Source organism: Eptatretus burgeri, chromosome 13, assembly GCF_056783735.1.
Source record: "Eptatretus burgeri isolate ZD-2024b chromosome 13, Ebu_testis_v1, whole genome shotgun sequence".
NCBI lineage: Eukaryota > Metazoa > Chordata > Myxini > Myxiniformes > Myxinidae > Eptatretus > Eptatretus burgeri.
This window is the reverse complement of record NC_140973.1, coordinates 63,923,936-64,031,435: the sequence shown is the minus strand read 5'-3', so window position 1 is coordinate 64,031,435 and position 107,500 is coordinate 63,923,936. Positions and strand designations below refer to the sequence as shown.

The 107,500-nt window shown below is 44.1% G+C and overlaps 3 protein-coding genes and 1 long non-coding RNA gene across 8 annotated transcripts in view; 3 read left to right on the top strand and 1 right to left on the bottom strand.

Annotated features, from left to right (window-relative positions):
- Positions 1–24,916, top strand: part of C2CD3 (C2 domain containing 3 centriole elongation regulator) — a 107,209-nt gene extending 82,293 nt beyond the window's left edge. For 2 of the 3 annotated variants that reach the window (XM_085852795.1, XM_085852792.1), the window contains 2 exons: positions 11,824–11,917; positions 23,638–24,916. In XM_085852795.1, the coding sequence (XP_085708921.1) occupies positions 11,824–11,917; positions 23,638–23,852 (309 nt within the window). In that variant the 3' untranslated portion in view covers positions 23,853–24,916. The remainder of the gene's footprint in view (positions 1–11,823; positions 11,918–23,637) is intronic. The other variant, XM_085852793.1, reaches the window with a different exon arrangement.
- On the bottom strand, positions 8,116–8,807 carry LOC147014653 (uncharacterized). Its single transcript, XR_015050849.1, has 3 exons — positions 8,710–8,807; positions 8,333–8,383; positions 8,116–8,194 (listed from the first exon to the last, which is right to left on the bottom strand). It is a non-coding gene; the product is annotated as an uncharacterized LOC147014653 (long non-coding RNA).
- Positions 24,917–29,477: 4,561 nt separating the features above from the next.
- UCP2 (uncoupling protein 2) lies at positions 29,478–35,961 on the top strand. Of its 2 annotated transcripts, XM_085852791.1 has the most exons (8): positions 29,480–29,635; positions 31,062–31,222; positions 31,678–31,907; positions 32,354–32,573; positions 32,795–32,992; positions 33,094–33,195; positions 34,198–34,378; positions 35,393–35,961. In XM_085852791.1, exons 3-8 carry the CDS (start codon positions 31,782–31,784, stop codon positions 35,505–35,507), a joined length of 942 nt encoding a protein of 313 aa, XP_085708917.1. In that variant the 5' UTR covers positions 29,480–29,635; positions 31,062–31,222; positions 31,678–31,781; the 3' UTR covers positions 35,508–35,961. The 2 variants fall into 2 exon arrangements, with proteins under 2 accessions (XP_085708916.1, XP_085708917.1); XM_085852790.1 differs by lacking the exon at positions 31,062–31,222 and having other exon boundaries at positions 29,478–29,635.
- A 6,572-nt stretch (positions 35,962–42,533) lies between these two features.
- On the top strand, positions 42,534–92,705 carry ALKBH8 (alkB homolog 8, tRNA methyltransferase). Of its 2 annotated transcripts, XM_085852788.1 has the most exons (12): positions 42,534–42,552; positions 42,755–42,889; positions 43,386–43,620; positions 44,405–44,533; positions 46,788–46,883; positions 48,764–48,868; positions 48,957–49,027; positions 49,217–49,323; positions 50,067–50,191; positions 50,375–50,748; positions 51,019–51,168; positions 52,728–53,460. In XM_085852788.1, exons 2-12 carry the CDS (start codon positions 42,755–42,757, stop codon positions 53,394–53,396), a joined length of 2,196 nt encoding a protein of 731 aa, XP_085708914.1. In that variant the 5' UTR covers positions 42,534–42,552; the 3' UTR covers positions 53,397–53,460. The 2 variants fall into 2 exon arrangements, with proteins under 2 accessions (XP_085708914.1, XP_085708915.1); XM_085852789.1 differs by lacking the exons at positions 42,534–42,552; positions 52,728–53,460 and adding an exon at positions 92,046–92,705 and having other exon boundaries at positions 42,565–42,889.
- Positions 92,706–107,500: the final 14,795 nt, after the last annotated feature.

The following is a 107,500-nucleotide window of genomic DNA, read 5'->3' as shown; positions in this document are numbered from 1 at the left end:
CAATAGCCGGCTCTCACACATATGTGTCCAGGCCACGCGCGACTTCATCCTTCACCCCACAGTCATCATGAATGTTCGCATATGCGTAAGTCGTCACATTTCTAAGTCTTCACTTTTTTCTCAGTCCCGATGGTGACGACTTACGCCTAGTCTACTGTATATATATATATATATATATATATATATATATATATATATATATATATATATATATATATATATATATATATATATATATTTATATATATATATATATATATATATATATATATATATATATATATATATATATATATATATATATATATATATATATATATATATATATATATATATATATATATATATATATATATATATATATATATATATATATATATATATATTGTTACGAATTTCGCCCGCCCAGCGTGCGATCGGCCACGTAACTCGAATCGCGACGCGTCGCCCACCGGAACGGACAATTCAGTCGTTACCCTCCTGGAACTACCGCCAGGAGCCAGTCACGGGTGGGGGTTTAACCTCACCACAACCCAGTCCGCATTCTACCCGCGCGAAATAGAGTGAATCGCCGAATGTCGGTATACCTAAGTACCCGCGCGGGTAGCGTACCGAGGAGTTGTACCACGCCGCAAGTCGACTTCGGACACGAACCGCTTAAGCGGCTCGTTCCGTGCTGCAGAGATGACCGAGCGGAGTTATCGTCGACCTCGACGGTTCAGATTATTTATTGGGTGTCTACACCCACTACCAATCCCTTACATGATGCAAGATGGAAATGTCAACCAGAGGAAAGGACGCAACGAAATGGGAAACAGTTTGACAAGCACTTTTAATTCACACTCAGACAAGCACGTATTTACAGTTATAGCAAGAATGCACATATAACAGTCAAAACAATAAAAGCAACGCAGAGCCACAACCGAATAAAGCAATGTACAAGCACTTATACGGGTTTACTTAAAAGACTGGCGCCACACACACACATTTACACCAAAAGCAAAGAAAATACAAGCCACCTTCAGAGGCAAGGAGGCAGACAGGTCCGTGGACCAAATGAACGTGGGACCTGGGTGATCGGCCAGGTCCACGAGACCGAAGGGGTCTTACCCGCGCCCTCGTGGCGCGATGGCGGGCTAGCCGCAATGTCCGCGTAACGCGCCTGACTCCGTGCCCCTGGTATGGTCGGTGAGCTCCTTTGGTGTGCGTTGCGCAGGCACGTGTTGGTCGGTCGATACCACGGTTGGGGCAGGGAACGGACGGAGTTACCGGCGCTATCTCAGCGCGGATGGGGGAAATTGTAGATGCTCGGGGTGGAAAGAGGGGAATGGCGGACGCTCCGTCCCGCTGGCGGGGCCTTGGGACCGCACCCACTCCGGCGAACTCTCGCCCTTGAGCCCTCTTCCGCGTCCCTGCTTCATGCCGCGACTCGTCCATCGACCTCAACTCCAAGCTCCGTCCCCTTCGCTGTCCGATCCCCACAACGCCAACCTCTCAGACTCCACGACTTCCGACTAGCGCCACTTTCTGCACCCATGAGCTGCGTTGTGCTCGCGTATTTGTAGACCGGAGGAGGAGCTTGTATGCAGATTCGCGGATCAAAACGCGCTTGGAGGCGGGGCCACGCCACCCGAGGTTTAGCCATTGGTCGGGCAAAAAGGGGCGTGAGCCTCTCCTGATCCGAATTCCCTCCTAAAAGGAGCGCATTCACAGCGGGTTCGGAGACGGGGCCATGCCACCCGATGCTCAGTCATTGGATGGGAGAAAAGGGGCGTGAAGCCTTCCTGATCCGCTTCTCCTCCTAAAAGGATCCATGTGCACTCGTGGCTTGACGCGTTCGGCAAGAATCACCGAACGGGCCCTGGACAGCACGACGTTCGGTGTTGACAGGTGGTGTGGTTGTTGGTTGTGGAAGGAGAAAGGCGAAGGTGGTGGGGGGTTTGCTGTGGTGGTTTGGTTGTTGGCGGGCGTCGTTTGGGAATGGCGGTGAAGCGATGTTTGCGGGATGGAGTTGTGGAGGTAAAGAGGCGAAGGTGGTGGTGTTTGGGTTGGTGGCAGCTTGATGGTCCAAAATAACGATAGAGAAAGAAAAATGGCTAACTCAAAGCGTCGCAGCCTGGATGAATCACACATATTCCATCCAAACAACAGGTGTGGACTAACTACACATGAACTTAGTGTCATAACTGATCTGAGGACCCTTTATGATGTATTGCGAATTTCCGCAGCCGTAACAATATATATATATATATATATATATATATATATATATATATATATATATATATATATATATATATATATATATATATATATATATATATATATATGTACAACCTTGTTGGTCTTCAACCCAACCTTGTTGGTCTTCCATAGATCTCCATGAAATATTGGCAACGCCCATGGAAACCTTGTGGGTATGCTTGTACTTCTCTAAGATCCATCTCTTTACTCCGGGCATTGTTTTTCATGTGTCCAAAAAAATGTTTTGGCTGCTTTGAATTGGACTTCTGGTATTTTTGAAATTATTTTTGTTGGTAATATTAAACAAGATTTTTCAATGCCAATTTGGATATCTTGTCATGGAGTTTCAAAGAAGGAGGATCACTTTCAAGACAATTATTTTTGAAGTCCTGGGACAACCTGTTCTGCTACTTGGTGTGCTTTGAACAGATCATCAAGCACATCTTGTGATGATACTTTTCCAGTCAACAAGACTGACCAGATCTGCCTGATCAGCGTTTAGGATCAGCACTGTACACTAAGTCATTGATATGACACCAGGATGAAGATCTCTTTCTCTTTCTCTATCTCTTTCTCTTTTTCTTTTTCTTTTTCTTTTTCTCTCTCTCTCTCTCTCTCTATCTCTATATCTCTATCTCTATCTCTATCTCTATCTCTATCTCTCTATCTCTCTATCTCTCTATCTCTCTATCTCTCTATCTCTCTATCTCTTTCTCTTTCTCTTTCTCTCTCTTTCTCTTTCTCTTTCTCTTTCTTCTCTTTCTTCTCTTTCTCTCTTTCTCTCTTTCTCTCTTTCTCTCTTTCTCTCTTTCTCTCTTTCTCTCTTTCTCTTTCTCCTCTTTCTCTCTTTCTCTCTTTCTCTCTTTCTCTTTCTCTTTCTTCTCTTTCTCTCTTTCTCTCTTTCTCTCTTTCTCTCTTTCTCTCTTTCTCTCTTTCTCTCTTTCTCTCTTTCTCTCTTTCTCTCTTTCTCTCTTTCTCTCTTTCTCTCTTTCTCTCTTTCTCTCTTTCTCTCTTTCTCTCTGTCCCTCTTTCTCTCTCTGTCTCTATCTCTCTTTCTCTCTTTCTCTCTTTCTCTCTTTCTCTCTTTCTCTCTTTCTCTCTTTCTCTCTTTCTCTCTTTCTCTCTTTCTCTCTTTCTCTCTTTCTCTCTTTCTCTCTTTCTCTCTTTCTCTCTTTCTCTCTCTATCTCTATCTATCTATCTCTATCTCTTTATCTCTTTATCTCTTTATCTCTATTGAATGCAGCCTGTGGCTGCTGGTTGCATCATTGGTTGGGACGTGGCTGTGCCGCTGATGCAGTGTCCCCCTTACCAGTACACTGGTACTCATTTTGCCGACCTCGGAAGGATGACAGGCTGAGTCAACCTCCTGGTGTATTAATTCAGCGGCCAACGGGGCATGAATCAGGACCCGAGGATCCAAAGCCGCCACCCTAACCACTAAGCCAACACCAGGCTTCAGGATGAAGATCATTTCAGGGTATATGAAAAGAGTTCTTGATATTTCATGTTCTCCCAATGTGCATACTCTGTATGACATCTGGATCGGTATCATCCATGTCTGTATCACTGTTGATTGTCACTTCACTTTTGGTGAACAAAGAATAGCATGTTTTGTGATAATGAGCTTCAGCAGCCTCTATATTTCTGCCAACAATTGCTGGGATTCTTTCCTCTATTTGTCTGGTTGCTTCATTTCTCACCCTTGTGTCAGCACACAAGATAGTGCACATTAATGGTCAAGTGTTGTTTTGTCCTTTAAAGTATGTACTTTCTTTGTTTCTCTCAGAAGATGTACACTGCCTTATATCTTGTTGATTTTCTTGGTGCACATCTCTGACTTCCTGTAAGTATCTTCCATGGCAGGTTCATGGAGACCTTTGTCTTTCAACATAATAGCATCTTAAGTTTTTGGGGTTTTTTTTTTCCTGTCGCAGATGTACTGCAACGCCTTTGATGATGACTGTATCTGTGGGATTTCATCCTCCTCCACATTCTTTATAGCATCAGCATGTCTCATATAAAGCAACAATCTGATGCTTTATTGCATCAGATTGTTCCATGAATCAATGTTCTGTACAGACACAGATTTGGCACTTGGCTCCTCTTCAATGGTGTGAATAGCACTTGTTAATCTCGGGTCATTTCTTTGCTACACCGCTTGTAGCTCCTTCTGTGTCACCGTTGGGCTTCCTGGTTTATCAGGCTAATATTTCGGATCACTGTAAAAAGATAAAGTTTAAAATCGGAGCATTAAACGCAGGATGAACTGTATTATAATTCCAGAGCATATTGTCACATAATGGATGGAATCAACAACGTTTATTTGAGGTATGCTTACCGCCCTGGAAAGCAGGGAGAAGCTTAAGCAAAAGAGGTTCGGTTCAGGCGTTAACCCTTCATCGGAGCAAAATAGTCCATTTTGGCCATTAACCCTTCATTGGAGCAAGATATTTGTTTTGATCGTTAACCCTTTGTCAGAGCAGAAGAGGCCCGTTTCAGGTGTTAACTGTTTGTTTGAGCAAAATAGCTCAATTTTGGCCATGAACCCTTCGTTGGAACAAAATGCAGTCGTCCATTTCAGGCATTATGAGCCTTCATTGGAGCAAAAGAGGCACATTTTAGTCATTCACCATTCATTGGAGCAAAAGACATCCTTTTCAGGCGTTAACCTTTCGTCAGAACAAGCTGGTCCATTTCGGGCATTAACCCTTCATTGCAGAAAAAAAGCTCAATTTCGGGCATTAGCCCTTCGACAGAGCAAAAGAGGTAAATTTCGGGCATTAGCCCTTCGTCGGAGTAAAAGAGGTCCATTTTGGGCATTCACTCTTCATTGGAGCAAAAGAGGTCCGATTAAGATACCTCGATCAATGTCACATTGATTCCTTTCATTGTTCTACCTGTCCGCCGACACATACCAACGCTACCCTTCGGCAGTAAGACAAGTTCTCTTCCATATCACAGTAATACCATCACTGCATTTTTGTTTAAATGGCTTGACCTTCAATTTTGAATAAACATGTTTGCAGTCCTTGTACTTGTTTATTCTTTTCCACATGCTGCCTGTCAGGCATGTTTTTGCTCGCCTGGTTGATGTTTGATTTATGCTGACAGTTGAATGCAAAGGGACTTGGGGGAGTGGTGGTGTTGCATAAATATAGACTCACTACAGAGGAAGGGAAGTGCTAACGTCTATAGTTCATTGAACACACGTGTCAGGGTGAGATTGAATTGTTTGGTGTGCCAAAGTTCATGTGTCACTTGCTTAGGAAATGTGGGTTAAACGGGACAGGGATACCTACAGAAGATATGTTTCTCCCTTTATGAATCCATTTTCTGTTGCCTGGGAACTCTTCATATTTACAAAACATAACAAGAAAAAGAACTATCAGAGATTGCAGACCCTCACCAGGACTTGTTTGTGTAGTTTTGTGCGGTGTATTTTGTTTGGTGTTTGTGTACTGCTGTGTTACATAATTAATAAGAGACATAATTATAACTGCTGGCAGTGATGACCAGGTACCAAGATGTCCCGCTTTGATGCAACCCCGCTCTGATCGGACACCTGACCCTGACCCATGACGTTTTTTTTTAAATTATTCATTATTCAATTGAATTTAGAATGGAATTAAAATAAATTCAATTCAAATCCAATGGAAGACCAAATAGGTGTACAGTCTGCATTGGAGTCATCAGAAGAAACCTGAACAAGCAAAAGCAAAGATGACGTTATCAGGAGGAACCTGGAGAGGATTCACATTTCAGCTGCTACTCCTCTACCCTCAAACCCATCCAGGCATAGCCAAGTGATCCTTATTCAAAAATAAAAAAATCAACAAAGCAAAAAGAACCCAGATCAAAAAAGTAAACAATTCTGGCTGCCAGACCGTGCGTCCGATCAGGTTGAAATTTGAAACATATTCCCCATCACTACAAGATCATAATTGTGAAGTTTCACTTTGATTGATAAAGCGGTTCCAGAGAAAACATTATTTAATATTTTTCTTCAATCCAATATGGCTGCCAAACCATGTGACTTATGATGTCATGTGTGTGAACCTTTTGTTTCTCATGGATAAACTCATAGTTGTAAAGATTCGCCTCGATCTGTTCAGCCACTTCAGAGAAGAAGATTTTTGAAGATTTAAAAAATTTTTAAAATGGCTGCTGAATAACATGACCGATGACATCATCAAGTTGTTTTCTGTGGACCATTTTATCCCGAGATGACCCTAAAAAACTTTCATACTGATCAGATGTAGCGTTCTACATATGCAATTATGACGAAGGCACCTATGAGTCACAAAAACGCCCCTTATTCCCCATGAGGAGTACTTGCTCTGTGCCAAGTTTCAATTTTTTCCTTCGTGCGGTTTCAGAGATACAGAGGTCCAAAGTTTTTCAGTTTTCCAACACGTCTGCCACACCACGTGTCCCATGACATCATAATTATCATAAAAACATGCTACACGGGTAGTCGCTCCTTTGGTGAAAATTTTGTCTCAATCTGACAAACGGTTTCGGAGAAAAACACAAAAGTCCTGTGCGGACAAACAAACAGACAGACAGACAGACAGAGACAGGCAAATGGACCCAAATGCAATACCCTCTCCTTCGATGAGGGTAATAACACATTCATCAGATTTGTGACTCGTGGAGAAGTAAAACGTTGCATGCACCAATCGGCAAGAAGCCATATTTTTGGTCTGTTTGTTTCTGTGTTAGTTGTGATGGGAGGTTTTATTTCTGAAAGAGATTTGTTTTTTTGTTTTCAACCACGAACTGTCACAAACAAGCCATCAGGCAGCATGCTTTTGGGACTTGTTTGTGCATCGCCTATGAGGAGCGTTGCATTGGCAGGATCGACGCACCCTCCGGGCACATCCCACAGGGGTGTGGCACTTGGCAACACTCAGAGTTTGTGACCTGGAACCCAGCTGGCACTGCTTTCCGACAGATGGCATCGTGATTGGCTCTTAGAAACTTATCGGTTGCTTTTCATTGGTCGGTCGAAAAGCGTGTTTCTTGTTTTGTTTTTGCTGGGCTGTTGGTTCTTGGTACTGACAGGTAATCTGAATGTTGGAAAGCAGACCTCATGCCACATAGGCCTCCTTTGAACATTTCCTTCTTACCAGCCAGGCCTCTGACCCTGCATTATCAGAGGAGTGTGATGACACCTCTGATCATGCCGTGTCAGAGGCCTGGCCGGTAAGAAGGGATCACCGGTCTGACTGTGTGTGATCACTGGTCCGACCCTACAGCATTGGGTTGGAGTGCTGATGACATACCCACCGCCCACCAACCCCTCCTCCACATCTTCCACACATCTTCCCAAGCTGCAAATCTCCACCCACCCCATCCCACTGCAATCCATCATCTCTGTCTCAACTGACTCAGCAACGGGCATTGCCTCAGATGGATGCTTGAACTTGGATCGAATTAACCACTGCAGTGGCATTACCTCAACAGGGTGTTGTGCTTAGTTTTTTGCAATGGGTTAACTATCCGGCCTTCTTTTTTTTCATAATTTCTTGTTGATGTAGAATGTTGTTTTTTTTTTGCACAGCTAGTCAAGGCTTGTGGAAGAGCTAGTACACTGAACGGATCAGGGCGTAACAAACAAAAACGGACGCAAAACACACATGCATGAGGTGGACAAGATGGATACAGAAGGAAACTCCAAGGAGGGAAAACTGGAAAATTGGAAGGAGGAGGGATTTGGATGGGGATAACGAGGGTGGGAAAGATCATGGTTTTGGATTGGGGAAGATCTGAGATGGTGGTGAACAGCTGTCTTGAAAACCTGGAGGGACGAATGAGATTGGAGGGTACAGCATAGACTGTACTGTACCTGGAGCATATAGCATATACTATACTGTACAGTACATTGAAAACTGTACCTGGAGCATATAGCATATACCTTTAAATATACTAGCATATACTGTACTGTACCTGGAGCATATAGCATATACTGTAAATATACTAGCATATACTGTACTGTGCCTGGAGCATATACTGTACCTGGAGCATATAGCATGTACTGTAAATATACTAGCATATACTGTACTGTACCTGGAGCATATACTGTACCTGGAGCGTATAGCATATACTGTAAATATACTAGCATATACTGTACTGTACCTGGAGCATATACTGTACCTGGAGCATATAGCATGTACTGTAAATATACTAGCATATTACTGTACTGTACCTGGAGCATATACTGTACCTGGAGCGTATAGCATATACTGTAAATATACCAGCATATACTTTACTGTACCTGGAGCATATACTATACCTGGAGCATATAGCATATACTGTACATATACTAGCATATACTGTACATAAACTAGGATATGTAGCATATACTGTACCTGGAGCATATAGCATATACTATACTGTACAGTATATACTGTACTGTACATTGAAAACTGTACCTGGAGCATATAGCATATACTGTACTGTACCTGGAGCATATAGCACATACAAAACTGTACAGCATATACTGTACTGTACATTGTAAACTGTACCTGGAGGATACAGCATATTTTGGGTTTTTGTGGGGAGGGTGAGAGAGGGTGGGGGAGGAGGGGAGGGAGGAGGGAAGTACTGCTTCAGTTGGATTGACATTTGTTTGACATTTACCATTTTTTTATTATGGTATTTTGAAATTGCCTCGCCCGACCTGCTCAACAGGCTAGTGTACGCGTATGTGGACCTGCCTTCATTCGGTTGTTATGATCGCCTCACGAGAGATGGCATGAGTATCAAACTGATGCCACCCTAAAATGAAAGGAACAATTAATTGTTTCAGAGCGTATAGTGTTGATAGATCCTCAACCGATTTTTCTGCAAATAAACACCAAGATCATTCTTTTGTTTCTTTTTCTTCTTTTTTCAGCACAGACTAAAGTTCTGAGGAATGAAGAGACATTTTGTGTGCACCTCATGAATGACAAGGACGTTGTATCTTGATGGAGACAATAAAAATGGCAACGTGGTCATCCTCCATCCCCAACCATGTTTTTCTAACCTCATTAACCCCCACCTCCATCCACCTCTCCCCATCTACTTGCAGGTTGCTTGGTTTCCTTCCCTCTTCTCTCTCCTTCTTTTAGTTCATCCCCTTGTTGGATACACTTGTTGTCCCACTACCCCACAGATGCTGCGTTATTTTCTTCCTTCCGTCACCTCGCTGTCCCAAGAGCGTAGACGTATTCTACCAAAAAAAAAATCAAGCAGCCCCTAAACTTTAAAGCTTGAGATATCCTGCTCACAGACAGATAAGTTAGGTCACCCGATCAAGATGGGGTTGTTTTTTAGTACACATTGTCGAGGCTCGTATGAGAGCTAACACACAGAGCATACAACAAGGGGAGCAGGAAATAAGAGGGGTGGGAGAGGGAAGGAAAAAAAATCAGTGGGGAACAGAGACATTAGGAGATCTGTGGAAGGGAGAGTGATGGGGCGGGGTACATGGGTAAAACAAGATGGACATTACAGGGACTTTTAGGTCCTTACACGACACTGCTTTCCTACCGAGGCAGTGTCGCGGCTGCTGCCTACCGATCTGAGGGATGGCAGAGGGTGGAGTCATCAGCAAAGAGATAAAGAGGATTTTCCAGAGAGTCAGAGAGATCATTGATGAAAAGCAGAAAAAGAACAGGGCCCAGAACGCTACCTTGAGGAACTCCAGCCTGGACAGGAAGAGGGGATGAGAGAACTCAATTCAGGGACACACGTTGGCTGCGACAGGAGAGGAAGTCAGCGAGCCATGAGTGGAGATGTCCTTGGATACCATAATAAGAGAGTTTGGTGAGCAGGGCACGGTGCCAGACCATGTCAAAAGCAAGCGATAGGTTTAGGGATATGGCTGTGATTTCATGACTGGCATCTAGTACCTCCATCCATTGTTGGGAGAGCAGAAGCAGCATATCCAGGGTAGAATGACCTGATCTGAATCCAAATTGATGATTGGAAATCAAGCCATTGGAGAAGAGGAAGGATTTAATGTCTGAAGCGATGATGGATTCCATAACTTTGCTGATGATTGGGAGAAGGCTGATTGGTCTGTAGTTACAGGGATCTGTTTTTGCACCTTTTTTATGCAGGGCAGTGATGTTTGATGATTTCCAAGCAGATGGCAGATGACCTTGAGCAAATGAGAGGGTGAATAGAACAGAGAGAGGGTGAGCAAGAGCAACTGAGAGAGAGAGTGAGCAAGAGCAACAGAGACTTCCACTTCAGCAAAACATCAAGAACATTGATGGTTGGAGCTGTAAGAAAAATTAACATGGGAGTGCAACATTGCAACGATGGGCCAAATGGCCTAATTTCCTTGCTCAAGGTCATGTGGGATCGTATGATGACTACTTACACTCAGTGTCGTCCAATTGAGACCGTGCAACCTTTTTATATTAATTTCCATTCTGCATATGGAATATAAATAATGAAACGCAATTGGTTTGATTCCCAACAAAGAATTTGCCTTTCAGTGTGATGTAGAACTGTATAAGTTCCAACACATGAGACAAGCTCATCCCTTCTCCACGCCGATCAGCCAGAGCACTGTTATTTGTTGTTTTAACATCGATTTGATGACTGTGGAACCTTTGTATATTAATTACCTCTCTTTGTCTGATTGCGTCTGTCTGTTTGTTCCTTGTGAAATCAAAGATTCGCAAATATATTGGTTGGTCTGGTCTGTTATTCTGTCTGTCTGTCTGTCTGTCTGTCTGTCTGTCTGTCTGTCTGTTTGTTTGTTTGTTTGTTTGTTTGTATGTCAGTAGCCCACATGTCACATTTCTACTCTGATCGTCATAAAACTTTGTGACCTAGTAAAGGTAGTGACAAGCTGGAAGGCTATTATTTTTGAGGTCAAAAGATCAAAGGTCAAAAAATAATACAACCACAAACTATTCGGTCAATTCTGTCCAACAAAGAATCACATAAATCGTCAATTTTCAACCGATTCACTTGAAATCTACATATGTATATACTGTATATAAAACTGATAAACATGGGTGGATGGTGAACCCTCATTGAGGCTAAATCTTGCTCGACCCCTGTGAGTATGTCTATTAATTACGTACTGTTTGAACGTGAGTACGTCTTAATTCCTTATTATTTGACATTGACTATACTCTTAATTATGTCTGTTAATTACAAACTATTGGAACGTACCTTTTAGACATGTAGACCGTTTGAGCCCTTCCACCTTTGAGACCATTTTTGACCTTTTATACCCTTTGGACCTTTAAAGACCCTTTATACCCTTTACATCCTTTAGAACCCTAAGACCCTTTCATACCCATTAGACCCTTAAGACCCTTCAGTTGAGACCATTTATAACCCAAAGACCCTTAAAACCTGTAGGACTCATAAGACCCTTTCGTCCCTTAAGGACCCTATAAACCCCATTAGATCTTCTGTCTGAAAGCCTTCTGCAATAACACTTGAGGGTCAACAGTCATAAACAAAAGCCCCCCCATCGCCCCCCCTATTGGTAAACCACCTCATTACCAAGCGAAGAGAGTGCAAAATATAATTGATTCATTTTCTCTTTCTTTTTTGTTTTTCAGGTTCTGCTCATATTGGTTAGTGACATAGGACACAGGGAAATGTCCCACATGGCAAAGAGAAAACGGTGTCCATGTCAACAATTTCACTCCCATTGTAATCAAATGGGATACTTTTGTGATTTTATTGTTGCAAAGCCTGAAGAATCTTTCATGATATCAGATTGAAACTTACACAGCGTGTGTGTATGTGTGTGTGTGTGTGTGTGTGTGTGTGTGTGTGTGTGTGTGTGTGTGTGTGTGTGTGTGTGTGTGTTTTTCTGTGTATATATATATATATATATATATATATATATATATATATATATATATATATATATATATATATATTTTTACGGCTGTGGAAATTCGCAAACCACCATTCAGGTCCCGTAGGTGAGGTATCTCTTAAGTACATATGTAGTTAGCCCCAAACCCGTTGTTTAGAGGGAATAAATGTGATTCATTCGGGCTGCGACACTTTGAGTCAGTCGTTTTTCTTTCTCTATCTTTTATTTCAAATAAAAACCAACGAGGACGCTCGGTGGGCTTTTCGCGCCATTCTTCTCCGCGCTTGGTGTGAGGGTAGAGAAGCGAGGGGAAGGCAGCTGGTGCTCGATTGGTGGATGCGCAGTGTGACGTGGCCAGGGAGGAGGAACGCCCCTCTTCGAGACCTTTCTCGAAGCGCCTCGAAGGGGGGTGGAGCAAAGAACGGGGCGGAGCAACAGGGCGCATCTCCGAGGATATAAAAGTCGGAGACAGGGGAAGCAGTTTTGTGGATGCTCTTGCTCGGTGGATATACTTGCTTCGTGGTTGCTCTCGTCTTCCGGCTCGCTCGTCCTGGTGGCCGCTAGCGGGGTCTTTTGTGGGGCAGTTGCAAGACCCCGCTGGCGGGAAGGAGCGTCCGCCATTCCCCTCTCCCGACTTCGGGCATCCACGTTTCCCCCCCCCCCCCACTATCCGCGCTGGGATAGCGCCGAACACTCGGTCCATGGCGTCGAGTGGCCAACACGTGCAGGCGCGAGGCACGCAGGAGAGGACTCGCCTACCACACCAGGACACGGAGTCGCGGCCAGGCGGGACCACGTCGACGGACGGAGGAGAGGGACTCGACGGCCCAAAAAGGAAGTCACCATTTCTTTTCGGGGTTTTTTTTGTATGGAACTTGTGGCGCCGTGTCTTGTGAAGTAAAACTGTTAAGTGTTGCCGTGTGTCGGTCTTAGTCGGTTGTAGCTCTGCGTCGTCGTTGCTTTATTGTTTTTCTTCTTAAATTGATTTATGTGCATTCTGATCCTGTTTGGCTGTATATGTGTGCTCTCCGTGTGTCGTGTGAATAAAGTGCTTGTGTGAACTTGTTCCCCGTTTCGCTGCGTCCTTCCCTTTGTTGAATCTCCATCTTTCTTCACGTAAAGGGTTCGTAGTGGGCTTAATACGCCCGATAAGTAATCGGAACCGTCGAGGCCGACGATAACACCGCTCGGTTATCCCGATAGTACGGAACGGACCGCTTAAGCGGCCCGTGTCTGGAGTCGACCTGCGGTGAGGTGCGATCGCCCGGTTTACCATCCGCGTGGGTACTTAGGTAGGTCGAGTTTGGCGAACAACCCTATCCCACGCGGGTGGCCGATTGGCACGATTGTGGTGAGGCCGAAAGGCCCACCCGTGACTCGCTCCCGGCGTTAGTCCGAGAGGGTCACGACAGAATTGTCCGTCCGGTGGGCGACGTGCCGCGATTCGAGTCACGTGGCCGATCGAACGCCGGCGGGCGCGAATTCGCGACAATATATATATATATATATATATATATATATATATATATATATATATATATATATATATATATATATATATATATATATATATATTGTTACGTACCTCTAATTGCAACCGCGTCTCCCACCGGACGGACAATTCAGTCGTGACTTTCCAGAGCTAACGCCGGAACCCTGTCACGGGTGGGTCTTCAACCCCACCACGGCCGTGCCAATTGTCTACCCGTGCAAGATAGGGTCACTCGCCAAATTTGATATACCTAAGTACCTGCGCGGGGAGCCGACCGGGCAGCCGTACCTCGACGCAGGTCGGCTTGGGACACGAACCGCTTAAGCGGTCCGTTCCGTTCTGCAGTGATAACCGAGCGGGTATTATCGCCGACCTCGCCGGATCCGATTCTATTTAACGGGTGTTTGAAACCCCACTATTTATTCCGCGATGCAAGATGGCATTTTCAATAGGGGAAAGAGGACGCAACAAACGGGATACATTGAAACCAAGCACATTTATTTAGACAACGCACATGCATATGCAGGCAAACAAAAGCAAGGGAAGCACTACGACCAAATATGGTTATTATTAATGTTCAGTCACTTAACAGTTTTTACTTGTCAGACTCAGCGCCAAAAGATTCACTCAAAAGAAAAGGAAAAGGCCATTCTCACTCTCATAACTTTCGAGCTACCCTGTATTATATATATATATATATATATATATATATATATATATATATATATATATATATATATATATATATATATATATATATATATATATATATATATATATATATTGTTACGGCTGTGGAAATTCGCAGAGCACCGTAAAGGCCCTTCGGTCAGTAATGTCGATAAGTCTGTGTTCAGATAGATTTCCCCACCGATGTTTAGCGGGATTTATTCGCGTGATCAGGGCTGTGATCTTTGATTAGCCGTAATTCTTTTGCTATCGTTATTTTGGACCAACCACTCCACAACAACTACCTCCACCACCAACATCGCTCTCACCAACCGCTTCACAACAACCACCTCCACCACCAACATTGCTCTCACAACCGCCTTCACACAACCACCTCCTCCACAACCGCCCTCACACAACCACCTTCTCCACAACGCCAACCACAGCCACCATCTCCGAAACCGCATCTCCCCCAATACCCAACAACGAAACAACATCGCTGCACCTTCAACTCCGCGGGCGCCGCTATCTTTGCGCCGACCACGGCAAGATCGCTGCAGACAAACGCGGGGGTTTCCTAGCTGCCAGCGACGGTGATGTCTACCACGTCCGCTCTTCCTTCAGCGTCGATGATCTCTACCACATCCGCTCTCTCCAAGCTTCGCCTCGGAATTCAGATCAGGAGAGCGAGAGGGGCGGAGCCATTGGGGGTCAGAGGTGAAAGTGCGGAAATCAAATCTCGCCTCACGAACCCTCTAAAAAAGCGCGCAGGGCGCCAAGTCAGCGAGTTGGTCGGGGTTTGGAGCGGTGTGAGGAGCGGAACTCGAGTCCAGTGGAGGGCAGTGGAAGTCCGGGTTCGCCGAGGAGACGGAGTTGGGAGCACAGCAGGCTAGCCGTGCCACGCGGAACTGCGCGTTCGTGTGGGACATGGGGAGAGCCGGAGAGAGGTCGCCAGCCAGCATCAAACGGTCCGCGGTGATCGGGCTTCGGGACGGTCCGAGCAGTGCTGAGGGACGGACGGGCTCTTAAAGAGAGCATCAACTTTGAAAGATTATAAAACCCGTTTGTTCGTCTGAGGCGTTGCTGGCTGGGCCCGAATCACCAGGCCGTCAGACGAGGCCTGGACCGGACCGCGGTCACGACAGCTGCCGTGGGGACGGGACTTCGCGGGTCACCCCAGCGAGGTGAAGGTAACCAGCGTGGCCTCACAGAGCCTCTGCGGTCATCACAGCTCCGTGAAATAAAGACCCAAGAGGTCCAGTCTACCCCTCGTCTGTCCTGGGGTTTTTCCTTTCTTTTGAATGAACGTTGTGGCGCCATGTCTTCAAGTAGAACTGTTAAGTGTGTACATCATAGATAGACGGTAGTAGCTCGTTTGCATTGCTTTTGTTGCTTGTATACTTGCGTGCTTGTTCGGCCTTGCATAATTGCCATTGCTGCATTGAGTGACGTGCATGCCTGCAAATGTGCTTATTCAATAAATGTGCTTGTTTAAATGTTACCCGTTCGTTGCATCCTCTTTCCCTAATTGAACTGCCATATTGAGTTCGGAATAGTAGCTGGCTTTTTTAATAGCCGATAAAGTGATCGGGTCCAACGGGTTGCGCGATAAATACCCCGCTCGGTTATCCCAAAACGAAGCGAGCTGCTTAAGCGGCTCGTTTCCAAGCGGCCCCGTTAAGGTACAGTCTCTCGGTAGTCTGCCCGCGCGATTAATTAGGTATATCAATAATTCGGCGATTGACCCTGTTGCGTGTGGGGAGAATTTTGACTAGGCTGTGGTGTGCTTAAAAACACACCCGTGGCTGGTTTCCAGCGTTGATCCCAAAAGCCGTGACTGGATTGTCCGTTCGGTGGGCGAAGCGGCCGCTATTGGCTAAAAACGGTCGCTCGCACGCCGGCGGGCGAGAACTACAACACTGGTGTCCGGGAGTGAGATTTGAATCCATCCCCCCTAAAACCAAATTAGTGGAAATCGGATCAAGGGTGTGCGAAGCGACCCTCGGTTCCCATCAAATTCCGAGCGTACAAATGTTTTAATTCCGATACGCAAAATGGCATTTCAAGGCGAGCGGGTGCAGGGTGGATTAGGGATGTGTTTTAATGTAGAATCCATGGCCCGGGACGGTTCTTTTTATAACCCCATCACCAATTATAGTCAGTGGGGGCGCTCACCCTCATAGTCTGAGCATGAACTTTGCCGGCAAACAGACTCGAAGTCACAAAATAACGGCGCGATCGCACCTCAGCGCAACACGGAGCGGGTTGCTATTAATAGCACAACGAACGGCACGACACGGGGCGGGGGCTCCCAACCAGCGATTCAAACCACGTGGTCATGGTAGGCGAGGCAGGCGAACATTGGCGGGCTTCGGGCACAATTGGTGAAAGAAATTAAAAAAGAAAGACAGAAACAATGAAAGGAGAAAGCAAGGTTGAAGTACGCGCAGATCGTGAAGGAAGAACGAATGAAACGGGAAAAGGACATCAGCCAATTGAAGGAAACTATGACATTGGAGAATGAAAGGCGTGAGGGACAGGGGGTGAAAGAAATTAAAAAAAGAAAGACAACAACAATTAAAAAAGAAAGCAAGGTTGAAGTACGCGGAGATAGTGAAGGAAGAACAAATGAAACAGGAAAAGGAGATCGGCCAATTGAAAGAAACGTTGAGATTGGAGAATGAAGAACATGAGAGACGGTGGGGTAGAAAACAAAAACTATATGAATTTGAAATTAACGAACTCAAGGAGAGAGCAAAATTTGAGTCCACAGAGATGGAAAAGCTCCGGAAAGAAAACGAACAACTAAAGAGGCTTAGGGAGGAAGAATGACTCAAATGGGAAGGAAAATGGAGCCGGGAAGAAACAGAAATAATAAACAAAGTGACGAGGGAGATAATAAAGGAGGTAGAGGTGACGCCAAGGGAGACGCGGGAAGGAGAAGAAATAACAGAGACGTGGGAGATGGACCGTTTGGGTGTATGACCAGGAAGAATTGGTTTGATTTTGATGAAAATCTGCAGAATTTTTTTCAGTGATTCTTCATCATTGAGAGATAGGGCTAAATGTGATGTATAACATGATATCTCAAAACGTTACGGACAGATTCGGACGAAACTTTATGGACAGGTTAGCTGTGTGGTTAATGGTTCGGGTGGTGGGCTTGGGATCCTATGATCCTGAGTTCAAATCCCACTCGGCTATTGAATTAATACGAGGTGGGGTTGACTCTGCCTGTCATCCTTCCGAGGTCGGCAAAATGAGTGCCAGCTTGCTGGTGTCCTGTGTTGGATTGGTGACCTGTCCAGGATTGTGCCCAATCGTCAAGGAGACTGCTTCGGCAGCACCAACACTTTGCACAGAGTATGGTCCCAACTGGCTGGCTGGCTGGGTGTGTGACAAACACAAATAGATTCGATTTTGGTGAAGATTCGGATCAGGATCAGGATACAATTTTGAATTTTTTTTTATGATTCGTCACTATTGAGGGATGAGGCTTTCTGTCCTCTTTCTGTCCTCTATCATATCATTTTTCCATGAGTTTTCGGATGTTATAAAAAGGCTCCAAGTACACTGGTCAACACGATTTCTCTTGCATGGGGGTTTTCAACAGATTCTAGCTAACTTTTGGGTGCTGAATCCAAATCTGTCATTAGTTTTTGCCTCTCACATCAGGTTGTTGAACTATGAAAAATCATTATTTTTTGAGAAAACAGCACTTTTACACTCGAAGTTGAAAAATACTGTTGCATTAGAAGATCGATAGATGCAAAAATGTTTACAATGAAAGGTACCTACTTCAATTACAATATTTAATCATACATTAACATATAATCCATGCTTGCTTGCACATATTTTTACACATTTTCCCGATATTTTTAATGTATGAAAAGTTTACAAATTTCACTAAACTAAGTTAAATATATAGGTGGAAAAAGTTCCCCTTAACATGGTGTTATTTGCAGACGCAATTATTAGTGCATTCCTGTGATTTTAGACATCGCTGTGTGATGATGTCATGTGTAGGGACGTCTTTTGTCATACTTTGCACGGGAGCAAACATGGGATAATTTTGCTTGTAATAGTCATTGCAAATTCTGGTAAGAGACACGTCACTGTCTTGCAGGCAGAAAGTAACTGCGTTTGACGTCCTACAAAGTTTTTAATTTTTATGAAATATCACTTTTTTTTCTTTCCTCTACATAGTATGAGAATTAATGTCACTTCATTGGGCAGTGTATATTAGACAGCTGCTGCGATCGCTGCGGACAAAACATGCATTACCTCATTTGAGTTGTCATCAAAATGTTACGTTTTTTTTTCCTCAAAACGGTATTTTCATGTATTGCTACAAGATACGTTGTTCAGTCTTCAAATGTATATGAGGCCTTTAAAACAATCTGAGCTACGTGGAAAGAAAAATATGGTGACGATTTCTGGACGGCTGGAGCGCGTGGCCTGCAGAATGGGCAGCGCTTATGACCTGCCCACAGACAGACCCATGGACATAAATTCAGATATATATATATATATATATATATATATATATATATATATATATATATATATATATATATATATATATATATATACAGTCATGCGCCACTTAACGACGGGGTTACGTTCTGAGAAACGCGTGGTAAAACGACGTCGTCATTGTGCGAACATCATTTTTTTTTCGTTTTCGTTTTCGAACATCGTACATACACAAACCTAGACACCTAGGCTATATGGTGTAGCCTATTGGTCCTCGGATACAAACCTGTACAGCATGTTACTGTACTGAATACTGTGGGCAATTGTAACACACATCCAAGGGAGATGGAAGACACGTTAGATTTACCTTTGTGCTGTTCATGACGGCCATCGGTGTTATTAGCAGCAGCTTACAATCTCCTCTCGCATCGATTATAGAAAGATGAATAATTAGCGTTTGGATTTTATAAATATGTAATCATTGCATCGATGTTATAATTTACAAATGAAGAAACGAGCACCTGTCAATTGTGATATGTTTTTTTCGGAACAGTGCGATTCTTTTCACAACATGAAAAGCTTCACGAAAAATAAATGTGTTTTAATGTCGACTTAGAACAACGATTTATTCGCGGAATTCTTCAATTCAATGTTAATTTATTTGCTCGAAGGTAAACGTGCAAACATTGGTTCAGTTTGAAAGCCGATTTCCTTGAATCCCGATTTAGCACTACCCTGCTTTTTTTCGCGATGACATTTTATGGACCTCAACGATCGCATTATAACAGGGCCACACTGTCGTTTATTATCATTATGAGGTATTATGTACTGTACAGTGTACATAATTGTATGTGCTATTGTTATACGAGGCTAAATCACTCGGCGATAGGAATTTTTCAGTTACATTTTTTTCTTTTTTTTTTCATTTTTTTTTTTTCAGAGCTGGCAGATCCGTCGTATATGCGATCCGTCGTTGCCCGGAACGTCGTTAAGCGGCGCATGACTGTATATATATATATATATATATATATATATATATATATATATATATATATATATATATATATATATATATATATATATATATGTATTTCACAGTTGCATAACTTACACATACTTTATATTATCACATTCATCTGTTTTGCTATCAATGAGGGATATGTCAAGACAAAATCAGCCAATGATTAGCGTTGTTATTCATTTTTGCCACCATCGTCATCTCGAAGCACCTTTGTTCCAAATTACCTTCATTATCATTGATTCTATGTTTGTCACTGTGATAATTGCCTTCAAGTTAAATTCTCACATTTTAGTGTTCCACTGTGTCTTGGTTACATGCCCGCGCACATTGCGTAACCACTCAGAGAGAACCTTTATTTACAAGTTTAATATCTGCATAAACCCAATGTGATTGATGGTGCAGCTTGTCGATTGTAAATGTATAATTTCTTAACAATGGTTAAAGGTCATCTCTTGATGTTGTTCAATACATGGTGGTTGGGTGCTGACAATGCGGATTTGAATCACAAACTGGGTGACAAGGCAAGTGTAGCCAAAGTACCAAGCCAAAAGTCCTACTCCAGTACCCCCTGCATGTTTGTCGTTCTCCCTGGATATTTGTCGTACCCCCTGAATGTTTGTCGTACCCCCTGGATGTTTGTCGTTCCCCCTGGATGTTTGTCGTTCCCTCTGGATGTTTGTCGCACCCCCTGGATGTTTGTCGTACCCCCTGGATGTTTGTCGTACCCCCTGGATGTTTGTCGTACCCCCTGGATGTTTGTCGTACCCCCTGGATGTTTGCCGTACCCCCTGGATGTTTGCCGTACCCCCTGGATGTTTGCCGTACCCCCTGGATGTTTGTCGTTCCCCCTGGATGTTTGTCGTTCCCCCTGGATGTTTGTCGTTCCCCCTGGATGTTTGTCGTCCCCCCTGGATGTTTGTCGTTCCCCCTGGCTGTTTGTCGTTCCCCCTGGATGTTTGTCTTTCCCCCTGGATGTTTGTTGTACCCCCTGGATGTTTGTCGTACCCCCTGGATGTTTGTCGTACCCCCTGGATGTTTGTCGTACCCCCTGGATGTTTGTCGTACCCCCTGGATGTTTGTCGTACCCCCTGGATGTTTGCCGTACCCCCTGGATGTTTGTCGTTCCCCTGGATGTTTGTCGTACCCCCTGCATGTTTGTCGTACCCCCTGCATGTTTGTCGTACCCCTGGATGTTTGTCGTACCCCCTGGATGTTTGTCGTACCCCCTGGATGTTTGTCGTACCCCCTGGATGTTTGTCGTACCCCCTGGATGTTTGTCGTACCCCCTGGATGTTTGTCGTACCCCCTGGATGTTTGTCGTACCCCCTGGATGTTTGTCGTACCCCTGGATGTTTGTCGTACCCCTGGATGTTTGTCGTACCCCTGGATGTTTGTCGTACCCCTGGATGTTTGTCGTACCCCCTGGATGTTTGTCGTACCCCTGGATGTTTGTCGTACCCCTGGATGTTTGTCGTACCCCCTGGATGGTTGTCGTACCCCCTGGATGGTTGTCGTACCCCCTGGATGTTTGTCGTACCCCCTGGATGTTTGTCGGACCCCCTGGTCGTTTGTCGTACCCCTGGATGTTTGTCGCACCCCCTGGATGTTTGTCGTACCCCTGGATGTTTGTCGTACCCCCTGGATGTTTGTCGTACCCCCTGGATGTTTGTCGTACCCCCTGGATGTTTGTCGTACCCCCTGGATGTTTGTCGTACCCCCTGGATGTTTGTCGTACCCCCTGGATGTTTGTCGTACCCCCTGGATGTTTGTCGTACCCCCTGGATGTTTGTCGTACCCCCTGGATGTTTGTCGTACCCCCTGGATGTTTGTCGTACCCCCTGGATGTTTGTCGTACCCCCTGGATGTTTGTCGTACCCCCTGGATGGTTGTCGTACCCCCTGGATGGTTGTCGTACCCCTTGGATGTTTGTCGTTCCCCCTGGATGTTTGTCGTTCCCCCTGGATGTTTGTCGTTCCCCCTGGATGTTTGTCGTTCCCCCAGGATGTTTGTCGTTCCCCCTGGATGTTTGTCGTTCCCCCTGGATGTTTGTCGTTCCCCCCGGACGTTTGTCGTTCCCCCCCGGACGTTTGTCGTTCCCCCCGGACGTTTGTCGTTCCCCCTGGATGTTTGTTATAATGAAGCGATATTGCAGTTGACTGAATGAAAATGCTCAGCCCAAATAATGCTCATAATAATAATTCATTTGTTCGTCAATTCATTCAAACGTCAGTGGTCCTTTCAAACCTCGGTGATCGTGTTAGACATCTCAAGGCAGATGCAAATCGGAAAGTGTTCCAGTGAGGCACGGTAATTCATCCAGTAATTGATTGAGTCATGAACAAGAATAGATAATTTGGTTTCAATTTTGTTTTAATATACTATGACATTTTAAAGATTAGGAGGTTACGTTTGGAAGGCCATCTTTTTTACGTCCGTTGACCTCCACGTAACGTGTACAAACTCTTCCGTGAGCTGAAGACTGTCACGTGACAAGCCTTCCAGCCAGTTTGTGAAGGACTCGGGCTACAAGCCTTTACCCGGCTGACCCCACAAGAAGGTCGGAGAGATTGGGGGATGGAGACAATTGGGACCATTACAATAGGTGGTAGATGAGCCAAAGACATTGTAGAGAAACACAATTTGTACCTATTCAAGGCTACCATGCCACATGTGGCGTGACTTGTTTTACGTAACCGACACGTGTGTCATGACCCATTGTTATAAAGAGTTTAATAATTACAGCACTCCAGTGATTTCACTGATCAGTCTCATGAACATTTGGTTTGAAATTGTGTAAACACTGTACATACATGTTTGGTTTTGGTTTTGGTTTTGGTTTGGTTTGGGAGATCAAGTTTGGAAAGATCAAGTTTGGGAGATCAAGTTTGGATCAAGGAAAATCAAGTTTGGTTTTGGGAGAAGTCCCAACTTTAAGCACATTTTGGGTGGACACTTCATGGGTATGCCTTTGATCTTTAAGTTCTGCAAGAGTTATACTTTAGAATGGTGTTTAGAGTGACTAGCATCTCACATCCTTAACCTTTCCCATCACCTGAAAAATAATACTTTGAAGCTGAGAGAAACTTCAGTTCGTCTCCGGTTCTGCTTTGCACAGTTCTCAGATGGGTCACGGAGTGTTCTTGTCACGTTTTTAGACAAGTCAGCTGTCTGTACATCTCTAAAAGGAAAGTGGATTTGCTTGCCCTGCTCTGGGCTTTCAATGGCGTGTGTTCCACAAGAGGGCTTGTCCCAACACAGCGTTCTGGTTGGTCCACCCGGGCCTTGCCCCTCGCCTCGACCCCCATGCTTGACACCGCTTTAGCAATCCGTGATATCTGATGTTCGATTTGCCATTACGAATCACCTGGCTCAACATGACATTGCCATCATCCAGTTACCAGGAATTCATTTTATCATCGGCTGGCTTTTCCATCATTCTTATTTAATTCTTGCTTAGTTATTTGCCGTTTTTTTTGTGAGATATTTGTGGCTTTCCAATTGGATATCTCTCTCACGAACAGAGATTGTTAAACCCCGTGCATATCACATTCCTTCAAGGTGATACTCTTCTTAAGCTGTTTTTATATTATAAAAATCTACAAACAACATTTCTCAACATGATCCATCTATCGTGATTGGTTTGAGCAGGTAACCGTGCCACATTTGACCTCTCGTTTTCCTTCTTGCGATAGTCTTATCGTTTGTGACTTGCTGTTTTTGACTCCTTATTTCCTCGTCCTGGAATTCCCTTTTTTGATTGCTTTTCATTCTCCTCCGGTCTTGCCCCTCTTTGCGGTGTTTTTATTGTGTTGTCTCACTCTCTCCTCCTCACCTCCTCCCTCCCCCCCCCCGCACCCATTCCTTCCACCCTCCTCTTCCTCCCCCGACAGTCGGAGAGCACCAGTTCTCGTCCTGCACGATTTCGACATTCTCCCGCATCATCATTGCCACCTGCCACAGCCGCCCGGATCGCAAACATATTTTCGGGTCAGAGTTCCAAACCGATTTGAGCTCGGGACCAACCGCTCATCACTTGCACACAAGTAACGCACGAGCCTTCGATTATTTGAAAGCTTGCTTTCTGATCGATCACCTTCCCGCCTGACTGTCACGTGTGAAACACACCAAGAAACGTCACACATGGGGGGGGGGTTCCTCCACATTCACTCCATATTTTAAAAGCTGATGAAAGGTTGTGATATCTGCTACAGATCACCACCTGTTCCTTGGGAAGCACTCTTTAGGATGTAACGCTACCGTATCCTCACAGGTGTCGATCTACACGATCGAGATCAATGCAACATGGATGGGACGCTCACAGTGTCTCATACAAACAGCAATTGCAAAGAAGGGTATTTCCGTGTTGAAGATTTCCCCGGAAACCCACTTCTTGTTTGCGGAGCTTCCAGGTGCTCTCCCATCACTTTCAACTCATCATATCTCCGAGCATCATCTGTCTATGAACAATTTGGATTAAAAATTTCCTCCCGTTTTAAACCCTGAAACCTCCTAATGTTTCTCATATTTTTGTGAGACTGTGAAGTGTTTTTTGTGTCAATTCTTAAATTGGATCTGAATTCAAGCATTACATGCCATATAAAATACCTGTCCTTCCATGTGATGTGCCTGCCCTCCCATGCGAGGTTCCTCTCCTTCCATGAGATGTGCCTGCCCTCCCATGCGAGGTGCCTCTCCTTCCATGCTAGGTGCCTGTCCTACCATGCGAGGTGCCTCTCCTCCCATGCGAGGTGCCTCTCCTTCCATGCTAGGTGCTTCTCCTTCCATGCTCGGTGCTTCTCCTCCCATGCGAGGTGCCTCTCCTTCCATGCGAAATGCCTATCCTGCTTGCGTACTGCGGCAAGTTTGTTCCACATCATTGGATATCCCTGTCCTCCCATGCGAGGTGCCTCTCTTTCCATGCGAAGTGCCTATCCTGCTTGCGTACTGCGGCAAGTTTGTTCCACATCATTGGATATCCAGACATGTTACTATTGATGTCCGATTGTCATCTGCAGTTGTAGAAGCGCGTTTCAGGCAGTTTAAACCCTTTACTTTGTAACATGTAAATACTTTCTCATTGTTTCAAAGCATTTTAAACATTTTCATTGTATTTAATGTTAATACTGTATTTGTATTGTTTTTGTTTTTCAATAAAAAGAAATTAATTGACATTACGCTGCCTTTTGCCTTTTTGTACTAAAATTGTTGCTGAGGATGTGAAATGATGAGGAACTGCTCATACAACTGATTCTATCAAAATTGCATCAAGTTAACAATTGATTAACATTTCAATAGCAGCTTGCTGGAGGAGAGGGGGAGGGTAGGGCAATTGGCTCAATGGATTACAAATGAAAAATAACACTCATACTCAGATAGACAGAGACTGACTGAACGATTTACTGAATGATATTTGGAATGATATAAGGGGTTTTGAAGGGTACAGTCGTTTAGGTTTGACATGGGCTTTTGTTTATGGTTTTAGCTATAAATTGTCCATGATGTATCTTATGAAAACTACAACATTCTTTTGTAATGTTACAGTATTCTCCATCTTTGGACACGCACTTGTCCAACCAAAGTCGAAGCCTCCGTTAGGACGTGACCATAGACAGTTCAGAACATCATTCTTAATTTTGTCTCCTTTTTTCCAAAACCTTTACATGGGAGTAGTCAGGGGAACTTCCAATAGCAGAGGGGTACCTATCTCAGGGGTGAGCAAGGGCTTTTAGAAGAGATCAAACTCCGAGTTGAGGAAGTGAAGAATCAGCTCGAAAAATTAAAGGATGATAAACTCCAGGGCCTGATAATATGCATCCAAGACTATTGAGGGAGGTTGCGTAAGAGATAAGCGTGGTGTTGGTGGATACCTTAACACCTCGTTGGAGTCAGGACAGGTGCCAGAGGATTGGAGATGAGCAAAAGTAACACCGTAATTTAATAAATGATGCAGAGAAGAATTGGGGAACTATAAACCTGTTAGCTTGACTTAGGTTGTGGTCATGGAGACATGAATTAATAATGGATAGGGAACCATTTGAATTATTTCAAACTAGTTAAAGGTAGTCAGCCGAGATTTACTAAAGGAAGATTACAAGGAAATTATGTGCAGGAGGAGGCCAGTCATGCTTGCGCTACACCAATACCAGATTTAATAAATCCGTCAATATCCCTTCCCTCCGTGTGTGGCATTTTTTTTTTTGGCTGCTGGTTGCATCAATGGTTAGGGGCGCAGATATGCCGCTGATGCAGTGCCCCAATTACCAGTTCACTGGTACTCGTTTCGCCGACCAGAAGGATGACAGGCTGAGTCAACCCCCCTGGTGTTAATTCAGTGGCCAACGGAGCTTGAACTTAGGACCCTAGGATCCCAAGCCACCACCCTAACCACTAAGCCAACACCAGGCTAACCAGAGATCATGTTCAACAAATGTATTCGAGTTGTACGAAGTATTTTCTGATTGGGTGGATGAGGGAAGTGCAGCGGATGTAGTGTATCTAGACTTTTAGAAGGCATTTGGTAAGCTATCACAGAGGAGGTTGGTGTTGATTAGCCCTGGTCATTTCTGTTTGAACAGACCCTTGACACACAGTGATAGCTGATCGATCTTAAGGGAGCAACCCGAAGATCCCTCACGTCTAAGATGTTGACAAAGGAGGTTGTTAGCCAAGGTGAGGGCTTGTGGAGTGACTGGTCAGGTATCTAATTGGCTTGGTGATAGGAAGCAAAGAGTGGCTGTGAGTGGGAGGATGTCTTGCTGGGAGGATGTAAGTAGTGAGAGTACCCCATGAATCGGTACTGGGATCATTATTATTCATAATTTATATCAACGATTTGGATAATAAAGTGAAGAGTCGGCTTTCAAAATTTGCAGATGACACAAAGCTTGGAGGTAAGGTAGATAGCAGATAGGGTGATGATCAGATTCAGGAAAGTCTAGACACTTTAATAGAATGAGTAAAACATTGGCAGATGCAATTTAACCTGAGCAAGTGTAAGGTGTTGGGGATGGGAAAGAACAATGAAAATAGAGATTACAGGATGTAAGGGGTAATTTTGGAGCGTGTCACACAGTAGAAGGATCTGTGGGCGGTAATAGATACGGGAGCTAGTTAGACAGCACAGTTCCAGGTAGGGAGAGGTAAAGCTAACAGTGTTTTAGGTTGTAGTCATATGGGGATAAATTATACAGTAAATCAAAAGTGGAAGTATTAACACTGCATCAGAATTTAGTGAGGGCTTCATCAAGAATAGTGTTCAGTTTTGGTCACCACATCTGAGGAAGGACGCAGCTGCCATAGAGAGGGTACAGCGTCAGGCGACGAGATTGATTCCAGGCCAAGCGAGACAGCTATGAGAAGCGATTGAAGGTGACGGGACTTCATACATTAGAAAGGAGGTGGTTGTGAGGGAACCTGATGGAGATGTTTAAGATGATGAACGACGTGGACAATGTAGGGGCAGAGGAGTATGTCAGCAGAGTGGACAATGTTAGGACCAAGGCCATAGCTTGAGGGTAAAGAACAGTTTTAGATTAACAGGTAAAGGTAAAGAACAGTGTTAGGACGGTTTTAAGATGGGTCTTTCTGTCGGAGAGTAGTCAATTCATGGAATGGAATAGTCTTCCTGGAAATGTAGTGCATGTAATGGTCTCCCCAGTGGAGGGGGTGGATAAGTTTGAATGTGAATTAGATACGTACCTTGATGCATTGGAGAGAGAGAGCGAGAGAGGGATGGGGATAATGTCAGGACTTGTAGGTAGCATTGAGTGGATGGGTGATGGATACTGGGGGTTAGTGCAGCACAGACATGATGGGCCGAATGGGGCCGACTCCTGCTCCAAAAGTTCTTTGTGTAACGTCTTGCCACCAAGTTGCTCTTTCATCCTTGGCAAGCAATCACCCCCATGATGTGCAGCAAATCATCTCAATTACATAGATCGATTATCTTTATGGACCACATAGACCCCTTGACCCTTGAGACTCCGAATATCCTTAAGACCCCAAAGACCCTTTAAGATCTTGAAGGACATTTAGGACCCTAAGACCCTATTTATTAGAACCCTTAGACCATTATTCAAACCCATTAGACCTTCTGTCTTGAGGGCCTTCTGCAGTAACACTTGAGGGTAAGCAGCCAAAATCACCACCCCCCCCCCGCTCCCCCATTGGTAAACCACCTCAGTGCCCGAAAAGAGGATACAAAATATAATTAATTAATTTCCTCTTTCTCTTGTGGCTTTTTTTTCAGGTTCTGATCATCTTGGTTCATGTGATTATAATCAAATGGGATCTTTTTGTGATTTTATTATTTCCAAACTTCAGGAATTTTTTCAAGATATCAGAGTGAAATGGGCACAGCTTATTTGTTCCGGATCTATATGTGTATAAAATCTGATAAAAATTGGGCAAAGGTCAAGGTCAATGCCATCCAAAACATGTAAAAAACAAAACCTATTTGGCCACAATTAGAAAATGTATCAACCAGATTTGTTGTGCACATTCCATCATGTAAAACACTTGATGGGTCAAATTTACCAAATTACCAAATTGCTGTTTCCATGGCAACTATTGTTCATTTGTATTTCACAAGTGTCGTGCTGTACACGACATCACTCGGTCGGTAGAGCACTGACCTCTGCGAGGCTGAACGGTGTCGGTTTTGCATTCCGCTGATGGGCCGGATCTGGATGGATTCGGACCTGAACCAAAACCGAATGGGCTTGTTCTTGTCACCTCCTCCAACTCATCCACCTCGTTTTCCTCATAACCCATCCACAACCTTTTTGAGACATCATCGTGCTATTTATAGTTTTCGGTCCGATGGATCCCTCAATGGTGAAGACCTTTGACGCAGGAAGAGACCATTGAGACCATGACCAGGCCAAACAAATTCGTGTCAGTAACGTGACAAAGACATTGATAAATCGAATTGTTACTCCATAGTTTGTAAACAGGGTCGAGGTGAAAGGTGAGCCAACCTCAAATGTGTCTGAAGGTGGGGGGGGGAGGGAGGGAGGTTGTGGAGAGAGGAGGATGTTAGGGTGGGGGGGGAGGGAGGGAGGTTGTGGAGAGAGGAGGATGTTAGGGTGGGGGGAGGGAGGGAGGGGTGTGGAGAGAGGAGGATGTTAGGGTGGGGGAGGGAGGGAGGTGTGTGGAGAGAGGAGGATGTTAGGGTGGGGAGGGGTCAGTGTGCATGACAATGGATGAGGGAGGGGTTGGAATGTGTGGGGAGTGGTGGTGGTGGTGGTGGTAGTGGTTGGAAGGTTACAGGGAGGGGTTGGAAGGTGTGGGGAGGGGTGGTGATGGTGGTGGTGGTGGTTGGAAGGTTACAGGGAGGGGTTGGAAGGTGTGGGGAGTGGTGGTGGTGGTGGTTGGAAGGTTACAGGGAGGGGTTGGAAGGTGTGGGGAGGGGTGGTGATGGTGGTGGTGGTGGTTGGAAGGTTACAGGGAGGGGTTGGAAGGTGTGGGGAGGGGTGGTGGTGGTTGTATTGGAGAGGAGAGGTTGTGGTTGTGTTATCGTGAAATGTTTTATAAAGTTCGCCGAACTTCGTAAGAAATGGCGGAGGAAGCGTCGATTACGAAATGCGATATCATCGTGATGGAGGACCCGAGGGATGACGCGACGCCGTGACGTACGTGACGTGACGTGACGTTGACCGAAAAAAATCGGAGTTGGATGGACGAGTCGTCCTCCCTCTCCTCCTCCTCCTCCTCCTCCTCCCCTCTGCTACGTCACGAAGCGCATCGCACAAACTCTGTCATATAAAGCCGCCTTGCTCTGTCACCCAGTAAGTCTCGGCTTACCAGGACGAGCAACCAGGATCTCCCAAGACCCAAGGAATACGTCTCGCACATTCAAGTCGAACTTCGAATCAAATTCCGTTCCACGTGAGTGTTTCATCTGCGCCTTCCAAAACTTGCGACCCCCGGGGTCGTGACCCCCCCCCTGCTCTCCAACCCCTGGGTCGCGACTCGTGAGTATATCGGCCTCTGGTCCGTGGGGTTCAGAGAGAAGACCTTTTTATCGACTTGGATCAACAGGAGACCCGGCGTAGTAGTAGCAGCTTGGTGTTTTGGGGGTGTTTGTGCTGATCAGTTCCGGTGGGTGAGAGTTCCAGTCCGGGTTTTGATCTGACCGGTTTCCCTGCGGTTTGAGCGGGAAGCACGTGGTTCGGGAAAGAATTGTTTTTTTTTTCCTTTAACTTTGGGTTCCTGTTTTGTGTTAAGGCCGTGGAGTGGAGTCACACACCGGTAAGAAGGGCAGGTTACAGGTGAGTTACACACCGGTAAGAGGGGCAGGTTACAGGTGGGTTACACACCGGTAAGAAGGGCAGGTTACAGGTGAGTTACACACCGGTAAGAAGGGCAGGTTACAGGTGAGTTACACACCGGTAAGAGGGGCAGGTTACAGGTGAGTTACACACCGGTAAGAAGGGCAGGTTACAGGTGAGTTACACACCGGTAAAAGGGGCAGGTTACAGGTGGGTTACACACCGGTAAAAGGGGCAGGTTACAGGTGGGTTACACACCGGTAAGAGGGGCAGGTTACAGGTGAGTTACACACCGGTAAAAGGGGCAGGTTACATGTGGGTTACACACCGGTAAGAGGGGCAGGTTACAGGTGGGTTACACACCGGTAAAAGGGGCAGGTTACAGGTGGGTTACACACCGGTAAAAGGGGCAGGTTACAGGTGGGTTACACACCGGTAAAAGGGGCAGGTTACAGGTGGGTTACACACCGGTAAGAGGGGCAGGTTACAGGTGGGTTACACACCGGTAAAAGGGGCAGGTTACAGGTGGGTTACACACCGGTAAGAGGGGCAGGTTACAGGTGGGTTACACACCGGTAAGAGGGGCAGGTTACATGTGGGTTACACACCGGTAAGAGGGGCAGGTTACAGGTGGGTTACACACCGGTAAAAGGGGCAGGTTACAGGTGGGTTACACACCGGTAAAAGGGGCAGGTTACAGGTGGGTTACACACCGGTAAGAGGGGCAGGTTACAGGTGGGTTACACACCGGTAAGAGGGGCAGGTTACAGGTGGGTTACACACCGGTAAGAGGGGCAGGTTACAGGTGGGTTACACACCGGTTAGAGGGGCAGGTTACAGGTGGGTTACACACCGGTTAGAGGGGCAGGTTACAGGTGGGTTACACACCGGTTAGAGGGGCAGGTTACAGGTGGGTTACACACCGGTAAGAGGGGCAGGTTACAGGTGGGTTACACACCGGTAAAAGGGGACGGGGTTTGCGATGTCGCTCCACATTGGAGATCTACAGTACCATGTTTCGCTGCCACCCTTGCACTCCACAGCTCTTCACACTGGTTCGAGTACGATTTGTTATGGTATTGGGGCGGTCTTGGCCTTTTACCTAATGGAAGATATTCTCGCAGAAACACCCGGGTCCATGCAATACAGCGGTCGTGACGTCATCCAAGCAGCTTAGCGTCGTCACCCTGGCGACTGACTGGTGGTGAGGTCTCGGCCTGCATTAGATCTTGATCAACGTTTTCCAAGGGTGTCGGGTTAGATTGGTCCTTGACTAATATATCCGAACCACATAGGACTGTGACTATCTGGGGCTACTGAGGCCAAACCACATTAGACGGTGACACCAATCTTGGGTCACCATCACATCAGACCATGGTCTGCCATGTCCCTCTCCTACCAAAATGGGCAATGTGGTATTGAATCTGTATTCTGTTGTATTACTCACTTGTGGTCCGTTAAATGGTCATGCAGCCAGCCCGGTGATTGGTAATTTTGTGTGAGTGACATGATCCCACACCTTTGGTATTATATAAATAATGAGGATTATAGTTATGTCGAGGGAGTCTCATTCGGACCCATGTGTCGTCTCTTTGATCGTCGTGCGAAAAAAATACCCAAAACGTCATTGCCAATAATGTTAAATGTTCATTCTTTCAGGGTCTTGGCCAAAGAGTCGAGCAGCTCGGCGTGATCATCTCCGGAGCAGATCGTATTGCCACTGTTCAAACGCATTTCCATATCCTCAGAAGACAAAAGTCGCCATGGTGGGCTTTAAGCCTCTCGATGTTGCCCCAACGGCCGGCGTGAAGTTCGTGGGAGCGGGCACAGCCGCCTGCATCGCCGACCTGATAACCTTCCCCCTGGACACGGCCAAAGTCCGCCTGCAGGTTAGACGTGTGCATGTGCGTGTGCGTGTTTCATTTATTTTCCTCGGTGACCGCCTCGTGGTGGAGCTTGTACGTAAATGGCGTTCAGGTTGCAAACATTGATGTATTTTAACATGAATTGTTAAAACCTGAGTGTACGATGGACTAATCCACAAGTATACGGGATTTGTACCTGGGTTACCGAGCATCGAGAGTCGGATTCAGATGAGGATGCAAAACACCAGGTCGACCCGGCTCTCGCGTACGTAACCCCCCAAAAGACCTTCATGCTTTTTGTTTAGTGTGATTTGTTTGAAGATTGTCCTGGAAATGACGTGAGTGTTTTGAAGTATCTTTGCACATGATGCCCTTCTGAACTTTGAAATATTTCTAACTGGTGTGCTTGTTATTCCTGCTTTTCAGGTTTTTCAAACCATTTGTTTGTTTCTCCCTTTTGGTTTACCTAGATCCAAGGCGAGTCGCTCACTCTGAGCACAGGTTCACGCGCGCTTGTCGCCGGGCAGTACCATGGCGTGTTTGGCACGATCGCCACCATGATACGCACCGAGGGTCCACGCTCGCTGTACAACGGCCTCGTGGCTGGGCTGCAGCGACAAATGAGCTTCGCATCTGTGCGGATCGGCCTGTACGACTCCGTGAAGGCGTTTTACACCAGTGGTGCTGAACGTAGGTTAAGAGAATGGTATCTTTTTTTGAGCTGTGTGTCGAATTGCCATTATTTGGAATCATCTTCCCCTCTTTTATGTTTCAAATGATGCGTATGAAGGATGGGCAGGAATTGGTGGTTCCCTTTCGATGGCGGTACCACGAATTGTGGATCACTTTATCCTTATGTTCTGAGCGACCCAATGTTGTAGTGTAAACGGTTTCACTCCATACTGTTTCAGACGTGGGCCTCGGGTCCCGGATTCTCGCCGGCTGCACGACCGGCGCCATGGCCGTGACGTTTGCTCAGCCCACCGACGTCGTGAAAGTGCGCTTCCAAGCCCAACAGAGGACCGCCGGGTCCGTCAAGCGCTACAGCGGAACGATGCAGGCATACCGCATTATCGCCCGTGAGGAAGGGGTGCGCGGTCTCTGGAAAGGCAAGTCGTCTCCATACCCGAACTGCCTCATGCCGTCCCAACTTTTGTCTCCTGCGTTGGGTTGACAATACAGGAAACTAATTAATAATCATCTTCCCCAGGAACTGGACCAAATATCACCCGCAATGCAGTGGTTAACTGTGCAGAGCTGGTGACCTACGATATCATCAAGGATGCCATACTCAAGTACAAATTGATGACTGGTGAGTGGTGATCTATTTATATTGGGGGGGGGGGGGAGAGGTTGTGGGTTGGGTGTTGGGATAGAGGGAAATGACTGAGACACCACCTGCTTCTACTTTTTAAACTTTGCTTTTGGCAATCCAAACTGGATTAATCAATTGGGAAAAAATATACATCTACCGCACTCGGTGGCGTAGTGCTTGGAGTGTCCCCTCTGCGGCTGGAAGGTGGGTCGTTCAAACCCTGGCTGAATCATACCAAAGACTTTTTTAAAATGATATGTGCTGCTTCCTTGCTTGACACTCAACATTTAAAAGAATTAATCATGGACAAACAATGCTGGGAAGGCAATAGCAAACCACCCATCATAACCCTAGACAAGAAACTGCTTTGGCAGCATCAGCGCTCTGTAAGGAGTATGGGACATCAAAATGTAATGTGAGTGTTTGTTTGTTCGCTATGTTTCCAAACCCCCAGGTGAATTTCCCCGACATTTGGTGTTCCGCATTATTTTCACACGTGGAAGGTCGTCACAATAAAAACAAATAAATAAATAATAATAAAAAAACTTTCATTTCTTACTCAAACTGATGTGAAAACATGAAATAATAGCGTCTTCAGTGACCTCATGTCATAACGTCACGTGACGGATGCCCGCCCCTCATTTCACATGGTCTCGACGCATCACTCCCTCGGCCAGGAGAGGGCTGTAGCTTCGACTGCATGTTCGGCGCCGTAAACCTCGAACCCTGCCTGCTTCACGCATGCCCAGATCTATATTCGATGATAATCTCCTCGATTCCGTGAAGCTTTATTAACGTCCAAATGAGCCGACGTTGATCAGGTGACCCAACTTGGTTGGTTCTAAAGGTGACACGGATCTGCAGCGTGTTCACTGTAAGCCATTCTGAATGTTGACCTCTTCAGTTTAATCCAACCTTGTGTAGTGTTACCTTCTCACGCTGTGGGTGTTTGTACTGAAAGCTGTTTGAATGTTTTTTTTCCTTTCCTCTCTTTTGCAGACAACCTTCCCTGCCACTTAACGTCCGCGTTTGGGGCCGGTTTCTGCACCACGGTGATCGCCTCTCCTGTGGATGTTGTGAAGACGAGATATATGAATTCTGCTCCTGGCCAATACAAAAATGCTGTGCGTTGTGCCTACCTCATGTTCAGGACTGAAGGCCCGACAGCGTTCTACAAAGGGTAAATTAACATTTTCATCTATTTGTTTGGTTTATGCTTGGCTGGTGCGGTGAGCCCTATTTCGATCATGTATTGTAACGACATCCTAAATATGAGAAGATTGAATTGCTCAGATGATGAAATTGCTACTGTTTCTACTATTTTTAAGGCCCGAATGATTTCCACCTTCTTGGGAGTTGGGGGAGGAGGGGGGGAGTGTTTGGCAGAAGAACATTTTTGTCCCAAGTCTTTCACGAACCGGCTGCTCAGGTCTGGCATTCGACAGACGGTGATTTACGCAGGAATTTGTAATTTGTTTAGGGTCCTGGAGATAAATCATCTACTCTTTATGAAAGACGCTGTGAGATGTTTAACATGCACTAGCTCGTGCTGGCAGACAGATCGTGTGGTTTAACGTCCTTCTTATTGACGGCACACGCATTGGTGTCTCCCCTTGCCTGGGAAACACGAGGATGGCAGTGTATAGCTGGGTCGGGATTTGACCCGGGGTTAGACCGCTCAGAGGCAAGTGCACATACCTCTAGGCCTAGGGTATCTGACCAACCCATGGAAACTGGTGTCAGTTCGTTATAAAAAAAGAAAATCCTCTTTGTGCTTATTGAAAGTCTGGTGTTTGCTTGACTGTTAAGGTGGCTGGCTCAAGATCTTAGGGTCCTGAGTTTGAGCCCCTGTCGACCCATTAAAATACCAAGTGGGTTGACTCAGCCTGTCATCCTTCTGAGGTCGGCAAAATGAGTACCTGCTTACTGGGAAGAATGAGCCACTTGAGTGTCCTGCTCCTGCGATCGAGTGGCGACCCGTCCAGGATTGGGTCCCTTTAGCCAAAGAAAAACTGCCCCAGCAGCTCTTATGCATCTTAAAAACATGAAAAGAGTGCTTATTCTTTGTGCTTTGTGAAGTGATTGATTGTTCTCCATAAATTCACGTTGTTGGGATTTTGACGTTTCATCGTTAATGGAACAAGAAGTAACAATATATATATATTTTTTTTTCCTCCTGTCTGTGACCTTCCAGGTTTGTTCCATCGTTTTTGCGCTTGGGCTCCTGGAACATCGTCATGTTTGTAACTTACGAGCAGCTCAAGCGGGCATTCATGCTCGCCAAGCTGTCGTGGGCATCCCCCCAATAACCCCCCCCCCTTTTGTCATGTAATCTATTTCCGACCATAATTGGTACTCTCATTTTCACATGAAGCTTTGCTCGATTTTGCACTATGTACATTTTTATATAACTTTATTTAATAATCCGTTATTCCAATAATTAAACCACTGCTCACATGTCTCACCCCCCCCCCCCCCACACCTGTAATGTGATTTCCTTTTTAAGTCTACCTATATGAGGGTGAGAGGTTTGTGCAATGAATGGGTTTAAAGTGGTTAGGTATATCAAGATTTTTTTTTTTTTTTTAAAGTAGTTGATTGTCTTTGCACGTTCCCCAACCGTCCAAAGTGGAAGTCATACTGGCCGGTAGCAGGTGGATGTTTACATTATGCTGTCTAACATTTTTTAAAGAGGTATTTTTGCTTTTACCTGTTAATATTTGAGCTTCCAAGAGGAGGTTTCAATAAATGACCTTTTGTTAATGTTTGACTTCTGTATTGTTTTCATTCACTTTGTTTGTTTCAGATTTATAATCCTTGCACAAGCTGGGGTTTGATTAATATTCATTCACTTGAGACGTTTTGGCAGAAAAATGACTTCCAAAAGGTCTTTGTGTATTTATTTATTTTTTTCATTCCCAACAGACGAATTGCATTCATTTCCTTTTCATAAACGAGGAGGTTTTCTGCTTTATTTGCATATATAGGTAGAGTGCATACCTCTGCCAGGCTGGATCTGCATCCCAATCTAATCGATTTGTCTTTGTCAAACATCCAATCTGTTCGCCAGATTTTGTCCGAATCCATCCACAACATTTGAGATATCCTACTCACAGACAGACAGCCAAACAGGTGTGAAAAACATTCACCTTTGATGGCAGAGGTAATAAATAGACTGCACTTGTCTGTCTGCTTTGTATGTAATGAGCATCCCATCATCACAATGAGCCTGAAATTAATGAAAAGGCTCGTGGAAGGATTTGTGCAGAAATCTCATCCAGGACAAAGGCAGAGAACTTTGGGATATCTTTTACATCAATTATAAGGAATACTTCTCCATCGAATAACTTTTTTGTGGGGATTTTAAAAGAGAGCTGTGAGTCTGACCAATGCTAATGCGTTATAAGCCCGTCCTCCCATGCAACTTTTTTTCCCCATTTGAGGTTTTGTCATCCAATTTTTCAACAAACCATTATTATGAGCATATGGAGAAGACTAATGAATAATTGGGTCTAAAGGCCAAAGGTCACGTAAGATTATAAATTTTCATTTGATTGACTTGACATTTGCATATTGGTTCACCACTCAAAAGATAGATGCCAATTGTTTTTTGAGGTCCAAAGGTCAAGGTCACAGTGACTGATTTCACAAGTACAGGTCTATAACCCCTGTTTGTTTGTCTGCCTGCCCAGGCCATAACTTTTTTTTACCATTTGATCTTTTGTCATCAAGTGTTTAACAAACTTTTATGATGAGAATGTCGAGAAAACCAATTAAACAAGATGTCTGCGATCACAAAGCAATCGCCAATGATGAGCCTTCCCCGGTGCCCATGATCCAATGATGGCAATATTTTGTTTGGACTGCTATATGAGCTTGACCATCAACGTATAAGGAAAGAATGTAAATTACAAAAATGTGATCCCATCCACACTCTATCCATAAAACTCAACATCATAAACATTATTCAAGTTATGATCAAAAAAAGTGTTTTTTTGTTAATTTGGTCACTATCCGAAAAAAGTATGTCAAAAATATGAAACAAATTGCAGGTGCACAATTGTGATACAAGATTATCTTGGAAGGCAAAGACCTCTGAGATTCAGTATTGGCAGAATTAAGAACTTTTTTTTTCTTTTTTTTTAAATCAGACCGCCATTTGACCTTGACCTTCAACCTGCAGGGGTATGATGTAAATTAAGTGTAAATAAGCCTTCCTCTGGGTTATCCACAGAGGCAAATTTTGTTCTGATCAGACAAAGCTTTGTCGAGTTATGGTGAAAAATGTTAAATGGTCCATAATTAGGTCATAACATTTAAAATTAGGTTGGGGCTTTAGAAACTCTGTGGCATCATTCAAAAATTGGGGTACTAATTGTAGAAACAAACCCCACAAGAGGTATAAGCTTTCCCCCAAATACACCTGCACATAATAAAATGTACATTTTTACCCTCACCAGAGGAGAGGAGAGGGTATTGCCTTTGGGCCTGTTTATTTGTTTGTCCACATAGAATGTGCTAACGTAGGCCACAAACACCACCTAGTGGTAACCATTGTTACACGGCCTCCCTTTTCAATCGTTACCTCTATAAAATACTACTGTATGTACAATTAGAATACAAGTACGTCTGATACATAAAGTATGTTTGGTACAATTGGAATGCGAGTACATCTATAAAATACGTACTATAAAACCACACAAAACATGTCCTGCTGAGGATCTGCAATCATTGATTGCTGGTTCTAGTTACCTCTGCCACCGAAGGTGAAGGAGGTTATGTTTTCACCCCTTTATGTTTGTCTGTGCAGGATATCTCCTAAAGTTGTGGATGGATTGGGATGAAATTTGGTGGGCAGGTTGAGTGTATGAGACAAAGACGAACTGATTAGATTTTGGTGAAGATCCAGATCCAGATCCAGATCCAGATCCGACTAATAGAATTTTTAAAGTGATTCTTCACCATGGAGAGATAGGACTCAAAACTATATATAGCACGATATCTCAAAAATGTATTGGGCCAGATATGTTCTCGTGGATCAGGCATTACAGGGCGGAGGTATGCGCTCTACTGAGTGCCCTTCTAGTTGTAAACTTGTTTTCTTCAAGTTTAGTTCAATGACAAAGCGGACGCGTGCGCAATGGCCTTGAGTTTTGGGATGCTTTCCATTTTACTATTTGTAAGGGATCCACATCCGTTATGGTTCTATTCTGATTGACATCGGATGAGGTTGAGGTCAGTGTTATGATGGGGCTACCAATGTCGGTGGTGGACCTATCTGGAGTGCAAGCTTGGGATCAAGCCTGAAGGACCACGACCTGATCAACTCGGTTGTGCAAGTTGTGATTCAACATAATATACAACCACTTCACAACTTCTCATCTCCAATCGGGGAGTTGACCGGTTGTGCCAGAAGACCTTGCAAGAAGTGGAGGCTCCTGCATGAGGTCTTCCTTATTTCCATCCCACATGATGCAGGTGTCTACCTACATGCAGCACCCCTGAGATCAGCCGTTTCCTTTTTGGAGAAGAAGATCGACAGCACCGGTTTCTCTGATACATGGGACAACAGCACGTGGTGGCAAGGACCTTCAATACCCAACTTGGGAAGATCGACGCATCGTTAACTCATGATCTGCGGCTGATTCGACTTGTGAAGCAACGAATAGAGTCAGTCAACCTGAAACACAGAGAATGATTTCCAAGAAACACACACAGCACATTCACAGCTGCATTTCCAAGAAGCGCAGAAAAGGATTTGTTTCCCTTCCAACGAGACAATGTGCAGAAATGAAGAGTAAACGGCTTTGAGGATCTGCAGTAAGAAACTTCTGTTACCATAATAAGATTCAGTGAATGACGAAGAGTCTCGTGACTCTCGGCCCAAGCATGCTATTTTCAAAATGACGTAAGAATGCTAAATGAGGTCTTTTGCGCCTGCGCTGTGTGTGTGTGTGTGTGTGTGTGTGTGTGTGTGTGTGTGTGTGTGTGTGTGTGTGTATGTGTGTGTGTGTGTGTGTGTGTGTGTGTGTATGTGTGTGTGTGTGTGTGTGTGTGTGTGTGTGTGTGTGTGTGTGTATGTGTGTGTTTACCTGCTGTTGCTGGAGTGAAATCTGTGATTCAAATAGTCTTTTAAACACCATTTTTCAGCATTTTGACAAAAGAGTGGAAATTTCAACATGGGTAACCATAGTTCTTGTGTTCCTGAATGTAAAATCGGACTCGCGGACATATATAGGAGTATGAGAAATAGCCATGGATGAGAGGTGTGGGGTTAGTACCATTTACGGTTAGTACAAGCGAGCAGCAGCAATGTATATAACACTCACGCTCACATCCAATAAAAGAATGTCCAAAGAAAGAAGAAAGGTGACACATCTACTCTACATGAACGATTTTAAACAATTTGAACGACAAAAAATTGACAGAACGACTGAAATTAGTGAAACTCTGACAACAACAAATGGAATTTGGTCTTGATAAGTGTGCCAAGTATACATTCGTACAAAGTAGACTAAGAAAAACAGACAACATAAAAATCGATATAGATACAACAATACAGGAGCTAGACAATGAAGCATCTTACAAATACATGGGAGTCGAAGAGGGCCACCAAATATGTCATAAAAAAAAATGCGCAAAACAATGACCAAAGAATACCTGCGTAGAACGATGGTGATCCTGAAAACATACCTCTCCCCAAGAAACAAAACCAAAGCCATCAACCAAGCTGCAGTTCCAATATTCCAGTGTAGCTGCGGGAATATAGTAAACTGGCCACAAGCAGAAATCAGAAACTAGATATCAGAACAAGGAAACCCCTCACTATCCACAAAATGTTCTACAAAAATCAATGTATCCTGAGAATGTACCTGCCAAAGAAAGGAGGAGGTGGTGGTCTAATGGGACTCAATCAAGTGAACAGAGCGACGACTGTAGAGTTGGCAGAGTACGTGAAAAGTTCAACGGACTATCGAATACAATTTGTACACGAGCATGAACACAAGCCAGAAAAGGTATCTCTCACTCACCTTACAAAAAGCTTCCAAAAACAGGTGTGAATCGCAGACGTCACGCACCAAACCGAAACAGCAACAAATACAGCCCCAACTCGAGGGGGAGCACTCGGGGGAGTGCAAAACCTCCGCCGCCAATACTGCTGGGTCACTCAAGTGAACTTGATATCTTATTCATTAAATATGATGTTAACAACAGTGTTCACAGAGTTATAGTTCTTTTCTCCAACATTTTTTTTTAGGTGGGGGGGGGGGGGTTGGAAATCACTTAAAACATGTAGAGATGCAAAAAAAAAGAAATCGAGATCTTGTTGAAAAAAAAGTTGCAAAATATTTTTTTTTCTCGAACAAGTTTTTTTTAGGGGGGGAGTTGGAAATCACTCAAAACATGTAGAAATGCAAAAAAATTTTTTTTTCTCTAAATCTTTTTTTTTGGGGGGGGGGGGGTTGGAAATCACTTAAAACATAGAAATGCAAAAAAAAAATTTTTTGTTTTCTCTAACAATTTTTTTTGGGGGGGGGGATTGGAAATCACTTAAAACATGTAGAAATGCAAAAAAAAAAAATTTATCTAACAATTTTTTTGGGGGAGGGGACCAAGTCCAAAATCTAATGCCATGATCCTTGGACAATACCTACCCCCCCCCCCCACCGAGTTTCGTCGAAATCCGTCGAGGAGTTTTTCCGTAATACTGTTTACAAACAAACAAACAGAAAGGGGTGAAAACAGTAACCTCCGATCTTCGATGGCGGAGGTTAACAATTGCAAAAGGACAAAATAAAAACATAAGATGAAAAACCAACAGACATACTGTGTAGTGACAACTGGTAGAAGGACAAAAGAGCAGGGAGATTTTTTTATTTTTAAAGAGAGAGCTGGACACATTGGGGATAGACAAAGAAGGATCACTGGGATGTCTTCAGAAGAGGTCAGCTCAATTGGGACGGAGAACGAATCATAATAAATGCCCAAGACCAGGGACACTACATGATCTTTACCTGTAGGGGGCACTGCATGAGTGGCATGGACACACTCCCAGCAATGATGCATTCAGCAGCCACAGGCTGCATACGAAACAAGAAAAAGAGCAATCAGAGGTTGCAGACCCTCACCAGGACTTCTTTTGAGTAGTGTATCATTATAGCCTGGTGTTGGCTCAATGGTTTGGGTGGTGGGCTTGGGATCCGAGGGTCCTGAGTTCAAATCCACTTCAGCCGTTGAATTAATACCAGGTGGGGTTGAGTCTGCCTGTCATCCGGCGAAATGAGTGCCAACTTGCTGGTACACTGTGTTGGAGTGGTGACCCGTCCAGGATTGTGCCCAATAGCCAAGGAGACTGCTTAAGCAGCACCAACGCTCTGCAGAGAGTATGGTCCCAATGGATGGATGGATCATTAGAGGTTTAAAGGTAAATCCAATATGGCTGATAAACCATGTGACCAATGATATCACATGTGTGAACCTTATGTTCTTCATGGACAGGTGGTCATACGTCTAAAGTTTCGCCTCGATCTGTTCAGCCATTTCAGAGATTTTTGAAGGTTTAAAACAAAAAAAAAACAAAAAAAAATGGCTTCCAAATCACGTGACCGATGACGTCATGACATTTTTTTTTCTTCTCTGGACCATTTTATCCCGAGATGACCCTCAAAAACGTTCATACTGATTCGATGTAACGTTCCACATATGCAATTATGACGTCATAACAAAGGCACATGACATCATAAAAAGCCACACTCATTCCCCACGAGGAGTTCTTGCCTTGTACCAAGTCTCAATTTTTTTCCTTTGTGCGGATTCAGAGATACAGAGGTCCAAAGTTTTTTTTTCCCGTTTTTCCAATATGGCCGCCACACCACGTGACCTACGACGTCATAATTACCATTGAAACATTCTGCACGGGAAGTTGTTGCACCGACGGTGAAAATTTCGTCTCAATCTGACAGAAAAACACGAAAGTTCTGTGTGGACAAACAAACACAGACAGACAGACAGACGAACAAGCAAAGAGACAGACGAACAAACGGACCCAAATGTAATACCCTCTCCTTCAGCGAGGGCAATGAAGTAATAAAGTGTGCGCCTGAATACTCCGAACATGTTCGAAGTTTATTGTTCCACGTGAACTGATGGCCCAGAGAGAGAGAGAGAGAGAGAGAGAGAGAGAGAGAGAGAGAGATTTTTGTGTTGGATGTCGTTGTGCCGTGGTATTATTTTCCCACAATTAATTCCACGTTTTCTGACACTTCATACACATTTTTTGCTTTGTACGGTTTCTGACGGCCACGGCGTCGTCGTTAGTAGCAGTGACTGGAAATTCTCCTGCATTTTTCAAAGGTTTTTTTTTCAGTTTTTATCTCAACTTATTAAAGACGATATAACGTGAAGATGAAAAGTATCTAATACTCGGTTTAAACATGTCCAGGTTATTAACGTCTTGAGGAAGGGATAATGACGATATAAAACAAGGTTTGAACGCGCGTCTAAAACAGTAAAAACGGCGTTTAAAAATTTTCCCGGTGTTTTTGTCCTTTGTAAGATGGTGGTTGGCGAGGGTGAGGGTGAGCGGCCTAAGCTCACCAAGGCACAAAAGAAAGTGCTCCGTAAGCAGCAAAAAGCGAAGCTTACACTGCTGAGGCATGAGGGAGTACCGCTCGTCACGCACATCACTGAGGTAACCATTTGGATGAATAGCAACTAGACTTGCTAGGCCGCATTATGTTAAAATCACGAAGAAACGGTTGTCGAAGTAGTGCTTTGATTACTGATTGTGTCAGATGCAACTGAAACCAGTTTAGTGCCGCACAATGGAGCACGCACGCCTCGTGTCACAAAGAACATTAAATCCACCTGTGTCCTGTGGACTTTTGAAGCTCTGGCTCTCACAGTACCCTTCAGCAGAGCTGTAGTTTGGGGAATCCAGATCCGTTTGACCTTTTCTGGTTCAGCATGGTGTCCACACCGTTTGTCACTGGATTGTAAAATCTGTGTGTTTGATTTGGTTTGTGAAATAAGAACTGTCTCTTAAGCTCAGGCCCTGCAATCGGTCCCCTCTGTCATGAAAACACAGTATGATCAACTTTTATATCCCATGATTTGTTTCCTTTTTAATTCACTCACCTTCACCCTCATCCTCACACCCTCACCCTCTCCCTCTCCCTCTCCCGCAGCACCTGGTCATAGCCAACGGTGGGCTTGGCAACGGGATGAGTCGGGAGCTGCTGACCTCCATTCTGCAACCCTTTGGTCATCTCCTGGTGCTGCACATGTTGCCCGGGAAACCGTACGCTTTTGCGAGCTTCGGTAGCTCGGCGGATGCGGAAAGGGTCTACCGTTCACTCAATGGGTTCACTGTGTCTGGCACTGCTCGGCACATCACGCTTTACTTGGGTTTTGTGGAGCAGGGTATGTCTTCCTGTTTTTATCTTACCAAAACGAAGTTTTTGCAAGATATGTTAGTCAGCTTGTATGTTTTTTTTGTTTGTTTGTCTGTAATCACGTATAAAAAATTCTGCAGAGCACAGTTGTCATTGGAAATTTTTGTAACTTCGCATATCAGAGGCCTATAGAGGTCCCTTTCAGTGCACAAAATTTTGAAGGTCAAGGTCAAAGGTAAAGGTCACTTTGTCGCAAATCAGGGGAGTCGACGAAACCCTTATTTTTTGAGTAATTTTCATCTAATCGTCTCCAAACTTTATGGGAAATGTAGTATATGGTCTGGCGTTCAGCCGGTTAGTTTTTGGTGGCGATTGGCCTTGACCTTCATGGTTAGCGCCTAAGGTCAAACATATTTTACCCCAAGGCCAAATTTTCAAGTTTTAGGAACCATATCGTGTAGTACCTCAAATTGAACACCTCGATGAGTGCTTTCTAGATATGTCAAGCTTGAGACATTATGACGTCATTTGGTGACGTTATGAGGCAAACGCATATTTTTTATGGTTACTCTGTAGAACGATTCTCATCGGAATCTCTCGTAGGCAGATATTCCTCAAGGAGTCGCTCCTGGTGGATAGCAGCTTTGTTCACCTCAGTGTGACCTTAAAGAAGTCACACGTGGTCACCTTTTGGCAAGGTTTATTTGATTGTTCATCAGATGGCATGGTCTGTTAGCAATGTGAATGTCTCAAGTTTGAATATGCAGTACATATTTTTCATCATGAAGTGTTTGGTCCATCATCTTGTGCAGTGCTTTGTCTGCAAGAGGACCCTTCATCCCTTCCTCCTGGTTTGCTGCTTATTCCAAACTTTGTCTCGGAAGAATATGAACAGGAACTCCTCAACTTCCTCGCCTGGGATGAAGCGGAGGAAATTCAAGGTGAGTGTTTTAATTTGTGTAAAGTCAGGTGAAGAATATTACACTTTGTTGTGAAACTGCTTTTTGGATATTTCAAATGAATCCTTTATATCAAAGGATGATCATAGTGTTCGGTGGTGAATTATTATTGCCACACTTTTTTTTTTTTTTTTTTAAACAAAGGGGGATCTTGTAATCTCTGTCTCTCTGTCTGTCTGTTACGCTATCTCATCAACTGTTGTGCAGAAATTCACCAAACTTGGTAGTTATGATCAAGACATGGTTAGTAGGTGCAAGAGCCCTTTCATTTTGGCTGCACCCCTGGGGCCCTGGGATGGGGTCAAAGGGTCAAACTTAAAAAAAAAAAATGCAATTACGGGCACATTTTAAAACAATTTTTAATGAAACCCTAAATATGCAATCAACATTGGGGGGACGCATGACACATGTAACTTTTTTTTTCATTTGACCCCTGGTTCATGTCCCAAGGGGTTCAGGTGAGGGTGCTTACGTTCACAGGGGTCAAAACAAGATTTTTTTTTTTTTTTTTAGATCCTCGTGGAGGCTCTCTAAGTCTGACTCACGTTGTTGTTCTTGTGGACTTTTTTGTTTCACAACCCAGAGTTTTCATCGGATCTTCGTGAAACTTGCCATGTATATGCAGAAAGTCCACGCGCAGGCAGTAAACATCTCCGATTTTGGAAATTCTTCCGAGAAAAAAAGGTTGACGTCATAATATCACTGCTAATGGAAATCGCCGAAATAATTATCTCCAAAACTAGGCAAGCTTTTTGAATTCCGTTTGCGGGAATAGAACAGGGCATTAGCAGAGATGAATTACCGCGAATATGATACATCACTATGACATCATATCAATTTTTATGACGTCATCATTAAGAGGACGAGGATCTTAGCTCATTTGAGTTTGTTTTTAACTCAATTTGATATTGGGTCATTCCTAGTGGAACTGTGCAATCTTTCAACTTTGCTTTCGGTGGGGAAGCGTGGGGTTTGTGATGGCACCCCATCGACTTCACTTTAGTTTGCATTAATGAATCTCTGGAGAGTGTGCTTTATATTGGATTCATGGTCGGAGTCCATTTATGTGGTCCATTCAAGGTCTTAACCCCTCCTTGGTTAAACTTTCAAAATCCAGGTTTTCTGCACCACATATTAAATGGTTTGTTTCTCTTTTCTCACATTAGTGGAATGAGGTGGTTCCATTCCACTATTCCCTTCGGGACTTAAAACAGGCGGTGCATCATCTCGTGTCACCCCAACCCGTCTTCCCCCCCCCCCCCGACTTCATCATCCCTGTCGAGACCCACGATCCCTTCTACCCCCATTGACCCCACATAGAGCTGACTGGATGGCCTAGAGGTACGCACACTTGCCTCTAAGCTGTCTAGCCTGGGTTTGAATCCCGACACAGCTATGAACCATCATCCCGGTGTTTCACAAGTAGGGTGATTCACCAATGTGTGTGTCGTCTCTCGGATGGACGATAAACATGGCGTCACATCTGCCAGCAATTGTTGGTAGACGTTAAAGATTCCACGGTGCCCTCGATGAGTCGGCGAGCTATCTCCGGCACCCTGAACAAATTCCAAATTCATTCCCTAACTGACAGAGAGCATTGCATCAGCAGCACAGCCGCACCCTCAGCCAATGATGCTACCCCGCAGCCTTGTGCTGCATACGAACGCAGAACCATCTGCAGCGAACCGAATTGCATACAGGTTACTGTTTCCCTCTCTCTCGTCTCTTTGTCTTTCTCGCTTATTTTGTTCAAATATGGCCCCAAAGCCCCACTGTCAATATCTTCCTTTTTACCCTCCATCACCTCGCTCTTCCATGAGCCTCGATCTATTGTCGGGGTTCTCATCGTCTTTCCATGAAAGTACCAGTTTATTATTTTACTCCATGGGAGGGTACAGTCACCGATCTACATAAAGTGCCCCAACGGCATTGTCGAACGAATGATCTTTCAATTGAAGGCAAGATCTCATCACGGTGAAAAGGATGATGTGAGAGAAGAAGGAGGCGATGGGATTGAAGGAGAAAAAGAATGATAAATGGGGAACAGTTCAGGGATTGGAGAGGTGAGGTTATGATGAGTATTCTCCTTTGCTTAGTTAATATCATGATTATTGACAAACTGGCTAATTCGGTCTCATTATAGAAGTGGTTTTGAGTTTGTTTTTTTTCTTAATAGCAAAGTTTGTTATAACTGATTATATAAAATTATTTACACTTATTGTTATTTACTTTGCAGATAAACGGGTTTTGAAGCACAGAAGAGTGAAGCATTTTGGGTTTGAATTCTGCTATGAAGACAACAGTGTGAATAAGGCGAATCCTCTTCCTGGAGGTACGGAATGTGGTAATATTTAAATGTACTTGCCTTGTGGCATAAGAACATGTAATGTTCTAATTTTACTTTGGGTCAATGATATAACCATATATCCCTTAAACATTTCCTTCACACATCAAACATTATTCATAAAACAGATTGTTTGTCCTTTCTGGAATAACTAGGCGTGCCTCCCATAGCTTCCTTTCTGGAATAACTAGGCGTCCCTCCCATAGCTTCGCTGGTGGGTATGAAAAACAGCATGTTGCACTTCACAAACATATTGCGTGTCTCTCGATGAGTCTCATTGAGGATGTAAAGTGAAGTGAAGCACATGAAAAAATTATTTCCAACAGTACCATTTTAGCAGCGTCGGCATTGTTTTCTTCTTCTTGGTCTTCTTCTTCGTCTTCGTCTTCGTCTTCGTCTTCGTCTTCGTCTTCGTCTTCTACCTTAATCTCTCGGACTCATCTCTTGTATATACAAGATTCGGATCTCCTTAAATACTGAGCAAATGTACACATCCTCACATTGACGGTGCCTTTTGAGAGCGTCTATCATGAACTTTTAAATGTATTCGGACATTTGCTTTAAAGTTTCTAAAAGTTCACGTTACTATTTAAAGATTATTCCATTTATCATATTGTAATTTCGTAAATACATTATTTATTTTGTAAATACACGATATATCGTAAATACATTATGATGCGTTTTGCTATTGGCTTAATCAAGGCACGTGACAAAATATCGGAAGTTGTTGTTGTTGTTTTAAAAAAAAAATAGAATTTTTTTTAAAAAATTTTTTTAGCCGACAAAATCTTTAGGACGCTGCTCGTGGACACATCCTCATTATTTGACTGCAGGAACTGCAAAAGCTCAAGGTCGTGCTGCTTCTTCTACTTAACGCGACACACACACACACACACACACACACACACACACACACACACACACACACACACACACACACACACACACACACACACACACACACACACTTCTCCTTTTAGTAATAAATATCAGTTTTGTGATCATCATCAGGTGACATCTGTCAGTGCTGCCAGGATATTCTTCTCAGCATCTTTCCATCCATCCATTGGGATCATACTCTCCACAGATGAAGGTGCTGATGAAGCATTTGCCTGGGCTATTGGGACACCTCTTTGCATTTCTTTTTTGTTGATGGTTGTGTCCATTACATTTTTAAATTGAGCTTTTAAAATTGATTTTCATTCTCCATTCATAAGCCACTTACAAAACATTTTTTTAACAGGATCTAAGACTTGGTGCAGCTGCCCCCCCTTCCGCCCCAACCCCCCCCCTCCACCACTACCCTCCCCCCCCACATGACTTTCCCTCTCTCTCACAACTAACCCACAAACATACAGCCAAATACACGAGACACAACAAAGGTCTGTTAGACGAGACAAACACAATCACTGATCTTTGGGGAAGTGCTGTCACCTCCCGGGGCACTCTGGGTACTCGTGATGCCACAATGGCGCCGCCTTTCTCAATGCACTCAGTGGGGCATTTCCTCTTCCCATTGGATTCCAACCTATGGGGATTGCCCATGCGAGAATCCTTTCAAATGCTGAATATTGAGCAAGGAAGCAGCACGTACAGTTTAAGTCTTTGGGATGACTTGGCTAGAGTTTGAACCACCGACCTCCCAGACTCGGAGCGGATATTCGAACCATTACACCACCGTGTCCGGTGTTAATTTTCATTTTTCTTCAAGCATGAGAATTACTTCAGTGAGTTTACATAATTGCAGAATACTCAAGCAACACCCATGTTATACTCAAAATGACAGAATGGGGAAGAACCACCACCTTCCTGTTATTTCATTGACTTTTCCTATCGTTTACTATTACGATTGTGTGAAACCTCACTAGGCATACCTTCTCTCTGTGATGAGATGATTTCCAATTGCCTCGTCGCGGGATATATTCAACACAGGCCTGATCAGCTGACTGTCAATCGCTATGAGCCCGGACAAGGTATTGCCTGCTCACCGATCTCTTACATCCCCCTTGATTCGAACATGATGCAGAAAAATGGTTCACTGACTCGTTCATCGTTTTGCAGGAATTCCACCGCACGTCGACACCCATTCGGCTTTTGAAGATGGAATCGTGTCCTTGAGTTTGGGATCTCAGGTTTGTATGTGTCGGATCATGACATTTTGCCTGAAGGTTTTTGGCACACAATTTAATTTCTTTTTTTATAATCCCAATAATGACGTCGGGTAATACTTGCACCGTCCTTCGTGCCGCGGTACAAATCTCAAGAACTCTGTGTTTATTCCGAATGCTGTGCTTATTCCGAATGCTGTGGATGCGATGCAGGTCGTGATGGATTTCCGTCACCCTTGTGGCACCCGTGTACCGGTGTTCTTGCCTGCCCGGAGCCTTCTTGTCATGTCTGGAGAGTCTCGCTACCTTTGGAGCCACGGGTGGGCAATGCTGGCAAGCGCCGAACCTTTTCTGCTCCTTTGGGCTAATTGTTCGACACTAAATCAAGAACAGATTGAGGCCTAAGACATATATGCCAGGCTTCTGCTAAATGGTGAATTCCTGATTACCCCCCCTCCCTCTTCCCCCAAATGCACCCCGTGTTGGTCCTTATTTAAAACTGAAAATTTTTATTTTTGAAACTTTTTCTTTCTTTTTTTCTCCATAGATATAGTGAGCATACCAGCCATACCAGCCACCAGATTAGGGTCATATGAATGGCCAATTGTAAAGTGTAATTATTTATAAATTTTGATGTGTGTGTGTGTGTGTTTTGTCCCCCCCCCCCCCCCAGCTTATTTTGTTTTCAATCCCCACTGCTATGTTTGAGGGCATCAATTCCCCTGTGTTTTCGTAATAAGCTGACGAGGTCATCCTTATCAAGAGAAATTATATCGGAGCAGTTATTATATGAATAGCTTCTGGATATGTTAATAATACTTCCTCCAAAATTTAAGCAGGCAGGACAGCCAGCTTAATGACTACAAAGGGGAGGTATGTTTTTGCATTGTTCTCTTACCTCGTGCAGTCCCAGTAATAAGATCGGTATGACTTGTAACCACGTGTGTTTAATCCCAGTGGCAAACTGTATGAATCAGAATGCCATGTCAGAGCTACTCCATTTGGAAAAGCTTGGTAATGTTTGTAAGATCATTCGGCCTAACCTTCGTCCTCCCTCTGCCAGAATTACACCGCGAAAGTTTGACATTATAAGCAACCGCTTGCAAGACGGTGGTCCGACGCTTGCAAACCGTGGAATGCGCATCTCCTTCTCCTTCCGCAAAGTTTGCTGGCAGCCATGCCATTGCTGTAGGTTCGATCTCGGTCTCACCTACACCCGTAACACCGATGTGGACATAATAAATATCTACAAGCAAATGTGGGGTGTATGGCTGATTATAGGTGCCTTTCATTGCTTAAATTAATTGAGTGATAAACCTTGTGATTATCAATCTGGTAAGAGTGATGCTTGCGTCCATTTGTTCTCCGTAGCCTTTCCCTCAACCTGTGATAGCCAAGTTGGCAAGCAGGCATGTGAAAGCATCCAATTGGATGAGGAAAGAGAATTGGAACCACCGAATGAAAGTCTGAACCGATTTGAGCATTGCCCCACGACGGTGGCAGCACATCAGGAAGGACAGTCGGTGAGGCCGAAACTGCCAGGCGATAAGGCGTCTGCTGAGAGGCTGGAGAAGGCGTATGTGCATGGCGTGTACGACACGATAGCGGCGCATTTCAGCAACACAAGGCACTCGCCTTGGCCCCATGTGGCTGCCTTCGTGCGAGGATTGCCTGATGCTGCACTGCTGCTGGACATTGGATGCGGAAATGGGAAATACCTGTCCGCAAACCGAGGACTAGCAATGGTGAGGAGGATATGTGCTTACATGGTATTGCTTGCTGTTGTTTTTGTTGTTCGACAGTTCACTTTACCTCGTTTCCTCACAGCGTTCCTCTTTGTGCTACACATCACATGTTTCACCTTTCATCCAGGACATTCAGTGCTGTTCCTGAAACATTTTGCTTCGATGTACCGTCCTGGCCCTCTATTTTTGAATGCAATTCTGAGGACTATCCGATAATTGGCAGATGCACAAGTTGAACTGGAAAATAATGTGGCTTTTCGTTTGTGACAGATTGGATGTGACCGCAGCATGCCGTTGACCGAGATCTGTCACCAGCGAGGTTTCCAAGTATTGGTGTGTGATGCTCTGTCTCTACCTGTGCGTTCAACTTCCTTCGATGCCTGCCTCTCGATCGCCGTCGTCCATCACCTCTCCACTGCAGTAAGGAACTGAAGACCGCCGTCGATTTTTAAATGTTCATGTCGTATGATAGGATGACGAGATATGTATTTGCTTTTTTTGTTTGCTGACAAAGGAGGTTTTTGTTTGTTTTTGAATACATGATCGAGGATCATGGAAGAGTTAAAGCAGAATGGAAAGGAACAAAATGGGAAGGGGGAGACACCAACAGCAGATTAGAACTGAGAGTGGGAGTGAGATCAAGGGGAGAAGGGAACATGGAGGTGAATTGGCTACACATGAACTGAATTAAATACAGCAAGAAGAGGAAGGGGAGAGTGGGGATGTAACAGTAAAGGAACAAACCAACTGATAACTAACAGACGAAAGGAGATGAGGGGGTGGTAGGGCTGGTTGGGGGAGGGGGGGATTACAATCACCTGGAAAAGGGGAGTGCTTGGGAATGGGGTCATTTGGGGTACAAGAGATCATGAGTATGGATAGGGGATGACCTGAGGTAGTAGTGAACAGCTGTCTTGAAGCCCTGAAGGGAAGAATGGGACTGAACAGACTGGGGAATTTGGTTTCACAGGTGAGAGAAAAGAGGAACAAATGAGTGGAAGTGAGCATTGAGCCTGGATTTTGGGAGTTTAACTAGAAGAGGGTCACTGGCAGACCTCATGCTTCCTGCAAAAACTTGTGAGAGACAGAGCCAAGAGAGAGCAGAGGGTGCAAGACCAAAAAGGAGTCGTTAAAATACAGAGAGACCACCGATATGTCTACAATGGAGGCGGTAGAATGTTGTGGATCTCGTTTTGCCTTTTTCCATCGCAAGCACAGTGACATAACTGGCAGCTGAGTGTCATGAACAGGGAATGAGCAGGGGCTTCCAAACTAACGATACATAGGGTTTTTATTACGATATGCTCCAGAATTTCTAAGGTTTCCATAACAATCTCAAAGCTTTGGTGTCATCACCATAAATCCAGCAAATATCTCTCATCAATCAAGCATGTCTGTACAGTGGCTTGGTATTGTTTTTATATCAGCAAATATGGACATTCAGGGATGATGAACCAAAATATCAGTTTTTGTTGTTTTTATTTGCAAATATAGAGTACCAACCAGCATGTGGATATCAAATTGTTAGATGTGAATACTTTCGGTCACTCCATGTAAATACTTGTTTCATAATAATAATTTGGGTACTTTTTCTTTCTGAGAGTTGATTCATTTGAAAGACTTGGCATCCTTGGGGATGGTTTTCTAGTAGAGTTTGGTGGCATTCCCGGGCATGCTATGGAATCTTCTACGGGTTGTTAAACAATGGAGCCATTCTGGTGCCGGGTCAAGCTCTGGTGACTCTCCCGAATGGATGGAACCATTGAAAGAGTTGAGACTTATTGGTGCAAAATGCAGAAGCATTTTGAGTATCTTCAACAGGGCGATTGTTGACCCATGAGGGGGATGAGGGGGCAGAGGTAAAAGGGGTCACACTGACAATATCTGGCACCAGATTGCGGTTGTAAGCTGGTGTTGGTCAAAAGGGTTGATTGTCAAAAACTTCAGAACCATCTCTGTCAAACCCCCTCTGTGTTCAGGAGAGGCGCCACGCAGCCCTGGTGGAAATGGCACGAGTGCTACGGCCCGGCGGTCAAGGCTTGGTATACGTTTGGGCTTTGGAACAGGAATACATGCACGTCAGGTCCAAGTACCTGCAGCAGAAACAGCAAGATGCACAGTGCACCGTTAACCAGACGGGGTGTGAAGATTTGACTTCCTGTGGTGCCTTGTGTATCGTCGGCGGGGAAAATGGAGGTGTAAAGTCTGAGACTGGTGAACAACCAGCACAAGTTCTGGCAACGGAGGGAAAGAGGAAACCCACACCAGCCAAGAATGAGTCTAGCAGCATTGATTCTGCCGCCGCTCGAGTGGGGAGATGTGAGTCATCCGAGAATGGAAGCATGGTGCCGTCCGCTGGTCTGTTGTCCGTCCACAAAAACCGGATGCCTTTCTCATCTCAGGATGTCCTCGTGCCATGGCATCTAAAGACTCAGGAAAAACAGAATGCATCATTTGCTGGTTCTAGTTTGTCGGCACCGGACCAAAGATCTGTACACCATCGGTTTTACCACGTGTTCCGCAAGGGGGAGCTCGAGTGTTTGTGTCGCAGAGTACCTGGCATTCATGTTATTGAAACGTACTACGATCAGGGTAACTGGTGTGTGATTTTTGAAAAAATGTGTCATCCATCAAGCACTGTTTTGTAAACGCATTTTAAAAGCTGAATCACAGTCTGACATTTTAAATGCAAAGTAAAGTTGTTGCTCTGAAGTTTTGAGTTTTTCTTTTACCATCGCCAGAGGAGAGGGTATTGCATTTGGGTCCACTTGTTTGTTTCCTTTTGTTTTTTTCTGTCTGTCTTGATTATGTGTATTAATTATGTACTAATTACGAATTGGAACGTGAGTACGTCTATTAATTACGCACTATTAAAATGTGTAGTCTATTAATTACGTACCATTGGAACGGGAGTACGTCTATCAATTCATACGAATTACGAATTGGAATGGATTCATTGCATTTATTATTTATTACGTCACAAATACCACACAAACAACGCACACACACCGCACCACACCGCACCACACACACCACGCACGCACCACACACACCGCACCGCACACACCGCAAAGCATGCACCGCACACACTGCACCACACCGCAACATGCACGCACCACACACACCGCACCACACACACCGCACCACACACACACCGCACACCACGCACTGCACCATACGCACCACACACTGCACCACACACTGCACCACACACTGCACCACACACTGCACCACACACTGCACCACACACTGCACCACACACTGCACCACACACTATACCACACATTGCACCACACACCGCACCACACACCGCACCATACACACCGCACACCACACAAAATACGTCCTGGCAAGGGTCTGCAATCTCTTATTGCTCTTTGTCGTTTTAAAAATGAATGACGATGAGCCTGTTGATGCGGCATGCGTTTTTGTGTTTACCTGTACTGTATTCCATTTTGTGTTTTGATTTCTCATTGTTGCCTTGTTATTGCCTGCATTGTTTACTGGAAGTTCACCTACAGATATGGGTTCACTGCAAAATTGGAAATCATGCGCATGTGATCCAGTATTTGTGGGTTATCAAGTCGTACCGATATTATAGTCACCACAGAAAGGGGTGTCATGACAGTGGAATATTATCGATCATATAAACCAACCCTTGTTGGTAGTGTAGATCAGAGCGAGTGCACTCGCCATCAAACTGTCTTGTCTGAACTCAATTACCCATCCACCGATTGATAGTCACCCTGATGTTTTGCAGGCAGGGCGTTGCATCACAAAGCGTGTTGTCCTCCGGAGGGTATGTACGGTCTGCATTCCATTATTACTGAGCGTACCGTCCTTCAGAGGGAATGTGCAGTCTGCGTTGTATTCCCGTCATGACTATAAACTGTCGGATTGGTGCTTCACAGGCAGGGTGTTGCATCACAGAGTGTGCCAACCCGTGGATGCATGGTAAGAGAACCCATTTCCCTGCACTGGTTGCTGGTGGACATTAAAGAGCAGGTTTTGGGTCGCTGATGACTTCGCGTGATTCAAAGGTTGTAAGCACATTAATAAACGTGGGGTATTTATTTTCTTACATTTGAAACTCAAAATATGCTAAAATTAACTTTTGAGTCAAAACTTTTCTCGGTGATCGAAAAACAGACCGGAAGTTACCAAAGATGCTATGATGTCACTACGTCACGTTCTCCGAAAACTTCATGAACATTCGGAAACAGCGTGTAAACAATGGCGAGATGCGAATCAGAGTGATTTCAGCGGCGATGAAATTGAGTGTTCATTCCGATATTGCCAAGGACGAGTCGGAGGATGATGGGAATTTATACTATGGAGTTTCTGGCCCTGAGCCATATAAATTTGAGCCACTTGCAAATGCCAGAAAATTGCCTATTTCGTGTACAAGTGGCAGGACTGACTGTCCGGCAGTTCACACTGACAGACTCCACCAGACAGATTGGTTTGTAGATTTTCATTTTCTTGTTCGATGCATAAAATAATGTAAAGTTTGATTCGTCTGTGACTTGATATAATAATTTTTTAACCCTCTAGTAGCCTGGTGTTGGCTCAGTGGTTAGGGTGGTGACTTGGGATTCTCGGGTCCTGAGTTCAAGCCCCGTCGGCCGCTGAATTAATACACCAGGGGGTTGACTCAGCCTGTCATCCTTCCGAGGTCGGCAAAATGAGTACCAGTTCCAGTTTGTGTACTGGTCGAGGGGCACTGATGGACATCAGCGACACAGTCGCGCTTCAAGAAATGATAGCTAGCCCGGAAGCTAAGCTGCCATATGACCACCATCAACCCTCTAGTCACTCAAGAGTCAGAAATAGAATGAATCAATAATGGACCCTTGGTGTTGAAGTCTTTCTGACAGCTGAGCTTGACCCCAGCGAAAGTGATCATGGCATGGCCGATGGGGAAGAGATTCTCAGCCGCGTTCCCCATTACGGGTTACAATGTACGGACTTCCGGATAGTGATGACTTACTCTATTCTAATAATTTCTCAATTTCTTATGCGCATTTATAGATAAACACAATATCCCAAACCTTGAGAGGTGACACAGTGTGAGAAGATGAAGCAGGAGCCAGCTGAGGAGGAGAAGGCTGAATGGTGGGCACAGCGTCACGCTTGTTTTGAAACCGAGCTCATTCATTGCGTTGCCTTCGTAATCCTCGGCTGTGAAATGGTCACCACAAATGACAAGTCTATCCAAAGGGTCCTCTTTACCCGTTTTCTTTGGGGGAAAATTCGCCCGTTTTGTTTGTACAAATCTTATCCATTGCCGGCGAATGTTTGATTCCTTCGGGAATCGGTGGGAGCGATTACCCGTTTTCCAGCCATTTTCGCAAAACATGACACACGTATGAGGCATGATGTACAAATATCCAAATAACTTTGTTCTACAATAATTCAAAATAAAAAAGGATAATGTAGACAGTTGCAAGCTCAAAATAAGCGAAAGAACGGCCTGCTGAACTGGACACTTCTTCAATGAGCGAGTGAGCGCCGCTTTCTTTTGGAGAACGTGATGTCACCATCCATATATGGGCACACGGCTGTTTTTTTTTCAACGGCCTCGATAAATAACAACTTCGGAGTTAAATTTCATTAATTTTCCCAATAGGCAACCACAATAGTTTGCATTGAACTATTTAATGCACATATAATCATATTGATAAATTTTCAGAACATGTTTGGTGACCTGCAACCTGCTCTTTAAAGATCCCATGGAATTTCACAAACGGTAGGCAATTACAAGGGGGATCAAATTCCAAATTGCTTACTCTCAGCTTCCAGTAGCCATGTGTTGCACGCAAATTCACAATCAAAACTTTGACCCCAACGTAAATTTTGTCGCAGTATATTATAATCCTCATGAAGGAGCCTGTACATATATGTCATACAGGACAAATGGTGGCATCATTGTTCCTTTTCGTGGGTTTCCAGAATATTAGTAGATGGTGGACAAATGGCCACAGGATATGGGATGTGAACCTGGAATCCCAGAACAGCAGCAGAAGCGATGTGCTCAGACGGGCCCAACAGACCAAATACATCGTTCAAATTCCATTTACTGTTTTTGTTTGCCCAACTACAGTTGCATCGCTGGCTGGTGACTTCTGCCTGCAGGGAGCGTTGCATTGTGAAGCATGTAGTTCTTGGGAGCGGACATTGTGTATGATTAACCTTCTCCCTCTGGTGGGATATGGGATCAGAATGCATGGCTCACAGCGAAATTCAGCTCAAACTGGCCTGACAATCTCTTCACCTTTCCAACTCTTCATCCCTCCAAGAAAGCTTCAATTCCCAGTCCAATTACTCCACTGAGAGCTTTGGGGGATTGTTCATTCCCTCAATTTCATTGCCCCGAGCACAACTGACAGTGAAGCAAGATAAACGATTTGTAGACCGTGTTGGTGGGAAATTACAATGCCTTAAAGTCAGCGCAAACATCGTTTACACGGCCATGAACCACGAGCGCCTTCAATGACATGGAACTTTGGAAGGAGCTGTGGTTGGATGTTTCACATTTCGTTTTTAATCCAGTTTGGCAATGTCGGCCTCATATCAACACACTGATCCTGAATGTAAAAAATAAATAAAAATAAAATTACCCCCGTGTGGGGGTGACGGTCATCTCTATAATACCACAAGTTCTCAATGTTCAGTTACGACCAAAGACTACTGCGCAGTAGAACTGCGCAGCTCGACTGCACAGTTCTACTGCACAGCTCGAACTGCGCAGTTTGGTTAAAGATGACTCGGCATTTTGGCGCACGCGCACTAAATTAGATTTTGAAAATAAATGCCGAGGTTTACATTTCGGGTTTTGAAACTTTTGCACCTTCGGCAAAAAATGTATAAATATACAAGGTCAGCTGCTATGCAATGACACCATTCACTAAGTTTTACCATACCCAGTAGAGAATATATAGGCTCCTGAAGGTAGGGCAGTTTTTGCAAATTTTGAAGTCACGTGATGCGAAAACGAAAGCGAAATTCGAAAATCCGTCCTGACCAAATTTAGATATTGTCCCATACATTCATATGCCACAATCAAATTCAAGATCGCTTGAGAAATGGCAGAGGAGATAGAATTTGAAAATCGTCATTTTCGCAAATTCAAAGGCCTCGTGACTTTGACCTTGACCGTCGGTGACCTTGAAAGTCATACCATCGTGTACGTCTCATCGACCTCTATCAGGATCACTAATGACCAGATCTCCCGCTTCAACTTCATTGTGAACGGACGGACGGACGGACGGATCGAAGGACATTGACACCCATATTATTAGGTCATGCTCGAAGAGATGACCTAAAGAACAATAAAAACCAAACCTGATACGAATGGGTGGTTTTCCAGCAAAATGTTTCCCTTACTTTGTTTTGTTTTCTTTTGTCTTGTTTTTGCCTTTTTCTCACTTGCACTCAAACACTTAGGGTAACGCACATTGTTTGTGTGTTTATGACTTTTTACTGTCTTCATAAATAATAAACAATTGCTTGTCGTGGTTGAAAAAGAGTCAAGGAATACAGTACAGTATTACATATGTGCAAGTGCATTGGATAATGGTGTGGACTCTCCACAAACTGCATATGGGATATCAATTTAATATGTACACAATATTGGGATTCCTCCCCTGCCAGCCCCCCACCAGAAATCTTCACTCCAACACTTTCCTTTCCAACCCATTACTCGTATCTTAAACATATTTTGCCTTCCTGTGTGTGTGTTTTATATATACATATTATATATTTATTTATATATATATATATATATATATATATATATATATATATATATATATATATATATATCTTTATATTTATATTTATATATATATATATTTATTAACGTATCCCCGTCGTTAAGTGGCGCATGACTACAGCCAAAACGGTACACGATTGTGCAGAAATTTTAGGGCCACCTTACTCACCATTTTCGTCGGGGACTCACTTTATAGCTGTGCAGTGTCAAGTTTCGTTCAAATCGGGCAACGAAAAAATTATTTTAAAAATCAATTCCCGATTCAGTCAAGAACTCTTCGGGAGAATTTGATCAATGCAAACAACCTCAGCGGTATAGTTCGCTGGAGCTATCTTTTTTTTTCTTGAAATGATTTTTTTAATCAACTGCTGTCACAAGAGGAACCCAACGGGTTCACAGGTCATCTCGTATTTATCGATATACTAGGTGAATGCACCCGGCGCTGCCCGGATTCTTTTTGAATGAATTTAATCTTCTATACATATGTCTGACGCGAGCACAGTATCAGTTCCCTATTGGGCCATGGCAGTCATAGGCTAAGGGGGTTGGTGAGGGGGAAACACACCCCCTTCCACCCCACCCCCCTCCCCGGCCGAGGGGCCTTGCCACATAGCCTATAACCTTCCCGGGGCCCATCCCGACATTTTTTGTTTCAGTGGTTAGCTCCTATCTTTCACCTTTCAGGAGATTAGCACGTGCAGACAAACAAACAAACAGACAAACAAAAACTTAAAATCATATGTTAGATATATTGTATATGGCGTTGGCCCCATGTCAATCGGCTGAACTTGAAAAATTAACGTTACGAAATCAAGTGATGACGTCATAATTCGGAAACCGGAAGTCGGAAGTACAATTCTTTTACATCGGGACACTCCCGGGTACATGTTCTGTCAGCATGTGAAGTTTGGTGAGGATCAGTCCAGTACTTTTCGCGTGCATAGGTCACAGAGAAACACACACACAGACAGACAAACTTTCAAATATATATATATATATATATATATATATATATATATATATATATATATATATATATATATATATATATATATATATATATATATATATATATATATATATATATATATATATATAATTTTTTTGTATATATTTATAAATATTTTTTTAATATATGTATATTATTCAAATATTCTTACTCTCATTGCAGAGCGTTAGTTCTGCCGAAGCAGTTTCTTGGCTGAGATCGTGCTCAGTTGCCATTCCTCTCCCAGCAGTAGTTGGGGCAGGAATTTTGAATTTGTTCATTGGTACTGGCGATAGCTCTCTTATTCTTTGTGAAGGACACCGTGGGATCTTTAATGTCCAACGAATGCTTGTAGTCGGGATGTCGTTTTTAGTCCATCCGAGAGATGGCACACATTTATGAATCACCCTGCCTGTTAGCTATAAAGTCATCGCAGTGGTGACTGAGTCAGGATTCCAACCCAGGGTGGACGGCCTCGAGTTGAGTGTCGGTCTCTGCCATCCTGTCAGTCCGTGTGTGTATTTCGATTCGTTGTACCATGCTGACAGCGTCTGTGCTGCCGAATCGGTTTCTTGGCACGAATTATTCTGGGTGGTTTTCCATTGCCTTTCCAGCATGAGTAAATACATACCTAATGCTCCCCTCGCCTGATTGTCAGTTTTAAATCTTTACCTCATTTTTAGCTCACCTGGAGGCTGGAACTTCGTTCCGGGGAGTTTATGGGATGGTGTGCCGTTCGTCCGTCCATCCATCCGTCCACAAACACTTGCAACTTTTTCTCAGCACCAACACAAACAATTCCGATGAAATTTGACCACAACCTTCATCACCCATAATGTACCAAAATCTGTTCACACCATGAATAAAAATCGTGGTCTCAGAGATTGAATGGGGGGTTGCCCCCCAACATAGGTATTTGTTTTCTTCTCTGAAACTATACACACAATTTCGATGAACCTTGACCATAACCTTTATCATCCATGATGTACCACAGTTTGTTCATGCTATTTCAAAACAATTAGGGTCTGAGAGAGTCTACGGGTGGGGGGGGGGTGGTGGTTGCCCCCCCCAAATAGATATCTCCTATAGCGTTGGTTCATTTGTACATTTTGCTGATTCTGTCACATGTTGACTTCCTCTTCAGTATCATTATTCTAGCAGGTCAGCACCCTCGGGTATTGCACCTTTTTTCCCCCCATGCATTCTCCATAAGTAGATCACTACATTTGTAACACCTTGTGTTACAGCGGAGACGATATGCTGGTTTGTTATGTCCAAAGAAAACTTGAGTTTCCGAAATCATGAACTTTCCAATAATAAATCATGAACTTTGTATGAAGTTATTTCCTTGACAGTACTTCTGCCATTGCGAAAAAAGCGAGAAAGGAGCAACACGACAGAAGGAAAGTTAGACGAGGATGCACTGCCTGGTTCGTTTGGCATTCATGAGCGAAGCAAGGTTGCAGAATCACGTTCATTCAACATTGGTTCATTCATTTAACATTCACCATTGGAATGTTCACATTCACCACCTCTTCATTCATCCAACATTCACCATGGTTCATGTACCGTGGTTCATGTACCGTGGTTCATGTACCGTGGTTCATGTACCATGATTCATTCACCATTGGTTCATGTACCGTAGTTCATTCACCATTGGTTCACGTACCGTGGTTCATGTACCGTAGTTCATTCACCATTGGTTCACGTACCGTGGTTCATGTACCGTAGTTCATTCACCATTGGTTCACGTACCGTGGTTCATTCACCAATGTTTCACGTGCCGTGGTTCATTCAGCAATGGTTCACGTGCCGTGGTTCATTCACCAATGGTTCATGTACCTTGGTTCATTCATTAAACATTCAGCATTGCTGAACTTGTTCTTGTTCCAATGTATTATTCACGCGAGTGATTGTGACGTATTGCCATCATTCATCTGTCTGTCTCTTCCCGTCCCTCATTTATTTATCGATAAACTTTCACCTGTTTTTCAGAAAAGTACACCAGTCAGGTATCGACGGATATCCAGCATCGGAGTACTCTGCCAACGACTACTAGAGCTCCTACCATCACTGCTTTCTTTAAGGGCTCCAATTATATTTCTTCCTTTCTTGGGTTGTCTGAGGAGCATTTGGCCCAAGTCTTTCACGAACCGACTGGCCAGGAATGCCGTTCGATTGAAGGCGATTTGGGCAAAAACAAGAATGTGTAACTTGCTCAGGATGCCAGAGATAACTCACCTCATCTTCGTGAAGGCCACCGTGGGATCTTTACCGTCCACCAAGTACTGTACCAGTGATAGCAGACGAGACACGCAGGTTAGCATCTATCCAAGGGACGGCACACACAATGAAGTCTCGCCCTGCACGTGAAACACCACGATGGCAGTTTATAGCTGGGTTGGGATTAAAGGCGGATGTGCAAACCTCTGCTCTATCTTGGCAGCCCTTGTACATCTTACAGTTAAGGATAAAAGTAATAATGGAGTGAAGCGAGTACGAGCCAGCAATGGATAACATTTAATGGCATGCCTACTGGAAAAAAAACGTAAAGGAAATTTTGGCAAAACAAGAGGGAAATCAAAGAGTGTTGAAAAGTTAAAAGAAAAACAAGACATCACGAAGGCAGAATAAAACACCGAGTGGAACCGTATCGGTCTCGATACGTATCGGTCTCGATTCATTGGTCTTACCGGTACCAGTTGGTTCATCAAGCAGGTACTCGAACTTCGTTAACAATGAATCGACCAACCAGGTGCAGCACGAACAAGTAAAGGTTTATTAACGTGTGACGACGTTTGAAAGGGGTGAAACGCCTTCGGGTGTAAAAGCAGGAACAGGTGCTTGGTTCTCTTGATATGACGTGAAAGGTAACACCATCTTAACAGGTGTTCATCTGTACGATCTTTTTCCGCAAATGCAAAGGTATTTATTGACTCGAGAGGAACGCATCAGAACCGAAGGTTCCACCAACTGCTACGGCTGCCCAGTAGGCAAGGCTCAGGTCTGACGTGTCGACCACCAGGCGTCCAGGAGTGGTCATGGTCCGGAACTGTGCAGGACATTGGAGGTCGGCCGTTGGTTACCTTTCAAGGTGGGAGGCGTCACGTGACTGCACTCACTCTCTCTCTCCATCGAGTGCAGCCTGTGGCTGCTGATTGCATCATTGGTTGGGACTCGGCTATGCCGCTGATGCAGTGTCCCCCTTACCAGTACACACTGGTACTCATTTTGCCGACCTCGGAAGGATAACAGGCTGAGTCAACCTCCTGGTGCATTTAATTCAGCGGCCAACGGGGCTTGAACTCAGGACCCTAGGATCCCAAGCCACCACCCTAACCACTAAGCCAACACCAGGCTGTGACTCAGGACCCTAGGATCCCAAGCCACCACTCCAACCACTAAGCCAACTCCAGGCTGTGACTCAGGACCCTAGGATCCCAAGCCACCATTCCAACCACTAAGCCAACACCAGGCTGTGACTCAGGACCCTCGGATCCCAAGCCACCACCCTAACCACTAAGCCAACACAAGGCTGTGACTCAGGACCCTAGGATCCCAAGCCACCACTCCAACCACTAAGCCAACACCAGGCTGTGACTCAGGACCCTAGGATCCCAAGCCACCACACCAACCACTAAGCCAACACCAGGCTGTGACTCAGGACCCTAGGATCCCAAGCCACCACCCTAACCACTAAGCCAACACCAGGCTGTGACTCAGGACCCTAGGATCCCAAGCCACCACCCTAACCACTACAGTAAGCCAACACCAGGCTGTGACTCAGGACCCTAGGATCCCAAGCCACCACCCTAACCACTAAGCCAACACCAGGCTGTGACTCAGGACCCTAGGATCCCAAGCCACCACCCTAACCACTAAGCCAACACCAGGCTGTGACTCAGGACCCTAGGATCCCCAGCTACCACCCTAACCACTACACTAAGCCAACACCAGGCTGTGACTCAGGACCCTAGGATCCCAAGCCACCACTCCAACCACTAAGCCAACACCAGGCTGTGACTCAGGACCCTAGGATCCCAAGCCACCACTCCAACCACTAAGCCAACACCAGGCTGTGACTCAGGACCCTAGGATCCCAAGCCACCACCCTAACCACTACAGTAAGCCAACACCAGGCTGTGACTCAGGACCCTCGGATCCTATGCCACCACCCTAATCACTAAGCCAACACCAGGCTGTGACTCAGGACCCTCGGATCCCAAGCCACCACCCTAACCACTAAGCCAACACCAGGCTGTGACTCAGGACCCTAGGATCCCAAGCCACCACTCCAACCACTAAGCCAACACCAGGCTGTGACTCAGGACCCTAGGATCCCAAGCCACCACCCTAACCACTAAGCCAACACCAGGCTGTGACTCAGGACCCTAAGATCCCAAGCCACCACCCTAACCACTAAGCCAACACCAGGCTGTGACTCAGGACCCTAGGATCCCAAGCCACCACTCTAACCACTACAGTAAGCCAACACCAAACTGTGACTCAGGACCCTCGGATCCCAAGCCACCACCCTAACCACTAAGCCAACACCAGGCTGTGACTCAGGACCCTAGGATCCCAAGCCACCACTCTAACCACTACAGTAAGCCAACACCAAACTGTGACTCAGGACCCTCGGATCCCAAGCCACCACCCTAACCACTAAGCTAACACCAGGCTGTGACTCAGGACCCTAGGATCCCAAGCCACCACCAAGCTGTGACTCAGGACCCTGGGATCCAAAGCCACCACCCGAACCACTAAGCCAACACCAGGCTGTGACTGCACTCTATGGATCAGACGGTGAGAGCCAATTCGTTCTCATCGACGTGAACGCTTCATTCTGCAAGGCTCACTGTGTTACTCGGTTTTCTGCTTGTCCGCCCTTCCTTCCATCAACTCAAACGCTTGACCTTGTAAATCTGAATTTTAAAATATTGTGCACACCCGTTCAGTACGAGTTGAGGACGAAGCAGTGACGTTTTTGATGCCATTCTAGGATTACGTGAGTCGAAGGCCTCAGGTTCGAGTACGTTTTTCAAAAAAAACGATAAGATAGAAGAATAAGGATGAGAAAATTTTTCTCGGGTCTTCGTTGTGACATCTCATTAATAATTTAGCTGGGGGTTAGTCGATTAATAGAATCCCCCGGGAGTTGGACTACTGGAGTTTACGCAAGAAAGGAGTACCTCAACGCTTACAACCGAACAACAACCAAGGTCAAAACAGTACACAGAATGACGGAGAGCTTCGAAGTCGAGGTTGCCCTTCATCAAGGGTCGGTACTAAGTCCGTTATAGTTCGTCATCGTCTTGGACGTCATCAGCCAAGAATGCCGAACCGGCCTTCTCTGGGAAATGCTGTTTGCAGACGACTTGGCGATCATGGCAAAAACGGAGAAAGATCTGCAAAACCAACTTCAAAATTGGCAGAGAAGTTTGGAACAGAAAGGAATGAAGATGAATGTGAATAAGACAGTATCAATGACCAGTGGGAAGAATAAGACCAAGAGAAAAATGAACATCAAGGATACAGGGGGAGCAACCTTGAGCCAAGTGGAGGACTTTTTGTATTTGGGAAGTATTGTGGATAGAAATGGAGGCAGTGAGAAGGCTGTGAGGGATAGAGTGAAAGCAGGCTGGAAGAAATGGAGGGAGGTCACTGGTGTAACATATGACAAGAAGTTACCATTGAAACTGAGGATTAAGGGATACAAGACAGTCATGAGACCAGTGCTCCCGTATGGAGCTGAAACGTGGGCATTGAAGAAGAAGGAAGAGCGACTACTCATGAGAACAGAGATGAGAATGTTGAGGTGGATTATGAGCATCAGTCAAAGAGAAAAGAAAATGAACCAAGAGCATCAAGGAAATGGCAGGAGTGGTTGGGATCGAGGAGAAGGTGAGAGAGGCAAGGTTGAGGTGGTTTGGACATGTGAAACGGAGAGGGGAAGAGGAACCATCAAGGAAAGCAATGGAATTGAATGGTACCTGGGAGAAGGAAAAAGAGGAAGACAAGCGAAAAGATGGATGGACTGTGTTTATGAAACACCATGGAATGAAGGAGGAATGGGCCCTGGATCGGTTGATGTGGAAAAAGGCTGCTCGTTGGGATGGAGGTGACCCCAGCTAAATGGGAAAAGTCTACGAAGAAGAAGATTAATAATAACAATCGCATATTCTTCATAGGCCATGTCATCAATGACGTCATAAACGCTGATATTCCATTCAGCCGACATTAAACCTCCAGCAGTGGCCCGGAAACCATATATTATAAGTAGTTGTCACTTATAAAGCCGTGCTGGATTGATATCATCAATGAAGAGATATCCTATAAATTGATATATGCTTGGTACACAATCAAAACTGCGAAATGTCACGCAAAGGTGAAGCTCTACACACACCGACATCATGCAGCCAAGAGTCTGAAATACCTACATTTGTACAATTTCTCGAAGATCTCAGGTTCGAGTACAGAGAAGGTTCTCAGGTTCTCACGAGTCCGTTTATTATGTTATTTTTAGGGAGGGGGAGGGGGGGGGACTGTTTACCCCTTCGAGGAACTTATACTTTATAATTATTGGAGGTGTGCTGACATACTAGAATTATTACCATGTATTTGTCCTGGTGAGGGTATATGTGCGTAAAGACCTGTCCTGGTGAGAATGAACAACAAAATAATTCTCTCAATCACCTGGTCCTCATAGGTAGCTTATGGGAAGTTCGATCGCTTTCCAAACGGTTCCTGTTTTTTTATCTATTATTTGCAACACCTGAGTTACCTTTCGACGCAACACCACATTGCTGAGAAGCTTTTACTTGTGACATACACTCATGTCACCGCATCACATTCGTTCCGTATTAAATTTATTTTTTTCAGAGTTTGCTGTGTAAACGGTTAAACTATCTTTCAAACTAGCCTCGGTGTGGTGGTGTGTATCAAAGTCAGCCCACACATAGGTTCTTCAGCTCAACCGTTTTTAATGGCGTCGCTTGCGCCCAAACTCCACAGCTCTCTGATGTCACTCTCGGTTCCGCCTCATCAGTTCTGGTTCATCATGCATTCATTAATATTCATGCAACTCCCAATACCACATGTGGTGAAATCATAGGTTCTTAACCAGGGGTACGAAACCTCCAAGCTGGGGGTACGAGACAAGCCGCCCCCAAAAAATTCAATTCCAAAATAAGGGTATAACAGTATTTGAAGAAAAAAAAGAAGGGTTAAAATGTTTTGATTGAAAAAAATTACAAGGGTTGAACTTCCGGTTCCGGGTTTTGAGATGGCGGCTGGTTCTCTCAGGGGTCTCTACCGACTTTCTCAAAGTTAAGTTTCTGGTTGTTATTTGTCACGTTTTAACTGTTTATTTTCTGACCTACATGTTTACTGTGTGTTCCAAGTTCGATTTTGTTTCAAAAACTGCTATTTTGTGAGTTTTCGTCGATCTTGTCTTATTGGGTTTCCTTGAGGCCGATCCATCTTTTCCGTCTAGGTGTATGATCATCTTTATTTGTATTTTCTCCCTATTACCATCAGTTCCTTTTTTCCCCACCCCCCCCCCCCCCAATCTATCCATCCCAACTACACCCTCTGTTTCTTGTCTTAAATTCTTTAAAAAAACAAAAACCCCTTCTCCATACCCATGAGAACCGATCCCTCTGCCTCCTCTTCTTCTTATTCATCTTCTTTTTTGGAGATGGAGGAGAGAGGGCAAGGGAAGGAGGCAGCCTTGTGGATGTGAGGAGGACCAACTTTGAGAAAGGGGAGTGAGGGTGGCCAACTTTGAAAAGGGGGAGTGAGGGGGGGAACTTTGTGAAGGGGGAGTGAGGGGGTGATTGGAGGGAGTAGAAATTTTTTCTACCCTCTGCATTTGCCGATCCGAATTCACCATTCACCTCACGATTTTTCTTCAACCGTTCCTTTACCTAATCTTATGCAATCTTTATTTTAAAATAATAACAACAACAATAAAAACGGTCTCTTAAAATGCTTCATCTTCCTCTTTCACACGTGTGGTTCTCATTACTGGATCATAATTCATGACTCTTTTTCTATTTCAACAGACTGCTCTCAATTCTACCTTTCCTTCATCCCTTGTCTAAAAAGTCCAACTGCGACAACATTTCTTCTCTCCATTCTCATAATTTGCCTTTATTGCATCATTCAAGTAATGTCTTCAGTCGCATCTCTGAACTAAAAATTTTTAAAACCCCAATTTGCTTTGCATATTGGTTTTCCATCAATCATCCTTTTTTTTTCCAACTTCAGTGCCAATTCACCTCTCTCACCCTTCCCTCTCAAAGCAACCATCACACTCTTCCACCTCCAAGCTTCCCTCTCACCTTTCTCAAAAACTCCCCTCACCTTCCTCCCTCAACTCTCCCTTCTCAAAGTTGCCCCCTCCTCACTCCCCCTTCTCAAAGTTTCCCCCCTCACTCCCCCTTCTCAAAGTTGGCCCTCCTCACTCCCCTTTCTTAAAGTTTCCCCCTCCTCATATCCACAAGGCCTCCTCCTTCCCCTGCCCTCTCTCCTCTATCTCATCACTCCACCTCCTCAAACCCTCAACTGCCTTCTGCTCCCTCTCTTATTACTCCCCACTCTACCACAACCCAGTACCACAGAGCCTTTTCTCCTCCTCATCCGGCCCTCTCCCCGAGCTCTTCTGCAACCCCCCACACTTTTTCAACAACTCTCCTTACCCCCCCTCCTCCCTCGTCCTACCCTCCCCCTCCCTTCCCTTGCACCCAAAGCCTCCTCCCTCCCTCTACCTTAACAGTGTGGACCTCAAACATTCGGGGCCTTCACACAAACCTGACAGATCTTTCCATACAGGTTGCCACTGACAAACCAGACATAATCTGTTTAACAGAAACTTTCCTCCTCCAAGACGTCTCTGACTCCCGAGTCGCACTCCCTGGTTACTCCCTCCTCTGGTATGAGAGAACTGAGCCTCGTCCTGGTGGAGGAGTTGCTCAGTTTATCAAAGACTCTATTCCTCAGTCTTCATGCTCTGCCCTCACTCCCCCATGCCCCCAGGAATACCTCTGGCTATGGCTTCCCCTCCACTCCCACCTCATGTTTGTATGTGTGCTGTTCCATTCACCAAACAGTGATGACTCCATTTACACCTCGCTATCCAAAAACATGGACCAACTTCTGTCCTCTCATCCAAACTCTCTCGTCCTCATATGTGGTGACTTCAATTGTCATCATGTCAGTTGGCTGGGTGTGGGTACCTCTCACCTGTCATGGCACCTCAGCAAAAGATTTCTGCGGCTCATTGGGACTGACTCAATCGGTCAACTTCCCGACCCAGATCTCAACAAACAGTACTCCAACTTTTATGGATCTGATTTTGACAAATTTCCCTGACAATATCTGATGATCTTCCTTTGCTCCAATCGGTTCTTCTGACCACGTGCTTATCAAAGTGGACATCTCTCCGGCTGTTATCAGAGAACCACCTCAGTGCGGTTGAGTCTGGCATTTCACTCAGGCTGACTGGCCGGGTCTTCAAGCAGTCATCAAACTTCTAGATTGGTCTCCCATTGCTACTTTCTCCAACATCAACTCATCCTGGGAATTCTTTCAAAGAAACTTGCTCTCCCTCATGCACAGATTTATCCCCTCCCGTCTTCAGTTGTTCTACAATTCTTCCCACCCATGGTTCACTGAAGCTTGTGGTGAGGCAGTTGTTCTGAAACAACTTGCCCTTGCCTCTCGGAAAGCAAATCCAACTGAGGGTAATCTCAGTTCCTTCCATAAAGCTCGGAACAAGTGTGTATCTATCCTCAGGAGAGCCAGAAAACCACATCTTTCTCATCTCAAATCAGAACTCTCAAACCTCTCTTCCTCCTCCAAATCCTGGTGGCATCGAATCAAATCTGTTTCTGGTGTATGTTCCTCCTCCATCCCCTCCCTCACCTCAAATGGCCGCACTGCTGACGCCGCACGTGAAATGGCTGAATGCCTAAACTCGGTGTTTGCATCGAAATGTTGTGTCTGAAACCCATTGCTTTCTGTACCCACCTTACCCAGTTGCACCCAGCTGTCCCTGGACTCTGTGTCCTTTTCTTCTGACAAAGTGGAGAGCTTGCTGTCAAACCTCGACTCAGATTCTGCAACCGGTCCAGACGGCATCAGCCCACGTGTCCGAAAAAACCTGCTATGTTGATCTTGTTCACCCTCTCTCTGTTCTGTTCACCCTCTCATTTTCTCAAGGTCATCTGCCATCTGCTTGGAAATCAGCAAACACTACTGCTCTACATGAAAAGGTGCAAAAACAGATCCCTGCAACTATAGACCAATCAGCCTTCTCCCAATCATCAGCAAGGTTATGGAATCCATCATCGCTTCAGACATGAAATCCTTCCTCTTCTCCAATGGCTTGATTTCCGATCATCAATTTGGTTTCAGACCAGGTCACTCTACCCTGGATTTGCTGCTTCTGCTCTCCCAATAATGGATGGAGGTCCTCAATGTGAGACATGGAATCAGTGCCATACCCCTTCACATATCACATGCTTTTCACATGATCTGGCACCCTGCCCTGCTCACCAAACTCTCTTCCTATGGTATCCAAGGCCATCTCCACTCAGGGCTCGCAGACTTCCTCTCCTGTTACAGCCAACCTGTGGCTCCAAATGGAGTTCTCTAAATCCCCTCTTCCTGTCCAGGCTGGAGTTCCTCAAGGCAGTGTTCTGGGCCCTGTTCTTTTTCTGGTTTCCATCAATGACCTCTCCAACTCTCTGGAAAATCGAGATGACTGCACCCTCTGCTGTACCATCTGTCATCCCTTCGACCGGCAAGCAGCAGCTTCTTCGCTCTCTACAGATCTGGATAAAGTCACAAACTTGTCCAACACGTGGAACATGTCTTTCGATCCTGACAAATCTCACACTCTCACTTTGTCTCTCTTAAAGGACCATTTGGAACCCCCCCCCCTTTCATTCCTTTCATTCAGAAGAAGTCCTTTCGTCCAAGCTTCTGGGTCTCACTATCTGTCATGACCTTTCCTGGGAAAGCCACATTTCCAATCTGGCCTCCAAAGCCAGTTGCCAACTGGGCATCCTCCGTCGTGCAAAGTCCTTCCTCGGCCCACCTGAACTCCTGACCACGTACAAAGCTTTCATCCGCAGCCTGACGGAGTACTGCTCTCCCCTATGGGTTGGTGCTCCTGCCTCTCACCTTTTGTGGCTTCTCGCTGTGGAAACCAAGGCATTTAGGATCATTGGTATCGCCCGCGGTGAGGCTGAGTCTTTGGGCCTCTCACTCTCTCACCGCAGGCGGGTCGGTAGCTGTTCTGTCTTCAACCGTCTCCGCTCTGGTCTCGCCCCCCCCCAACTCTGTCTGCGATTTGTTCCCCCCATGTTCCCACAGGGCGCTCAAGGTCCACCAGCAACCCTCTTCTGGTAAAACTGCCAAAATCATGAATCACTGCTCACCTTCACTCTTTCATTCCTCTTTTTTCCCGCCTTTGGAATAAACTCCCACACTCTCTTCAATCCCACTCTTCCCTCCAGGTCTTCAAAACAGCTATTCACCACCACTTATCTTCCCCCATCCAAAACCACGATCTTTTCATCTCCTCTTAATCCACCCCAAACCCATCTCCTAAAAATTCCCTGCCTTCCTTCCTGAAAGTTCCCTGTCGTGTAAGGTCCTGAAAGTCCCTGTGGTGTCCATCTTGTATACCCCGTGTTCCCTGCCCCATCCCTCTCCCTTCCACAGATCTCTGTTCCCCACTATTTTGTCCTTCCCTCTCCCACCCCTCTTGTCTCATGCCCCCCTTGCTATGCATTGTGTGTTAGCTCTCATACGAGCCTCGACAATGTATACAAAAAAAGGAGCAGGGTGGGAGCAAATGTCTCTGAATGGAGAGAAAGGCATCGTCATGAAGATGACCCCAACGCTACCCAGAATGCCCTGGAAAGTTACCCGTCAACCCCCTCCCCCCCCCTCCTCCACATGCTCACCGTCCATGTTTGTATGAAGTCAAATCTGGTGTTGTCTCACGTATTTGTCTGCATGTTGGTTCGTGATTTGTGTTTCACATCCTCCGCGAGCCTTCGATCCCATAAAATATAAAAAGGAACTCAGCTTCGTGATGAGGCTGGAAGAGCCCTTTGAAGATTATTCCAAGAAGAAGAAGAAGCGTTCGTTCTTGAGGAGAGGACTCTCCAAGCACAAGGATTGCCAAACCTTGTGAATAATTCTAATTTCAGATCTCAGCTTGTGGCGCTGTAAAATCACCACGGGATCAACAAAATTCGAGGAATTCTGAAAACTCGCGGGGACATTAATCAAAGTGCGGACGCCCGGCTGTAACTCCCTACCGCGTGAGATTTTGGCGGGACAGAGATTAATTTCGATCAAGTTTGAAAATACAAACTTCAAGAACAAACGTGCCGAGCAGCACTATTTCAACAACATATATATACTCCACTATAAAAAGAGCGCCCGTTCCCAACAGAATGTTTCACAATTGTTTATACGTTTCAGAAACCACTCTTTGTTGGCTGATTCCTTTGTGTGAAAACAGGTTTCCATGACAACCTGGGCCAAAAGCCAAAACAAACAGCAAATATTCGGAATCACAATTCCAAGATGTTTCACTGCACTTAGGTCTTTAAATCCAAGTACGAAGGGAACTTCACATGACGGCAGGTTCAGGACACCCACTAAGAAATAATAAGGTGAAAATAATGTTTGTTTTCATTCCCCAGCTAAGACATTGCAAATGAACCCTTGGGAAAATCTGATATATTATTTATCCATTGATCAATTTTAAACCGCAATATGTACAACAGGTGAGATTTATGGGTAAATCATATAAAACTAAAGGGTACTCGGGAGAGCGCATACCTCCGCCACGTAAGGCCTGATCCACGAGAACATATCGGGTCCTTTACATTTTTGAAATATCATGCTATACAGGACTATATCGTTTTTGGCCTGATCTCTCAATGGTGAAGAATCACTTTAAAAATTCAATAATTCTCGTATCCAGATCTGGATTCGGATCTTCACCAAAATCGAATCATTTCGTCCTTGCCACACACCCAACCTGTCCTCCAAGTTTCTGCTGAATCCGTCCACAACGTTTTGAGATATTGTGCTTTTTATTAGTTTATGCAGATCTCTCTATGGAGAAGAATCACTTTTAAAAATTACACTGAACAACAAATTTCAAAAATTTTTTTTTACTGGAGATGTGTAAAGTGATTAACACTAATTTGGGTACGCTGATTTCAAAAATCATAACCGTTTTGCTGTATCACGTCAGGATTTTCAGGAACAGAAATATTCCCATTGCCTAGAAGTCAGAATTTCAATGAAATTTACATATGTCTTTAACATGTCTATTTCGTACAATTGTTGTTAACTTGTGTTATATTTCTTTCTTTCAGATAAAGATGAGTAGGCGTTCCTGTACCAATCATCCTGACAACTTCTGTTATGTCTGTGGTCGGTATACCAACAAAGATCAACAGCGAAGTATATCTACAGCAGTGAAAATGAAGGCCGCCTACTTTCACTACTTCGGGTGTAAGGTGGGGGACCAAGAACAGAGCTGGGCACCACACATCTGCTGCACAAGCTGTCACACAACCTTGACTCAGTGGTTGGTGGGCAAGCGCGCGAAAGCATGCCATTTGCGGTGCCCATGATATGGCGTGAGCTGCAGAATCATCATGATGATTGTTATTTCTGCTGCACAAGCATCGCCGGCTTCAACAAGAAGAATAAAGGTCACATCAAGTACGCTGACTGCGTCTCTGCTCGTAAACCTGTGCCTCATGATGACGAGAACCCCGTTCCAACACCTCCAGCTGATCAGAACATAGCTGTAAGCAGTGGTGAAGAGGATGGTGATGATGAACCTTTTGAACCCGACACTCAAGAATCACACCTTCTGAACCAGGGAGACTTAAATGATCTTGTAAGAGATCTCTCGCTGTCAAAGGCGAAGGCAGAGCTGCTTGGATCAAGGCTGCAGCAGTGGAATCTACTTGAACCTAACACCAAGATATCCTTGTTCAGAGCACGTCACAGAGACATGGCTGAGTTCTTTGAGATGGAAGACACGATGACATTCTGCAGTGACATCAACGGTCTGTTGAAAGAACTTGGGTGTGATCACGATCCTGCAGACTGGCGCCTCTTCATCGACTCGGGGAAGAACAGCTTGAAGGCTGTTTTTGCTCCACAATGGCAACGAGAAACCATCAGTCCCACTGGCTCACGCGTTCGGCATGACAGAGACCTATGAGACTATGCGGCAGCTGCTTGATTCCATCAAGTACAATGACTTCAACTGGCACATCTGCGGAGACTTGAAAGTGGTGGCGCTGTTGTTAGGGCTGCAGTCAGGCTACACGAAATACATGTGCTTCCTTTGTCTCTGGGATAGCAGAGACGACAAGAATCACTGGACGAAGAAAGATTGGGAAGAGCGAAAGAGCATGTACCTGGTCGACACAACGTGAAGCATGTCGCCCTTGTCGACCCAGCCAAGGTTTTCCTTCCACCACTCCACATAAAGCTCGGCTTGATGAAAAGTTTTGTACGGGCAATGGATCTGAATGGGCGTGGGTTTTTATTTTTTCCTCAAGGAAAAGTTTGGCAACACCTTGTCGGAGGCCAAGATCAAGGCTGGTGTCTTTGTTGGACCGCAAATCTGACAGATTATGAAGGATGAAACTTTTCCGACAACTCTAAACCCCAAAGAGCTGGCAGCGTGGAGGAGCTTCAAAGCTGTGACGGACAACTTCTTGGGGAACGAGCGCGCGGACAACTATGAAGAAATAGTGCAGCAGCTGCTGGAGTCCTTCAGGAAACTTGGCTCCAGGATGTCCCTGAAAATCCATTTCCTACACCAGCACCTGAACTTCTTCCCTGACAACTTGGGAGCAGTCTCGGACGAGCACGGCGAGCGATTCCACCAAGAGATTTCACTCATGGAGACGCGTTACCAAGGGCGGCACAACCCGAACATGATGGGCGATTTCTGCTGGTTCCTGCATCGTGAAACTGACACAGAGCAGCACAAACGCAAAGCCAAATGCCTAAAGCATTTTTAATTACATTCTAGTGGAGTTTTTCTGTAATTTCTATAATTTTGAAGCATTCATGATGAAATAAATGAATAAATGAATTTTTGTAAATTTCATTGAAATCCTGACTTCTAGGCAATGGGAATATTTCTGTTCCTGAAAATCCTGACGTGATACAGCAAAACGGTTATGATTTTTGAAATCGGCGTACCCAAATTAGTCTAAATCACTTTACACATCTCCAGTAAAAAAATTTTGTTGTTCAGTGTTATCAGATCTGAATGCAGATTCGGATATTCACCTAAATCAAATCAATTCCTCCTTGTCACACACCCAGCGTGTCCACCAAGTTTCATCCGAATCCGTCTACAACTTTTTGAGCTCTCGTGCAAAATATCATTTTTGGCCCTTTCTCTCAATGGTGAAGAATCATTTAATTCTCGTAGTCGGATCCGGATCTGGATCTTCACTAAAATCCAATCAGTTTGGCCTTGTCAGACACGCAACCTGTCCACAAAATTTCATCCGGATCCGTCCACAACTTTTTGAGATATCTTGCACACAGACAGACAAACAAACAGACAAGCCGGGAGGTGGGGTTGGGTCGCCGAGCATGGAAACTATAAGATATAGAGCAAAATGGATGTCATATAGCGGATAGGGAATCACCTTAAGATTACGCATATCAAATGTCATCCAGTTCCATCTCCTGATAACTAGTCGGTATCCATTTGAATGAAAAGTACCGAAAATGCGGTTTGAAATCTGAAATCCCCAAAGTTCAAGGGGGTGTTGTGGGTGAGCAAAGATCTAAATCGAAAATCCGGCTCGATCGTTTGTGCACAATGTATTCCAGACGGTTAGTGTGAATTTTCATGACCATCCGACCATAACCCTCGGAATAGCATTTGGCGTGAAGTCACCTCCAGCTCTCGTATATGGTCGATTTTTGCACTCATTGACCTTTGACCCCTGACCTAAGCGAAATCGGTCAATATGTCCTGAGGCAAAGTTGTAGTACTCATTGAGTACCATGAACCTGCAAAGTTTCATTCGTATCAATACACTCACCTGTCGCTAGGGGGCCTTCAATTTTGGCCAAATTTTCGCGCATACCCTAATTCTAGGGGGTGCTGCGGGTAAAGTATTCCATATATCACAAAAACCGGAATATATTTGATAGAGAATATATTCTCTATCATATGTACCTGTAGATCATTCGTGCTAAATTTCATAACCCAACGTGGGATAATGGATTTCGGAATTGATTTCGCGTGAGCAGTACCGATTTTGAAGGTTTTTTTGGTTGTTGCTAGGGAACCAAAGCGTCCCGAGCGACCATCACAATTTCCAAAGCACTCGGTCATAAGATGTACCTACCACCCGAGTTTGGTCAAAATCCACTCACGTTTACTACCAATTATGCTGATGACAAACGAACAAACATCCAAACAAGCAGTCATAGACTGGTACTTACGAAAACGTCAACTTGACCTCAGACCTTGTCTAATAAAAGCTGTCTCGAGAGAAGGTAGCGATGCAAACCAGAAGTTTCTACGATGATTCTGTACCAAACCATCAAAAATCGTAACGTCGACTGAAGCAAAAATCTCCATTTCTCCACGCAATTATTTAATATTATTTTATCGAAGTCACAACACCGAAATATTCGGCTATCCACCAACAATCTTTACATAATCCGATGGCTTAGCGAGCCAGGCATGCGACGATAACCTTTATTGGGATAAAAAATGACTTTTAAACACCATCTTTATCGAAAACACCATCAGCGCGCACACGCAAAACCTTTACGTGACTCAACGAAGCCTCTGCTCGAGCGCGCTACACCACGTGAAGAGCCGTGATGCGGCGAGTGAAATATTTTTAATACAATCTTAAAACGTCTCCAAAACATCCAATTTTTACCAGAATTTCGACAAACGACTTTTAAGCATCCTAAGCGACTGCAAAAACCGAAGACAAAATTAAAATCTAAGTTAAAACGAACTCGTAACGTCGACCAAAGCAAAAATACTCCATTTCTCCACATGAATTTATGGAATTATGTTTGACCTCACTGTGACCTTGACCTGTAACCGATTTTGACCAAAATCTAATCAGCGCTAGCCATCGCCCTCCTGAATCACGTGGTGTAATTTGACATTGGTAGCTTCTTCCCTTGTCGAGTTATCATGCCTACAAACAAACACACACACACACACACAAACAAACAAACACATAAACAGAGGACAGAAGTCATTAATATACTTACGAAATCTTTAGATTTCGTAAGTAACAAGCAGTCATTGACTGGTACTTACGAAATCGTCAACTTGACCTCTGACCTTGTCTAATAAAAGCTGTCTCTAGAGAAGGTAGCGACGCAAACCAGAAGTTTCTACGATGATTCTGCACCAAACCATCAAAATCGAATGTTTGATCTCACTGTGACCTTGACCTTTGACCGATTTTGACCAAAATCTAATCAGCATGAGCCATAACCCTCCTGAATCATGTGATGTAATTTGACATTGGTAGCTTCTTCCGTTCTCGAGTTATCGTGCCTAAAAACAAACACACACACAAACAGATGACGGAAGTCATCACTATACTTAAGAAATCTTTAGATTTCATAAGTAACAAGCAGTCATAGACTAGTACTTACGAAATCGTCAACTTGACCTCTGACCTTGTCTAATAAAAGCTGTCTCTGGAGAAGGTAGCGACGCAAACCAGAAGTTTCTACGATGATTCTGTACCAAACCTCTCATAAACATCCAATTTTTACCAGAATTTCGACAACCGAGTGTTAAGCATACTTTACCGTGACCAAAATTGAAGACAGGATTGAAATTGACTTTAAAACGAGTGTGTAATGCCGTGTGTTACAATCCCCCTCATTAGCATAATCTTCAGTTAAGCCTCAGATACGACACCCGACATAAATCTCATAAAACATCCGATTTTTACCAGAGTTTCGACACCCGAGTGTTAAGCATACTTCGCCATTACCAAAAGTGAAAACAGAATTGCGATCCGAGTTAAAACGAACTCGTAACGTCGACCGAAGCAAAAATCTCCATTTCTCCATGCATTTATTTAATATTATTTTATCAAAGTCGGAAAACCATAATATTCGGCCATCCACCAACTATCTTTACATATTCTGACGGCTTAGCGAGTCAGGCATGCGACGATAACCTTTATTGGGATAAGAAATGACTTAAACACCATCTTTATCGAAAACACCGTCAGTGCGCACACGCAAAACCTTTACGTGACTCAACGACGTGTCTGCTCAAGCGCGCTGCACCACGTGACGAGCCGTGACGCGGCGAGTAAAATATTTTTATACAATTTTAAAGCGTCTCCAAAACATCCGATTTTTACCAGAATTTCGACAACCGAGTGTTAAGCGTCCTAAGCGATCGCAAAAACCGAAGACAAAATTAAAATCGAAGTTAAAACGAACTCGTAACGGCGACCGAAGCAAAAATACTCCATTTCTCCACATGAATTTACGGAATTATGTTTGACCTCACTGTGACCTTGACCTTTGACCGATTTTGACCAAAATCTATTCAGCGCTAGCCATCACCCTCCTGAATCACGTTGTGTAATTTGACCTTGGTAGCTTCTTCCGTTCTCGAGTTATCTGTACCAAACCATCAAAATCGAATGTTTGATCTCACTGTGACCTTGACCTTTGACCGATTTTGACCAAAATCTAATCAGTGCTAGCCATCACCCTCTTGAATCACGTGGTGTGATTGGACATTGGGAGCTTCTTCCATTCTCGGGTTATCGTGCCTTCAAATAAATACACAAACAGAGGACGGAAGTCATCAATATACTGACGAAATCTTTAGATTTCTTGAGTAACAAACAGACAGAATTACTGACAATAAGGGTCACCTATTTTGGTGACCCAACAAACAAGCAAACAAGCAGTCATAGACTGGTACTTACGAAATCGTCAACTTGACCTCTGACCTTGTCAAATAAAAGCTGTCTCCAGAGAAGGTGGCGATGCAAACCAGAAGTTTCTCCGATGATTCTGTACCAAACCATCAAAAATCGTAACGTCGACCGAAGCAAAAATCTCCATTTCTCCACGCAACTATTTAATATTGTTTTATCAAAGTCACAAAACCGTAATATTCGGCCATCCACCAACAATATTTACATAATCCGACGGCTTAGCGAGTCCGGCATGCGACGATAACCTTTATTGAGATAAAAAATGACTTTTCAACACCATCTTTATCGAAAACACCGTCAGCCCGCACACGGAAAACCTTTACGTGACTCAACGATGCCTCTGCTCGAGCGCGCTGCACCACGTGATGAGCCGTGATGCGGTGAGTGAAATATTTTTTATACAATCTTAAAACGTCTCCAAAACATCCGATTTTTACCAGAATTTCGACATCCGAGTGTTGAGCATCCTAAGCGATCGCAAAAACCAAAGACAAAATTAAAATCGAAGTTAAAACGAACTCGTAACGTCGACCGAAGCAAAAATACTCCATTTGTCCACATGAATTTATGGAATTATGTTTGACCTCACTGTGACCTTGACCTTTGACAGATTTTTGACCAAAATCTAATCAGCGCTTGCCATCACCCTCCTGAATCACGTGGTGTCATTTGACATTGGTGGCTTCTTCCGTTCTTGAGTTATCGTGCCTACAAACAAACACACACACAAACAAAGAAACACACAAACACAGTACGGAAGTCATCAATATACTTGCGAAATCTTTAGATTTCGGAAGTAACAAGCAGTCACAGACTGGTGCTTACGAAATCGTCAACTTGACCTCTAACCTTGTCTAATAAAATCTGTCTCTTGAGAAGGTAGCGACGCAAAGCAGAAGTTTCTACGATGATTCTCTACCAAACCATCAAAAATCGAATGTTTGATCTCACTGTGGCCTTCACCTTTGACCAAAATCTAATCAGCGCTAGCCATCACCGTCCTGAATCACGTGGTGTAATTTGACATTGGTAGCTTCTTCCATTCTCGAGTTATAACTTTTTTTTTGGATGTTTGACCTCACTGTGACCTTGACCTTTGACCGATTTTAACCAAAATCTAATCAGTGCTAGCCATCACCCTCCTGAATCACGTGGTGTGATTTGACATTGGGAGCTTCTTCCGTTCTCGAGTTATCGTGCCTACAAACAAACACACAAACAGAGGACGGAAGTCATCAATATACTTACGAAATCTAAACATTTCGTAAGTAACAAGAAAAAGACGTCGTGCAGAGCACGATACTTGCAAAATCCACCCCCCCTCTCCAAGGGTTGCCATAGATGCATCAAATTGTCCATTTCATTAAGATGAAAATTTATGATTTTAATCAAAGCTCAGCTGAATCAGATAAAAATTGATTATTTCTCAGATTGAAATTGATGATTTTAGTAGTTTGACCTTGAGTTGACTTTTGACCTTTTGACCTCAAAAATAGTTGCTTTCCCAATTTAGTGATTGACTACAGAAATCCTGTTCAACTTTCAAGTTAATAGGATGTATATTGACGATTTTTCAGTTGAAAATTGATGCTTTTCGACGTTTGACCTTTTGTTCTCAAAAATAATTGCTTTCCCGATTCAGTCATGCAACATGCAAATATTGTGAAAATTCCAAGTCAATCGGATAAAAATAACGATTTCAGAAATTCGATCTCAAGATGACCTTTGACCTCAAAAACAATACGCTTCTCAGTTGAGACTGCATCGACAACTTGGTGAAGTTTTGTGAAGATTGGTTTTACATTGTGACCTGTAGGTTTTTGACAAACAGAATAAGAAAATCGACTGAATAATATACTTGAAAAATCTTTGATTTTGCAAGTAACAGACAGACAGACGTGAAAACATCTCCTTCACTTTCGGTGGTGGAGGTAACTCGAGCGGGACTCAGTGGAGCACATACCTCCACCATGCTGAACAGTTTACGTTTTGTATCCCACTGATGGGCCGGATCTTGGTTTGGACCTGAATCAAAATCTTATTGGCTTGTTATTGTCACACACCCAACCCGTCCACCAAATTTCGTCCAAATCCTTCTCACTTTTTGAGATATTGCCCGTCCATGCGAATTTTCTGTTTTCTCTGCAACTGCTTCTCCGACTGACTCAAAATATATTGTTACGAATTTGGGAATTTGATTGCACACAACATACAGGTTCCTTTAGTAAGCTATGTCGATAAGTGCTTGTTCCCGAGATAGCTCACCTTTCATTGTTTAAATGTTCAGAAATCGATTAGATGCGCTGCGGATCGATTTAATAGTTAGGGAACGAACAATGGAGACATCCCTCCCCCTCTTCTGTGAAGAGGAAGAACCCTGCCGTCCCGTGACTCATGATGTCAACAACTCCCTCCCACCCGTGGTTGAGCGGGGGGGATGGATCACGAGGGCATGAGTCACGCCGGGCGTGGAGGGGGGGGCGAAGAAGGATAAGGACGAGATCCTTTCTTTGTTCTTGGTTCGTAAGCTTTTTGCTTCGGCAGAGAGTAGTCGTTCAGCAGACCGTCGGGTCCTGCTTGGTTTGCGTTAGGGTTGAGGCCTTCGGAAGCTTTTTGATTCAGCTGGCTCAGTGAGCTTCGGCTGAGGCCTGGCTCGGGAGGAGGCTTTTTGGAGACTTTTTGCTTTGATGGTTCCGTGAGCTTCTGCTTGGCTCGGGAGAGCTTTTTGCTTCAAGCTGCCCTGTTTGGAAGAAAGTTAAGCCGGTCGCTCGGCTCGAGCTGCGAGTGGTGGCTTCTTATTCTTGGTTCGTGGAGCTTTTTGTTCTCCATTTTGGTTCCCGGCTTGGTGCGACTCATTGACCTCTTCTTGGAGGTGGTTCCTCGGGGAAGCGACGCATCGACGGGAAGGATCGGCGCCTCGTCTCACCAGCACATGTTGAGAAGCGCGGGAGGATTCGCTGAAGCTCGGGAAGGATCGCGGCTCACGGCGATTGGATCCAGCTCGCTCTCGCTGGAGCCCGGGTCCAAACAACTTGAAGACCACACGAGGTGGAGAGGTTTGAGATAGGTTCTGGGTTTCAGCTCACCTGTCCTCCGAGCTGGACCCTGTTATTAAAGGCCTCTGCGACCATTTCTTGGGTGTGTGTGTGTGTGTGTGTGTGTGTGTGTGTGTGTGTGTGTGTGTGTGTGTGTGTGTGTGTGTGTGTGTGTGTGTGTGTGCGCGTGCGCGTACGTGTGTCCGTGGGCTCGTCTAATATGTAGGAACTGCTGTTAAGTGCAAGTGACTGTACATAATAAGTAGACGGTTGTAGTTCTTTTGTTGTGCTTTTGTTGCTTGTATAATTGCATACATGTTTTGCCTTGTTTAATTGCATATGTGCTTTATTATAATAAATGTCCTTGTGTGAATGTAAACCTGTTCGTTGCGTCCATTCCCTCATTGAACTGCCCCATCTTGCACTCGGAATATAGTTGGTTTTTAAATAACCGATAAATAGAATCGGGTCCGGCGATGTTTGGCGATAATACCCGCTCGGTTGTCCCAGAAGGGAACGGACCGCTTAAGCGGTTCGTGTCCAAGCAGGCCTTCGTCAAGGTACGGTCCCTCGGTAGGTTACCCGCGCGGGTACTTAGGTATATCGATATTCGGCGATTGACCCTTTTTCGTGCGGGTAGAATACGGACTGGGCCATGGTGGGATTAAAAACCCACCCGTGACTGGTTTCTGGTGTTGTTCCAGAAAGTCACGACTGGATTGTCCGTTCGGTGGGCGAAGCAACCGCGATTGGTTAGACGCGGTCGTTCGCACGCCGACGGGCGGGAAATCTACAACAATATGTTTTCACTTTCAACCTGATCGGACGCATGGTCTGGTAGCCAGAATTAGTTAATATTCTGAATCTGGGTTCAAGGATTTAAATCAAACTTGGTACACATATGTATAATGATGTAATAATGTGGGTGGAGGCATATCTGGTGACATCATGTCATCGAAGAGTGCCATTCTGGTTTTTTTTATGGTCTGGCAGCCATAATTGTTGTCCTGTCAATAAATTACTCTTCTACTCCGAGGTATTTGAAAGATGTTTTGTTGTCGAGTTCCTGTATTGTTGTATTGAGGTGGATTTTTATGTGATCCGTTTTTGTTGGTTTACTTTGTACCTTCCTGCACTTTTATTGTTCTCCCAGTTGTCGGTGTATATCTGTTGATATTTCATTTTATATTTATCTTGCCAAAACGAAGTTTTTGCAAGATATGTTAGTCAGCTTGTACGTTTTTTTTGTTTGTTTGTTTGTTTGTTTGTTTGTCTGTAATCACGTATAAAAAATTCTACAAAGCACAGTTATAATTAGAAATTTTTGTAACTTCGCATATCAGAGGCCTATAGAGGTTCCTTTCAGTGCACACAATTTTGAAGGTCAAAGGTCAAGTTCACTTTGTCGCAAATCAGGGGAGTCGACGAAACCCTTATTTTTTGAGTAATTTTGATCGGATCGTCTTCAAACTTCATGGGAATATAGTTCATGGTCTGGCGCTCAGCTGATTAATTTTTGGTGGCGATTGGCCTTGACCTTCATGGTTAGCGCCTGAGGTCAAACATATTTGACCCCAAGGTCAAATTTTCAAGTTTTAGGAACCATATTGTGTAGTACCTCAAATTGAACACCTCGATGAGTGCTTTCTAGATATGTCAAGCTTGAGACATTATGACGTCATTTGGTGATGTTATGAGGCAAACGCATATTTTTCATGGTTACTCTGTAGAACGATTCTCATCGGAATCTCTCGTAGGCAGATATTCCTCAAGGAGTTGCTCCTGGTGGATAGCAGCTCTGTTCACCTCAGTGTGACCTTAAAGAAGTCACACGTAATCACCTTTTGGCAAGATATGGGTCACCCTGCGGGTGACATTGTTTTTATTTTTCTATTGTCTTTTTTTTGGGGGGGGGGTGGTTATTGGGGCTGTATTTGTTGCTGTTTCGGTTTCATGCGTGACATCTTCCATTCACACCTGTCTTTGGAAATTAGCTGCTAGGTGGGTTAGGGATACCTTTTCTGGTGTGTTGTCTTCGTGTTTACATACAAATTGGATTTGTTAGTCTGGTGACCTTTTCATATGTTCAGCCAGTCTGACTGTTGTCACTCTGTCTGTCCACTTGGTTGAGTTCCATCAGGCCGCTACCTCCTTCTCGTCTCAGCAGGTGCATTCGTGGGATGCACTGATTTTTGTAAAACATTTTGTGGTTAGTGATGAGTTTCCTTGTTTTGATATATATATATATATATATATATATATATATATATATATATATATATATATATATATATATATATATATATATATATATATTGATTTCCACTTGTAGCCAGTTTATTATTCCACAGCTGTACTGGAATACTGGTATTGTGAGTTGCTTTATGGCTTTGATTTTGTTTCTTGGAGAAAGGGATGTGCTTACAAGATCAGCCTTGCTCTACAGAGGTATTCTTTGGTAATTGTTTTGCACACGTTTTTTGACGTGTGTGGTGGCCCTTTTTGTGATGTAACCAAGTTTGAATGTAAAATGTATATTATGTTCCACGCATGTCTTGCCTCATGCATATTCATGCTCCACCCATGTGCCGTGTAATCCTCGCTATAAGTGGGCGAGAGCGGCGCTGCCCTGTCTGGTGGGCCGTGTGTTTTTTGTGGACAAGGCACGGTTTTTACAGACGCATTTCTAGTTTTTTTAAATATGGAAAAAGCTATTTTAAACTCTGCAAGTGTTGGTTAAATTGACCGGAGCATTCATATTCAAGAATCGGGACACGCAGGTCGTTCCAGGATACTCTTCAACACCAAGGTATTTGTAAGATGTTTTGTTGTCTAGTTCCTGTGTTGTTGTGTTGAGGTGGATTTTTATGTGATCCATTTTTGTTGGTTTACTTTGTTCAAATGTGTACTTAGCACACTTATCAAAGCAAATTCCATTTGAATGTCATCAGAGTACCGTTTCACTAATTTGAGGAGGTCTGCAATTTTTTGTCGTTTGGTTCAAAGAGTTTTAGATCATCCTTGTACAGTATATGTGTCACCTTCCCTGTCTCTTTGGATGTTCTCCTATTGGATGTGAGGGTGTATCCATGTCCTTGCTCATTAGTCTCACCCTGAAGTGGATGTGAGACCATTGCAGTGTGTGTGTGTGTGTGTGTGTGTGTGTGTGTCTGTGTGTGTGTGTATTTTCGCTTTACAATGTTTTTCTCTGCAACCACATGTCTAATCGATGCAAAACTTTAAACATACAAGGGATTCTCCATGGATAATTTTTTTTGCTAACTCTGACATCACAGTTCACATGGTATGGCAGCCATATTGGTTTAAAAGAAAAAAATTGGACATCATTTTCTCCAAAACTGCTGAACAAAAAAATTGAAACTTTGCATGTGTTATCAACTCGCCATGGGGTATATAGGATGATAACGATGATGTCATTGTTGAAGTATGCCTGGTGTTGGCTTAATGGTTAGGGTGGTGGGCTTAGGATCCTGCTCAGTTGTTGAATTAATACCAGGTGGGGTTGACTCTGCCTGTCATCCTTTTGATGTTGGCAAAATGAGTACCAGCTTGCTGGTATCTTGTGTCAGAGTGGCTACCTGTCCAGGATTGTGCCCAATAGACTAGGAGACTGCTTAGGCTCTCCACAGGGTATGGATGGATTGGTGAATTGGTAATCCTGCCATAATTGGTTGAATTGAAATCCTTCTCCAAAACTCTGAAACTTTATATATTTGATATATGACAATGTGAGTGAAAAATTGAATTTATGATGTTCATACCCCATGCCAAGAAAATACGTGAAATAATAGGGTACATGGATGATACGGGTATATGGGGCATAATATCAGTTGGCTAAAAAAGTCACGTGTTTTTTTTTTGTTCAGAATGAAGGTGATTGTGTAGAGCATCTAGTTGCTGTTACCAGAAGTTTTGTTCAGAGGTGAGACTATTCACTCTACATGTGCCGTTCCAGTTAATGAGGTTTCTCAATGGGTCCAGTGCCAGTCAAAATAGGAGGAGCGAAAGGCTGTCTCCCTGAAAGATCCTGCGTCATATCTTCATAACCCCCTTGTTATTTTGATCTTTCCTTCCGAATACTGTAATATCAATGTAGTATTCCAAAGCTCCATTGGTTTTTCAATAAGTTTGATTATTTGGGGGTTGATTTTGTACAATTGCATGCATTTTGTCATCCATGAATGTGGAACACTACCAAAAGCATTTTTGTCATCTATCCAGACTGTGGACAATTTGGTTCTTCTCGTTTTATAGTTTTTGGGTATGACCTTGTTTAGTAGTCAATGGTCTATCAATCTATCGGGTTCTCTCTTGCATCCCTTCTGTTCTGCCTCTAGGCATATTTGTGTCAGGTTGGTGTATAATTTCTTTGAGTACTCCCATCAGAAGTTTGTATTTTGGTGGTAGAGATGTTATTGGTCGATATTCGTAAGGTAGTTGTCTTTTTTTCAGATTTTGGGATGAGGAAGGTATTACCTACTGTGGCTGACAGGATGGCCTCGTGGTACGCACACTCACCTCTAAACCGTCCATCATAGGTTAAATTCCTGACCCAGCTATAAACTGTCAGTCCAGCGTTGCACAGGCAGGGTGATTTATCAATGTGTGTGCCGTCCCTCGGATGGCTAATGAACGGGTGTCCCATCTGCAAGCATTCATTGGTGGATGTTAAAGATCCCATGGTGTTCTTCATGAAGAATAGATGAGCTATCACTGGCACCATGGCCAAATTACAAATTCCTGCCAATAACTAGTTGAACGTCAGGCCGAGCCAGCTGGTGGGTGAAGACTCGGGCCAAGTTTCTCCCGGCTGACCCCACAAAAAAGGTGAGATAATGATGGCTGTTAAAGAAGAACAAAAAGAAGAAGGTGTTACCTTCTGTGAACCACTCATTCATTACCTTTTCCTCTTGGATAATTTATTTGAATGCTTAAGTGTAGTGATTGTGTAGAGCATCTCGTTGCTGGAGCCAGAAGTTTGGAATTCCATCCGAGCCTGAGCTTTTAAAGTTTAGCATTTTTGCAAATTGTTTAAAAAAAAAAAATTTCTCATTAATTATCACTGGGGGGATTTCGCTTTGATGTTGTTTTTTTTCCTCCAAGTCTTGGATCCAATCTGCCTCTTTATTGCATTATTTTGGGTCCTCACACATTCCTTTCCAGCAATTTTCAAGTTTATCTTTCTCAGGGGAACTTGATATATTTTGATCTTGTTTCCCGAGTTCACAGTAGAATATTTTTGGGTTATTTTCAAACATGTGGTTTTGTTTTCTTCTTTTCTTGACCTGGTGTTATTTAAAATAAAATAAAAAATTCCTTTCCATCATTTATATTTTTAGTTTGCTTTCAGCAACCATTACTTCTCGGTCTTGGTTTTCAATTTTATATTTGTTTTTGGTTTTTTTTTTATTCTCCTCATTAGCTTTTAGCTTCGATTTCCCCTTTAAAATTGTTGTATTTATTCTGTTTCCTTTCTCAGTTGCTCCCTTTGTGTATCCCGTCTCCGTTTCCATGGTGGTGCTTGGTTTCTGTCTGTAGGTGCTGGTTTGCTTTTCCTGTTACTTTTTCTTGAATGAGCAGTGCCGCTGCAAAGCTCACGGTGTCGAGTTCCTTTCAGGGGATGATTTTGGTACCATTCTCTTGAGTGCTCTGTTGGTTTTCCTAACTAGTATTGTTATCCGTTGTTTGATATCCTGTATAGTTATGGTCTTTCCCTGAGAGGTGTCAATCTCATCTCTTCTATTTTGTTTGTCAGCTCTCATTTTAGTTTTCGCTCATCCTCATCCTCCTATCCTCCAGCCACTTCACTGTTATCTGCTTAGCACGTCTCCCACACAGTGGGAGGCAGGGTTTTGCAATCATGTCTGTGTCTGTCTGTTCCGTAACTTTTTTTTGTACACCAAAATAAATAAATAAACTGCACAAACGTCTTCATTCATGAGAGATATAGTATATATGTAGGTCACAAAAGATGGTGCAAAGATCATCGTGCTCATGCCGGGTTATTCTAATTTTCTTTGCCAAGTCGTTTTCCTTTGGTGATCTCTTTTTTTTGGCTTGTTTGGTGTTTCCATCATTCTGAGCACATAACAATTTGGGATATAGGCGATTCCAGGTTGAAATCCCATATTGTGTTGAATTTTTCCATCCTCGACCATTGTTCTTGCCCCATGTGTGATTTCTTGTACAAGGAGTCTGATGTCACTGCAAAAGAAAATTATATCAAATACTTTGACAATCAGATACTTTGCTTTTGCCTCTGACATTGTCGTGATCTTACTTGAATGGGTTTAAAATCGCAAGTCAACTTGAAGCATGCATGACTTTTCAGGAAAATTTAAAGTCCGTGCCAAGGAGACCTAAAGTGGACACATGTGTGCTTGAAATAAAATGAGGTCATCTTTAAGAACAACAAAAAAAGAGTTCCATTTATTATTTCCATAAAAAAGTATCATTCCAAAGTTCAAAGGAAACCCACACTTGCGTTTACTCGTGTCGGAGTGTGCCGAGAATGCACTCTCGGACATGAGAAGCAACACATAAAAGTGTTTTATCGAAACCGTTATGATTCTTCATGTGCTCCTCAATGTTCCCACACTACTATTCTGCAAGCAACAAATTAATTGGGGAAAAGTGTGACGGACCTGCGGATGTATAACTTCAAAGACCTTGTGACAGTGTAAACGGGTGACACTCAGCCAGTGGGTTGGGGGGTTGTTGTTGTTTCGTATGCAGCCTGTGGCTGCTAGTTGCATAATTTTCTGGATGTGCTGTGCTGCTGATGTTACCAGTAAGCTGGTACTCATTTTGCTGATCTCGGAAGAATGACAAGCTGAGTCGACCCACCTGGTGTTATTTCAATGACACAATAGTGGCTCAAACTCAAGACCCTAAGATCTTAAGCCAGCCTCCTTAACCGTTCAGCCAACGCCAGACTTACAGTGGGTGGGTGGTAGAGAGGGAAGGCCAGATGAGGGCCATCAACGTGTCTTTGGAGGGAAGGCAACAGCCGCTGAACCTTGATCCAACTTTGAGATTTCAGTTTAAGCATAGCTATAAAAGGGGAATGATTAAGCTGAAATACGTTCTGGAGTGAGCGCAAAATAAATACTTTTGTTTCCACGTAGGCAAAGCTTTATAAACAAACTGGACAATGTTAGCAACTAGCAAATCCTAGTGAAACTCCCCAAATCCTGGCTTACTGCGCACCTCAGCTCTTTTGTTCTACTTTCCACCCGTTTGTACTGCTTTCCACTTTCCTTTCCTGTGGAATTGTTTTCCTGAGTCTGTTCCATTGCACTCGTCCCTCCCAGGATTCAAGCAGGTGAGCCACCACCTGTGAACCATCCCCATTTCTACCCATGATCTTTTTCTACCCCCATTGACCCCACATATCCCAGTCCCCTTACTTGCAGGTTACTATGTTTCCTCCATCCACTCTCTCCACTCTCTCCCCTATTTCCCTGTTCGTTTATTCCCTTGCTTGTTGTGTCCAACTGTGGTCCCACTGTCAGTCTGTCACCTTTTTAGTCTCCATCACCTCACTCTTCAATGAGCCCAAATCTTCTGCAGAAAAATGTAAAAATGGAACAAACAAATAATTGTGGCAATGTATTTAGTAGACAGCAGATCTCCTGATAACAAATATGTTTTTCTCAACTCGTGCCACAACCACAACATACGTTAAAGCAGAAATATAGGTCATTTGGCCGATCACGTCTGTGTCTTGTCCACTTTTAAGAATCCCCAATGAATGCAATTTGGTCAGCTTAGGGCCCTGTCACACCTTGACGTTTTAGCCAGCGTATGGCAAGGTCTCAAAATGTATGTAAAACGCTGGCGTACGCTGAACTATTGATGTTTTTTTTAAGTTTTGGGCGTATAATAACGTGTTGGACGTCTGCATAACGTATTAGTAACGTACACAGAACGTTTCAATCACATATAGATAAGTTATACCAACGAATGCCGAGCGTGTTGTCGGCGTTCACAACCTATGCCCATTGATAGTCTAACTTATGCATAGCGCGGCAGCGTATCGCCGACGATCACGTGGCGTAGGCTATTAATAGGCTGCTGCTCGACGATTCAAATCATAACCGCACTAGACATCGAAGTGTGAAGCCGCTGTCACACCTTGACGTTTTAGCCAGCGTATGCCGACGTATGAAAAATTTGCTGAACCAAGCTGGCACACGTCGAATACGTTATGGGTAAGTTTTGTATACATTAAGAGCACGCTGGCATACGTCGTAGTACGCTGGCATATGTCGTCATACGACGAGTACGTCGAGAAATTTTCAGCATGTTGAAAATTTCTCGACGTACTCGGCGTATGACACACGTTCCGCATACGCTGGCATAAGTTGTAGGCACGTTACGCGATCGTTGACACACGTTACTTGTACGTTACTCATAAATCGAAACATGTCAAGATTTAAATCATTGAGCGGCAGCCTATTAATTATATTATATTATAACCGCACTAGAAATCGAAGTGTTAACATCACCATCATACCAAAGAAAAAAAAAACCAGGGAGTCTGGAACACTGACGCTAACCATTACATTGACGTGTTTCGACTTATGAGTAATGTACAAGTGACGTGTGTCAACGATCGCGTAACATGTCTACAACACGTTACTCATAGGTTAGAAATAAGTTTCGGGTACGCTAAACATTACCTCGACGTGTTTCGACTGATGAGTAACTTACAAGTAACGTGTGTCGACGTGTGTCAACGATCGCGTAACGTGCCTCCAACTTATGGCCAGCATTATGCGGAACGTGTGAGTCATACGCTGGCATACGTCGAAAAATTTCAAGCATGGAAAATTTGTCTAACACCTCGGCGTACTACGACGTATGCCAGCGTACAAAGACGTATGCCAGCGTACTACGAAAAAAAGCCAGCGTACTACGATGTATGCCAGCATGCTCTTAACGTATACAAACTTACCCATAACGTATTCGACGTGTGCCAGCGTTTTAGCCAAATTTCAGGCATACGCTGGCTAAATCGTCAAGGTGTGACAGGACCTTTAGCAGCACATAATGGACGACTCTCTTTAAAATCTACCATGGGATAGCCTCTGGGTGGGTGGAGATTGTGCATTACCTGTTGAAAGAAAAAAAAGTAGGTTTGTGTATTGCAAGAAGACTATATGTTTGTATGGTGTGTGTCTAACAGGTTTAAAGGGTTACACCCTTTGCACCTCTAATAGGTGTCCAAGTGGTGGAAATAAACAGTCGACCAAGAAGGAACCCGAAGAAGTAAAGAGCAAAGATTGAGTCATCAGGAGGAACCTGGATAGGATTCGGGTTTCAGCCGCTACTCCACGACCCTCAACCCATCCATGCACAGCCAAATGAGCCTTATAGAAATAATTCCTGCAAGAATTCACTTCTGCTTATAGTGGGGCAACTTAGCATAACAATTGTGCATTTTGTGAGGAAAGCACCAAATTTGGCACACTAGTAGCCTATCATATTATGAACAGATTTGGATATTGGGCCATCTCAAAATTTTTGATGGCAGTGGAAAATGGCTGCCACAGCCATCAGCGGCTGAATTTGAGATGGCTCAATATCCAAATCTGTTCATAAAAGGCTACTAGTGTGCCAAATTTGGTGCTTTCCTCACAAAATGCACAATTGTTATGCTATATTTAGCGAAGTTGCCCCACTATTAGAGAGACAGATGATGAAAGAGAGGAATACAGAATAAAAGAGATGAAAGAAGAAAATGCAAGAGTTGGAGTGAATAAAGATAATCGTAAAAATAAAATAAAAATTAGAAAGAAATGTGAAAGGAACAAAGAACGAAGATGTCGGGAAGAACCTGGACAGATAGATTTCAGCAGTTACTCCCCAGGTTCAAACGCAGCAACATGTACAAGCTACCAGAGGTCTGTTGTACCGTTAAAGGGTATAACGGTTGAAGAGGTCTAAAGGGGTAGAAAGATCGAATTCGAAAGGGTATTTTCCAATAGTAGTGAGGGGCTGAGGAATCTAAGTGTCTAAAGAGTGTCTAATGGTTCTTCAGGAGTCTAAAAGGGTCTTAATGGGTCTAAAAGTAAGTGTCTCAATAGGTCTAAGGTGTCTAAAGGTCGAGGGTGTATGTTCCAACAGTAATTACAGGTCGAAGGGGTCTAAAGAGTTCAAGGGGATGAAAGGGTTTAAAGCATTCTAATGGGGTCACATCCTCTCTCTGCCCTTTTCACCCTATCATTAGCTATAATCATCTTCCATCTGCTTGGAAATCAGCCAACATCACTGCATTATATAAAAAGGTGAAAAAATGGATCCTATCAACTACAAACCGATTAGCTTACTTCCAATCTTCAGCAATGTCATGGAATCCATCATCGCAGTTGATATGAAATCCCTCCTTTTCTCCAACAACCTTATCTCACATCACTAATTTTGTTTCAAACCAGGTTACTCCACCTTGGACATGCTGCTTCCACTCTTCCAACAATGGATGGAGGCCCTCAATGTCAGACATGAGATCAGAGCCGTCTGTCTGGACATATCTCGTGTTTTTTGATACAGTCTGGCATCCTGCCTTACTCTCCAAACTCTCTGCCTATGGCATCCAAGGCCAACTCCACACATGGCTTCCTGACTTCCTCTACTCTCGTAGCCAACGTGTGGCACTCAACGGGATCATTTCATCTCCTTTCCCTGAACAATTTGATGCTTCTGTGGGTCTTTTGAGACCTGCATCATTTTTGTTCCACGAAAATTTTGTTATAAAAAATTTCTATGCATGATCTTTCATAAAAAGCCCAACAAAAGGGTAATACATGTTCGCACGCGTGTGTGTGTGTGTGTGTGTGTGTGTGTGTGTGTTTTGGATTTTTTCCATTCAGGTTGGGGGGGGGGAATTTATTTTTAAATTCTACCCTTTTAATGCATTTGTGGGTCCTTTTCGACCTGGCCCAAGCTTTTTTTGTCTGTTACACTATAACTTTGTTATAAAAAATGTTTTTATGCATAATTCTTCATTCATGCTGTGAGGGAAGGGTGATGAATGTCACTGTGGGGTTAAAAAAAATTATTATTTTTTTTTTCGTTCAGGATTGGCAGGGATCGGGGGGGGGGGGGTGGTTATTTTTAAATTTTTTGCCCCATCACATTGTGCTTTATTTTCGCTGTAACTTTGCAATAAAAACGTTTATTTGCATGATCTTTCATATATGTTTCCGTGTGTGTGTTTTGGTTGTTTTTCTCTTTCAGGATGGAGGGGTGAATTCATTTAAAAAATTTTACCCCAAGAATGCGTTCCTAGGTCTTTCGTGTGTGGGCCCAGCATAATTTTGTTTGTTTCTCTGCAACTTTGTAAAAATGTATGTTTGCATGACCTTTCATATATCCTTCAAATAAAGGGTAATACTGTTACGAATCTGGAAGCCATGAGCACGCTCAACATTCAGGTCCTTGAGCACAGATATCTCGGTAAGTATGTGTTTTATAGATAGCTTCCTTTCCCTTGTCTAATGGGTAAATCAATGTAAATGCGCTGTGATTTATTTTAGGAAAACCTCATCTTCAACATCAGCAACAAAATGACCGTTGGTTGCGGACATGCTGCAGAGGGGAAACCCTCAGCTCCCGGCATCCCCCGCGCGCTTAGTAGGGAAGAGGTCAACTCCCACCCCCCCCCCGAACACCAAGTGGAGACCCTCAGCTCCCGGCGTCCCCCGCGCGCTTAGTAGGGGAAAGGTTAAGCCCCCACCCACCGTATCAATTGGAAAAAGCGCCAAGTGGGGGAGGGGCTGAGCCACGCCCTATGATGGCGAAACGAATGCCTGCAAAAAGCGAGCGCGCCGGGGAAGATAAAAGGAGCAGGGGATCCTTACAAGGAGGAGTCTCAGGACTCTCTGGAGCCTGCCAGACTGGGCTTGGTTGTCGCCGTCATCTTCTTCCTCCTGCTCCGCATGGTCGCGAGCTTGGACACCACCTCGTCTCACCTCAGCCGGGTTCGGCTGCGCTGGCCCGTCCTTCGGCGACCGGAGCCCCCGAGAAGGAGTGGACGCCCAGCCGCATGCTCGCGGCCAGGTAGTAGCCTGGCCGATCTACCCTGATCGCCCAGGGCCGATCAACCCTGATCTTCAGCCGGCTGTCCTCTGGGCTGGAGGTCCAAATAAAGACCTTTCGGTCCAATTATTTGGATGTGTGTGCGTATGTGTGTTTGTGGCGCCAGTCCGTAAGTCGTGAACTGTACAAGTGCCTTTGCTGTATATACTTGCATATCTTATATTCGGTATAGCTCTGCCTCACGTGCTTCCCTAATCCCCCCCTATTATTGTTGTATAAATAAACCCCCGATTGTTAAATGTTTTCAGCTCGTTCACATCAATTCTTTCATTGACTGAGCGTGTCAGTGCTGGGGAAAATTAGCAAGGCCACTACCGTGGCCATTGTAACGGGACAATCGGGACCGGCGGTTCTCGGCGATTAAACCGCTCGGAATCGCACACGGAACGAGCGCGCTAAGCGGCTCGTTTCCGTCGAGGGTGTGAAGACTCGGTAGATCGCCACGTGGTCTCGAGGTATTTTGAAGATTTGGCAAATAACCCTGTACCACATGGTGGAAATATTGACCCTTCACGGTCCAAAACAAAGGAACCGTCAACTCCGGACTTATCCGGGGTGACAATCTGAATTCCGGGCGATCAGTCGAGCCGACTCTACTGCTCCATCTGGTGGTCCAGCTCGTTGGCCGACGTCCCGGCCCCGCAACAATACATATTCCAGGATGTGTGTTTTGTTTTGTTTTTTTTCACTCAAACACATAATACATCGACAGAACAATGACTACCCTAATTTGCATGAGAATGGAATACCTTGCAGGAGATTTAGCAATTCCTAATTTGCATGTGAATGGCTAAAAGCAGCTTGGTTTATAAACCCAGAGCTACATCACACAACTTGTGAGTGACGTATTCATCTCATTTCCAATGCTTTGTGGACCTTCTCCATCTCGTTTTTCGCTCGCCTGTTCGAAGAACAGAGAGCGATAGCGATACCCCCAGCGTGAGCGTGAGCGTGAAAATGTTAAAGTTTTTCATGCAAGTTATTTTTTCCTTCCTCATGTTTTTATTGACCACACTATTTTTTATACGCCCGATTTATATATGTATATGTATATATATATATATATATATATATATATATATATATATATATATATATATATATATATATGTGTGTATATATATATATATATATATATGTGTGTATATATATATATGTATGTATATGTATATGTATATATATATGTATATATATATATATATGTATATATATATATATATATATATATATATCGGGGCGTATTATGTGATACCGGTCGTCCGTCTGTCTGTCTGTCTGTCTGTCCGTCCATTCCTGTCCGCACTCTAACTCCCAAAGTTTTCAACTTTCACGTTTTATATTTGGTACATAGGTACAGACTGTGGAGACGGTGTGTCGCAACATACGTTCGTTTGTCCACCTGTAGACTGCAGAGACGATGTGTCATGACATACGTTCGTCATCTAAAGTGGTTGCCATGGCAACCAGGATGCTGTTTTCCATCCGTTCCTGTCGGCACTCTAACTCCCAAAGTTTTCAACTTTCACGTTTCATATTTGGTACATAGGTACAGACTGTGGAGAGGGTGTGTCGCGACATACATTCGTCATCAAAAGTGGTTGCCATGGCAACCAGGATGCTGTTTTCCATGTTGTAGCACAATTCTGTATATACCTTCTTGTTATGGCGTATATTGTGCTCACTTGCGCTCTTGTTACTGATTACAATATACAAATACATATATTGCTTTATAATTATACTTCACTGCAATGCTTTCTAAAAATATATTAATTATTCGACTAGTCTTTTAAAAATGATAAATGTATAAACAGGCGAGCATTGGGTGGCTTTGACACCAACTCTGGTTTAAATTGCAACCTGAGTTTCTATCAATTTCTTGTTTTGTTTTTCCAACTTTGAAAGCGGATCAGCACGTCAATTATTTTGACAAAAGTAACCTTTTGTGTTTTTATTTCTACCTGTTTTACATGCTTATAACTCAGTACCAAATTTGTAAAACGGTTCTGGTGAGTATCTGTGATGTGATGTAAAAGACCAAACGATGACCATTGCCTGCACCAAATGTGCCCAACATGGGTGCAAGGAACACAGTCTTATTTTTTGCACTAAATACCATCGATGAAAAAAAAAAATTCAAAATGCTTTTGTATTTGTGTGTTTCTGGCAATAAATGTCATTGGAATGCCTCTTTTTTTTTTTTCCTCCCCCCCCTCCACCCCCACACTTATGAGTGGTGCAAAGCGCAAAACAATTCTGGGGGAGTAAACATTATTCGTGCCAAGTTTGAGCCCCATGGGTCAAAGGATGTGGAAGGTACATTGGAATACATCACACACACAGCACTGCTCAATAAAGGGGGGAGGGGGAGTGAGAATGTAATAATTAAATAATAATAATAATAACAACAATAAAGAAAATGACATTTTATTGGTGTTCTTTTTACAACAACTTGAATGCTAAACCGGGTCCCAAAAGACCCGCGAATGCATTCTTGGGGTAAAATTTTAAAAATAAATTTCCCCTAATCCTGAATAAAAAAAACACACAGGAATATATTTTACCCTTTCTTTAAAGCACATTGTATATGAAAGATCATGCAACAAAAAAATGTTATTACAAAGTTATAGGGAAATAAACAATCATGCCAGGCCAACGTGATGGGGTAAATTTTTTTCAAAATTTCATGTTTCATGTCGAGTTCATGTTTATCAAACACTTGATATTGATATGATCAATTAAAGTGATGTGCTTGCTTTCATTTCTCATTTCACATCGGTGTAAATGATCCACAGGAACTTTTTCCTGTTAGTATATACAGTACATCAAGATAATCGTCTGGTGTGAACAGCCAAGGCGACGTGCCACCTCACGGTAGCTCAATCCGCCTTGCAGTATGCCCAAGGCACACTGCCGTTGATCCCTTGACAATCGTGGCATGTTGATTGAAATGCCCATTTTGCACTGGCCTTTTTAAAGCCAATATCAAGACATCACGTGCAGCTCATTAAAATCATCCCGTACCCCTTGGCTAATCATTGACAGTCAAAGCGGCTGTTCAACAGCTGTGCTATGAAGTGACCATTGAAGGTTCAAGTGACCATCCGTGACCGTTTTCTGACAGTGAGGACACTATTGTCCACAAATAAGTTCACACATTTACTACACGCAGTGTTATTGTTGATATTTGAAGGTTTAAAAGGTGGTAAGTTTCTTTTGTGTTTCAGTATACTTGCTCGTCTTCCATTTTGCAAGTAACAAATGGGTGAAACATAGACTCCACCACCTTTGGTGGTGGAGGGAACAATATAAATTTCCTAGAACAGTACTCAGTCGAGGGCATACCTCCACCAGACTGAACAGTTTATGTTTTGTATCCCACTGATAGGCCAGATCTGGATCTCGACTTGAACCAAAATCTAATTGGCTTGTTCTTATCAACTAAACAACCTCCCACCAAGTTTCATCCGGATCTGTCCACAACGTTTTGAAATGTCATGCTATATATTGTTTTTTGCCCTATCTCTCAATGGTGATGAATAGTCTTTCATTTCAGACCAACCGGGTTGACAGGAGAACATCTTTGCCCCTTGTCTTTCACGAACTGGCTGACCAGGCCTGCTCTTCGACTGGAGGTGAGTTGGGCAGGAATTTTTAATTTATTCAAGGTGCCAGTGATAGCTCATCTTCTCTTCACTAAGGACACCATGGAACGGCTAATGATCACAAACAACTACTGCTGGTAGACTAGTCATTCAGCTTAACGTCCTTCTGATGGACCGTGCACACATTGATTAATGTCTGAATGTGAAAGAACAGGATGACAGCTTGGTCGGGATTCAAACCCAAGCAACACAGCTCAAAGGAGAGTGTGCCGACCTCGAGTTTATCATCCCATTCCGTTTTTTTGATAAACTTTGACAACTGCAGTTAGGGAAGTGAGACAATGGGAAGATTTATTTAACACACCACCTTGAGGTTGGAGAATTTGTAGTTGCATCACATGACATTTCATGATCTTATATTATATTTTCTTAAATTTATATTTATATTATGATATAAACATGCCAGAGTAATCGTTTTGTCCTTACTGCTCATCAGTATGGAGATGTTTTAAGCTTTTTTTTTGGGGGGGGGGGTGAGGTGGCTAACACCACCAATTTGTGTGTCGGTTAGAGCATCAAGTAGCTTGTGGTTAAAAAGTTGCAACTAAAAATACTGTCGTGGAGGTGGCCGGGTTCGAATCCCGCTCCTGTCAACAGTTGTCGTTGGGGTGCTGGGGTTCGAATCCCACTACCTAAATTCGTGGTGGCCAGGCAGTTTACACCGGCCAATCTTCCGGGACGGTCGAGTGGTCCTTATTCCTCGGAGGCAGACACGCTCATTGACATGGATTTTAGCGGATGCTCGAATGGTATAGGGGATGATGACAGAGGCCAGTGAGGGCATCAGCAGGCGGAGGAGTTCTTAGGATGGAATGGAAGGACATGGCGAGGGGGTTTGATCCGCAAACCCCACTACAAATGCACAAAATGTGGTTTCTTTAGAAAGGAATACATTTAATGAAACAAATATTTATAAGGATAATAATGAAGATTATAAGGACAATAATGTAACAAATTTAAAAAATAACTCCTATGATCGAGGCATCGCACACACAGACAAAGGGTGACAAACGAAAATAACACCCCCCCTTTTTTTTAAATACACTGGTACTCAGCCTGGCCAAGGGCTGGCCCTCGTCGATCTGGTGTTGGGGAGCTTCGTCCGGCACATGTACTTGCAAACAAAATGGTGCAGTCTCTTGTCGAACCCGGGAGGAAGGTGCCTCCACCATCCACGTGCACACACAGGCAGAATCACGCTTCCCTTGAAGTAGCTTTCCAAACCCGAGATACGAAAATCTGACCAGCACCTCCTTGATATTCTCGAGATGTGAACTCCACCCTGTTCGATATTCTCGAGACGAGAACTCCACCCTGCTCGATATTCTCGAGACGTGAACTCCACCCTGCTCTATTCTCGAGACGTAAACTCCACCCTGCTCGATATTCTCTAGACGTGAACTCCACCCTGCTCGATATTATCCAGACATGAACTCCACCCTGCTCGATATTCTCAAGATGTGAACTCCACCCTGCTCGATATTCTCGAGACATGAACTCCACCCTGCTCGATATTCTCTAGATGTGAACTCCACCCTGCTCGATATTCTCGAGACGTGAACTCCACCCTGCTCGATATTCTCTAGATGTGAACTCCACCCTGCTCGAGATGTGAACTCCACCCTGCCCGATCGGCTCCAGACGTGAACTCCACCCTGGTCGATATTCTCAAGATGTGAACTCCACCCTGGTCGATATTCTCAAGATGTGAACTCCACCCTGCTCGATATTCTCAAGACGTGAACTCCACCCTGCTCGATATTCTCCAGACGTGAACTCCACCCTGGTCGATATTCTCCAGACGTGAACTCCACCCTGCTCGATATTCTCTCGACGTGAACTCCACCCTGCTCGATATTCTCTCGACGTGAACTCCACCCTGCTCGATATTCTCTCGACGTGAACTCCACCCTGCTCGATATTCTCGAGATGTGAACTCCACCCTGCTCGATCGGCTCCAGACGTGAACTCCACCCTGGTCGATATTCTCAAGATGTGAACTCCACCCTGCTCGATATTCTCAAGACGTGAACTCCACCCTGCTCAATATTCTCCAGACGTGAACTCCACCCTGCTCGATCGGCTCTCGATGTGAACTCCACCCTGGTCGATATTCTCAAGATGTGAACTCCACCCTGGTCGATATTCTCAAGATGTGAACTCCACCCTGCTAGATCGGCTCGAGACGTGTACTCTGCCCTGTTCGATATTCTCCAGACGTGTACTCTGCCCTGGTCAATATTCTCCAGACGTGAACTCCACCCTGCTCGATATTCTCTCGACGTGAACTCCACCCTGCTCGATATTCTCGAGATGTGAACTCCACCCTGCTCGATCGGCTCCAGACGTGAACTCCACCCTGGTCGATATTCTCAAGACGTGAACTCCACCCTGGTCGATGTTCTCTCGACGTGAACTCCACCCTGCTCGATATTCTCGAGATGTGAACTCCACCCTGCTCGATCGGCTCCAGACGTGAACTCCACCCTGGTCGATATTCTCAAGATGTGAACTCCACCCTGCTCGATATTCTTAAGACGTGAACTCCACCCTGCTCGATATTCTTAAGACGTGAACTCCACCCTGCTCGATATTCTCCAGACGTGAACTCCACCCTGCTCGATATTCTCCAGACGTGAACTCCACCCTGCTCGATATTCTCCAGACGTGAACTCCACCCTGGTCGATATTCTCCAGACGTGAACTCCACCCTGCTCGATATTCTCCAGACGTGAACTCCACCCTGCTCGATATTCTCTCGACGTGAACTCCACCCTGCTCGATATTCTCGAGATGTGAACTCCACCCTGCTCGATCGGCTCCAGACGTGAACTCCACCCTGGTCGATATTCTCAAGATGTGAACTCCACCCTGCTCGATATTCTTAAGACGTGAACTCCACCCTGCTCGATATTCTTAAGACGTGAACTCCACCCTGCTCGATATTCTCCAGACGTGAACTCCACCCTGCTCGATATTCTCAAGACGTGAACTCCACCCTGGTCGATATTCTCCAGACGTGAACTCCACCCTGCTCGATATTCTCTCGACGTGAACTCCACCCTGCTCGATATTCTCTCGACGTGAACTCCACCCTGCTCGATATTCTCGAGATGTGAACTCCACCCTGCTCGATCGGCTCCAGACGTGAACTCCACCCTGGTCGATATTCTCAAGATGTGAACTCCACCCTGCTCAATATTTTCTGGATGTGAACTCCACCCTGCTCGATATTCTTTAGACGTGAACTCCACCCTGCTCGATCGGCTCTCGACGTGAACTCCACCCTGGTCGATATTCTCAAGATGTGAACTCCACCCTGCTAGATCTGCTCTCTCCAAAGCCCCCTCGCCAAGCAGACACTCTCCGCCTTCAATCCTCCTCTGTTTCTTATCCTCCGTCTCCTCCGCCGCCGGGACGTGGCCTCCTCACCTCCAAACCCGGGAGGGGGGGGGGTGGGTTCTGTTATTGTTTCAGGGACTCTGTCCCGAGCTTATGGCCTGGCTTGGACTATAAACAGACGGTAATCACGTGCAAGGGAACTCATTTATACTCCCTTAGCTAATTAACACCGCATCACCCCTCATGTGGTGACACGTAACACTTCAGCTGACTGATTCTCTGACATGTACATTGAGGTGCTTCTACCCATCCACGGACCACACAATCCTATCTGTACGATTAAATCAGTTCATACACCCCCATAATCACAACACTACTTTCATTTTTGAGAAAAGGTAATCTCGAATATGCAACGCAATTTCCTCTCTCATTTAATTTGTAGAACGTGATCATTTGAACATTCTAGTTCAATCCATATACCATACTTGTTGCATCATTGCTTCTTCCAGGCCTGGTGTTGGATTAATGGCTTAGGATCCTCGGGTCTTAAGTGCGTCCTAAGTTCAAGGCCCTGTCAGGGTGTTCAATTAACACCAGGTAGGGTTGACTCAGCCGGTTCATCCTTCTGAGGTCAGCAAAATGAGTATCAGTGAACTAGTAATGGGCATTGCATTAGTGGCATAGCTGTGCCCCCCAGCCAATGTTGCCATTCACAGCCTTGTGCTTCACACAAAGGAGGAGGAGAATTGCCTCTCCCCTCATGTGATGGCGTTTCTTGACATTCTTTGTCCTGTTTTTTTGGCCTAAGTTTCCACTGAGGTTCGTAAAATCAGAAAAGTACACTTTTGAAGCTTTAAAATCTAGTCGATTGTTAAGATTATTTTCAGTAGTTATTTGTTTTTAATGGTCTTCCAACCACTGTCATAGATGATGTTGCATCGGACCGAGGTTGTTTTTGGAAGAAATACAATGCAAGTAAATTCATGCTTGGAATGTTTAAGGTTTTATTGCTATTCCATAAGTTTTTCGAACGAAATCACAAAAGACTGAGTGGACCTGTGCAAGCATGCTTCTACCTGTGATAAATGAGCCAGTCCAAACTCAATATTTTCTCACAAATGCAGTTATGCTGCACATCGGAGGCCATGTTCCAGTTCTTCTGCTTTATTCTCTTTGAAGTGAGGCTGGGAAATATTAGGCAGCACTGCATTTTCATCGGTAGTACTTCAGGGCATGGCATATGAGTACATTACGAGCAACCATGAGGTGTGGACTGCCATGACACCGGTAGACCTCCATGAAGGTCATTGAGCCGAGTGAGCTTGGATTCTGAGAGCAATTCCTCTGAGGCCGGTTCAATTTCCAGGATCTGAGAAACCAAATCCTTAATTGTGTCTGCAGTTGAATTTGAAGCCAAAACTATGGGGATGATATTGGAATGTCTCCACGACGAGACCACTGGCGTTGGTGAACATCGTTGACCATTTTGACGTCGATCAAAAAGGGTTCGAGCATGCTTTCGTGTCACAGAGGAAAACCAAATTCATTACATTTAGTCTTACATCAGAACAACAGATCCAGTGTTCATGGCAGCTCGAGTTCCTGCAAGTTTACAGGTGTTCGTTTGCATTCCGACTGTTAACGGAGGGCCGTCAGAACAAGCTCTTTAAAAAAAGGAGACTCCCTCTCACTCAGCTCGTCCTCTTAAATCCCCCACCACCCTTTTGAACACACACAAAGCATGGCCCTTCAAAAGCACAAAATTGATCTTAGACAGAATTAAACTCTGGGGTCAGGAAGTGCACGAGGTGGAAACTTGGCTGTAATTGTGTAAGCTGCCATAGGCCATAACTCTAAATCTTGTGAGAATTCCTCTTACTGGGCGAGAGAGGTTTTCAACGAACAAGCTCGGCCTTTCATTGTTCACTGTTTTCCCTCTTTCTTCCTTTGGCCGTGAAAACGTCTTATTCGATTTTGCTTTGTCAAGAAGCACCGCAATGTTGCAATTTCTTAATCAGCTCAATTAAATGGCAACAACTGCGGGGAATTCACTTGTACAGTCACCACTTACAATGTGTGCTGCCTTTTAATTATAACCATTGCTGTAGTGTGGTGGCTTGTACTATGTAGCCTTTGATTGTACAGTTTAACCGTTCTCATGTTGTGGTGGCTTGCGCAGTGTTGTTGCGTCAATGATTACACTAATAAGACGACGTTGAGTCAGTTTAGGAGATGGAGGTTTTATTGATCACTGGAGAACAGGTAACCTTTTGTGTTTTTATTTCTTCCTGTTTTACGTGTTTATGGCTCGGTACCAAATTTGCAAAACAGTTCTGGCGAGTATATCTGTGATGTGAAGTGAAAGACCAAAAGATGACCATGACCTGCACCAAATGTGTCCAACATGGGTGCAAGGAACACAGCCTTGTTGATTTGTCAAAGAATTTGAAATATTATGAAGGCGATTTGTGTTCTCGTGTTCAAGTATACTATTCAGTTTAAATAAAGGTTTAAGAAGTTTAAAGCTGTATAAATAAATTGATTCCAGGGTTTACCACCTGTTTATCTGGTGTCTATCACAGTACCTTCAGAAAGTATTCACACCCCTCGACTTTTTTCACATTTTGTTGTGTTACAACCTGAATTTAAAATGGATTAAATTTAAACTTTTTTGTCGCTGAATTAAATATTTCACTTTCCTCCCTCATACTCTGGGTGACTGAGCCAAATGTAGGCAGATCCTTGAGGAGAACCTGCTTCAGAGTGCAAAATATCTTCGACTATGGCGAAGATTTACGTTCCAACAGAACAATGACTTGAAGCATACAGCCAAAGCAACACTGGAATGGCTTCAGAACAAGAACATGAAAGTCCTTGAGTGGCCTGGCTAAAGCCCAGACTTGAATCCCATTGAGAATCTGTTGAAAGACTTGAAAATTGCTGTTCACAGATGCTCCACATCCAACTTTACAGAGCTTGAGTAAATCTACAAGGAAGAATGGGAGAAAATCCCCAAATGCAGATGTGCAAAGCTGATACACACATACCCAAGAAGACTCGAAGCTGTAATCACTGCCAAAGGCGCTTCTACAAAGTATTGACTCAGGGTGTTGAATACTTGTTGATATTTCAGCTTTTCATTTTTGATTAATTTGTAAAAATTTCCAAAAACATGTTTTCACTTTGTCATTATGGTGTATTTTCTGTAGATCGGTGACAAATTTTTTTAATTCAATCCATTATAAATTCAGGCTGTGATGTGACAAAAGTCAAGGGGTGTGAATACTTTCTGAAGGCACTGTGATAGACACCGGATAAACCGGCGGTAAAACCAGGAATTTATTTATTTATATGCCTTTAAACCTCTTAAACCTTTATTTAAGTTGAATTATACACTTGAACACCGAGAACACAAATTGCCTTCATAATACTTCCAAGAACCATGTTGTATATCGATATATTGCGTGAGAGGGCATGGCACGTGAGAGGGTGCAGTATCGGGGTGAAGAAGAGGCCGCCATATGCCAATCTACGATGCTAATTGACGGTGTTCTGCAGTGATCAATAAAACCTCCATGTCCTCAACTGACTCAACGTTGTCTTGTTACAGTGTGTAAGGCTGCTTCAGTAGCACTGAACTCACGGAGTTTATTTAAAAGCATTATTTTATTAAAATTGAAGTACAGTGTATATATATATATATATACACCTGCACACTGTGTGGGGTATCGTGTTCTATGGACTCTCTAGTTGTTACAAGACACTTCACACCGAAGCTCAATTGAAATGTCAGCAACATGAGATTTATCATTGTGGAGAGATACTGGGAAAGGTGAAACCCAGGTGCATGTAAGGCCTTTGTAATTAATTGTACAATTGAGGAATTATCATCGTCGTCATCAACGTCATCATCTACAGAGCGTTGGTGTTACCAAGGAGTCAACCCTTGGCGAGCGTTGTGCCAGGCAGTTTGGTTGTGCCGGGCGGGTTGGTTGTTGCCTTCTTTGCAGTCAGTCAAGGGAGGAATTTATAATTCGTTCAAGGTGTCGGCGATGCCTCACCTACTCTTTGTGAAAGAGACCGTGGGATCTTTAACATCAAACAACGACCAGTGCTTGCAGATGGGTCCTCCAGCTTAACCTCCTGTCGATGCTCCGTTCACACATTGAGGCCTCACGCTGCATGTGAGACACCAGGGTGACAGTGTGCATGCAGTAAGGTGGTCCATGTCTATGTGGTAAAAAAAAAAATTAAAGTTACAGAATTCCTGCGCCACATGGCTATCCTCATTCCACTAGATGCAGGAAACATTCGTGCCAAATTTTGAGTGGTTTCCAGTTCTGAATTAAACATATCACATGATTTGGTTTGTTTCCTTACTATTAGTTTGCGGAGGACAGAGAAGAAGGTGCAGACTCGAAAAAAAATGTTAAAATTTTAAACGACCTCCAAAATATTGTTACATTGAGCCAAAAATTTAGATGTGTAATCAGTTATCCCCATGGAACAAGGGCAAGCTTGTGGAGCAATGGATTCCGAAGTTTTTATCTTTTGGACCACCCTAGTGTATAGTTGTCTGGATTCGGACCCACTCTAGGGTACCCTGCCAAGTTCCAACCCCCAATCTTCTAATACTTACAGTAAGGAACATTATTCTCAATTTTGACACATAACTGGATGGATTAACAGTGGAGGTCTTTTTCCAAGAGGAGCAATCCTTGGAATGATTACAACCAAACCAAGAGTAGCAATCTCCTGGGTGACTGAGAAAACTTGTCCACATTCCAAAGATGTTCCACATCAACCATCATGATCTGCTGTGCTGGCTCCGTGTCGTGTTCCCATCTAAACTCTTCACCTGCATTGTCTCCAATCACTGCATCTCACTCATCACCATGGCTCTTCCATGTTCTTTGAGGATCTATCCTTTCCTTTGGTATTCCGAATGTGCGAGGGAGCTTTTTCGCTAGTTCTTTCTTTTGCTTTTATTGAGTTTCCTCCCTTCTCCCGGGTGGTCTTCAAAGTCAAGAAACTTCATTGCTTTCAGAGCTTACGTTTCACCTCCCAAGAAGAGCTTTGTGACTAATTACATTCTTTTGTTGGCGTTCTGTGTTGTTTGTCTTTTGTTTTAGTCTCTGTCTACATGATAACCCGAAAACGCTTACTCATACAATTAGCTACATCTTGTTGCTTGTTGCATCTTACACTGACTATAGAGAATGGCTAGATCCAGGTTGACCTGTTATGGTGTTCCCATCTGAACTCCTGGCTCATGATCTGAAACATCCCAGATTCAAATCCCATCTGCCATATGTGTGTTAATGTCCATGTAATTCATGTTAAAGTACACTGATGTCTCCTGCTGTCTTCCCCCACATGTGATGTATGTACAAACTCTTCCATGAGCTTCAGATAAATGTCAAAAAAAGACGAATTTTGCAACGCTTCTTCAGGAAGGAACTTCATGTCGGTCTTTTTAAGGATGGTTACCATTCCTTAGGGTTATCACGGAAACCTAGAGGTGAGCTCTCTAGCCTAGGTTCGAATCCCGACCTACTGTAGGTACAAACTGTCATCCTGTTGTTTCGCGTTCAGGCGTGAATTGCGTTCACAGTCCATCAGAAGGACGTCTATTAGCGGCACTTGTGGTTGGTAATCATTGGGCATCCCAGTGTGTCTTTGGTGAAGAGTAGGTGAGCTATCACCGGCAACCTGAATAAATTAATAATTCCTGCCGAAATCACCTGCAGTCGAGAAGCAGGCCTGGTCAGCCGGTTCGTGAAAGACTTGGGACAAAGATTGTTCTGCCAATCCGACAGAGGTGGGAATAATTGGAGCCATTCATGCAGTTGGAGTAATCGTAGTCGTAGTATCATCCGTATGTAATACTGTAGTAGTAATAGTATTATATAGTCATGGTAGTACTGTATATAATAGTAGTAGTAGCAGCAAGTGATGGAAGATTCTCTCAAGGTTGAACTGATGGGATGGGATCTTGGCTGGTCTGAAATGAATGACTCGTCACGTGATGAAATGGTTGTCTCAACAGACTGATCCTCCACCATTCACCAGGTGGTAGATCATGGCGTGGTGTCCTCGTTTACATCATGCCCTTCGGTTTGCTCAACGAAACAATGACCTTTTGTGCAGGAGCAGACATTTGTGCGACAGATTAGGGGTTGGATGTCCTGGTGTGTAACATAGTTGAAATACTTTGTGTCCATTCCTCATGTAAGTGCATGTCACCAACTTGTGGAAACCTGAGCCCCAAGTTTTATACAAACCCACCTTTTGTTCTCTAATTCCGCTGCCAAGTTCAAAGGTCGTTTTCTTCAAAGCAAACTTTGAATGTGACGATGCACCAATAACATGACCATGATTTAAAGAAATACATTTAACAGTAAATGATCATGTTCTTGTGTTTGTGTGTTTCCTTCATTGTGTAACAGTTTGAGGAAAAGTTTATAAAGGTGGAAAAAGAACAAAAAGAAAAAGTAAAGAAATTCGTTTTATTAAACGTTTTCAAACCGACAGGTTAACTCTTTAATTAATTCCCGATAACATAACGTGTGTGTGTGTGTGTTAGAGGTTTGAGGGCTTGTTTTATAAATTCTGTGAATTAACAATGTTGATCCTGCGGAGTGTTATTGTGATAATGGTGAGAGAAAGAAGACAAGTTTCGTCCTTCACTCTCCGCAAGCTGTGGGAAGTGTTTAAATTCCTTGAGGAATGTGTTCAGATAACGGAGTTTTGATGCAAACATTTCCGAGCTTTCAAATACTCCTTAA

Excerpts from the sequence above, each read along its gene's own strand:
- ALKBH8 (XM_085852788.1), top strand. The coding sequence starts at position 42,755 with ATGGTGGTTGGCGAGGGTGAGGGTGAGCGGCCTAAGCTCACCAAGGCA. Across the intron at positions 43,621-44,404 it reads CTTGGGTTTTGTGGAGCAGG|TGCTTTGTCTGCAAGAGGAC; the intron begins GTATGTCTTCCT and ends CATCTTGTGCAG. Across the intron at positions 50,749-51,018 it reads CAAACCGAGGACTAGCAATG|ATTGGATGTGACCGCAGCAT; the intron begins GTGAGGAGGATA and ends CGTTTGTGACAG.
- UCP2 (XM_085852790.1), top strand. The coding sequence starts at position 31,782 with ATGGTGGGCTTTAAGCCTCTCGATGTTGCCCCAACGGCCGGCGTGAAG. Across the intron at positions 31,908-32,353 it reads CGGCCAAAGTCCGCCTGCAG|ATCCAAGGCGAGTCGCTCAC; the intron begins GTTAGACGTGTG and ends TGGTTTACCTAG. Across the intron at positions 33,196-34,197 it reads CAAGTACAAATTGATGACTG|ACAACCTTCCCTGCCACTTA; the intron begins GTGAGTGGTGAT and ends TCTCTTTTGCAG.